The 143,004-nt window shown below is 47.9% G+C and overlaps 2 protein-coding genes across 5 annotated transcripts; one reads left to right on the top strand and one right to left on the bottom strand.

The window, feature by feature from the left end:
* Nucleotides 1-2,943: 2,943 nt before the first annotated feature.
* On the bottom strand, nucleotides 2,944-23,165 carry PARD6B (par-6 family cell polarity regulator beta). The gene is made up of 3 exons (XM_003419894.4): nucleotides 23,071-23,165; nucleotides 17,727-17,949; nucleotides 2,944-5,755 (listed from the first exon to the last, which is right to left on the bottom strand). The coding sequence occupies exons 1-3, from the start codon at nucleotides 23,134-23,136 to the stop codon at nucleotides 4,929-4,931; spliced, it is 1,116 nt and encodes a 371-aa protein (XP_003419942.1). The 5' UTR covers nucleotides 23,137-23,165; the 3' UTR covers nucleotides 2,944-4,928.
* A 29,076-nt stretch (nucleotides 23,166-52,241) lies between these two features.
* On the top strand, nucleotides 52,242-139,549 carry RIPOR3 (RIPOR family member 3). Of its 4 annotated transcripts, XM_064276211.1 has the most exons (22): nucleotides 52,512-53,122; nucleotides 102,205-102,323; nucleotides 109,676-109,822; nucleotides 113,078-113,156; nucleotides 121,592-121,615; nucleotides 121,912-121,965; nucleotides 122,700-122,849; nucleotides 122,954-123,017; nucleotides 123,313-123,356; nucleotides 123,528-123,653; nucleotides 123,741-123,886; nucleotides 124,883-125,012; nucleotides 127,289-127,861; nucleotides 130,014-130,144; nucleotides 131,106-131,229; nucleotides 131,915-132,050; nucleotides 132,591-132,752; nucleotides 133,631-133,792; nucleotides 134,263-134,465; nucleotides 136,090-136,173; nucleotides 137,742-137,832; nucleotides 138,278-139,549. In XM_064276211.1, exons 1-22 carry the CDS (start codon nucleotides 53,120-53,122, stop codon nucleotides 138,376-138,378), a joined length of 2,853 nt encoding a protein of 950 aa, XP_064132281.1. In that variant the 5' UTR covers nucleotides 52,512-53,119; the 3' UTR covers nucleotides 138,379-139,549. The 4 variants fall into 4 exon arrangements, with proteins under 4 accessions (XP_064132279.1, XP_064132281.1, XP_064132280.1 ...); XM_064276209.1 differs by having other exon boundaries at nucleotides 52,242-53,122; nucleotides 137,742-138,386; XM_064276210.1 differs by lacking the exon at nucleotides 52,512-53,122 and having other exon boundaries at nucleotides 101,958-102,323; nucleotides 137,742-138,386.
* Nucleotides 139,550-143,004: the final 3,455 nt, after the last annotated feature.

Below are 143,004 nucleotides of genomic sequence, written 5' to 3'. Positions count from 1 at the left end.
CTGACAGGTTTCTGCCTTATGCAGGTTCTGACTTTCACAGGTTTTACTGTCGTTCGGAAAAGTAATACATAGATAAAGGAAAGGTGACGAAATAATTTGTAAATTTGGGTGAAGGGTGTAAGTTGCACTTTTCATGGAGCTCTTTTCTAGGCTTGAAATTGTTTCAAAATAATGTTTTTTTTCCCCCTCTTGGGGGAGAGGGGGAATTCTAGTCTTTCCCATGGCAAATGTCTCAGTTGGAAAGTAAAATACTCCACATATGGGGACATTTTCCACTATTTCAAACATATCAACCAATGCTTTTCAAATAGTGCATCTGGAAATTCTTTTGCGATGTCCCAACGAGCATTCTTAGAAAACGAAAATCGGAGCATTTTTTCATGTGATAGATGTTTCATTTTGTGAAATTTTCATGAAAAATACACATACACACATACATACACATATCTTCATACCGGGTCACAATGTTAAATGCATTTCTTACTGTGGGTTGTGGTTTTTTTTAAATGTCTGTTACTACATCACAGTTATCTTTAAGAGAGTGATCTGCATTTCGAATTCACTCAGGATAGCTCCAGTTGTTTGCTATTAACCTGCCTATTGTTTGGCAGGGTTAATAGTAAACTTGATGACTTTTCAAAGTATCCCAATTTGGATAAAAATTATAGTAGCCCTCTTTTTAAGCCACTTTAATTCCTTTTTATAGCAAAGTACAGTATGGATAAATACGCTTGGTGGCCAACAAGTTTTTTTTAACAAGGAGTATTTATATTTGTATGATCAGGAATCATTTTTTAAAAGTCATCTTAGTTACTAACACTGTAACAAATAACTTTGTTGTTCATCACTTGGAATTACAATGAACTAGATAATAAGGTTATTAGGTTTTCTTCATTTTCTATTACCTGGAGAATGTTCCTTTGGAATAAACACCATTCCCAAAGACAGCTTTTTTTTAAGAACGGGAAAACACCTAAATACAATTATAAATAGAACTAATGCAATTTTAACATTAATCTATAAAATGCACATCAAGTGGTATATAATACGCTGATAAACACATTAGTCACTTGATTTTAGGGAAGAACCTACAGAGGACTTTCTTAGCTGTTAAGTCAAAGGCTAATTTCCTGTATACTTACCTCTTACAACCAGCCAGACATCCACATGGCAGTCACTGGATGGCACACGTGCTCCTGGGAGCAATGCAGACGTAATTTTGGCTTCCAAATTATTTTTGACAGGAGCTAAACAGCATACAAATGATCTTACGATAGCTAGAAGGCACAGCTATTTTTTTGTTTCCCCTTACAGGTAACACACACCATCACCAAGCGATATGCTGCCATGATATACCAACCACGTCAAGACTTTCCATTTCTTAAAGCGAGGCACCCCCAAACTTGTTCAGGAGGGTTCAGCTGCCAAGTCACGGACACACACACTCTTAAGGCTCGCCCACTCAGGGCCAAACCTTTCACTGATCTAAAAGATGGGGCAAATCAGAAGCGAACAATAAGCTACGATTTTATCAGTTGCTGCTAAAACAGAGTGCTTAAACGGATACAACCAAACAGTAGAGCTTGTTTTTCCTTAAAGCCAAATCTATCAACAACTTCTTACCCAGAGCTGGAATCTTACGTTGAGGGTTACAGGGATGTTTGAGTTCCACACTATTATTTCACGGAGGACCCTGAACTCAGATGAATGAATATCAAGTACTGCCTGCAACCCAATCTGTACCAACCAATGATATGAAGAATTCACATACATGATGCTCAGCTTATATTCAGAGCATTTAAAACCTGTTTTTAAAGAGGGCGGGTAAGGATGGAAAATCAAGATTATCTTTCAAACTGGTGATAGAAGACTTAGTGCAGAGATCAGCTAAGCCAATTACAGGGTGGCTAATTTGGGATTATGAATGGCTCAGGAAGAGGGTTTCTCTCTTCTCAAGCCCTTCTAAAAATTTTCAGTAGAAACCAAATTCAATCCATATAGGTAATGCCATATAGAATAGTAACCAAAAACCAAAACCAAACCCACTCCGTCGAGTCGATTCCGACTCATAGCGACCCTATAGGACAGAGTGGAACTGCCCCGTAGAGTTTCCAAGGAGTGCCTGGCGGATTCAAACTGCCGACCTTTCAGTTAGCAACCGTAGCATTTAACCACTACGCCACCAGGGTTTCCAGGAGAGTAACAAATATGCATAACTCAAAAGTGAATTTGAATTTCAGAATATAATCAACAGTCACATTACAAACTACTTTTGTTTTACATAATCTTTAACAATGTTAAAGATAACTTTGAGTGGACACCATGCCTAATCTTTTCCTGCTTTCAGAACTAACTAATTTTTAAGGTTACCTTCCAATCCACAGCCGTATATATATCCACACACAGTTGCAGTAATTCACATACAACTTGGTGTTTATCTTTTAACAATGAAAAGTTAAGGAAGCAAAGGTCTTGTTTTAACAGCAATTTTCTCCTTATCCCACTTTATACAATGCTGCGTGGTAAATATCTGGTGAGTTTTCACGTATTTTAAAACAAGAAAGTAGGCTTTATGCAAGTCTATCTTTATTTGTAAAAAATAATATACAACTAAAACTAATTTGATTATTTAAAATCAAAGTCCATTTAGTGATAACGTACATTTTGCAATAAAATTGTAGTAAAATACTGACATTTGATAGTTTAAACAAAGTATAGCATTCATGTAAAAATCATGTTGTAGCATGTAAAATTCAATTAGAAAATTCATAGTTCACAAAAGTCCATATATCTTGTTGACAGCTCATGAGAACATTGTCATACATCTACTTACGATACAGAACAAAATTCACAGTCAGGCTTGACATTCAGTACCATAAAATTTTATGCTGAATCCACTGATATTTTTGTTAATAAGGTGCACTTGAAATAATCAATTCAGACTACCAATGAATTGACATTTTATTGTATAACCAAGGCCTTTTGGTTTTACAATATGTCTAATAATTATTTCGCCGATAATTTAAATGACAGAGATACAGTTAAAAACACCAGTGACACATATTCTCAGCAGGATAATTAAAATAAAAAGCACTAGCAGCTTTGATTTCCATTTTCATTAATATACACAAGATAAATTTGTATTTTACAGTTAAAATTTGTACAAAAAGTCAAGCCCTGAAGTATTTTTTTCCCCAAAACTTTAGATGTTACAACTTTGTTAAAAAAAAAAAAAAAAAAGAGAGAGGTAGTGTGTGAAAGTATTCTTACTTAAATGTTGAACCCCTGCACCACTAACATCATAAATGAAATTTAGCCTCCTGAACACCAACATTATTTTGTCACTCTAGAGTCAAAATTCCTGAGGCTCACGGAACATTAAAGCTGGAACGCCATTAAAAAACAGGAGTAGACAAATGGAAGAATTTCAGTGAATTCAACAAAAACTACATGGTATCACATATTGCTGTGCGGTCCGTTAATAGTTCGGTGATAATATGTTTAGTGGTAATATGAACAAAATACACGTAAGTATTTTGAGTCAAGTGATCTTCATTTAATCAAGACTTTATTTCTTCTCATATTTTTCCATATAGAGAAAATATCCTTCAAAACGGAGTCAGTTGATTCTTCATTGTTTTAATAGCACACAATTGTTATAAAGGTATTCATACTAGCCCTACCATAAAATTAATTAATAAATAACTCTGGGAGAAATGTCCATAAGCCATAGGGAACTTATGTACACCATAATAGTCTTAAGTTCTATATACAAGCATACCACAGTGCTTGTGCCCACCGTACAATGATACATACCAAAGAAATCAGGCAACAAAGGAAAGTTAGCAGCCTTATTCTTACCTTGTTCTAAGTGGATGCACTGGAAGGTAATAAATAGCCTCATAAAATTAACAGTGATAAACTCTACCTGTCCAAGGTGAATATATTATTTCTCATAAAGTGTAGGCAGCGTTCCTAGAAATCCCATTAAGAAAATTCAATTTTTTTGTATAGAAAGTGCACAAGTTTGTCTTGCGTGTAAAAATCTCTTAAGTTTGGGTGCTTTTTTTTCCATCTAAAACAATTCAAACTACTTGAATACAATAAGAGAGTATAAAAGCACACCAACAAAACACAGCACAAAAACAAAAGGGATGCTTTTCAGTGAAACTGGGAATGAGGACAATAGGTTAAAGGAGAGGTCTCCCATATTACCAGTCAATGGGATTGCTTTTTAAAATATAAACTATACCTACATGGAATTAGTCTGTAAATATGTAAGCTACAGGATGGACAGACACCAACTTGAACAACTGCTACAGAATTCCCTAGTTCAGGAACATAGCCCCAGTGCTTTATAATGTGAGATCCAACTCCTAAAACAGCCAACTGGTTTGATCTCTCAGAAATTAGGAAAAAATGCATTTCAGGAAATAATTTGTTACAATCAGCAACACGGGAACATTAAAAAATCAAAGTAAAATGCTGGGAACATATGAGCTCAGGTCCCCAAGGTACTGAAAGAGAGTCAGACTTCTTCACATTAGAATTAAAAAAAAAAACACAGTTAACTGGGCTCTGCACAGCAGGTTAAATATGCAACCACTTCAAACGGAAATGATGCAGTCTTCCCTCCCCCAGAGTTCTGAAAATGTGCTCTAATATCCAGTTTTCCAGACAAAATAGCAAAAGCATGTGATTTCATTAAGCAAAGGCCCCACCGTTCACAGACTTATATTCACCTCTGATCCACCGGAGTTTGTATTAACAATTATCAAACTATTATTTTAATAACATTTTAAGCTTGCAATACTATTTTTCTCATGCCTATTCCGTATCACTGGCTCAGAGGTATATGCACACTTTAAACTAGCCAAACTTACAAGTCCCTGTGGCAGCCTCTCTCAGAAAACATTCTAATGACGGTTTCATAATGTTATGATTGTTCCATCTTCTTCTAAAAGTTTGTGATCTGGAGCACGTGTTTCAGATTCTGTGTTCGTGCCACTTGGTCCGGGTGCTAAATTCACTTCGTTAGAAGGAATAAAACCATTCTGTCCAGACTCGAAACTGAGTTCTATTTGTGCCAACGACTCCAGGCTCTCGGCAGCTGGCACAGCTTTAGGGATCTGCTGCGGTGCTCCGTTATCTTCAATAATTATGTCATCTTCATCACTGTCTTCGTCAAACTGAAAGCTTGATTCAGTCGGCTGTGTGTAGCCATGGAGACTGTTATCAGTAGACTGGCCAGAGCTGCCGGAAGTCCGACTGTTCCTAACAACATTATTCCTCTGGTTCGCTGGTCTCACTGTTATAATGAGGTTGCGGCTGTTTGCAATCATCATGTCTGTTACTTGATCAAGACTCTTCCCTGAAACTTCTATGCCATTAACTTCTAGAACTTCATCGTTAACAGCTAAGAGTCCTGTGCTTTGAGCCAGGCCTCCTGGGACAAGCCTGGATATGAAGATCCCTGGGACCTTCTCTAAGCCATGTGGTGTCACCCGGACACTGGAGCCATCCCGGATATAGAACCCTAGGGGTTTCTCTGTGCCGTATTTGTAAAGACGCACCCTACGATGTGTTTCTGGGAGAATATCCACATCTATAATGGAAGACACGGGTCTGAAGTCTTGGGGCATACTAATGACTATATGTGGCTTTTTTCTATGGTTGTCAGGACGCAATACATTAGTTAAGACATTCTTCTTCTTTGTTAGCGTGTCTGTACCAAAGGCACTGTAGTCTGCTTCTTCTGTTTAAAAATAAAATAAAACAGAGAAAGGCCGTGAAAAACACCATTTAACTGCAGTTGAATCTGTACAGAAAGGCTACCTTAAATGCTTTTGATATGTGAACAAACTAGTTAAATATTAGCTTATTCTAATCAGATCATAATGTAGAATAGTAATCAGATATGCCATACGAAAAAAGAACCACTAGGTGGCCCTCTTCAGCACACATCACAAAATTGTTTCTGGTAAAATATTAAATATAAATATATAAAAAAGCAGAACTCAGAACGATCACTGATTATCTTGTTCACTGCTTTATTATCAGCAGCAGTAAGTACTTGTCGCCATGCAAAACGAATCTCTCATGATGCATGACAACAAACCAAATTGGAAAAAAATGCATGCTATCCACCATTACCCTAGTACAACCCTCCCTTAGAAACAAAACATTTAAGTCAAGCCGCTGCATAGCAAACACAGGAATTTTGGTCTTCATGGCCACCATTAAAAGATTCTCGTCCTCAGTTTTCTGGAGGAATTGTTCATCTTTCATTTTCCCCCTTTTGAAAGAGACAGAAGTGGAAGATTTTAACGTTTTCCTTTACTGCGAGAAAATGGCAAGTGCAAAGGTATTCTGTCAGTGTGGGTGACAGCCACAACGGGAAGTAATGAGGACTCTGCCAAACTGGAGAACCCCTGCCCCATTTAACTGGCACAGCTGCTCCTCAGGTCTGGGCAGTTCTTTCTCCCAGGTGCTGTAGGAATTCATGTGGCCAAGTCCAATTTTTCAAGAGATGACAGAAAGCCATATTTTTGAGTAAAATCATCCCCATTTTTAAATGTTGACACCTAATTTAAAAAACAAATTAAAAAACCCTTGTTTGGATCAAATAACACATCCAGGGATTGAAATCATTCCTCAAGCCACCAATTTCTGCTCTCTGATGTAAACGACAGGAAAACAGGGCACCTAAACCCAGGTACTGTTAAATCATACAGCTGAAGGAAGACCATCCATTAATTTAAAAAATCGAATCAGAAAACAAGATGGAAAAAAAGAAACTAACCCAAGAGCAGACACAAATCGTGTTTTTTTTAAAAAAACCAGAATGAGTGTAGAATGCTAAACATGCCTTTGTCTAAATTTACATGTTTTCCCCCACTTCTGTTGTCAGAAGTCAATGAAAATGGAAACTAAAAAGTCAGAAATTTCCAGAAAAAAAAAAAAAAAAAAACAGTAAAAATAAGAGACAAAGGCTCCTCGTACAGAAGAACTAGTTCAAAGCCCCAGTCTCTGCTCCTGCTATAGACAACAGTAATATCACCAGCTTCACTGGCAAAGCCTGCCTCAGTTTGTAAAATCTCATTTAACCCTCAACCTTCCTATTGGTAAGAAATCATCACCTTTACTGTATAAGCAGGAAATTAAGAATACAGTAAGTCATCGAGAAAGAACCAGAACCCAGTTCTTTCCAGAACTAGAATTAGTTTCCTTGCTAGGCCAGTACCACACAACAACTTTACATAATGAAAGCTAAGTGTCAAACTTGTGTCAAACTACGGAAAGCACTGTTGTTCTTTTCTGAAGCTGTCTGACCTCTTCAAAAACTATTCTCAGATTAGCATTCAAGGCTAGAAATACCTTATTGCAGGGGGGATACTTTTTGTCCTCACTTAGAGACTTACTTGTAATTTGGTTTTAAACATAAATCCATTAATACAAATTCTTTTGGCAAAAAAACTATCAAAAACAATTTTCTACTGAATGTGTTTTCTCAAAACCAAGTATTTTCATTTTAAAATAATCTATAAGATGAAAGCCTACATAACAGTAAGAAAGGAATTTCCAGACCATACAAACATAACAAAATTAAGTTGCCCACATACCTACTCATGGGAAACCTGACCCAAAAACCCCCAAATCTGCATAATTTGGCATCACATCCAGACTCAGTTTGAATACTCTCTGCTAAATTCTCAAAAGCAATATGCCTCAGTACAAAGGCACCTTTGTTCTGCCATCTAGCTAATCAGTTTCCAGCCACTGGGAAAAGAAATATTTTGGCAGAAGGCCAGGGTACAGGGTGTTAGTTGAAAGTGTAAAGGTGAATGTCCACAGGGAATGGAAGTCGACTTTCTACCTGAGTATGCGGATCAGAGCACTAAGCGTGGAGGGAGATGCAAAGTTTGGAAACCTGATGCGTAGCCACCTTCCACTGGTACAAACCCAGGCTTATGCGACAGCTCAGGACATCTCGCTTACCCGGCCCAGCCCTCGGCTAACTGCGACAGACAAGGACCCACCTAGAACCTCTAAACAGCCAGATGAGATGTCTCACTTCCTTGCACATGTGCGTTCCTCAGAGGTGCCCTGCCACCCTCTCTGTGAACCTCTTAACTCTTTAAACGTTTGTTCTGAAACCCGTTATCTCGTTTTTTAACTCACAGGAGGTCATAAGTCACAAATCCAGACTGCTAAGTGTCCACTAGCGAGCAGCAGGCACGGAAACAAGAAATAAAGGCCTACCATGAGTAAAGTGCACTTCTGAGAAACCACACAGCTTTATACAAATCCCATCAACAACCCTGTGCAGAATAGACAAGAACAGCTCATGGTAGAGGCATCGAGAAAGCTCAACATGAGGTCCCATTTGACATACTGAAGGAGGAACACGGAAGAATTAAAGAATATTTTTAATGTTCTAATCCAGTACCTGACAGCCTTTTTCTGTCAAGACCCAGAGAGTAAATACTTTAGGTTTTTGCAAAGCAACCACAGACAATATGTAAATGAGCACAGTTGTTTTCCAATAAAACTTTATTTATAAAAACAGCCAGCTGGGAGGATTTGACCCAACCCCTGCTCTAATCCAAAATGGTTAAATGAAACAGACTTGGCAACGTTAGGAGTTAAACATTACTTAAAGCAATATTCAAATTTTGAAGACTCATTTCCTATTATAACAAAAATGAATCATCAAATATTTAATGAGCATCTACTATATGCCAGGCATTGTGCTCTGTGCTGCAGACTTAAGAGAACAAAACAGATATGATGCCTGCCTCCCTGGTTGTCTTAGTTATCTAGTGCTGCTATAACAGAAATACCACAAACGGGTGGCTTTAACAAAGCCTCACAGTTTAAGGTGCTAGAAGTTAGAATTCAGGATGCAAGCTCTAGCAGCAGGCTTTCTCTCTCTGTTGGCTCTGGGGGAAGGTCCTAGTCTCTTTGAGCTTCTGTTCCTAAGTGATCGTCATGTGGCTTGTTATTCTCTCTTCCCGCTTGCTTTTAATCTCATTTATATTGAGAGACTGACTCAAGATATACCCCACACTAATCCTGTCTCGTTAACAAAGACAACCCATTCCCAAATGGGACTATAACTACAAGCACAGAAGTTAGGATTTACAACACGTATTTTTGGTGGACACAATGCAGTCTGTAACATTCTACCCTCTGGCCCCCCAAAATTCATGTCCTTGCCACATGGAAAACATTCACCCGAGCACATCATCATCATCATCACATAATCCCAAAAGCCTTAAACCAACTCCAAATCCAAGCTCCATTCTGGGGGGAAATTCCTCTTCCTCTGTGACATCTAGAATACAAGTTGTCTGCTTCCAAAGTACAACAGTGGAACAAGGTAGACACACGGCAGACATTCCCATTACAAACGGGAGAAATTGGAGGGAAAAGGGATAACAGGCACCAACCAAGTCCAAAACCCAACAGAACAATTTACCTTAGCTCTCAAGGCCTGAAAATAATCTGTTCTTTGAGACCATCTAGGCAATGACTCTACCCTCCACATCTGGGTGTTGGTCTTGCCCTCTGGATTCTGGGTGGAGGCCCTCAGGAGTGGCTGCTTAGCTCCCTGGGCTTTTGTTGTTGTTATTAGGTGCCAACAGGTCAGTTCTGACTCAGAGTGACCGTATGCAGAACAGAAAAAACACTGTCCGGTCCTGTGTAATCCTCACAATTGTTGCAATGTTTGAGCCCATTGTGGCAGCCACTCTGTCAATCCCCCTTGTTGAGGGTCTTCCTCTTTTTCACTGATCCCTCTACCTCACCAAGCATGATGTCCTTCTCCAGGGACTAGTCCCTCCTGATAACGTGTCCTAAGCACGTGAGACAAAGTCTTGCCATCCTCACTTCCAAAGAGCACTCTGGCTGTATTTCTTCCAAGAAAGACTTGTTCATTCTTCTGGCAGTCCATTATATATTCAATATTCTTTGCCAACACCATAATTCAAAGGCATCAATTCTTTGGTCTTCCTTATTCATTGTCCAGCTTTCCTAGGCATACGAGGTGAGTGAAAATACCATGGCTCGGGTCAGGCACACCTTAGTTCTCAAAGTGACATCTTTGCTTTCAACACTTTAAGGAAGTCTTTTGCAGCAGACTTACCCAATGCAGTATATCGTTTGATTTCCTGACTGCTGGTTCCATGAGTATTGATCGTGGATCCAAGTAAAATGAAATCCTTGACTTCAATTTTCTGTTTATTATGATATTGCTTATTGGTCCAGTTGTGAGGATTTTTATTTTCTTTATGTTGAGGTGTAATCCATTCTAAAGGCTGTAGTCTTTGTTCTTCATCAGTAAGTGCTTTAAGTCCTCTTCACTCTCAGCAAGCAAGGTTGTATCATCTGCATAATGCAGGTTGTTAATGAGTCTTCCTCCACGCCTGATGCTGTGTTCTTCTTCATATAGTCCAGTTTCTCAGATTATTTGCTAAGCATACAGATTAAGGATGCTGAAAGGATACAACCCTGACACATGTCTTTCCTGACTTTAAACCACACAGTATTCCCTTGTTCTGTCCCAACGACTGCCTCTTGGTCTATGTACAGGTTCCTCATGAGCACAACTGAGTGTTCTGGAATTCTCATTCTTCACAACGTTATCCATAATTTGCTAAGATCCACACAGCTGAATGCCTCCGCACAGTCAAAAAAAAAAAAAAAAACAGGTAAATATCTTTCTGGTATATTCCGATTTTAGCCAAGATCCATCTGACATCAGCGATGATATCCCTCATTCCACGTCCTCTTCTGAATCCAGCTTGAATTTCTGGCAGTTCCCTGTTGATGTACTGCTGCAACCATTTTTTAATTATCTGCAGAAAAATTTCACTTGCGTATGATATTAATGATATTGTCTGATAATTTCTGCATTCAGAGAATGGCTTCAGGAAGCTGTTTTCCTAGTCCATCTGAGTCACAACCCCATCCCCTCAGTCCCAGCAGGCCCCTTTCTTCTGCTCCTTGGGCATAGCAGCTCCACCCACTCAGCTCTGGGCAGGGGCCCCATCCCGCTGGCACAACTTAATGGCAGCCCCACCCTCCAGAACCAAGCTGGTGAAGATCTGATTCTTTGAAACCTAGGAGGCTGTGGCCCCACCCTTTAAGAGCCAGGAGACGACCCTTTTGACCCTTTGAAAACCAAGAAGGCCCTGCTTCCTGTGCTCCTTCCAACAGCTCTGCTGATTTCTCAGCTACTCCAGGGATGATCCTTTTCTTTGCTTGGAGGACAAGAGATGTAGCTCCTTTGGCGTGTTTACTGCCTGTGGAATTCCAAGAGGCAGACAGTGTTCTTTCCTTTCATTCTCTTCTCTGTCTCCTTCAGTCTAAGCCGGTAGGTTTTCTGCTGTGGTAGTTGGTTAGATCCATCAGTCACGCGATTCATCTCTAACAGAAGTTTGAGTAGCCACATCCTTGGTGACCATTCTAGGTCATGTGTCCTTAGTTTGTACAACAGAATCTCCAAATCTTTAAGTTCTGTTTTCATTGTACACAGTTCAAGTTCATGTCTTTCCTCTCATATTTCATTATAAACGGCAAGGAGAGATCATGCGGCCCCTTTAAGATCTTGCTTAGAAATCTCTCAGCTAAATATCCAAGTTTACCACTTACAAGTTCTACCTGCCACCAAACATCTGAACATAAGTCAGACAAGTGCTTTGCCACTGCATAAAAAGCATCACCGTACTTCCACTCTCCGATCACACGTTCATCATCTTCTTTTAAAGCCTCACGAAAAGCACATTTAATGTACATGTTTCTATCAACATTCCGTTGCTGGCGCCATACGTATTCTCTAAGACAACAGAGGCTGTCTCTACAGCTCTCCTCACTTTCTTCTGAGTTCTCACCAGAACTGCCTTTGACGTCCGTAATTCTCTTCAAGGCAATCCAGGCTTTTACTATTAAACTAAAAACCAATCTTGTTGCCATCGCGTCAACTCTGACTCACAGCGTCCCTACAGAACAGAGTAGAACCGCTCCACACGGTTTCCAAGGAGCAGCTGGTAGATTCGAACTGCCAACCTTTTGGTTAGCAGCCATGCTCTTAACCACTGGCCACCAGGGCTCCAGGCTTTTACTTTTAGGTACCTTAAAAGTCTCCCATCCTCTATCCATTACCCAATTTCAAAATCGCGTCCACATTTAGGTATCTGTTAGAGCAGCACTCCTACTTCTTGGTACCAAATTCTGTCTCAGTTCTCTAGTGCTGCTATAACAGAAGTACCATAAATGGGTGGCTTTAACAAACACAAATTTATTCTCTCACAGTTTAGGAAGCTAGAAGTTAACATGTAGGGTGCAGGCTCTAGGGGAAGGCTTTCTGTTGGCTCTGAAGGAAGGTCCTTGTTTCTTTTGAGCTTCTGCTCCTGGATGCCCTTCATGTGGCTTGGCATTGCTCTTCCCCCATCTCTGTCTGCTAGCTGCTTGCTTTTAATCTTTTATATCTCAAAAGAGATTGACTCAAGATACACTCTACACTAATCCTGCCTCAAAACACACCATACACTAATCCTGTCCACTTAACAAAGACAACCCATTCCCAAATGGCACAGAGGTTAGGATTTACAACACATATTTTTGGGGGACAATAACAATGGTGCTTATAAGGTGGAAGAGAGGAGGCAGGAGCCGGGGACCAACCAGAAAGACAGATCTCCTGGAATGTGTTAAAGTTTGTGGACTTCAGCCTAAGGGCAACGGGAAGAAAACCAAGGATTTTAAGCAGGACAGTGATGGTAATCTCAATGGCTACTGCAGTAATTCAGGATGGTGCCTGGCCTGGAGCAGAGGCAGTGGTGATGAGGAAACAAATATGAAAAATAATCAGATGACAGTTTTAAGAGGGTTTGTGACTGGCTGAAAAATAAAACGTGACACCCAGGTCATAAGCAACTGATGTCATAGTCTAAGATAGTAATCCCCTATTTCTTCTTTATTTTTTAGGTCACACCTTTTGTTTTTTACAATTTGCTTTTAAAATGTACATCCCTTAAACCACTTTTAAATTAAATTGACTCATTAAAATGTAACCTTAAAATATATCTACAAAATAATGCCCAGTGCACAGAAAAGGTCAAAGAAATGATTTAGGTGCCCCGTTACAAGTATACGGGCCACAAGGGCACGGACTACATGAGGTCACATTTAATGCAAGGCCCTTCTGGTGTTTCCAGCAAATTTTGGATAAGTCTAAGAAGTAGACATATTTGTCTGACACCATACAAATGCAGATTATGATACAGTGAGATGTTCTGGTGTAGATCTTCTGATTAGATCTGGCAACGAGTTGGTGCCATAGGTATCAACAGATCCCAGACCAGCTGATCACCATGACCAGCTGGGAAGCTTTTAAAAATTACACATTTCCTTGGCCGTATTCCAAACTTACAGGATTGACCTGGGTGTTTTTAAGAGGTGTGGCCATATTTTCTAAAACTGTTTAGTGCACAAGAGCAACCTAACAAGAAGAGAAGAAAAATTCTGTTCTGTGCCTTTTCTTTTCCTTCTCTCCAATAAATTGTGGTGTTACTCTAAACTCCAGTGGGGGTGGAGGTTGGCAAAAGACCTGGGAATTCCCTTTACGAAAATAACATTTACGATACCAGGTTTTTTGTTTTGATTTGCTTCCACGAAAACAGAGCACAGGGTTTTCTTCTAACAATTTTTTTTTTTTAATATAATAAAACTTTTCAAGATATGCAATACAACACTAACTTCAAGTTTAAGCCATACACATTAAATCCTGAGCTTTCACTTCAAAGAAACTTATTTAGTAGAGTGTATCAGATTTTAGAAGATCACTTGGGACAGAGACTGGAGGAACGCCCCAAGGCTACAGCCCCCAGACGCTCTGCTAACTCAGAACTGAAGCCATTCCTGAAGCCCACTTTTCAGACAAAGATTAAAAAAAAAAAAAAAACAACCAAATCCAGTGTCGTCGAGTCGATGCCGACCCATAGCGATAGTGACCCTGTAGACAGCAGAACTGCCCCACAGAGTTTCCAAGGAGCACCTGGCAGATTTGAACTGCCGACCTCTTGGTTAACAGCTGTATCACTTAACCACTACGCCACCAGGGTTTCCAGACAAAGATTTTTTTTTAATCTTTGTCAAAAAAAAAAAAAAAAAAGACAGAGATTAGACAGGCCTATAAAACAATAGCAGATGTGAGGAATGTGCTTCTTAGTTCAGCCAGCTATACGAGACAAAATGGGCAACTCCTGTCCAAAGGCAAGATGAGAAGGCAGAAAGGGACAAGAAAACTGGACAAAGGGAACAAGGAACCCAGGGTGGGAAGGCAGGGGTTGAGCACACTGTTACACCGCAGGAATTACAACCAATATTACAAAACAATTTGTGTACAAATTTTTGAACGAGAAACTAATTTGCACTGTAAACTTCCACTAAAGCACAAAAAATGAAAAAAGAAAGAAGACCACTTGGTCTCAAATCATGAAATTTGTTTTTTAAAAATCACTTGATACAATATTAAGTGTTAACTATTGCCCTGTGGATTCCTTAATTGGAGTCAACAAGCCAAGAAAGCTGAAAATGTAAGATGTAACTACGCTTAATGTCATGCTTCATATCAGTTTCCTGAACTTAATGTTCATTAAGGTTCACATAAAATCAGCCTTCTACTTAAGCATCTGTTGAGCTTTGTTTAAAAAAAAAAGAAAAAAGTATCAATAGGAATCACATGGCACTGTGTTAAGTCTGTCACCGTTTAGGCGCTGGGGATGCAGTTGTAATAAATGAGTTAACACGTGGGTAAATTAGGTAATTCCATGTCTTCAGAGAGCAATCTGGTAAAGGTGGGAGGGGGGATTGCTTTAAGTAGGGTTAAAGACGAGACTTCTCTGAGGAAACTGTTATTTCAGCTAAGGAGGATCTGAAGGATGCGGAGGCAGCCACAGAAAGGCCTGGAGGAAAAGTGCTCCTAACTAAAAACAATGCAACAGCAGGGACAGGAACAGGCTTACCAAGTTTGAAGAACGGAAAGACTGCCAATGTGGCTCACTGACTGTGATGAGGGAACAAGAAAATGGAGGAGGATGAGGTTGGGAAGCCCAGATCAGGAGGATTTTATTCTGGTTGCAATAGAATGCCAGCAGAGGGCTTGAAGTAATAACAAGTCAACCCACTTGCTTTCCATTTATTGCTAAATTCATACTTGTGTTCAATTTATAGTTTTTAAAACTAAAATCTTTCTACTGAATGGACTATTTCTAATTTCTTTTTCTAATTTTAAGGGTTACTGTGTTGGTAATTCTGCCTCAATTACACAGAAAATTTTGGTTCACATATACGTATTTCTAAATTGCAACTCCTAGATCAAAAATAAAAACCTTCAAAGGGCTCGATAAAAACATAGGAAAAAGTCCAATTCCAATTTTAAGGCACCCAGGAAATAACAACCTTAAAAGGAAACAGAAGATGCTAGATAATCACTCTTAAAAGATGTTAGGACTGATTCCATGATCACGTATTGCAATTCCATTAACAAAAACGTGGTGGTGTAACGCAACTTCCATCATCTTTCTAACAAAGGGGATGATCAACAAAAATGTATCAGATAGCTCTAGTTTTAAAATAGTTATTTTATATTTACATACACATTCTAAAGAACTGAATTTTTAATGAAAATTACAACAAGAAAGATCTGTTATTCAACATTACTATTTAATGTATTCTGCTCAAATTGCCAAGTTCCACTCAAATGTTTTGTCCTGTACTCTCCTATATGGACATCTTCTTTCTCCAGCATTCTATACATAGCTTTCCAAGGTCCTATTCCTGATCATCTGTCTCACCTTGCCATATTTCAGCTATCACTTTTCAGCAAACTGTCAAATTCTTCTTACAAAGCTCCGGTCTACCATTTTCAATTTCCTGTATGGCATGCCCAACTCGCCAGCCTTATAAGTTTATTTGTTCCAAGATCAAACTCATAATTTTCTTTCCCAAATCAATTTCTCTTTCAATTTTGCTTGTTTATGGCACTATCCCAGCCATCAGGCTCAAAGCCATAAAGCTGCTCTTTGCTAGACTCCCCTTCAACTCCATACCACTCAGCTGTGAGTGCAAGGGCTCTCAAATATTTCCCTTTTATGTTCCCACTGCTCTGTTCCTGAAGGAGTACTGGTGGTGCAACAGCTAAGCACTCGGCTAACCAAAAGGTTGGCAGTTTGAACCCATCCACTGGATCTTTAGGAGAAAGACCTGGCCATCTGCATCTATAAGGATTACAGCCCAGAAAACCCTGTGAGGCAGTTCTACTCTGGCACTTTGGGTTGCTGTGAGTCCACTTGACAACACCCAACAACAACAAACTCTGTTCTCACCTCTCTCCTCTACTGTGGCAGCTTCCAGCAGCATCTCCACTACCTGCTCTTGTTCTCTGCTGTAAAAGACTGCTGCCCACTCCTTCAGCCTTAACAGTCAAATTAATTATGTCATATCCCTGTTAAAATTATCTGTGGTATCCATCTCAGGGGTCTTTGGAAAAATTTGTGTGTGTGAAAGCATTTTGTAAACAGTCAAGTAATGCAGACATAAGTTACTCTTAGAGGTTTATTTTGTTGGTGGACTTTAGTTCCTCCAAATCCAGAAAAGCGAAGATGCATAATCAGTGGAATTTCAAAGCCCTGGGAGTGGTCCAATGCTTATCAACTGATTGGAACTAAAGCTTCACTTCAAGGGAAATCCCTACCCATTTTCACAAGCAAGCTGAGTTTTCACAAGCTGATTGGTTTACTAACAGAGTAAGACTTCAACTATCCCACCAATACTGCGCTCCCTGCTCTGATAATGGCTTCTCAAACCTCTCAATTTACCCAAGAGACAGGAATAAATGGCAGACACCACAATTCCTATCAGAGATACAGACAGACACGCACACACACGTACAGGATGCCACAATATTAAAAAAAAAAAAAGTCTCAGGACTCAAAATACATTTGAAAATGCTTGCCAAGTACAACAGTTATTACTTTTTTTTTTTTTTTTGCTAAACGAATATCAATGCTTACTTTCCTCCAAAATAATGACTTGCTATCTAATTTTCCAGATAATTAAACTAATAATTTTACATTTTCCTATGGAAAATATCCTAAAAGGTGAAATAAAAGGTGAAAGAAAAATTTTACTGGGTGCTGACTACACGCCAGGCACTGCACTTGGCTTATTTAATTTTCACAGTAATCCTCTATGGTGTTACAGTCTTTCTATAGATACAGTCAGTGAGACAGAGGAAGATTAAATAACTTTCTTCCACATATTTATTAAGTAGTAAATATAGGATTTAAAAGTTAGCGGCCACCAAAAAAGCTGGAATGTCTCTCTGCCTCCAAAGCCATATGATTTCTACCATTTTTCTGAATGGGCAATAATCCATTCAATCAAATGAAGATTCAATAAATTCCTAATTTATATAAAGAACCTAAGAGGTTAAAAGTAGTAATTAAAAACACAAATTTTCTAAAGTACACTTAGTGAAACGTAAAGATATTAACTGAATCAACAATGACAAATGTTTTAACCCACTTGTTAGTTAACACAGCAAGAAGATACACACAAAATGTTTATTCAGTAAGTTTGTGGCAAAGTCTGTGTATCCTACCAACAGGAAACAAACTACCTCTATTTCTAAAATAATTTTTATTAACAGTGGTACTTACCCTTCTTTTGAATAAAAATCCTAAGCAGTGGGTTGGCTGTTGAAACAGCTTTGTGGTAATTATCATCGTTATTTATAGGTAGTAAGTCCCCATGGATGTCTGCATAGCCTACTAAAACGTCAACATTGGGTATCTTATGAACATGTTGCAGTAATCCATAGAACTCCTCAAATTTTCCAGGTTTTGATCTTTCCAGTGAAAAACGACGAAATTCAGCTCCAAACTATAAATACAACAAACATGTAAAGTTCAAAAAACAAACATAAGTAACAGAAAATGCCGTAAAAATATTAACAAACAGTATTCCCCTTAAAGCAACAGTCTATTGTCAGAGAAACTTCATTAGCAGGAGATAAACCTGCATAAGAAAGGCGCAGGAAGGTACCCTCTCACTGCTGCAGCTCTGAGGGGCGTTCCCTTCAAGAGAAGCAGTTCAACTCAATCCCTGGGGTACCTGCCTCTCTGGGGACGTTCCAGCACAGTGACTCAGCTCAAACCCTGTCTGCAGACCACACCCTGACAGCAGTACTCTCCTCACAAAGGCCACGGGGTACCAGAGATGTGCCCAAGTCCTTACTTTGAGCATTAACACAAAAGCATCTAAGTTTCCTCCCCCATAAAAGGAACTACGATTTCACAGGATGTGGCATGGATTAATAGCAAAATATACAAAAAGGGTTTTGAGCTCCTTGGCATAAGGTACTATTCTACCGGAGGTAGGTACATAAAAAATAGGCCTAGAGCTAAGAAGCGTCTTCCCTATGTTAAAGCCAAAAGAAGCTTCACTAATATATCAAATATATGCCCTACAATTATCCAATTACAGAAACAAATGTTTATGTAGCTGGCACAAAGCTAGGCCCTAGAGATTTCAAGGCTCAAGCTTGCTCCAGAAACTCACCAATTAGTGGGTAAAGAGAATAATTACACCACAGAGGTATTAAGGGATCACACAAATGGGGAGGATGGCAACCTCCATCATACCCAATGTTTCTCTTCACAGTTCTGACACTCAGATTGGCTTCCCCACTCCAGAATCACACCACTTGTCTCCAACTGCCAAATCACTAACGTCGTGCTTATTCGACACAAAGGACTGGCTTCATCCAGTCCATAATAAGCACGATTTATAACTCTCTATGGGACTACCATGGCATTTCCTCAAATGTGGAAACCTAAGAAAGGCTCATCAGCCTTCCTCAAAAAGTTGTCCCAGTCACTTAAATTCTGGAAATGCTACACAGTCACCGTCTCAAGAATGGCTGTGCAAACCAGCATATTAAAGGCTGTTAACTCCCAGAGTTGATTTTTAAAAAAAAATTTAAGCAAATGCTTCCCAAATGTGTCTGACCACTGTACTCGTTTTCCCTCTAAGTATCTATTGTTAGTAAGAAACTCTAATGTACCCCTGAGACAGGGCCTTAAGCACCATGTGGGGAAAGTCCCTACCAGAATAATTTCAGCAGTTTACCAACATGTCAATTCATTTTCCCAAGGGCCCTCCAGGATATCTGGATCCACTGCTTTTGCTGGTCATCATCCTTGCTTATACCCAAACTACCCGCTCATTTTAAAGTAAAATTCAAACACACTAAAACCACCTCTTCCCTCTAATAAATTTAAAAGTTTCCAAAACACGTTGCTGAAACATAAACACTGACATTTATCAAGAAAATAAGGCGACTCATACCTAAAGCTCTCAAAAAGTTTAGTCACACCTTCACATTTCAAAATAAACAAACACTCAGGGAACACCCTTCATATCAGAGTTAGTCTTCTGATGTTATCAAAAGTCACGGTTTCTCCGCATCTTCTTTACTCTGGCATCACAACGTGGAATCCCTACTGCTTTCTGACTCACCCACAGGGTTCATCATTTCCTCTGGTACATGAATGGGAATGTTGTTGTTCTTAGTTGCCTTATGTGGATTCTGACTCATGGGGACCCCATGTGTGCACAACAGAACTCTGCTCCATAGGGTTTTCAAGGCCGTGACCTTTCAGAAGCAGATCCTAGGCCTTCCTTCTCAGGTGCCTCTGGGTGGGTTTGAACCACAATCTTTTGGTTAACAGTCTAGCACTTAACCATCTGTACCACCCAGAGACTATAAATGGGAATGACATTTAGTAATTGAACATTTTAGGGCTTCGATGTTTTTGCAAAAGCTCTGCATGAAAATTCTTTGCTCTACGTTCTTCTCTTGCTAAAATGGTATGATTAAAAACAATGGGAAACTGTACAGCTTCACAGTAGTTGTGCCTTTTTGCAAATGTTGGCAGGAAAAAAACAACAGAAATCGTTATGCTTCTTGCAGCAAAACAAAAGGTTAAGAGAACTTTTTACTACATGAAGTAAATACTAGGAGTTAAAATTCAGACCCAATCAGCAACTATTCACAAAGGAATTATTCACTGTGTGCACCATTTATTTACAACTGTTTTTTAGCCCCATCTATGGGTTGGGTGGGAGTTTGTCCGGCAACAAATTTTTTAAGAGTTTGTTCTAGCAGCCCTGGTGGTATAGTGGCTAAGAGTTCCGCTGCTAACCAAAAGATCAGCAGTTCAAATCCGCCTGCAGGTCCTTGGAAATCCTATGGGGCAGTTCCACCTTGTCCTAAAGGGTCACTGTAAGTTGAACTGTCCTGGCCATCCTGAATGTGTAAGGATTCTCCTTCCCCAGCATCAGATGGCATTCCAGAAATGCAAACCTAATGTTAATATTCTGTTTGCCCAGGAGTCACAATGAAAAAGAGGAAGACCCTCAAGGAGATGGACTGACACAGTGGCTGCAACAATTACAAGGATCGTGCAGGACTGGGCAGTGTTTCTTTAGTTCTGTTGTACACAAGGTTGCTGACTTGATGGCACCTAACAACAACATAATTAACAATTAGGAAGTTTTATGGTTCAAACACTGTTCCAAGGTTGAAGGACATCATTGTGTTTGTTAAAAACTTTCCTAACTCTGGAGAAGCAATTAGGAAGATAAATCAGTTACCAAAGGAAAAAAATCACATGGCAGCACTATCACCAATCTCACTCTAGTGATTCTGCGCCTTCCGTTATTTTCTTATCTGCACCATTTTCTCTCTCCATGAGCGAAGATAATAAAGTTGAAGCTACTGTTTTCAATGCTGAAGAAAAAAATCCTAAAGCGTGGGTCTGCACACTACCAAGTTTTGTTTACCAGCTTAGTGATCAGTTTGTAAAAAGCTGAGATAGCACTAAAGCAGTGTAAAAGGAAATACTGTTTCGAAAATATGTCCAGATGACTAAATCTCTGATGACTAAGATGACAACTGCTTCATTTAACACATATTTAAAACATAAGGTGTCAGAGACATACTACATGTCCCTGTGTGCCATGCCGAGTTACCAGCAGCCAGAATAACAGTGGGACCACTTCATTCAGTGCCGGCTCTCAGGATGCCTTGATTCTGTTAAAGATATCCGGCTCACTAAAGATGTGTACTATGGCAGGTCCGACACACAACATATAGTTTGGCCACAGTATATGAAAGATTCACAAATGAAGAGCAAAAAGCCTGAAGTTCCAGTTCCCAAGTGTTCAAAGTTTCCCAGTACCGGAAATAACTTTCATTGTAATTATCAGTGCACCTCGACTGAGCCCTACTATCAAATCCCTACTCATTTTTTCCTAAGATAAAAAACTAAAGACTCACCACCAAGATTAAGACCACAAATTGAATTTTAAGATTAGGCAGTGTCACAAGTGCTTTTCTTTTCTTAACCTCAACTCCCACAAACCCAAACTACATTTATAACAAATCTGGGACGAGAAAGCCCAACCAATGGGCAGGGACACTACCACCATCAGACTGCTAGAGGAAAAGCTCTGCAGATTTTGAGTCATCTTAACCCTTTAGTTCAAGCAAGCCACTTCAATGTGCTACGACGGTTCCAAGGAGGACACAAGGAAGAACCTATTTCTTAAATTGCTTATAATTACAGAACGGTTCCTTAAACTAGTGCCTATCCTGATAGGTGAGTTCTTAAAGTCGCAAATAAAGTTTAAAAATGAACACATTTACATATTCTTGATGTGGTTCTCAGTTACAGCAACTTACAGAACTGTGTTTATCAGCCCTAGACAATAAAAACTATTCTACCCACAGGCTCCTGGAAACTTTCCTTAATTCCACTGCACTTCGCTCAAATGGCTTCTTGATTGTGCATTCTAACTAGTTTTACATTCAACGTGCTTCGTTATTTTTGAAGGTGATATGCTTTTATTTTTCTATTCTGTGTTCTGCTCTTCCCAACTGTATTCTAAATGTGCTCAGGGCCTAGCGAGTGAACTTTTTGTATTCTGCAGTGCCTGAAAGTGATTCTCTGAAACAGCTTTAATCAAGGCTTTACGGTTTTATCACAAAACCAGAGCTTGGGAAAGTCATAACCCTTCTGAGCCTCAGTCTTCTCATCTGTAAAACGAGAATGGGGCTAGATGATCTAAACTCCTTTCGGCTCTTCAATTCATGGAATGCTTGCTGAAAATGTTCCCGCAGCTGCCGATCACCTTCAAATTCCAGTTCAAAACCCCCTTTGGAAAGCATTCCTTAACTAATCCCTACAGACTGTCCTGCTCGCCCGGCCTTGCAATTTAGGAATTCAGTTGATACGGAGGTAATTATCCCCAGATTGGCATACCGTTCGTAGGTCAAGGGTGAAAGCACTTGATGTGAAAAGGTAGAACGACGGAATGAAAAGAGCATCCAGACTCAAACTGTAAAGTACCACTCAAACGTAAGATGATAGTGCAAATTTTACAGATTAAATGCATACCAAAGTTAGTGCTAGAAAAATTCCTTGCAGGAAACATAGCTCACTTGAAAAGGGCTCTTTAGTACACTGGGCTCTTTCCTTTGCCACCGGATGATCCCCTGAGCCACGAAGGGGTAACTTTATATGACCATGGGATATTCCAAATAGCTTCTACTCGTCAACGCAGTACGCAGAATTTCCCCCAAACCTTTCCTCCCACACTGTACTCAAATGCCTCCGCATCCTCGGGTACAGATTGGGCCTCACTCTCATTCTGGAACAGGACTGAGACTAAGTACTCCACTGGGTCGTCCTATCAGGGCCAGGAGCAGATACAAGCCCTCGCCCGTCCCCTTCTCAGCGAGTTTATTATCCGCCACCGCCTGTCTCCAAGTCCCACTACCCCGCACCCCGCCGTCCCAGGCACCGGGCAGCTCCCCAGGCGGTCCCTGCCGGGCCCCTCGCCTCCCCCGAGCCGCGTTCACCGCCCTCCGCCCCCGGCTCTGGCCTCCCCGTGTCCCGGCCCCGGCCCCGCCGCTTCACCCTGCCGGGCCCCGCGCACCTTGCTCTTCACCTCCATGGTGCCCAGGTAGCCGCTGCCCGCCCCGTGCCGGTGGCTGCGGTTCATGCTGAGCGCCGAGCCCGCGGCGGCCTCCTCCGGCCGGGCCACCGCACAGGAGAGCGGGGAGCGAGTGCGCGGCGGGCGGGCTGGGGGGGCGGCTGTGGCCCGGAGCCTCCTCACTGGCACCTGCACAGGGGGCGGCGGCGGCTCCCGTCTTCGCCCTGAGCCCCGCTCTGCTGGCTCCTCACGCGGCGGGATCGAGGGTCGGACTGGCGGCGCGGAGGGCGGGGACGCGGCTCCCTCCCTCGGGCCTCGGCGGCGGCCGCGACGATGCAGGAGGAGGAGGAGGGGGCGGAGCAGAGGCGACGAGCGCCGCAGCCTCGCTCCCGGCAGCCTCCGCCGCGAGCCCGCGGGCGCGTCCCCGAGCCCAGTGCGCGCGCTCACCTGCAGCCTCCGACAGGCTCTGCAGACCGCGCTCCGCCCACACCCAATGGGAAGCGCGCACCTGCGCCCGCGGCGCCAACCAATCGATACACGCCTCGCTCAGCTCGTGGGCGGGCCGCCTACTCGAAAATTCCGCCCACCGAGGCGTAATTGGTCCAGCGCTACGAAGGAGGGGCGGGATCACCTGGAGCCGGGGGCCTCCCCTCTGGACTCAGCAGGAGAGCCGGGGGGCGCATGCGCAGGCCACGGAGTTTCCGCCCAGGGCAGGGAGGGTGCGAGAAGGCCGGCCGGAAGCGCGAGCGCACCTGGAGAAGGGCGACGATGGGGGGCCTCCTGCGCACGCGCGGGTGCGCCGGAGCGCGCCTGGTTACTGGGGGCCCGCTGGGAGCTCGCGCCGCGGGACGCGCGCCGACTCCCCCGACTCGGGTGGTCGACCACGCTGAGGCTCCGCGGGGCCGCTAGCTTCCCGCCGGGCCTGCCCCGCCGCCAGTTTGGGTTGTCGCAGCTTCAAATCGACGCTCGGCCTCCTGTTTGCGTCTTTTAGGCGTCCAAATGCAACTCTTGGTTGCAAAAGCCAAGTTTTCCCGCCTCTGCAGGAGAGACTGGTGGTGAACCTCAGGGCCCTCGGGGCTGGGTCTTGTCGAACAGAGTTTCTGTGCCCTGCACCATTTTAAGTGCGTCAGGTCCCAGCACTGAATTGGCGCCGGGAAGGGAAGGAAGGTGGGCTCAAGTCCTAGGTGCTCTCTTCGGGCCCAGCCTCCGAGGGCTTTTCCTAGGCCGACCCTTCTGCGCTTTTTTTCGGTTTGTTTCTCTTTTTAACCTCTGAAGGCTCCCTTTTCCCACCTCAAGCCATTTCTTGGCCATTTTGCTGTTTCCCCAAATGACAGCGTCTGGCTTGTGTGTGTTTCCCGAGCAACGGAGCTGTGTCCCTGAGTAACGAAAGGCCGTATCCTTTTCTCTAAATGCACCAGAGCTGGGATTTTCCCAGGCAGACCCTGTTTAGCATTAGCCAGGCCGGGAAGGTGGCACCCTCTGAAAATTATGGCTGGAGAAGACCCCCTCCCCAAGTCTCCCCCTCACGAAGTTTTCCCCCTACGCAAGGGCCACCAAGGCCCGCCGTAGGATTGCTGCTTCTCGAAGGGCTGTTGAACTTTTTGTGAGCTAGAGTAGGGGACAGCCATGCCGCGACTTGTAGTCACAGCCCAATCTGGTGACAGACACAATGTGTGGTGTGTGTTCCTGAGACTGACAAATGTTAACCATGGAAGGCCAGGAAGAAAGATCAGGCAGGAACTCACAATTCAGTCCTTCTGGAACAGGGATTTCTAACCTGAGGTCAAGAAGAGGGTCTTGGGGAGCCGGCCTGGTTAGCATGCTTCATTCCAGCTGAGTCCTGGGGGCTTAACACATCTGCTCCTACCGCCCTATACCTCTTCTTCCCAGAGTTTGTGACAGTTTCAGCTTGCCTTTTTTTTTTTTTTAGGTGCCTTTGAGTTTTTTAATGAGTAATCTTCTCCACCCTAAAATGAAAGCTCCCTAAAGGCAGGAACCACATCTGCTTTTCTCACTGTTGAGGGTATAGCACAATGCCTGACTCTAGCAGGTACTCAGATACATCTCTGCTGGGTGCTGGGGCTGAAGAAGTGTGGTTTCTGTATGCTAACTGCCCCACCTTGGTTTACAGGGTGAGAAAGAAGCCCGTCTTTCTTCATGGGAAGGTGGAGGTTCCAGTTGCGCAAAGTTTGTACAGAACTTAACGTTTTCATGGGCATTTCTGGGTGGAGGTACAGATGGAAAGGATACCATCCCAAGCTGAATAATAATAAGGCAGCCTTTTCACCCCCTTGTTCAAAAGTACCTACTATGTTACTCATATCTGTCCTATAGGGTCGCTATGAGTCGGAATCGACTCGATGGCAGTGGGTTTTTTCATGTGATTCAAGCTGAGCTGGAAATAAAGATGTGATGTCACCATGGGGAAGCCTCAGGGCCTAAACTGTAACTCTCTTAACTGGACTAGTACAGCAGTTGTCAAACTTTTTGACCTCAAGACCCTTTATACACTTAAAAATTATGGAGGACCCCAAAATATTTTGTGTGTGTTACGTCTATCAATATTTGTTTTATTAGGATTAAAACAAGTATTTAAAACACAGGAATACAGAAGCACACAGTCCTGTAGTCGTCAGAGTGTTGATGCACATGTCTTGTCCCTTCTGGAAAGCTCCATTGTGTGCTTGTGAGTCAATGGGGGATGACGAGAAGGGCAAATGACATCTTACAATTATGGAAATAATTTTGACCTTGTGAATCCCCAGAGAGATCTCAGGGACTTCCAAGGGTCCCTAGACCACACTTTGAGAACCACGGACTAGAAGCTACGTCACCACCTTGAGGGCTCTTCATTCACAGCATTCACCCTTCTCTCTCTATTTGGCAGGGCCTCGCCCTAAGAGCGGGGGGCCCTAGCTCTGTGTGGGCGATTGTTGGGTGGTTGAGTTTTATTACTGTTATCAGTACTGATTTATCAGGCCCTTTAAAAAGGAAGTCAGTAGGTGCCAACGCACCTGCGTGGGCTCTGCATTCTTGGAGGTGTCGTCATGCCTCTCTCCCCTCCCCCGGGTGTGGTATCCCTCCTTACTTGGACTTTCCTTTCTAGAAGGAAGGGCCAGGCCAGAGTTTGCTCTGAGGTCTGCGTCACAAGTGCGCTTGGGTTGTGTAAAGGAGGAATGTGGAAAATAGTTTGAATTTGATAAAGGTGCTGTGAAGGAGGGGAGCCCGTTCATTCCTAGAGCTGGTATGTCCACAAGTTCATTCACAGGGCCTGAATTCCAGCCTTTCTTGGGAAACCCAGAGAAACAGCATAGAGAAGGGTTTATATTCCTGTTTACTATGGTTTGAGACTGACCCTAATCTTATTTCTGTCCATCATCCCTCCCCACCCCCAAATCCTCAAGCTAAAGCTGATCAAGACCTGTGTGTGGAATGAAAAGCTAGTCCCATGCCTGGGAGATTAATACTCAGTGGGTTAGGGAGATAAGTAAGGTGAGTGTGTGATGTTATGGACTGTAAATTATAGGTTCACAAAGTAGTTAGCTGGGAGTGGGCTATCAGAAATCACCTCACCCACATACCGTGAGGCTTCCCTGGCCCATCTCCACCCTCTGAATGAAGTTAGAGCGTTTTTACCCCTCTGCTTTATCTTCCCTTTAAATACTTTCTGTCTTTAAGTTCTACAAATATCCTGTTGTGTTCATTTGAAACCTACACTGTGAAGTCTCAAGAGTTGTAATTTTCCACGATTAGTTTTAGTAATTCACATCTTACATAATACCTTTTTCATTCCTTCCTCTTCCAACGCTTAGAATTAAGGAGAGAGAGAGAGAGAGAGATGGCGAAAAGTCATATATCCTGTTGGTGAAATTTTTTTCAAGGAATTCCTCTTGCCAGCTCTTTTTCTCCTTGATTGCTCAAGCTCATTTTGATGGAGCTAGTTAATAATTCTTTGAGAAAGAGTTGAAGTGTATACTTAGAATCTCATACTACTCACCAAAGCATTTTAAGCCCTTTAGCAGAGGTGGAATTAAATCACATGATCTGTTTTCTCGTCAATACCTCATAATACTTTACTGCTTTGTGTGTGGGGCCTGGCTGGTGGTGCTCACAGCCACGGAAACTAATGAATTATCTCCTGATTGAAGAAGCTAAATGCACTTTCGGGTAAACCCTATCTTTATGAGAGGCAGTAGGTGCCGGGCTCTGTGCGTGTGTCTTACCCTTGACTTGGTTCAGCCACAGGTTTGCTTTCTGACCTTTTCCCTCCCTGAGATTCAATTTCTCTGTCTGTAAAGTACAGGCACTGGATGAGATCATCTCCATAAACCCTTCCAGCTCTTAACATTCTATGGTACCCCAGGGATAATGGAGATTGATCGTTATTTCAACATTACCAGGGATGAACTGAAATGAAAAGAGTAATCTTTCTGTCAAGGTCAACATGCAGGCTGCAGTATTCAACCAAAATATCCCGGTTCCTACAAGGTATTGATAAAGATGATGATAGCTAACATTTATGAGGGACTCACCAAGTGCCAGGAACTGGGCTAAGTACTTTTCCATGGATTATCTCATTTAATTTTCAGTAGTATGAAGGTTGTTTATATTTGGAGGCAGGCAGATTAATTTTTTTTTTTTAAGCTGATAAATGTTAACTTGAGGTCTTGCTCTGCTCCTTGCTGGCTGGGTGACCTTGACTTTGTTCCCTTAACTGCTCAGAGCCTCATATTCCTCCTCTATAATTTTTTTTTTTTTTTTTTATAAAACAAGATAATGCCTACCTCATTGGTTTGTTGTGGTGATCAGATGAGAAACTATACACAAAACTGCTCTGCAAGCCATAAAGTGAGGTACAAATATTAGTGGTTATTATTTGGCAAATAATGTTGCCTACTATTTTAGGCTGGGTTCTCTAGAGAAGCAAAATCAGTGAAGTGTGTATATATATATATATAGAAAGAGAGAGAGGGAGATTTATCTCAAGGAAATGGCGCACACAGTCATAGAGGCTGGCAAGTCCCAAGTCTGTGGGTCAGTTGTCAGGCTGGAGGCTTCTCCTGACTCACATAGCTACAGGGGCTGAAGAACTCAAGATTGGCAGCTAAGATGGCAGGCTGCTGGCTTGTGGGCTATGGTGGCTGTTGAGTCCAAGATCAGTAGGTAAGATGGCAGGCTGCTGGCTCACAGGCTGTGGAGGCTGAAGAATCCAAGATGTGTCAGGCAATACTGCAGGTCTATGGCTCAAGTCCCCAAAACCGGAGGTCAAATGATGACAAGTTGGATACAGGATCCAGAGTGAGCAAAAGCCAGTGAGCTTTGCCACATCATCTATATATATTGGATATAGGCCACACCCCTGATGAAACTCCCCGTACAAATGATTGGCTGATCACATCCTGGAGGTGATTACATCATATCACAAAATGGAGGATAACTACATCATGAAATAATTGCCAAACCACTGAGAATCATGGCCCAGCAAGTTGACCCACAACCTTAACTATCACGCCTACCAAAGCTTCTGAAAAACTTCCTTGAAATAAAATGGAAATTTGTAATAAACCATTCTTACTGTTTTCACGCAGGGCAGCCTTTTAATGGACATCTTCTCTTAGGTTGAAAAGCAGCCTAGAGTGGTCGTTAAGAGCATGACTCAGCCAAATGCCTACATTCAAGTCCTGCCTCTTCCATTTACTAGCAGTGTGCACTTGAGCAGGTTCTTGACTTCTCTGAACCTCCATTTCCTCATCTGTCAAATAAAGATGATAAGATAATTAATTGTCTTCATTCACATAAAAGGACTTGAATAGGACCCAAAAAGAGTAAGGATTCCATAAATGTTATTTGTTATTGTCATTATTGCTGTTTAATTCTTTTTATTATCCTCATTACCCAACATAATGTTCTTCTTGTTAGTTGCCCTCAAGCCGACTCTGACTCATGACAGCCTCACACACAACAGAAGGAAACACTGCCTGGTCCTGTGCCATCATCATGATCATTAGTATGCTCAAGTCCATTGATGTGACCACTGTGTATTTTGAGTGTCTTTAACCTAGGGGGCTCATCTTCCAGCACTACGATGTGTCAGACAATATGCTGTTGTGATTCATATTGTTTTCACTGGCTAATTTTCAGAAGTAGATCGTCAGGTCTTTCTTCCTAGTCTGTCTTAGTCTGGAAGCTCTATCAAAACCTGTCCATCGTGGGTGACCCTACTGGTATTTGAAATACCGGTGACATAGCTTCCAGCTTCATAGCAACATGCAAGTCACTATAGTATGATAAACTGACAGATGGTGGTGGGCTGCCATGATAAAAAAAAAATAGTAGTCATTAATTTATCAAGTATTTATGAAGCCCCAGCTGTGTATATAACACCATGCTTAGTGTAGAGGTAAAGTTAAAAAAAAGAACAGAGATATGATTCCTACCAGTCGGCACTTCATGTTCCACATACAGATAGATTCAGCAAACATTCCTTGAGTGCCTACCAAGGATCAGACAGGGAGGTACAAATGTGAATAGAACAGAATTCTTGCCTTCAAGGAACTCAGTCTAGCTGAGAAGTCAGACCATGAAGAGAGAACTACCCCATGTCCTCTAGAGGTGGTGGGCCCAGCAACCTAAGGGAGTGGATGTTAGAATTGACCATGGTGAGGAGGGGTGGGTTTCACATCCTAGCTCTACCACCATCCCACTGTAGAACTCTGGGCATGTGTCTTCATCTCTAAAGCCCACCTTTCTCAGGGGCAAAATGAACATGGTAATAATACTTACCTTCTTTGACTTGGAGCCCTGGTGGCACAGTGGTTAAGAGCTCAGCTGTTAACCAAAAGGTCGGCAGTTCAAATCCACCAGCTGCTCCTTGGAAATCCTATGGGGCAGTTCTAATCTGTCCTATAAGGTCACTATGAGTCAGAGCTGACTCAATGGCAACGGCTTTTCTTTGACTTAGTAAGCACTTACTGAGTGCCTATTATGTGCCAGGCACTACTCTCGATGTTAAGATACAGTAGTGACAAAGACATGACCAAAACCTGTGTCCCTGTGGAGCTTACACTCTAGTGGGCAGAGACAGAATACAGAAATAAATTATTCAAATATATGTGTTAGATGGTGATAAGAGCTTTGGAGATAAAGGAAGCAAGAGAGGGCCCAGGAGGCCTAGTAGTGAGGTGGAGAGGGAGGAAGAAAATGTTCAAATACGGTGGCAGGGACGGCTTTCTGGAAAGTTGGAGATAGGAAAGTGGTCCATGTGTTCTCTGGGGCCGGGGGGCCCTCCAGGCTGGGCCTCAGGATGGGTGTGGGGAATGAATTCTATAAAGCCTGCTCTGTGCCTGGCACACAGCGAGGGCCCAGAAGACACCAGCTGCTATTTTAAGCTATTTCTCAGTGCTAAGGCCAGGGTATGAAAGAGAGGGGTGGGAGCCAGAAGACAGTGATTAAGTCAGCCCCAGGGGGTCTGGAGTGTCTCATGGGTGAAGTGACTTTGGTTGGCGCTAGGTCTGAAGAATGAGTAGGAGTTTGCTAGAGGCAGTTGGGGCGGGGGAGAAGGCATTCCAGGGAGCTCCACATGGAGGAGTGGGGGTGGGGAGAAAGCCCTGTGTGGTCAGAGATTGGGTGGGGCATGGGTGTGCAATGGGGGCTCCCTCTGGAGATGAGGGCTAGAAAAGTAGGTGGGAACCTGCTCAGTTAGGGCCTCAAAGGCTGTGTGGTGCTGGAACTCTCCTGAAGGCTTAGAGCTGGGGAATGAAGAGATCAGATTTGAGTTTTAATAATATATACTGAGGTGGTCGCCACTGGGGGCAGCAAATTAGTGAATCTTTCAAGGAAGGGTGTGATTAAATGTCAAAATGAGTGGTGTGTCCAATAGGATTTAGGGAGGAGGGAGGGCATCCATTCATTCAATTATTCACTCATCCATTCAGCAAATATTTATTGCACCCCAACTACGTGCCAGGTGCATGCTAGATGCTGGTGAGTACACTGACTTTGCACAGACAGTAGAAAGTGCATCAGCTGAGGGTGGGGGGCGGTGTGTGTCATAAACGTGATTGGTTTCATGGCCCAGGCTGGCAACTGAAAGAGGGATGTGGCAGGGTGGGCGTTGCAGAGGACAGGGAGATCCTGCCCCGTGTAAGGACTCACCACCAGCCTGTGCGGCTGTGGCTGTGTGACTGCAGGCCCCATACTGGGCAGGCCTTCTGATTCCCTAAGAGAGGCTGGACAGTTTTATGAGACTTCCTTATTTTTAAATGTTGGCAACTTGTCAGACAGGGTGCAGTGGGTCGAAAATAAATGGAGTGTGTGTATGTGTGTATCTGTGTGAGTGTATATGTGTGTGAATGAGCCCTGGTGGCACAGTGGTTAAGTACTCAGCTGCTAACTGAAAAGTCTTCGGTTCGAACCCACCAGCCGCTCCACTGGAGAAAGATACAACACTCTGCTTCTGTAAAGATTTACAGCCTTGGAAACCCAATGGGGCAGTTTTACTCTATCCTATAGGGTTGCTTTGAGTCAGCATCAACTTGATGGCGATGTGTTTGTTTTGTGTGTGTATCTGCTTAGGATGTTGTTATAGACTGAATTATGGCCCCCCAAAATATGTGTTGTAGATCCTAACCTCTATGCCCGTGGTTATAAACCCATTTGGGAATGTGTTGTCTTTGTTATGTTAACAAGGCAGGATTAGTGTAGACTGTATCTTGAGTCAGTCTCTTTCGAGATATAAAAGAGAGTAAACAATCTGGTAGGTTGAGATGGGGAAAGAGAGATGCCCAGCCACATGGTAATCACCCAGGAGCAGAAGCGCAGAAGAGACAAGGACCCCCCTCCAGGGCTGACAGAGAGAGGAAAGCCTTTGCCTGGAGCTGGCGCCCTGAATTCGGACTTCTAGCCTCCTAAAATATGAGAAAATTAATTTGTTTGTTAAAGGCACTGATTTATGGTATTTCTGTTATAGCAGCACTGGATGGGAAACGCTGGTGACGTAGTAGTTAAGAGCTACGGCTGCTAACCAAAAGGTTGGCAGTTTGAATCCACCAGGTGCTCCTTGAAAACCCTAAGGGGCAATTCTACTCTGTCCTAGAGGTCATTATGAGTCGAAATCGACTCACCACGTACAGGTGCTGTTCTAAGGGTTTTACACGTACAATCTCTTCATCGCATTTCTTATATAAAGTGATCAATTCATCCCCGTTTACAACCTTGAAAGTCCCGCATCCTCAGAAACCCCTCAGTCTTTGGCAAACTCGATTTTATCTTCACAAAAACTTATGGACATAGGTACCATTATCCCCCCTACTTTATAGATAAGGAAACTGAGGCACAGAGAAGTTGATAACTTGTCCAGGGTTGCACAGATAAGTGGCAGACCTGGTACTCAAACTCAAGCAGGTAGGTTCCAGAGCCCCCACCCTTCTATACTGCCTTTTATAGGATCAGGCAAATTTAAATGATTGGCTTACACATGTTTCTGCCTTTGAAAAAGAGACATCATTCTGTTTGGGAGCAGAAAGCGTGCCTATGTCTTTTTTTTTTTTTTCTCTTGAGACAATCCTACAGGTAAAAGTCAGGTAAGAGTCAGGTTGCAAGGGTTGTTGCCTTCTAGGAGCCTTCTAGAAACATGATGCCCTCCGTCGGATCTGCCTCCCAGCTCCAGCATCTGATCCGAATTTCTCATGGGATTTTTTAAGGAGGAGTGAGAGTGGTTAGCTATCAAGAGAAGCTTCCAGAATGAAAATAAATCAACAAACAACCAACTTGCTAACGGAGATCCAGTGACTTAGACTTATAAAGTTCAGCGTTATGGAAGGGAGAACAAAATCATTTATAGAAACTTTTTTCCCTCGGGGGATATTTAAGAACTGAACATATTAAAAAAAAGTCTTTAAAGGAATGCCAAGTTTATGTAAAATTATACCAATGATAAAAACGGCTTAAGAACAACAGCAAAGCCAGCCAAAGCTAGATGCCCACAGTTTTATGCTCTTGGGAAACACAAAAGAGAACAAGGTAGCAAAGAGCCTAAGTGTCTGGTGGTCGGGAGCACAGTTGGGAGCCCAGTTCAAATCCTGGCCCTACTGTCTCTCAGCTGGGTGAGCTTGGACAGAGACCCCACCTCTCTGATCCTCATCTCTAAAATGGTTACTAAGAGTAAGTACTTCAGAGAGTTATGTCAAGAATTCCACCAAATTATAAAGACCTCGCTGTCTTAGTCATCTAGTGCTGCTACAACAGAAATACCACAAGTGGATGGCTTTAACAATGAGAGGTTTATTCTCTCAAGTCTAGTAGATTACAAGTCTAAATTCAGGGTGTTGGCTCCAAGGGAAGACTTTGTCTCTCTGTCAGCTCTGGAGGAAGGTCTTTGTCCTCACTCTTCCCCTGGTTGAGGAGCTTCTCAGGTGCAGGGACCCGGTGCTCTGCTCCTGGTGCTGCTTTCTTGGTGGTAGGAGGTCCCCTACTCTCTCTTATTTCCCTTTTATCTCTTGAGAGATAAAAGGTGGTGCAGGCCACACCCCAGGGAAACTCCCTTTACATTGGATCAGGGAGGTGACCTGAGTAAGGGTGGTGTTACAATCCCACCCTAATCCTCTTTAACATAAAATTACAATCACAAAATGGAGGACAACCACACAATACTAGGAATCATGGCCTAACCAAGTTGATACACACATTTTTGGGGGGACATAATTCAATCCATGACACTCATCTATCACTGTTTCTCACACATGCTAAGTGCTGCATCGATATTATCTGTTGTTAGTGGTTTCTGGGTGGCGCAAACGGTTCGCATCCGACTATTTACCTAAAGGTTGGTGATTTGAACCCATTCAGTGGCTCCCTGGAAGAAAGCCGTGCCAATCTTCTTCCATAAAGATTACAGCCAAAAAACTCTATGGATCAGTTGGACTCTTTAACACGTGGGGTTGCCATGAGTCGGAATCAACTCAACGACAACGCAGTTATTAGTATTGGAATCCCTGGGTGGTGTAAAGGGTTAAAGTGTTTGGCTGCTAACCAAAAGGTTGGCAGTCCAGGCCCACCCGGAGGTGCTTCTGAAGAAAGGCCTGGCGACTGGAAACCCTTTGGAGCACAGTTCTACTCTGACACACATGGAGTCATTGCCACGAGTCAGAATCAACTCGACAGCAACCGGTTGTTTCGGTTTTGGTTTGGGTTATTCATCAGGAGGTGGACAGTGGAGGAGAGTATCAGCTACAGTCACAGGTACCACTGATTTAGACAACCTCACTGTTTCACTGTTCAGAAAATAGCCACGCAGCACCCCTTTGGGTTTCCACTGGGACCTATGATTGGAAAGAGCCCCAGCTAGTATTCATTGAAGGCTTACTCTGTCAGACCTGAGCTGAATGTTCTACACACATCCTGACATTTAACCCTCACATCAACCCAGGTACTATTAGTATTATTCCATTTCACAGATGTGGAGACTGAGGCTTAAGACGGGAGGATAAAGAACCTTGCCTAAAGATCTACACAGAGAGGAAGGGGTATACCCTGGGACTAGGACCAAGTCTATCCTAACTCTCCTCTTTGTTGCACAGCTTTGCAGGAAAACTTAAAAAAAAAATCAGATGTCATTTTTGTAATTCCAGATCTTTCTAAGCATGAAGATCTATTCGTTTCTGGAAAGTGCCAGTGGGAACTTTCAAAACGGAGCAAGATGTGTCTGGCAGCCTTCTTGACTGGGGAGTTTTTCCTTATGTTCAGAGGCAAAAACTTCAGGCTGAAGGTTTTTCTCACACAGTTGAAGAGCTTCAAAACAGACTTGAGGAATCTGTGCCCTAAGGCTGAATCTTGTGGCCCCTTGACTTCATCACCATGAGGTATGTCCAAAAGCCTGCACTTAAACCAAAAACCCATTGCTGTTGAGTGGATTTCGACACATAGCGACCCTGTAGGACAGAGTAGAAGTGCCCCATAGGATCTTCCAAAGCTGTAATCTTTATGGAAGCAGAATCCAGCATCTTTCTCCCAAAGAACAGCTGGTGGGTTCCAACCGCTGACCCTTCAGTTAGTCTTCAAGCACTTAACCACTGTGACACCAGGGCTCCTTTCCCACTTACAACAGGGGCCTTAAAATAGGATCTTTGTGCCTATGCCCTGTGTTCCTGTTACTCATAGGAGGGTCCAAGGAGATTGTTTAGCTTAGTCCTCTAAACTTACCTGATTTTAAAAAAAATCTTGAATGTTGCTTTTTTATTCGTATGTAGCCCTCATTGGGATTTTTCCTCTGCTGGTCTATGACTTGAGAAAAAAAGGTTTCTCCAGCTTCATCTTTAAAATTAAGACAGTGAGGGGTTAATGATGTTCATACTGAGTCTGACCATGAACCTGAAGTCCTACACTCTCACTCACCCTTTGAACCCTCACCTAAATGATAAACCTAGATTCAATAGATTTTTTTCTTCCTGTGGCTAGCTCTCACTCATTCTCTCAGCCATTTATTCAGTAATTTATTCATTCACAGCAAAGATTATGGAATGCCTGCAGCAGGGCCAGACCATTCTCTCTGTTGCCGGGGGAAATCCTAGGTTCTGCTCAGCGTGATTCATCTCAGCCAATAAACGAGAGACTGAGGTGGAAGAATGGAAAGGCGCCTTTATTTCGTTGGGCAAGGAAAGGAACAGCTGGGGCTGCTGCCACCAAGACAGCTCAGCAAGGGTGAGGGGAAGGTTATTTTTAAGGGGTTGACAAGTAGAAAGTTCATACAAGTTACTTCAGCAACATTCTTAATCATACCACAAAGGTGCAGTGGTTTACGTATAACTTCATGCATCACATATTCAGAAAATGGCTGTTAAGCTGCACCCAGAGGTGGGGAAGTTACTATGTGGGAGGTATTTAACGAGCTAAAAGGTTATCCTGAAGGTCAACATGGTGCCTAAACTGGTTTCCACCAATTTCCTCTAGTTTGGGGCAGCAGTTAAGGAGAGGGGAACCAGAATTTTAATGTAAAGCTATGGGGCATGCCAAGCAAGCTGCTTGAGGCAGTAGAATTTTCTGCAGCCTAGGGTTCCCTGTCTTATTTCCAGCAGCCCAGTATATTAGGACTGTGCTTCTCAAAATATATCTGCTGAAGGACCAGTTTTTAAAAAATTTCCAGTAGTTGCAGATGGATAAAGCCCGAACCAAACTCATTGCTATCGAGTTGATTCTGACTCATGTCGACTCTATATGTTACAGAATAGAACTGCTCAATAGGGTTTTCTTGGCTGTAACTTTATGGAATCAGATCACCAGGCCGTTCTTCTACAGTGCCACTGGATGGGTTCAAGCCATCAATCTTTAGGTTAGCAGTCAAGAGCACACTGTTTGCACTACCCAAGGACCTTGCAGATGGACATTTACGCAAAATACAATAGAAATGCATTTTAAGAAAAATGGGATTAGAAAACACCAAAGATGTGTAAAATACATACCCAGATTTTTAGTATAAGATTCAATAGGCTGTATTTGGAGTAGCATTGTGCTTGAGGACACAATTACAATACAGGGTGATAAATATTGTGGTAGGTATAAGTCCCAAAGGGCAGGAACATAAATAGCTTTGCAGAAATCCCCAAAGGGTTTAATCATACATGTCATAGGAAGCACCTTCAAAATCAGAGCCCAGAGCCTTCAATTTCCCCACCCGTCAAATAGTCCACCGTTATTGGGTGTAGGGAAAGCATTAAAGCACCTGACATACCTGACTCAATGCTATATCACAGTCATACTTCCACTTCACCACTCGCATACCTTCCTTGTTCTTTTTCCTGGCTGCATAGCTTCTCAGGGTAGAGGTGTGTCAGAATTTATTTAGGTAATCTCCTGATGGTGGACAACTAGGCCATTATTACTCATGGGTTGCAGTGAACATCCTGTGTGTCTGTCCTATACACTAGTGTGTATTTCTGAGGGACAGACTCCAAGAAGTAGAATTGTGAGGTAAATTGCTGTGTATGTTTTAAATTTTGTGTCTACTGCCAAAATTGTCCCCCTGAAAGAGAATACCAACCATCAGCAGATTTTAAAGCTGGAAATTCACTGTTGAACTTCCCTGCTTTTGCCGGTCAAGAGGCTAAAAGGGGGAAGGACTTGATCAAGGTCACACAGTGAGCTGCAAGCAGAGCCAAGGACGCAGCCTCATGACTCTCAGTCTTGGTGAGCTTCCAGTGTTTTTATCAACCTCTTAAAAGCCCTGTGGCCATTTACTTTGACTGGCTTGGTGCCCTTGGTGCATAGGACCAGGTGTGAAGGCTTGAATGATAATTACATTCGTGTCAAGTTTGAACCTCAATCCTTAAGATTGGGTCTTATGTCCCTTAAAGGGAGTCCTGGTGGCACAGTGATAAAGTACTTAGCTGCTAACTGAAAGGTGGACGATTTGAACCCACCAGCCACTCCAAGGGAGAAAGATATGGCAGTCTGCGTCCATAAAAGATTACAGCCTTGGAAACCCTATGGGGCCGTTCTACTCTGTAGTACAGGGTCGCTATGAGTTGGAATTGACTCGATGGCAGTGGGTTTGGTTTGGGTCTTAACTCCCTTAAGAAAAGAACTGTGCTTTCGGGTTCTTTAGAGTCCCTGTGGGGAGCATCTGCTTTCCCTTTGATCTAGTCACCCTCCTCATTTAGAGGTACAGCTTGGTATAGCGAGCGAAGCACCGGCTTCGGAGGCTGCCTACTCGGGTTCCAATCTTAGCTCTGCTCCGACTGGAACTTAGGACTTTGGGCGTGGTACTTAGCCTCTCTGTGCCTCAGCTTCCCCATCTTGGAAACAGTGACCTTCTCATGGAGTAACACTGAAGCTAGAATGAGAATAGTGTATGTAAAGGGCTTGGCACATGGGAGGCTCTCAGGAAATGTTTCCGTCTCTTACCTTCTGTGGAGCTTGAAAGGATTGCGGTTTGGGTTGAGATATCCAACAGAGGGCACTGTCTGAGCTGGAAGCAGGGCTTCTCAGACCCAGAGGAGCATTAGCTAAGAAGCTACAATAAAAAAAAAAAAAAATTGCTAATTTATTCAGAGTCGTTTTTGCCCTTTATTCTGATCCTGTTTCAGCATGTTCAGAGGTTATTTAAGGACAAGAAATGGCCACATACCAGAATTCCACAGACATTCCCTCACTTTAAGCCTTTTCTGAGCTCCATCTCCTAAATGTCTTCTTCATTATCTTCAGTTTAATCCATCCCTGTTAATGGCATGACTATCTCTCTGGTCATCCAGGACCGTAACTTTATTTTGAACCCTCTCTCTCTCTCACTCCCTGTATCCAGGTAGCTGCCTGATTAAAAAACATCAAGCACGCTGGTCCCTCCCTGTTGCCATTCAGCAACGCCCCTACCCCAGGTCAGCCCTTCATTACCTCCTGTCAGAACTAAAACCACAGCCAGACAGACCTCAGAAACCCCAGACAGGAGCTCCAGCCAGAGTTTAGGATCCCCCTCTCTGGAGCCCAGCAGGTTGGAAGCCCACCCCTCCTCTTCCTTAGCATAACACTTAATGCTCTCCAGGGTCTGGCCTCAGCCCACCACCTTTGGTTCCCAGAATAATAGCTGCAATTGATGGAGAGGTATCTGAATGATGTCATTTAATTCTCACTACCACCCTATGAGATAGGAACTAAGAGTCAGAAGCAACTCAAAGGCAACTAACTACAACATTTCCTGATAAGGAAACCAAGACCCAGAAGGGTGTAGTGACTTGCTTAAAGTCACACAGCCAAGAAGTGGTGGAAATGGGGTTTGAAGTACTGTGTGTCTCTCTTTAAGGACTCACTTACTTGGCTTCAGTAAAACAGCTCTACCACCATGCTGGTTATATAGCTTTCAAATTTAAATTGCCTTAATTCTTAACCCTGTATTGCCTAATTTATACCCATTAAAAAAAACCCAAATCCATTGCCTAGAGTCAATAGCGACCCTATAGGACAGAGTAGAACTGCCCCATAGGGTTTCCAAGGAGTGGCTGATGGATTTGAACCGCTGACCTTTTGATTAGCAGCCAAGCTTCTAACCACTGTACCACCAGGCCTCTGCAGAGTAGAACGCTGCCTTGGAAATCCCAGAAGTTAATGAGAGGAGTTGATGGCTCCTGCTGAGTATTTGTCCACCTTCATTTCCTCCATTTCTCTCCAACTACGTCAGTTTGCTCTGGTTCTTAAGTTTTAATAAATATACCTTTATCCTGCTGACCTCTCTTCTGCCTCACCTCTTTCCCCTTTAAGTATGTTAAGACTTTTTCCATGGCTGTTAAAACCATAAGGTAAAGATTCAAGTACATTTTTCTAAAATGCCTTATGTAAAAGAAAATGATTGTATCTTGACAACTGGAATCCAAACAGAATGAAACAAAAATTCAACAAATATGTATTTGTTTTTGGTACTTATGGCCCAGAGCAAAGCCAAGGGGGTTAAGTGGCAGAAAGAACGTAGTCTCCTGTTTAATACGACACAGCTGTCATCGCCCAGTTTGCTGTAGCATTAGCAGGTTATGATTTCCTTGGCACCTACACTGTACACAGCCCACATCCCTACGTATAGGTGTCAGGAGGAGTTACTCATCACCTCTGCCATGGCCGATTGCATTATTCCAAACAATGAACGCAATTTCTCCCTCAAGGAAACTAGTTATCGAAAGATTCAAGTGATTGGTATGTGTAACAGAAAACAGAGACGCAGAGGGGAGCAATTTTTACAATTCAAGAAGAGAAAGCATGACTTCCTTAACTATCAAATCAAGCCCACATGCTACAAATTGGCCCAAACCCACCTCGTGAACTTTTTTCCCAAATAGACCTGAGATTAAAAACAAGCCCAGCTACTTCGTACCATGTGACCTCAAGTGTAAATCACTGAGACCTTTTTGAACCATGTGGGTTCCTGTGAAACGGGGAGAACACCTCGCAGGGTAGTTGTGAGAAATGAGATCACACGCGTCTCCTGGCCAGTATTATGACCGCCATTTTTATTTACCTACATACCTGGCCACACGGAACCTTATTGAACTTTGAGCACTTTTCAGCCTCCATGCCTTTGCTCAGGAGTCCCTGGGAGGTCTGTTAAGTGCTGTCTACTAACCAAAAGGTTGGTGGTTCAAACCCACCCAGAGGCACTTCAGAAGAAAGGCTTGGCAATCTGCTTCTGAAAGGTCACAGCCTTGAAAACCCTATGGAGTGCAGTTCTACTTGGCACACGTGGGGGCGTCATGAGTTGGAATTGACTCACTCGAAGGCAACTGGTTTGGTTTTAGTCTTTACATTTGTTCATGCCATTTCTTCTTCCCAGTGGGCCCCTCGAATCTTTGTATGTCTTAACCGTACCCTGCAAAGTTCTGCTCAAATGCCACTTCTAGCAAAATGTCTTCCCAGATCCCACCAGTCAAGGGTAGTGTCTTCCAGCTCTATAATCTTATCAAGCCTTATGTGCCTCTTTTACAGCAGTGATCACAAACTACTTTCAGCACGGCTCTTTTCCTGTCTTCCAGCAAATGGTTCTGCCTCCGACAAGTTGCACAAGTCCGAAACCAGGCCTTGTTCCCAACACCTTGCTCTCCTTCATCACCCTTCAATGCCATCCACTTTTGCCCATCTCCAGTCCATTCTCACAGTGATTTGCTAAAATGCAAACCTATACTGGCACCTGGATGCCTAAAACCTTCAGTGGCTCCCCGTTAGTCTGAGACTGAAGATTAAAACTCAGCATGAGCAACGAGGCCTTGAGTGGTGTGGTCCTGTCTATCTCTCTAGCCTCATTTTTTTTTGTTTGTTTGTTTACTTTTTAAAAATTGAGATATAACTCACCTACCATAAAATTCACTCTTTTAAAGTGTACAGTTCAATGGTTTTTAATATGTTCACAATGTCCTGTGACCATCACCACTATCTAATTTCCGAACATTTTCATCACCCCCCCAAACAAATCCCAAACTCAGCAGCCACTCCCCTTTCCTCCCTCCCCCCAGCCTCTGACAACCACTAATCTACTTTTTGTCTTTATGGATTTTCCTTTTCTGAACATTTCATAAAAATGGATTCATACAGTATGTGGCCTTTTGTTTGTGGCCTTTCTACTTAGTGTAATTTTTTCAGTGTTATTCCATAACATAGTGTGTATCAGTACTTTGTTCCTTTTTATGGCTGAATATTCTTCCATTGTATGGATACACCACATTTTGCTCATTCATTCATCAGTTGATGGACATTTGGGTTGTTTCCACTTTTGGGCTGTTAGGAAGAATGCTGCTGTGAACATTTCTGTACAAGTATTTGTGGTCACATGTTTTCATTTCTCTTGGAAACATACCCAGGAGGGGAACTGCTGAGTCGTGTGTTAATTCTCTAAGGAGCCCTCAAGGCGCAAACGGTTAAGCAGTTGATTGCTAGCTGAAAGGTTGGAGGTTCAAACCCACCCAGGAGATCTGCAGGAGAAAGACTTGGCGATCTGCTCCCGTAAAGATTACAGCCAAGAAAACCCTGTGTGGCAGTTCTACTCTGTTACATGGGGTCGCTATGAGTCGAAAATGACTTGACGGCATCTAACGAGGATAACAACAACATAGTAACTCCATGTTTAAAGTCTGAGGAACTGCCAGACTGTTTTCCACAGTGGCTGCAACATTTAAAACCCCCACCAGCAGTGTATGAGGGTTCCAATTTTCCCACATCCTCACTCCAGCCTCATCTTGTACTATACCACCTCTGGCTCTCTGGGCTCCAGCCCCACACCTACTATTAGTGTGTTGTTGTTGTTTTAACATTTTATTGTGTTTTCAGTGAAGGCTTGCACAGCAGTTTAGTTCCCATTCAACAATTTCTACGCAAGTTGTTCACTGACATAGGTTACATTCTTCACAATGAATGAGCATCCTCATTACATATTTCCATTCTGGTTCATCTGTTTCCATTAATCTAGTTTCCCTGCCCCCTTACATTCTCATCTTTGCTTTAAAGTGTTTGCTGGCTGTTTGGTCTCATATAGGTGATTTTTAAAGGAGGACAGTACTTACGGATGATATTAATTATTTTTTGAGCCAATTTGTTATTTAGCTATGAGGTGACCTCAGGTTTGGTTGAAGGTTTGAAGAGTATCTCAGGGCAGTAGTCTCAGGAAGTCCTCCAGTGTCAATCAGTCCAGTGGGTCTTTTTTTTTTTTTTTGGAAATTTGAGGTTCTGTTCCTCATTTTCCTCCCATTCAATCAGGATCCATCTATTGTGGCCCTGATTAGAATTGTCAGGAGTGGTAGCTGGGCACCATTCCTATTCGTTTTTATATCTGCCTGATTCCTCCTGTCACAGAAGGAGGTGTTTGCAGATGTCAGTGGTTTTCAGCCCTGTCTGACTCAGTGCCTATCTATCTTGGAGTGGAACTCAAAACTACTCATAAATAATATAACCTTCCTACCCATGTAACTAAAAACATAGATATGTAATTCTCTAACTAGAAAATAAAAAGAGAATAAACAGAAACACTTCATAATAGAACCTTATGTGTTTTAACATGGAAATGCTGCAAGTCATCATGAGTGGCTGCTTACAGGTAGAAGCACTGTGCAGGTGACAGCTACAATGCAGGTGGCCCTAGGTGTGGCGTGTTGGCTGCTCCTGTACCACCAGCACATTGAGCGGAGCTGCTGCCAGTGCTTCACTCCAGAGTGGTGAACAATGGTTGGTGAATTCCCAAAGTGAAGTTATGTCTTCTCTCAATTTACATGGTCACTGCATTCCTGGAAAATTCAGTGTTACTAAAACCATGCAAAAAACACTGTGTTTATATGTAAAATGGAATGAAGCTTCTAGATTAACCCAACCTGACTGCTCCTGGTAAGAACTGCTGGTATGCAGGCGCTCTTCCCACTGCCTGGAATATTCTTCCCCCCCTCTTTCAGGTAACTTCTGCACTTTCTGCTCTCAACTTCAAAGCACTTCTGCAAGTAAACTTCCCTGACCTTCCCCCATCTGACTCATTTCTTCCAGAGCAATCCATGCTGCTGTTTCGTAACATTTGACCCCATGTGCAATCCTACGTTATGTGTGGTTTTTGTGGTTTTTTTTTGTGTCCCTGACCCCCACTAGATACAGACCCCCCAAGGCCTGGATCTGTGACTTTCTTTCCTATCTTCATGTTCCCAGTCCTTAATACAGTGCCAGTCACTATGAATCAGAATTGACTGGGTGGCAACGGGTTTGGTACTCCAATATTTGTGGAATGGATTAATTGTATAATAGCGCTGTCTCACGCCTTCTGCTGTCCTGGTATGTCCTAGGGGACAGTATTGCTGGCTGATTTATCCTGTGACACCTGGGCTAAGGATAGGTCTTGTATGTGAAGCGTAGCAAGCAAATATAGTGAAACCTGTGAGACCTGAACTCGACGGGACTCTCTTGGTTTTCCAGGTCTCCAAAATTTTCTGCCTTTGACAGGATGCAGTCTGATCACTTTTCTGCCCCTCTTTTTAGTGGAAAATATTTGAGGTTTCCATCTCTGACAGGTTTCTGCCCTTACACAGGTTCTGTCTTTTACAGGTTTTACTATGTTTTCCACTAATAGAGAGTAGTAAAAAAGTGTCAAAAGCAGAAAACCTGCGAGACCTGGAAAAACAAGTCCATCCCGCTGAGTTCTGGCTCTCACAGGTTTCACTGTACTTCGGGAATGGATGAAAGCAAACTCACCGTTGGGCTACTCCTAATAAGGAAACTAAACACACATTAATAGATATGTTTCAATAAATTCTCAGTAAATAAACGTTGGTGAAACGGGGCATACTGTAATTCTCTGTATAGCTGTGGTTTCAATAGGAAACCTTTGTTTTCACTTTGTTAACAATTGTTTCAGCCTCAGTTGCGCTGTGACAAGCCCCCCCAAAACTTAGTGTCTTAAAGCAATCGCGATTGGATCGTTTCTCACTATTCTGTGGATGGGCGATCTGGGCAGGTCTTCTGCTGGCCTCATCTGGATCATGTGTGCAGCTACGATCATCTGAGGACTCAACTGGGGCTGGAGGGACCGAGGTGACCTCACTCACATGCTCGACAATTGGTCCCAGCTGTCAGCTGGGGCACTGTGGTTCCCCCCACGTGGCGTCCCGTCTCCTAGCAGGCTAGCCCTGACGTCTTCATCATTTGTGGTCTCCAAGAGAGCAAAAGCAAAGACAGAAGCTGCAAGTGAAGGTCTGGGTTCAGAACTGGCATACCATTACTTCTGCCTCATCCTGTTGGTCAAAGCAAGTCACTGTGCCATCTAGATTCAAGTGGGTAGAGATATAAGCTCCACCTGTCTACCAGAGGAGCAGCCACAGCGCATCGCAGAGGGGTAGATAGATGGAGGCACGTTTCACTGGGGGCTGTTGTCATGAGTGCCTAGAGGGCACTCTTCTACCTCTCGAGTTCTGGAATCTGAAGGACTGGGTGCTAGATCTTTCTTACAGATAGAGGATTCTCTGGGATGCTGGAGCCTCCCCTCTGAATAGGGCCTGGAGTTGGAGGTGGAGAAGGTGGAGGAGATTAGGTTCAATCAGTTCTTGTCCTGGGGTAACACCTTAGAAAACTTTGTTTTGGTTTTGTTCGGTTTAATTTGGGATTAAACCTTGATATCATTTTACTTTCTTGCCATTTGCCTATTTCTCTTCCAACTCAACTGCAATAAAAATTTGAATTAATGGAGAACTCTGACCAGTTATTCTGTAGATTTTACTACAGAAGTACCTAAGGGTTGAGAGCATAGAAAATAAGACAAGACTCCTTGAGTTAGAATCCTGGCTCTGCCAGTACTTCACTTTTCTGTGCCTCAGTTTCCTCTTCTCTAAAATGGGATCGGGATGCCTAGGAGAGTTGCTGTGAGGCTAAAGTGAGTTGATCAATGTAAACCACTTAGAGTAGCACCAGGCACCTGGTGAGTACAGTAAATGGTGGCCATTGGGACCATGCACAGAAATAGACAAACCAAAAACTAAACCCATTGCTGTTGAGTCTGTTGTGACACGTAGTGACCCTACGGGACAAAGAAGAAATGCCCCATAGAGTTTCCAAGGCTGTAATCTTTAGGGAAGCAGACCGCCACATCTTTCTCCCAAAGAGTGGCCGGCAGGTTTGAACCTCCGCCCTTTCGTTTAGTAGCCAAGCATTTGACCACTGCACCACCGGGGCTCCTTAGAAATGGACATATGGGGGTAAAAGCCAAATCAGAGCATTTGTATACAGGTCAGGCAGACGGCCTACAGCTTCTGCCCCAGATGTCTCTCAGGGAAAAAATAAATAAAAAGTGGCTTAGCTAGAAAGAAGTTTGTAATCTCTTCGTGTGCCCGCAAAAGGGCAAAGCCTGTGTCTGCAGTGACTTCTTCTCATGACCAGGTCTCATTCTAGCCCTATTTGTGCTTTTAGTATAAATTATAAATCTAAACATATGCAGGCTTTGTTTTCCCCCAAAGCAGACTCCAACCAGCATGAAACCAGCCAATTCAAATAAATTGTGCATTTTCAGTCTATTGTTGCCAGCGACATGGAAATGGCTGGGCTGTAGAAACTGTTTTGAAGAGGAAGCCCCATTAGTACCCCCAACATCGGGGTTCAATTTAGGCGGTTTATTTTTGAACAGTTCACTAGAAATTTGTGGCAAAAAAAAAAAAAAGGCCACGCACTGGGAGGCCAAAGTGCTGTTATCAAATTGTGCAGGATGCGTTTAGGGAGGATTGTCAAAAAAAGTACAAAAATAAAGTGACGGTTTTGAAGTCAAGAAGAATTCCTCAGCTGGCGAAGTCATTTTGGGAATGCAAAGACCTCTTACAATGTCATGTTTGCAAGGAAATGATGGTCACCAAGTGGAGAATGTCAGGTCCTCAGTGAAACCCTGTGGGCACTCACGTGCAAAAAACTATTTACTTAACTGGAATTGTTTCTGAAAAAATTTGACTCTGGAGGGTCCCAAAGGGAGTGTGGAGGGTGCCTGGGATTTTCTTTTAGGTCAGGACTCGGCCTTTGCTAATCCCCCCAGCTGATAAGGCTCCCAGATTTCAAGATAGACTCATTCCTGTGCTGAACCAAGGTTTACGGCTCTGGTGGAGAACAGAGAGAGAGCTTGTCATTCCAAAGGCTTCCCAAGCTCCCCAAAGCAGGCTTCTATTTCGCGTATCGGTAGTTTGTCACACGGGACCAGAGGCGCCTGAAACGAGGCCTTTGGGTCAAGACGAGAGGGGAGGAGAAGCCTTGAACATGATGGATCTGAGTGTTTATCTCCAGGAGGAATCCAGGAATCTGCCTTTCCTGTCAGTGCTGAAGATCAAAGAGATTGGTATAGGACGAGAACTCTGATGCCACTATTTGTTTGTGCTTGGCTACTGACCGAAAGCTTGGCATTTCAAATCCACCCAGTGGGACCTCCAGCCATTGAAAACCCTGTGGTATGCAGTTCTACTCTGAAACACATGGGGGCACCATGAGTCAGAATTGGCCCCATGCCAAGGGGGGCTGGTTTTGGTTATATCTTCAGGAAAATGATGAATTTTGCCAGGTATGATGAATTTGGTTTTGAGGGATTATTCTCCTGTTAAGCCCTCAACTGGCCCCCAAGTGGGAAAGCCCTTTGCCATCGCAATCTTTGTCCCTGCTGTCTGCAGGATGCTGGGGCATTGGAAAAGCAATGGGTCTGAGAGAGCTCAGCTAGGAGTCAGGCCACCTGGGTCCTATTCTGGTTTCACCATGTGAAATTAGACAAAAGACTGAGTTCACCCTTCGTTTATTAAGCACCTACTATGCTCTGGGCTCTAAGAATGCAACAGTGCACACAGCATTTGTGGCCCTTCCTCTCAGGTGAGGAGAAGGTTGAGAAAACAGGCCATATTGTAGGATGACCATGATGGTGACGGTGTGTTTAATGGGGGCCAACTATGTGCAAGGCATGGTCAAGAAGTTTACATATACTGCCTCAGTGCTTCTCATATTTAATGCACATGCAAAGCACTTAAGGAGCCTGTTAAAATGTAGACTCTGGCTCACTAGGTCTGGGTGGGGTCCAGGATGCTGCACTACCAAGCTCTGGGTGAAGCTGGTCTATGGATGGGGTCCAGGATGCTGCACTACCAAGCTCTGGGTGAAGCTGGTCTATGGATCAAATGTTGAGTAGCAAGGTATTATTTTATCTAATCCTTACAACAACCCAACGAGATTGGATTATCCCCTTTCTCCCGGTGAGGAAATGGAGGCCTGGAGGGGTCAAGTTCCTTGCCCAAGGCCATACAGTGTTGAAGTAGACGATCCAAGATCAGACTCTGGAGCCTGTGCGCGTACCCAGGCCTGCCATGATGAAGGCAGGGAGGAAGCCACGAGCCCAGAGTGAGGGCTCACAGAAGCCTTTAGGAGAGCTTAACTCCTTGCTTGAGTTCCAGAGGGGAAATTATTAACCAGATGAAAACCCAGGTAGGAGATGGCCATCAGGAGAGGGTTCCAGGCTGGGTCTTAGTCATCTAGTGCTGCTATAACAGAAACACAAGTAGATGGCTTTAACAAAGAGAAGTTTATTCACTCACAGTCCTGTAGGCTAGAAGTCTGAATTCAGGGCATCGGCTCCAGGGGAAGCTTTTCTGTCTGTGTCGGCTCTGGAGGAAGGTCTTTGTCATCAGTCTTCCCTTGGTCTGGGAGCATCTCAGTGCAGAAACCTCAGGTACAAAGGACACGCTTTGCTCCCAGCGCTGCTTTCTTGATGGTATGAGGTCCCCATGCCTCTCTGCTCGCTTGTCTTTTTTATATCTCAAAACAGATTAAGACACTAATCTTGTAGACCTCATCAATATAACTGCCACTAATTCATCGCATTACATCATAGTGATAGGATTTACAACACACAGGGAACTCACATGAGAAGACAAGATAGTAGACAATCATACAATACTGGGAATCATGACCTAGCCGGGGTGACAGATATTTTGCAGGGCACAATTCAATCTGTGATACTGGGGGTGGCACAGAAGAGAGTCGGGCAATTTAGGACAACTAAGAGTTGTTCATTCCAGCAAGGGGACAAAAGGGACAGGAGCGGGGACTGAGGCTCTTCATGGTCCTGCAGGCTGCCAGCTGGCCTTACCCTGAGGGCCAGAGAACAGAGGGAGTGCCTAGAAAGATCACGTAACCTTCTGCTTACTCATCCTTCAGGTCCCTGGTGATACACTTCCCTGGGGGCGTCATCTTCGTCTCAAAGGTGGAGCACCAGCCCCCAGCCTTCACAGCCCCACCTCTGCACTTACTACTTGGACTGTTGAAATCAGCACTGGGCCTTGGGAGTCTTCTATTTACAGGTGTGTCTGGCTCTACAACATTTCCTCCTTATGCATCTCTGTGCCCGGAATACCCAGCCTGGCACATGGGATAACACCTGCCTGCTGTCATGGTAGGATGTCGTGTCATAATATGGATAAAAATATCTTTGCTGTTGAGTTGATTCCGACTCATAGTGACCCTACAAGACAGAGTAGAACTGCCCCATAGGATTTCCAAGGAGCAGCTGGTAGATTTGAACTGCCGACCTTTTGGTTAGCAGCTGAGCTCTTAACCACTGTGCCACCAGGGCTCCATAATGTGGATAGAGATGTGGAAATAGATTGAAAATGTTAGAAATGCTGTAACATTTGGAGGGTGAGTGGCGGGGAGAGGGTGTTGGGAGAGGGAGAGGGACCTGCCTGTGACTGTCAAGGGGTGGGGGAGATGGGAGAGATGAAACGTGCCCCTCTGCATCAAGGGCTTACCATGCGCGCTCACAGGTGGCCTTCCAGCTCCTTGCAGTGCCCTTTGTACTCTCCAAGGACCCTTCTCATGGGGACCCTCATGGACGGTGGCCAACTGGTAGTGAGTGTGGATGTTTGGGGACTTGGGAGGTTATCTGGAATTGTCACAGATCTCCCTCCTATTTGCCAGGCCACCTCTTAGGCTGTTGTTGTGAGCTGCCATCAATCGAGCTCCAACTCATGGCGACTCCATGTACAACAGAATGAAATGCGCCTGGTCCTGCGCCATCTTCATGATCGTTGGTATGCTTGAATCCATTGTTGTGACCACTACATATTTTGAATGTCTTCTGATCTAGGGGGCTTATCTTCTAGCACTATATTGGACAGTATTATGTTGTGATTGACAGGGTTTTCATCAACTAATTTGCAGAAGTAGATCAACAGGCCTTTCTTCCTAGTCTGTCTTTGTCTGGAAGCTCTGCTGAAACATGCCCTCATGGGTGACGCAGCTGATATTTGAAATACCAGAGGTGTAGCTTCCAGGATCGTAGCAACACATGAGCCACCACAGAACAACAAACTAGCCTAGTGTTCCCCAAATCCCAGCAACTCAGGCACCACCTTCTCTACTTTGGCCATATTGATTTGCCACCTGGGCTGGTATATACTTAATATTTTTCTTTAAATTGATTCACTTTCTCCCCCAACGCTTTAATTTGACAGATTTCCAACCTACAGGAAAGCTGAAAGGCTATTGCAATGAACACTTACACGCCCCTCGCTTAGATTTACCAGTAGTTAACATTTTCACCCTGTTCGCTTTACCTCTCTCTATTTCTCTCCATGTGTACATTTTATGGAAACCCTGGTGGCGTAGTGCTTAAGAGCTATGGCTGATAACCAAAAGGCTGGCAGTTCAAATCCGCCAGGTGCTCTTTGGAAACTCTATGGAGCAGTTCTACTCTGTCTTGTAGGGTCGCTATGAGTTGGAATCAACTCGACGGCAGTGGGTTTGGAACATCTTATAAAAATGGCGTGAGCTCATTTTTCCCCCCCCTGGGGCCATTAAAAATATTTAAATAAGGTTTTTTATTTTATTTTTTTAATTTTGCGCAGATGGCATAGAGCTTTTTTTTTTTTTTAAGTACCGTCCAATTGTTACCCTTATTGTTGACATCTTACATTGCTATGGTAAGTTTGTCACAACTAACTAATCAATAGTGATACATCATTATTAACTACACTCCCTGCTTTATTGGGATTTTGTTAGTTTCTCCCTTATCTGGTGGGTTCATTTCTAAACTTTAAAAAATTAAAAATAGGAAAGTGTCAGTGGAAAACCATTATCACCTGCCAAATACAGCTGTCGCTAGATGCTATTGGCTGCTGATGGACCTAAGCCTGAGGTCTGCTTTCTCTTTGTTAAAAAGAGAGATTATCAAATGTTAGAAAGGTGTTAAAGACAGACTAGTACAAAACCGAGACTTTCTCCCAGGTTAGCTGACATTGACGGATAACTGCAATTGGAATAAAATAACTTGCCCGCTATGAGATCCAGTGTTTTTTGGTGCCCGGTCTGTGTGTCACCTAAAGTCATCTTGGGCATCACCCCTGGGGTGAGCTCCACTTTGGGAAATATTGACGTGGTCTAACTGTGCCACATCCTCAGACGACTGAACCCCAAGTGTGAGACTGCCTGGCTCCAAACTTGGAGCATCCTTCTGCCCTGGAGGACTGGGACAGAGGGGCTGGGTGCCCCGGCTGGCTTGGCTATGCACAGTGTCGTTTGTCTTCTCTGTGGTAACTCACCCAGCTGTCTTCCTAAAGTGGGAGGCGTTAGGCAAGTGAAGAACAGAAGCAAGCGCCTGGAGAATTCCATCAACGGCACATGAGAAACATCTCAGAAGGAACGCAAGGTCCGGTTTGCCTGTTGTGGCCGTGATAGTTATGTGCTCAGAGGTGTAGTCAGTGAGGCGGAGGAAGGCAGCAAAACTGGAGCTGTGCTTTCTCAACAGCCCTTTGCGTGATGCCTGAACCTGTTCCCATTCGTTCCTTTAAAATGCTTCAAAATGTTTTCATGTTTTCTAAGTTAGAACAGGTGACATGGTTTCTTGAAACCAAGCCATCACTTTCCAATATTGACCCTTCAAACATATATCTGCTGTCTTCATTTCCAGGGACCAGGGCCCACTGCAGAATAATTCGGACAGCTCTCCTGCCCTTCAGGAATCTCACTCTATAATGTCACCGTTGGCTCAGGCATCCAAACATCTAACTGTTTGAAACTGGAGCGTTTGCAGAATTTCTGGGTTCATGTCTCGGGATTGCTGTGTTAGTTTTGACGTGACTTACTGTAGGATGGTTGGAATAAAATGTTTTCTATGGAGGGGGTACAGTGTCCCTAAAGAAGGAAGCTCTTTGAGATAAAAATAATAGATGAATCGATTTTCATTTTTAGAATTGAAGCTATTATAGGTAAGAGCACCACCCTCAAAGGCTTTTGCTATCCTCTTTCCCAGAGGTAACCACCTCCATCAGCTTGGCTTATATCCTTGCAGACGTTTTTCATGGCTTTATATGTTTCTCTAGTATTTCCTTTTATGCCTTTGCAAGATTTTTTTTTAAGGGGGGCAGAGGGGAAGGATCATTCAACTGGGCTCATATATATATCTCTCTGCCCCATCCTTCACTCAATGTCTTGGAGATTCCATCCCAGTTGTTACATATAGATACAGCTCACTCCTTTGAAACCGCTGCCTGGTATACCATAGTATGACTTAGCCACATTTTATTTAACCAATCATTTGGCTACTTAGTTATTTCCAATTGTTTCCTGCTGTGAACAGTTCTCAGCAAACTCCTGAGCAGGCCTCCTCCAACACACATGTAAGTGCAGCTCATTTGTGGTTTTCAAAGTTATTGCCAAATTACTCTTCAGAGTACGCGCATGTGTAGTTTTTTTTTTTTTTTTTTCTGGGGGGGTGTTTCAGTTTCTGGTTTTCAGGTTTGCTTGTTCCTGGTACTTTTCTGCAAGGGCTGCAGGGTGGAAGGGAGCCGGGGGAGGCAGGGAGGGAGAAACTCACCTCTAGGAGTCACAGGCTCTGGATCTCCTCCTGCAGGGGTAAATGGGTGCTTTGTTCCTGGCTCCATCCCTGAGCAGAATCAGAAAGCTGAGATGGGCCGAGCTGACAAAAGGAGACGTGCACGTCACCATGCCTGGATCCCACCCCTTGATCCAGAGACACTGCTAAGTTTGTAGGCACTGCGTACAAACGCACATACAAATGTAACAGAGACTTGGAGAGGGACCACCGCAACCCTGAAATAATCCAGGTGTAAAAAAGAAAAGAAACCTGACCATTAACTAGAAAGACGAAAAGGCAAAGGGCCCCACTGATCCACACTCTAGGAGGCATGGGGGAGGGGAGGAGAAGATGGGACTGGGGGGAAACCCAGGACGGGAGGAAGGGGTGTGTGAGGGATCCGATCCGGAAAAGGAGGAGGGGGACAGAGGGGAAAGGGGAAAGAAAAGGACAGGAGCAAGAGTGAGAAAGGGGATGGAGAAGAATGGCAAGGTAAGAGGAAGACGAGGGCTGGAGGAGGCGAGCCTGCGGAGGGCGGACTGCGCAGGGAAAGGCTGCGTCCCTGTCTGTCTGTGATTAGCAGGCAGCCCGGTGCAGAATGGAGTAAACAGAAACTTCCAGGCAGCTCTGATCCCACCCCACCCCCCCGCCAGGCAAAGCAGAAATCAGATGCTCCGTGATTAATCGTGGAGGGTTCAGGACATGACCACAAGCTCTGTGTGGACTTGAAATTAGCTGCCTTTTCCCAGTCCCCTTGCCAAGATGAGAGTGGGGGGTGGGACGTGAAGGGGTGGGGGCCCCGCCTGTTGGGGGCCAGCATGGAATTCTCCCTGGTAGAGCTCAGAGGGACACTGACGGGCAGTCGGCCCCATCCAGAGCAGCGGTCGGCACCCGGGAGAAGCAGAGCTGGCCAGGGCCCCCAGTAGGGTTTCCTGGAGCCCTGGCCGCCTGCCCCCTGACACAGGCCAGATAAGAGTCCCAGCTGCATTATCAGAGCCCGGCAGAACACCCGGTCCCTTGCCCCAGGAAGACGACGCAGGGGACAGTAGAAGCTCAGAGGCGACTGTCCGAGCAGGACCTGGTGCCCCGTGGCTGGTCTGGATGGGCTTCTCCAAGCCTGAGCTGGAGTCCTGAGTTCTGTGGCAGATGGAAGCAGACGCTTATTTGCAGGCAGCGATAGAGAAGGCAAGGCAGCTGAGAGGAGGACGGGCGTGACGCGGTCCGAGTGTCCCGACCTGCTCCATGGTGAGTACCAAACACTGCACGTGCAGTTGCCGGCTGGCACCTAGACAGGGGACGGGCGGGTGGGGGTGGGAGTGTGAAGACAGCCCTTCCTCCATTCCAGCCTGGACTGGGCTGAGATGGGGTGGGCAGCACCCTGCTGTGTGGCCTTGGGCAAGTTCTTTCCCCTCTCTGTCCACTGTAAAATGGAGTGCCTGGAGTAAACGCTCTTGAAGGAACTTTAACAACCACTGCTATTTATTGTGTATCTACTTTATGCCAGGCACTGTCCTAGGCACACAACTCCCTGTGGAGCAGGTATTATAATTATCCTCACCATGCAGGGAGGAAACAGGCTCAGAGAAGGGAAGTGACTTGCCCAAGGTCACACAGCCAGTCAGTGGCAGAGAAGAGAACCAGATTCAGGTATTTCTAACTTGGGTTTCACCAAACTGTCCACCCCCAATAGCATGTACTGTGTGTTCTGTGGTTCTGTGATTGTCCCAACAAATGGGGGTGAAGGAGGAGAACACATTGAGGGAACACTGCCTGGGGAGGGAGGCCGAGGAAGCAGCAGGCTGAAGCTCGGCAAGCAGCCTCCAACTATTTGGGTGCTGTGTCAGCCCAGGGTGGGGACCACGTGCCCCAGGATAGGGCAGGGGCTCGCTCTTGCCTGAAGGGAGATGAGAGCCCTGCAGGATTTGCTGAGTGAGCTGAAGTTGGAGGAGGCTCCTGGCGCGTGAGAGAAGAGGGTTAATGGCAGGGCGGGGAGAGTGGCGCACGCCTCTGCTAGGTTCGTTCCACTTTTATTTTGTCTTTTCAAAAATCTGTTTCAAATCATTCTGGGCCTGCACTGCTCCTCTGGATGAAACAGCATTGTGAAACTCTGTGCTTTCCACAAGGTTCCCCTGGGGGAAATCACATATTAACATTATCGGAGGCTATTTGCATATACATCCCTGCAGCTATGACCCACAGCAGCCAAGAGATAAGAGGCAGATAAAGTCCCCCTGGCACTGAGAAAAGGATGCCTGTTACAGTCAGGGGCCGCAGGGCCACAGCAGGTGGGAAGTCCCTTAGACGCTGGGCATCTGGGCAGAGTTAAAGGTCCCAGCTCCCAGATGTGGCCTCCTCTCCTCTCTGCCCCAGGAAAGTTCCATTCCACAGTAGCTCAGTGCCGACCCAGGCTTCCCCTGCTGAGGACCAGGCCTTGGGCACTTGTTGTGGTCCCAGCTTGTCCCAGAAACTCCCTCATTCCCAAGTGTCACCCTACCCAATTCTACCCTCTGATTTTCTTTGTAACCTTGAGCAAGTCATTGCCCTTCTTGGGGCCTCAGTTTCCTCATCTGTCAAACAAAGGGATTATCCTAGGAAAAAACCTCAAATTCTCTTACTCTGGTTGGAGAGCATTTAAGTTCTAAGCTAGGTGAGGGCATCTGAGAGTAAACAAAAGTTTGGAGAGGCAGAAAACCTCCCGGCGAGTTCCCCAGAGCAGTCAGGGAAGGCTTCCCAGAGGAGGTTGGAATTAAGCTGAACTTGTAGAATGGAGCAGTGGTTAAGTGCCCAGCTGCTAACCAAAACGCTGGCGATTAGAACCCACCAGTCACTCTTCAGGAGAGAGATGTGGCAGTCTGCTTCCGTAAAGATTTACAGCCTTGGAAACCCTACTCTGTCCTATAGGGTTGCTATGAGTAGGAATTGACTTGTTGGCAATGGCGTTTTTTTTTTTTTCCAAAAAAATATTTGATTGGCCTGTAGTGCCGCCATTATTGATTCAGTAATAACAGTACTGGGGCGCAGCAAGCCTCTGAAAAGCCTAATGAATTGCTGAAAGCCAAGTTTGGTTGTGCAGCTTAGTTTTTGTACTGAGTGATTTAACCCAGATGTCCACTGGTTACAGAGCCCTGCCCACTCGTCATCAGAACCTCAGTGCTCCCTCCCGCCCCCTGCAGTATCCCCCAGTTCTTTCTGGGGAGCCCCAAAGCACTGTCTCACTTGTGTTCACAAACTGGCCTCTTGCCCTGTTCATCCTCTCTCCCTTCCTCTGGCCACTGTCCCCAAGGCCACTGTTGCGCTCCCCATCCCAAGCACGGCAATGTCCACAGTGCCATCTCTGGAAACACACAAAGCTGTCCGCCCGTTAGTGCCCGAGCTGCTCCATCTGCTGGGATTACGTGGAGAGAATGGCTTCCTTCCCAACTCGGCGACACTCTTTGCCATGGGGTCCCCATACGGTGCTGTGCTGGAGCTAGCTTGTACAGCTTGCAAGAGCCAGTTGTGTCATTTTCAGGAATTTTGTGAGCTGGTTGTTGAATATGGCCATTACTAAAAAATTAAATTGCATAAACTTATAATTAAATATATTAAAAACAGAGGTAATAAGTACTCTAAACTATCGCTTCCTTAGTGTTTAAAAACTATGTTTTGCTATGATCTGTGCTCCTGAGGTTACACCTATTGTCTCTGTGTGGCGGAAATAGGATACGGTGGTGTGCCAGCATTGCATCTCGTCCCAAGTTCACGTTCAGTGACATCAAGTTGGTAGCTTGAAATCTGCCATGGTGGGAGTCTTAAAACCAAAACCAAACCAAATCCGTTGCTGTTGAGTCGATTTCGACTCGTAAGGATCCTATAGGACAGAGTAGAACTGCCCTATAGGGTTTCCTAGGAACCGCTGGGGGATTTGAACCGCTGAGCTTTTGGTTAGCAGCCGAGCTCTTAACCACTCTGTCACCAGGGCTCTCTATTGATCTATTGTTCTGTTGACCGTCTAGATTTAAGTAAGTGATGGAGAAAGAAAGTGCTGCTGATTAAACGTAAAACTACGTTGTATTTATAGCCTTTATGTTGTGAGTAGCACAGAAAATGGAGGAAGTTACTCACTTCATTGACTGGTGAGTACCGTTCCAACACACTCTGTTGTTTCTCTTTTGTCTTACTCCTTAAGGTAAATAAAGGTCAGTATCAATCAGCTCCTGAAGAACTATACTCGGCCCTCAATTGCAACCACAGGGTGGCCATAGATAGCTACAAGAGTTGGGGGCAAAACACAACAAAAGTTTTCTGTGAGAATCAATTGGCTATGTGAAATTTACAAGAAAGAGTATTGTAAATTTTATTTTCATTTGTAAATTAGGTGCCACACATCTTTTATGTTAATACAATTGATAATAAACTTCAGTGTGTGTGTATGTGTGTGTGTGTATTTTCCCCTGGAGAGCCAGTTGTTAAACCTTTACCAGCACACCACTGGCCGCTTCAGCGTACATGCTTGTTTCCAGGGTCTTGGAAATCCTGTCACACAGAGCCCTCAGCCCTCACCCAGAGGGATTCAGACCGCAGGCATGTGGCTGTGGATGCAAATCCCTCAACTTCCTCCTCTCTCCTAGAGCAAACCAGCAGCCAAACTCCTTTCTCCTGCCCTGAGCCTTAGAATGGAGGCAGAGACTGGGTGAGGGTGGAAAGTGTTGCCTGCATCCAGGGCATCTGGGCCACTGGCCACCAGTGACAAAGCCCCCTGAGTTGCTCTTCCTTCATTGCGGTCGGTGGGTTGCCATTTGAGGCTGCCAGCGCCTATATAAGGAGTCCCACCAGGGACAGCTTCCTGCTAATTCCATCCCGCTCCAGGTCTCACTCCTGCCATCCCTTATTTTCATGCGCGGTGTATGATTCTGTAATAGAAACAGCATCTTGGAAGAAGCAGAAAGAACAGCTAAGCCAAACCTATAGGAAAGTCAAGACAACTTTCTATTTTTAGAAACCCAAGGAGCCAGGTGGGTCCTTTCCAGTTCTCCAAAGTGAGCACGAGAGGAAAAAGTTTCTCCTTCCCAAGTTCCCGCCCCTTTGAGAGTCTGGGCCAAAGAGGAGGCCCAGGTGGGGGCGTTAGCCAAGGGAAGTGCGACTGGAGCTCAAGAAGGGACTCATGGCCTCAGTGATTAAAAAAAAATACGAAGGGGCATGTTTTCTTGTTTTGTATGGCAGGAAGGGCAGTCCTGAGTTTGTCTCAGTTGCTCTGACACTCCTCCAGGGGACCACTCTTCTTTCAGACCATTCACTTGCTCGTAGTCATATTTTTCTTTTTTTAAATTTTTCAAAAACGGGATCATTCTATATAGTCTACCCTGCATCCTCCTTCTTTCATTTGACAATACACCCTGGGTGCGTTTCCACGTTAGCCCACGAAGACCTTCAAGTTCATTGTCATGTTTGCATAATAGAATTCCTAGAAGGGGGTGGAAGGGATCCATTTTCATAACCAGACTTTAAGACATAGCTCTCAAACTTTCATGACTCTAACACACTCAGGTAGAGCCCAGCTGCTTCTACGTTGCAGTAAAAAAGAAATACTGTTGGCTTTATCCCCAGCGTGTATCCAGAAGCTGACTGCTTCTCGTCACCTCCACTTCCCCCACCCTGGTCCAAGCCGCCATGGTGTCTCTCTCTCTCTCTGGACAGTTGTAGTTGCCTCCTCACTGGTCTCTGCTTCTCCTCTTGTTTCCCTGACAGCTGGTCCTTTCTATGCAGTCAGCGGGGCCCTGTTACAGTGAAATCAGATCCTGTCCCTCCTCTGCTCAGAACCCACCCACCACCACCCTGCCTCGGCTCCCACCTCACCCAGAGTAAAAGGTAAAACCCCCACCATGGTCCACCAGGCCCTGCAGCATCTGAACTGGTTACCTCTCCGAGCTCATCTCCCCACATGTCCCCTTGCTGATTTGGCTCCAGCCACGCTTGCTGTTCTCAGTTACGCCAGGCACAGTCCTGCCTCAGGGCCTTTGCACTTGCTTTTCCCTCTGCCTGAAACATTCATTGCCCAGATCCTCACATGGCGCACTCCTTTGCATCCTTCAGGTCTTTGTTCGAACATTGCCTCACTGAGGCCCATCCTCATCCTTTATTTAAAACTGCAGCCCTACCTCTAACCACCCCCAAAACCAAACATGTTGCTGTCAAGTCGATTTCAACTCATAGCAACCCTGTAGGACAGAGTGGAACTGCCCTCATAGGGTTCCCAAGGAGCAGCTGGTGGGTTCGAACAGCTGACCTTTTGGTTAGCAGCCAGGCTCTTAACCACTGCGCCACCAGGGTTTCTGCCCTACCTCTACCACTCCTTAATTCTCTTTCCCCTTATCTGGTTAATTTTTCTCCTTAGCACTTATCATCATCTGACATGCTACAGTAGGAGCCCTGGTGGTGCAGTGGTTTAGCACTTGGCTGCTAAACAAAAGGTCAGTGGTTCAAACCCACCAACTGCTCTGCGAGAGAAAGATGTGGCAGCCTGCCTCTCTAAAGATTTGCAGCTTTGAAAACCCAGTGTGGCACTTCTACTCTGCCCTTTAGGGTCACTATGAGTTGGAATTGACTTGATGGCAATGGTTTTTGGTTAACGTGTTATATAATTTTCTTCTCTTTTCTTTTTTTCTTAAGTGTCTGTCCCCTACTGGAATGTGAGTTTCCTGAGGGCAGGATTTTTATTTTTGCCTGTTTTGTTCAGTGCTGTATCCCATAATTGTTGCTGCTAGCTATCATCAAGCCAGCCCCTGACTTATGACGATGACCTGGTGCACAATGGAACTAAATGCTGCCCGGTCCTGCGCCATCCTCATGGTCAGCTGTGGATCAGACCGTTGTGATCCACAAGGTTTTCATTGACTGATTTTCAGAAGTAGATTACCAGGCTTTTCTTCTTTGTCTTAGTCTGGAAGCTCTGCTGAAACCTGCTCAGCATCATAGCAACACGCAAGCCTCCACTGATGGACAAGTAGTGACTGTAGGCGCTCAGGAAGTATTTATTGGCGCATAGTAGACACATAGTATTCACTCAATAAATACTTGTTGAAATAGTTGCTTTGCTGTGTTGCTGAGGGCAACAAGGTAGCCAGACTTTTTAGGGGAACATGAATTAGGGTCATTTATGAATACCAGCTATTGATAAGCTGTGCTAGCCCACTAAGTTATCACTAGTTTGAGTAACAATGAGGGTCTGTGACACTGTGCATCATCAACCTGTTGGACCAAGAAAAGGACTCACATTCCCAACACAAGGGTTTGTGGCCCTTCAGGTGGCCCTGCACTCACCGCTCTTGGTGTCTGTCACCTTTGAGACCAAGGCTCTGAGGCAGTCAGTGAAGAGACATGATGTGCATGGGGTGCCCAAGGACAGTGTGGAGTGAATGGCCCACACCTTCCCTTCACACCTCCCTCAGGGTCTCTGTCACAGATGGGCTTGGAGGTCCCTGTAAACAGCACCCTCTTCCCCACCTGAGTCCAGGTGGGTCAGGCAGGTTAGAGGAGGCAGATTCATGTGTGGCCATGGGGTTGTGGCCATGTTGATGTTGCTCCTCGAATTGAACTCCCTCCAATGCTGCTGGCCTCCCACCGCTAAGTATTTGGGGTCCGGGGAGATGCAGGGAGCATGTGACATCGCCTTCCAGACTAGTGCAGCCAGAAAACGCACTCCCTGGGGAGAATGAGTAAGGGGCAGGGAGAATATTCTAGGGAAGACCCTGAAGATGGAAGCATGAGGAGGGGGCCTTAAGTGTTTCCTCCAAACGCACAATTGGACACCCCCATCCGCCAGGGAGCTGAATGGTCTAATGCTGGTTAACACCTGAGGGACCGGACTAGGGACTTTCACTCACCTGCCCAGGGTCCCCCATTAGGTCCTTGGCCCCAAATCTAGTCCAGGTAAATAGAATTTAATTAATAGCATTTAATTAAGTATCATCAAACCATGACATCTCTGGCCCAATCTATCTTCCCATCTAACAATCTCCATAGGTTTATTCATAACCTAATAAAGACTTGTGAACCCACTGCTCACCCTGGGAACCAGAACTTAATAACGTATAATAATTTATGGGCTCTTTCCTCTCCCATTCTACCCTTCCCATGAGGGAGTTACTGCTTCAAATTTTGTGTTTGTTTTCCTTGCTTTTTTTTTTTTTTTTTTTAAGTTTTGTGCCAAAATGATTATATATGTGCCAAAATGATTATTTACTTTTACTTTTGAACTTTATAAAAAGACCTATATCTTCTGGCACTTAAATGTTCATAAAGCATTTCATCACTAAAATTCATCTTTGCATATTGTTTGTTGTTATTTCACTTTTCACTGCTGTGTACTATTCCAGGGTTGAATTCACTAGAGTTTATTTTTCCTGTCTATGGGTATTTGGGTTGTTTCCAGTTGTCTTTTTGCTTGCCTGGACTGTTCTTGCCTATGTCGTGGTACACACATGCTGGCGTTTGTCTCAGATACGTGTCCAGGAGTAGAATGGCTGGGTCACAAGGAATCTGAACTAATTCCCTAATGCAACATGGTTGTACCAATTCACACACCACCCTCTACCACGTGGTATTTGTCAGATGTCTTACTTGTTGCCACTTGAGTGGGAGGAAATTCCTCCAGATCTTGACACCACGAAGAACAACAGGCCCAGCTGCCACTAACTGTATATCTCCAGGTCTGAGAACCTCCAAAAGTCCCATGTCTTAATTCCTGCCTTCCAGGAAGGGAAACTTGGGTTAGGAGTTGAAGACTGTGCCCTGTTAGCATCAACCTCTTCCTCCTTCACCCGACATGCCCTTCTTTAGTCTGGTTCTCAGCACGCGTGGGAAACGGTGAGCGGGGGCAGCAGCAAATCCTCACTGCGTGACAGGCACTGTTCCATGCACTTGACGTCTGTTGCTGTTGGTTCATTTACACTTCAGAGCCCGCAAATGGAGGTACTGTTATGAGCCCCATTCGCGGATATGGAAACTAAGAAACAGAAGGGCTAAATAACATGCCAGAAGTCACATGGAGTAAACAGCAGAGCTGGGTTTGAATCCAGCTTGTTTGGCTTCCTTCGAGTTTATGCTGTCTCGAGGTGGAGCTTAGTGGTTAAGCGTTGGAAACCCTCCAGTTATAGATTTGGGTTCAAATCCTGGATCTTCTACCACCTCGCTGTGTGACCCTGGGCAAGTTACTTCAACTCTCTGCACCTCCTAAACCAAACTCATTGCCGTCAAGTCAATTCTGACTCATGGGGACCCTATAGGACACAGTAGAACTGCCCCATAGGGTTTCCAAGGCTGTAAATCCCATGGAGTGGCTAGTGGGTTCAAACCGATGCCCTTTCGGTTAAGCTAAGCACCACTGCACCACCAGGGCTCCTCTCTGCACCTCAGTTTCTCTAAAATGGGAAGATCTCTCTTTTCTTTAACCCTGATTAAGTGTTCCTCTTGTGCCTTATTGTTGTCGTTGGGTTATATGTCCATCCCTCACCCTGTCTTGTGGCCAGGGGATTGGGACATGCTGATTGGCTTAATCCTGTCGATGATCATCCCTGGAGTCGAGCGGGGATCAGTTCCAGCCAAACCAGTGTCTACAGATCATGGCGCTGTTCCTAGAAGCTGGGAGCTGGTGCCTGGCAACAGAAAGCAAAGGTCCACTCCGGACAGGCTGGGCTGGTTTGGGCCGTTGACCTTTGTGATCATTTTATTGCGGAAAAAGGCTGAAGTGGTTGAGTTGTAACCAGCACAGGCTGCCTTTGGCCTGGAGCAGACGGTTGCACACAACATGTCTGGAATACCTATTCCAAAGGGTAATTCCCTGGGATAAAGCACGTTTATGCTTTTTTCTGGGGTTGGGGAGGGGGGCGGATTCCAGCTCTGTTGCCAATTAGTTCTGCTTGAGAACAGCTTTTCTCAACACCAACATATTGGCCGGTCAGCCTTGAGTTCTGTTGATTAGCTCAAAGTGAGGAAAAAAAGTGATTTTCCTTTCCTTCCTGCACCCCCAACTGTGAAAGCCGGCTGGTAGTGACGAAAGGGGTCCTGTGGATCGTTTAGTTTTCCTTGTCATGACTCCAGAAAAGGCTATAAAAGTAATCAGTGGGCCCTGCTGGCTGGAAGTAATTGACTGTAGAGGGAAGCTGGCTACCACAGCGTCTGCGCTCTCTGAATCTGTTTCAGACCGAGGCTCATCTAATGACACCTGCTGCCCCAGGCCAGCAGAGGGCAGGGAAGTATGGATGGTTGTCTGTGTGTTTCTCTTCACTCCAAGGTTCCAGGGTGTTCCTGGTGGCGGAACCCTTGGCCAGGTGGGGAAGCTGAGAGACGGCATGGCAGAGGGGTTCTGCACGTGGCTCTGGCACCCACTGCCTGCACCAGATTCCAGCTCTGCCTATCTAGAACCGTGAACCTCGGACAGGGGACTTGGGCTCTCGGTGCCTCAGTTTCCTCATTTTGAAGCGATGATAATGGTTCCACCTCATGAGATTGATGTAAGGATTAAATGAGTTAAGACACAAAAAGCACTTGCAAGAGTTCCCAACGTGTATAAAGCCCTCCACAAACATCAGCTTCTGTTATTTATTCCTGACCCTTGCCTTCTTCCTCCTTCCTCCGTGGACACGGGAGTCCCGTGGATATACTGGAATATTTTAACCAAATCCCCTGTTGATGGACATGAGGTTGGGTCCAGTCTTCTGTGATCACACATGCTGCATTGAATAACATGTGGCTTTGTGTACCAGCCCTACACCCCACAGCATGTTCCCCTAAGATATGTGAACCTCATGATAACCTTGGCTCTGGACTTCTTTCCTGGGGCCTGCAGAATGAAGAGAGACATTGGGCACAAGGCCAGGCCTGGCCTGGAACGTAGACAGGCCTGTGGGGTGGGGCTGGAGGCAGGTCCGGCTCTCCCCAAGCTAGGCAGGACAGATTCCTCCCGTGCCCCTCAGGCAAGTAAAGCACCAATGGGTGAGTTTCCAGAATGTTGGGGGCCAGGACCCTCCAGCCTCCAGTTCCTGGCAAATTCCCTATTGAGGTCGGGAGACAGGGTGTCTGTACTATGCCAATTCTGCCTGACCTTTGAGATCCTCTTCCTCTAGGAAGCTTTCTGGAATCTCTCCTCCAACACCTTTGGTGTCCCTGCCACCCATGCTATCTAGCTCCCTTTGTGCGGGGCAGAACATGTGATGATGGAGAAGCTGAACTGTGGGTGGAGTTTGGTCCTGACTCCCTAGGGCTTCCACCCAACTAACCCCTGAGCCTCCATGTCCTCATCTGTACAAGCAGGATAATAATAATAATAATGGTGACAACCTCACAGGAAGGCCTTGTGAGGTCTCAGTGACACAACACATGTAGGGCGCTTGACCCTGTGTCCAGCATGGAAAATACAAGCCAGTGTTAGAAACACCACGTCCACAGGAGCTCTGGGCCTGTTCTCACCAGCTGGGCTGTAGGTACTTGTCGGCAGCAGGGTCTGATTTGGCAGCAGAGAATAAAGGCTAGGGCGGCAGACTTACCTGTGCGGCACGGGGCAAATTATATTCTCTCTGAACTCAGTTTTCTCTTGGTCTTAATAATACGTGTTAGGCAGGGCTGTTGTGAGAGTTGAATGAGGAAAAGTACATAATGTGTTAAATCTAGCAAATGCTCAACAAATGGTATCAGTGTTGATATTCATAATGGCTTCCCAGTGCTGCTGTAACAACAACAAAAAACACACAAATTGGTGGCTTAGAAGAGCAGATATTTATTGTCTCAGAGTTATGGAGGCTAGGAGTCTGAAATCAGGGTGTTGATGGTGTTGATTCCTTCCGAGGCTCTGAGGGAGAACCTGGTCCATGCCTCTCTCCCAGCTTCTGGAGATGCCAGCGATCCTTGGCGTTCCTTAACTTGTAGATCGCTCCAGTCTCTGCCTGCACTGCCACATGGTTGTCCTCCCTCTGTGTCTTTTTGTCTGAGTCTCTTCTCCTCTTTTGTAAGGACGTCAGCCATATTGGATTAGAACCCACTCTATTCCAGTATGACCTCATGTTAGCTGATAACATCTTCAAAGACCCCCTTTCCAAACAAGGCCACATTCACAGGTACTGGGAGTTAGGACTTCAACATATCTTTTTGAGGAACACAATTCAATCCATAATACTATTATTAATTATCAGTGTTGATAGTTGTAAGTATCCTCCCAGAGACTGGCACAGCGATATGCATGCAGTTGGTGCTTAGTGAATCCATTTGGATTAACTACCAGGGCCAAGTATGTTTGTTATAAAGTAAGATCTTGGCGGGGGGTGGGTCACGATGTTGACGGGAAAATAAAGGAAAAAAGCCCAATATGACCTTCCCTATATTCGTATAGTCGGCTACCTCTTACCTCTGTGAGATAGTGGACCAGGCTTTTTTTTTTTTCATCAATATTTGGTGCTGCCTTTATTTTATTTTTTAATAGACTTCATTTTTTAGAAGTGTTTTAGGTTTACAGAAAAATTGTGCAGAAAGTACAGACAGTTCCGTTTACCTCCTTCCCTCGCGTGGTCTCTCCTATTTACACCTTGCATTCCTGCAGTACGTTTGTTAACAATTGATGAGCCAATTTCCATGCATTATTATTCACTAAAATCCAGAGCTCACATTAAGAAATTCTGGTGGTAAGGGAAGGAGCAGGCTGTCTCATTAGGGGGAGAGCAATTGGGAGTATGTAGCAAGGTGTATATTAAGTTTTTGTGTGAGAGACTGACTTGATTTGTGAACTTTCACTTAAGGCACAACAAAAAGAAAGAAAGAAAGAAAGAAATTCTGGTGGCGTAGTGGTTAAGCACTTGGCTGTGGTTCAAACCCACCAGCCACTCTTCGGTGGAAAAGACCTGGCCATCTGCTCCTGTAAAGATTACAGCCTTGGAAACCCTATGGGGCAGTTCTACTCTGTCCTATAGGGTCACTTTGAGTCAGAATCCATTTGATGGCACCCAACAACATCGCTCACGTTAGGGTTCACTCTCTGTGTCATACAGCCCTATGGGTTTTGACAAATGCTTAGTGTCATGTTGGATCAGAGAAGAAAACCAGGGCCCAAGATGGGGAGAGCCTCGCCTCACGCCCACGGCAAGTCCTCGGCACAGCAGCCGCTGGCAGCCTCTCCTCCCAGCTCTCTTGCAGTGTTCTTTGCCCCGGCGCGGCTGTGCAGGGACCTGACCGCGGGGACCAGCCGGGTCCTTCCGTGGCCAGAGCCCTCCGCATTGCTGACATTTTTGCATCTTGGAACAAAGGGTGAAGAAACTCAGATGAACTGTTCTTGTTTCCTGGTGGAAAAATACCCTTGACCCAGGGCGAGGAATCTTTGCTGCTAGATTATATCGGAAGTGCGGATTTGCCTTTTTTTGCCCTTCTTTCCCAAGCCACCGCTTAGCAGCAGTGACTACAGAAAATCCAAATGAGGTAAATCCAGGCATGGCTTCAGGGTCGTTTGGGGGTATCCATGGTCCAGAGGGATCCCCACACCAGTGATGCTGGCCCTGGTGCCCTCCTTACCTGCCGTTGGACTTTATTCTTCTTCCCTGAAAGTGTGAACGAATGCATGAGCAGAAGTAACTGCTACCTTCCCCACACTGCTGACTGTGGTGGCCCCTGCACCGGATCTCAGAGCCACCCAAAAGCACTGGCATTGAAAAGTGGCCAGGTGTGGTCTGGTCAACCGAACTGGCATTGGCTTTGGAGTCAGATGGACCTGACTTTGTCCGTCCCTAACTAGTGTGTCCTTGGACATACTATTGCACCTCTCTGACCTCAGTTTCCTCATCTACGAAATGGGAATAAAGATTATCACAGTGAGCCTGAACAAGCTAGCACTTGGCACATACAGCCAGCCCTGGAGAGCAGGTTTTAAACCAGATAGATCAAGATTCAAATCTGGATCTGGCTACAAGTCCCTTAACTTCTCCACGTCTCCCTTTGCAAAATGGGATAATAATAATAATAGTATCTACCACTAAGGGTTGTTGTGAGGATTTAAAGGATTTCACAAATGTGATACATTTATAAAAGTACCTGGTACACAGTAACCACCAAATAAATATTGTTTGTTGTTGTTGTGTGCTGTTCTATTCGATTCCAACGTGTCTACTTGTATATGACAGAGCAGAACTGCCCTGTACTTTTCCTACGCTGTCATCTTTACAGGAGCAGATTGTGAGGTCTTTCTTTCTCGGAGCCACTGGATGGGCTCAAACTGCTGACCTTCTGGTTAGCGCTTAACCATTGCACCACCAGGGCTCCAGTAAATAGATATTAGCTTTTTTTATTATGAATACAAGGAGCCCTGGTGGCACAGTGGTTAAGAGCTTGGCTCTTAACCAAAAGGTCAGCCGTTCGAATCCACCAGCTGCTCCTTGGAAACCCTATAGGGCAGTTCTACTCTGTCCTATAAAGTCGCTATGAGTCAGAATCGGCTTGATGGCAGTGAGTTTTTTTGGTTTTATTATGAATATAAGGAACCCTGGCAGTGCAGTAGTTAAGCGTTCAGCTGCTGACCAAAAGGTTGGCAGTTCAAATCCACCAGCTACTCTGCTGGAGAAAGATGTGGCAATCTGCCTCCGTAAAGATTACAGCCTTAGAAACCCAATAGTGTAGTTCTACTCTGTCCTATAGGGTCGCTATGAGTTGGAGTCACTTGATGGCCACTGGTTTGGTCTGTTATGAAGACTGGCCTTACCCCAGTATTTACTCAGCACTTTATTCCATTTTCCATTCAATCCTCTGAACCCTCACAAGGTGGGGCCAGGACTACCTCCAGGTGAACTGACTTGCCTGAGGTCACACAACTAGTAAATGGCACATCTGGGTTCAGACTCTGAAGCTGGCAAGATTTCTAACCCTCCGGTCTCATCCCAAGAGCTTGGAATCTGCTGTACTTTCTTGTCCCAGAATCCCAGGCATCTGAGATTCGCTCTTTCCTGGCCCACACTTCTCTCCAGACATATCTCTGCCAGAGCTGTAAAAAGAGAGAAAAAGAAACCTTGTCTTTACAGTGGCGAGCATGCGTTCGTTGTGTTCCCACTCTGGACCCAAATCTCCTGCCTGGCTCTCCCGTGGGTGGGAAACCAGGGTGAACGCCGTGCGTGTCAGAGCCCCTGAGCGTGCCAGAGGCTGGGCGTTTCATTCCTCACATCTGTTAACGTTTTGAGAGTCTTGCCTTGGAACTACAAATTGAAAAATGGTCCATTAGATGTGATTTATTCGTCATCAAGACTATGCTATTAAATCCTCGCAGAGCGATTCACCGTGGTCGTCGGGTCTGCGGGCTCTGATGCCTCTCCTGGTCCCGGGGAGGCCCTCGGAGGATGAAGCTGTTTCTTTGAGAGCGAGGAGGGACTAAGCCTGGCGGAGCGGAGTAGGCCTAACAGAGACACATGAGCGCTGCTGCCAGCTGATGTACAACTTTTACATTTTAATGCGCCTGTGCCAGGGACGTGGAAATCACTTCTTCGCCTGGTGGGAGAGTGTGCAACTAGGGGCCTCTTGGAGCCATGAGTTCCATGTGGGGAAGAAAGCGTTGTAATTCCCGATGACTGGGACTTTGCGTACAGGAATAAGCTACTCTGTCAGCAGGGAGAGCTGAGATGCCTTTTCCTACCTGGGGAGTGAGGTGGAGGCCCGTGGGGAGATCTGACAAAGCCAGGCTGCTGGGCTTGGCTGGGGGTAGCTGATAAGTGATAGGGGCCAGCCACATCTGAGACAGCGGACTCAGAGGGAGACAGAACAGTGCATCATCACAAAGCCAGGCTGCCTCCACCGACCACCTGGGCCTTAGACAGCCTCTCTGTAAAACAGAGATGGAGATAGAACTTGCCTCCAAGGGGTTTGTGAGGCTTCAGTGAGCTAGCGGCACAAAGTGAGTTCTCATTAAATGTGAGCCATTGCTGTGGTGATGATGGTGGGGTGGTGGGGGTTGCCTTGGTAGACAGAGAAGAGCAGAGCCAGGACTCAAGGCAGGAGTGGCGCTACCGCTTTCTAGCTGAGGATTTGGGCGAGGCTCCTAACTCGCCTGCTGTACAAGGGCAGAGCCTTCTTCTAACACCTGCCCTGTGGGGCAATTGGGAGTCATCCAGAAGACCCGGCCACTAGCAAGCCCATGGGGTACAGATATTGGTTGTTACCCAGCCTAGGTGGTCCATGCACCCCAGCATCATGAGAAGCTGCAGGATCAGTTGAAGTGGGAGTGGGCGGGGGGAACCAGGAGGGACTCTGGGGTTACCCACAAACCTCCCATTGCTACAGGTGTGCTGTCCGTGAGCTGGCAGCCAGCCTCCACATTTGTGGAGATCAAGGGTCTGTCTTCACACCCCATACTAAGGAGTGAGGGATAGACAGACAGTGGCCACATGGCCCTGTGAGCCTTCTGCCCACAGGACTCTAGCCTGGGATGGATGGGAGGACGTGTACCTCCATCGGCAGTCAGGCCCGGGAGGGGTGTGGGAAAGGTGTCCAGCCTGAGACCAGCCTCTGGTTCACACAGACGTCATATTTGTCCAGGCTCCCAGGTGCTCTGATGTGCACCCAGGTTGAACACTTGTTCTCCTGATTCGGGGTCTATCATCTGTTACAATGTGGGGGCTGAAGCCTGCCCCCTTCCCTTTGCCCATTGCCCATTGCCCCCAGGTCTGACCGCCAAGGGAGCATGGCCAGGCGTGGTCCTCTTGCCAGCTGGCTGTAGCTCTTCCACGAGGGTCAGTTTCTGAGGCTATCAGATGCTGTGGGTTTCCGTCTGTTTGTCCCCACAGCACTAAGCCCAGCCAGCTTTTAGGCAACAGCAGCCCCACCATAAACATAATCTACGAACAAGGGTCAGTAGAGCCCAGCATGGGGGTGGCAGGCAAAGTTCGAGGGTGCTGGGTGCCCCTGCCATGTCTCCTCCTCATGCCCCGGGCCTCTGCTGGCTTCTCCCTCAGAGGCAGCTCTGAGCACTGGCCCTCGAAGCCCCAGGAGAAATGGCCTAGGAAAAGTTAGAACAGAGGTGGGGCTTTGCCTCTGGTGTGGTCCCTTCCCGGGGGACAGCCAGGAGCTTGGTAGCTGCTCAGTGAGGACTCTTCATGGCCTGAGTCCACCTACCCTTGGGTCTGTGATCTTCTCACCGCTCTAGCCCGTGGGCATTTTCCTTCTACCACCTATCCATAGCTCATTCATTTTTTCCATTCTCACTACAAACCTGCAAGGTATTGTTGTAAGGTGCTGTCAAGTCTGTTCCAACTCATTGTGACCCCATGCACAACAGAAAGAAACGTTGCCTGGTCCTGTGCCAGCCTCATAATTGTTGTTATGTTTGAGCCCGTTGTTGCAGCCACTTTGTCAGTCCATCTTGTTGAAGGTCTTCCTTTTTTTTGCTGACCTGTTTTTAGGTGAGGTGCACACAGAAAGGCTAATTGGTTCAAGAGCCTAGAGCAAAAGAGGGGCTGTATCTGTTCTCTATTGCTGAATAACAAATTACCCCCAAATTTAGTGACTTAAAGCCATAGACGTTTGCTTTCCTGATTTCTGTGGGCTAGGAATTGGGCCTAGCTTAGCTGGCCCTCTGCCCCAGGGTCTCTCACGGGCTATAGTGAAGGTGCTAGTTAGGGCTGTGATCATCTCAAGGACTGGCTGGGGCAGGATCCACTCACAAGCTCACTCAGTGGTGCTTGCAGCATTCAGTTTCTCGTGGCTATTGGACTGAGAGCCTCAGTTCCTGGCCGGCTGTTGGCTGAAGGCCGCCCTCAGTTCCTTGCCACGTGGCTTTCTCCAGCGCCGCACCTTGTTTCATCAAATGAGCAAACCAAGAAGGTGAGAGAGAGAAAAGAGGACAAGCAAGTCAGGAGTCCCAGTCTTTGGTAACCTAATCTTGGTGGTGACATTCTATCACCTTTGCCTTGTTTTATTCATTGGAATAGTCTTTAGGTCCAGCTTCCACTCGAGGGGAGGGGATTACACACGGTGTGAACACCAGGAGGCGGGGTCATTGGGGGCCATCAGATGTTGTCTCCCATGAGGGCAGAGCCAGGGTTTGAACTCAGTTGGGTCTGACTTCAGAGCCCATCCTCCCCATGAAGCAAAGAGCCTCGTCCTTCCTCCTTGATCCCAGGACCAGTCACCTTCTGCCTCCAGCCACCACTGAGACTCAGAAATTAACTGCACATTGGCTTACTCGGTGGAGATCGGCTGAGCACCTACTACATTCAGGCCCAGTACTGAGCAAGACAGGTGAGGGTCCCACCGTTGGGGTGACTGCTGTGGGGGCTGCACATGTGCTCACCCTCCCAAGCGTGTGTGCAGGGAAAAAGGCTTTGCTTTATTTTCTATAACTGATCAGATAATTCTCACAAACTTCAGTCATAGGACAATGAGAAAAGAAAAAAGCAAAAAACTAGATTTAGTCTAATCTGGTGAATTTACTACTCAGATGCAATACTTTAGCCTTTAGGTCATGCTCAGTTTTAAATTTCCTTTCGCTCCCTTTGTCCCTAGCTCCTCTCCAAGATGGCATCAGGAGGCGTGTTGATGATGTGACTTCCCGGTTGGGGGGAGAGTCGGGGTCTCCAGCCACATCCACTGCCAGGATTGCTGCTTGCCCTCCTGGCATTCACGGCTGAGCTGGGAGCTGGTACAACTCATGTTTTGGGCTCTCGGCCTGGGCAGGGCTTAGAGCTCTGCCTGGCTGACTTGTTTCCCCCGGGCTCTGACTGGTCCTCCCGACTGCACCCCCATCCTCTGCATCCAGCCCCTGCCTATGCTGTCTGGCCACTGCCAGCACCTGCTGCAGGGTCACCCTGCCCCACTCTAACCAGGTGTCCCCTCCTCCTTTGCCAGGCATGTGGGCCATGCAGGGACCCAGCATAGCCAGGGAAAGGGGAGCATCAGGGCTTCCTTTCAACCTGGCGCACCTCCAGGTCCCCCGCCCTAAGCTGGTGGGAGTGGTATTGATTCAGCTTCCTCCCCAGCCCCCAGAGGATCAGATCAACCCCCCTGCCTGTGGAGCTGGCTTCACTTGTATAAAACAGCAATAGCATAAAGAAGCAGCTTACACACAGAGTGCCTATTATATGCCAGGGACTATTCTAAGCATTCATACACATTCACTCGTTCAATTCTCATAGCACCATTATACAAATGAGGAAACTGAGGGACAGAGAAGTGAAATAAGTTGCCCAGGATCACAGAGCTAGTAAGTGGCAGAGCTGGGGTTTGAACCCAGGCGATCCCATCAGTCCCTGCTCTTCGCCCACCACCCCACATACTTTGGTCCTTTTTGGGTTGACACCGAGAACCAGGCAATTGGGACATTTGTGACAACTTTGGGTGATTTTCTTCTGTTTTTCTGTGCTATAAGCTCCTTTTGCCATGGATAGCAGGCCTTATGCTCCGGTGTCATGGGTAGAAGGAAAACCTCACTTTCGCTACAATTTGGGAAAAAGCCTAGAACCTGGGCAGCCTTTTCTATGTTAATTGGAAGCTAAGGGACCTTTTAAAAACTGTTTTCTCACTCAGTGCCTTTTAATCTTCTTGTCACACAGCAAAATCTATTTTGAGTACCAGGAACTGCGTATCACCACGGTCCTCCTCTTTATTACTTCGGTACAAATCCAGATCTTCTCCTGGCAGGTGAATGCCTCAGGCCCAGGAGGGGAAAAATCAAGGCCCCAGATGTTCTCACTGTCATACTAGCCAAACCCTTCTTTGGTCCCCATTCTGGGTCCTGATGGGAAAAAGAAGGACGTGGAGTCTGCGTGTTAGGACTCTGCATTGCAAATGAATGAGCCCCAACTCATTCTGGCCTCCACAAGAAAGAGAATTCATTGGTTCACATCATTTAAAAGTCTAGGATTGGGTTTTGCCTCAGGTCTGGCTGGATCCAGCAGGGTGGGGGTGGGGTCTTAGGGCTGGTTTTCACGGACCTGGTTTGCAGGAGAATTCCTTAGCTGAACCAGTCATGGTGCCAGTAAGAATGTGGTAGTCCGATTAGGCTGTGTTCTAGTCCACTTTAACCGTGTGGGTGAAAAAGTAGTGAGGGATCATTCATCACAGGAAAAATGTAGCACTGTTAGAAGAAAGAAGGTCAAATCAGCAGAGGTCTTCTGAAGTTTTCGGTGTTCCAATGAGATGCTGAGAATCTGAGCCATTTTAAGCTCTGAGGAAGCTTATGGAGCATCTAGGTTGGGGAGGCAAATATGTGACAACATACATACCATTCCTCTATTATTTCTCCTTCAATTCATGGCAGACATTGCTGGTCGATCACAGCACTCTTTCCTATTGAGCCCAAACACAGCCTCAGAACCCATCTCAACACTATACCCAAAGCAACCAGTATCCACCACTTGGTGTTGGAACATGACCCTATTTATAATTTCTGCTCTCAGCCAATGGGGCTAAGGAGACTGAAGCTCTGAAAGTCTGAGTGATTTCCCTGGTGTCACACAGGAACTTAGTGACAGAACCCTTGGAACTCCCGGCCAGTGTCTTTTCCTGTGGGATCCTGCCTGATTTGAGCAACAAGAGGAGGTCTGTCACTCAGTGGAGATTTCCACTCCAGACAGCTGCCACACAAGGAAAAGAATAGACTCAAGGTCAGAGGACAGGCAGAAGTCTCGGCCGCCGACTGGCGGCTCAGCAGACAGACAGGCAGGGCGATGCAATCAAACTATCTGTCCACCCGCAGAGGTTTCCGTCGGCTTTTTGATGCCCTGCCTTAAATACAGTAAAATCTAATAATGTGTTCTGTTAGGCCCGCATTCTCAAATAGGGGCTGATGCTGAAGTTATTCCATTCTGGGGAGAGGGGTGAGGGGGTGTCTTAGAGGGGAGAGCCAATGGCTGACAGCCAATCTAGGGAAGCCAGAACGTGGAGAGTAGGTCCTGCCATAGCTATTATTCTCCCCACTCAGCCTCACCCCATCAAATAGGTGCCAAGTAACTAGTGATTATTTGTTCTTAGAAAGGTACTGAAGGGGGTACCTTGACCTCAGTGAGCCTATTGTGACATATGTGATATGAACTTAATTTAATCATCATTTCAGTGAGCTGATGGGCTGTCTGTGTGCCTCCCACAAGGCCAAAAGCTTTACGCCTGGCCACCCCATGCACAATGGGATCGGGCTATTGTGATCCATAAGGTTTTAAATTTAGGAAGTAGCTCACCAGGCCATTCGTCTTAGTCCATCTTAGTCTGAAAGCTCTGCTGAAACCTGTTCAACATCATAACAACACAAAACCCCCACTGACAGATGGGTGGTGGCTGTGCATGAGGTGCATGGGCTAGGGATTGAACCTGGGTCTCCCGCATGGAAGGCAAGATTTCTACCACTTAACTACCAATGCCCCCAAGAGCTTTACATGCATGTCTTTATTAATAGTTATATAACAACCATATGAAGTCGGTGGAATGATTCCCTATGAACAGATGCTGAAATGGAAACTTGGAAAGGAGGAGTAGCACTACTCTGGGCTACATGGTAAAGGTGGAGCCAGGCTCCAAACCCAGCTAAGCCTGACTCTGGTTCTTATCCACGTGGCAGACACTGGAAGTGGAATAGACTGACACAGTTCCCTATGTGAGTCACCTGACAGCCAGTAAACACCTCTGGAGGCTTGGTGGTTAAGCACTTGGCTGCTAACAGAAGGGTTGGCAGTTCAAACACACCAGCCGCTCTGCAGAAGAAAGATGTGGCAGTCTAATTCTGTAGAGATTACAGCCTTGGAAACCCTGTGGGGCAGTTCTGCTGTCCTATGGGGTCTCTCGGAGTTGGAATCGTCGCAACAGCAGTCGGTTTTTTGGGTAATAGCTCTGTGCTAGGTGCTGGGTGGGATTAGAGAAGCACTCAGGAGCCCTGCCCTCAGGTCACTCCCAGACAGGACAGGGTGTGCACTGGTGAAAACGCAGCTTCTGATGCTGAATAACGGAAATCAGTGCTTGTCCTAACCCACTCAGTTGAGCTCCTGGCCCATAAACAATTTGCACTTTGCAGTTTGAAAACTTGGTCAGCTCGACGGCACATGACAACAACAAGTCTAATCCAAGCCCCTGTTTGTACGGAGGAGCAAACTGAGGCTCAGAAAGTCACCCAGCTAGGAAGAAGGACCTGGTGATCTACTTCTAAAAAAAAAAAAATTGGCCAGAGAAAACCTTATGAATAGCAGTGAAACATTATCTGATGTAGTGCTGGAAGATGAGCCCCCCAGGTTGGAAGGCACTCAAACGATGGCTGAGGGAGAGCTGCCTCCTCAAAGTAGAGTTGACCTTTATGACGTGGATGGAGTAAAGCTTTCAGAACCTTCATTTGCTGGTGTGCCTCTACCCAAAATGAGAAGAAATAGTACAAACGTCCATTAATAATCAGAGCATGGAACGTATGAGGTATGAATCTAGGATAACTGGAAGTCAAAAATGAAATGGAATGCTTGAAGATCAATATCCTAGGCATTAGTGAGCTGAAATGGACTGATATTGACCATTTCGAATTGGACAATAAGATGGTCTACTGTGCCAGGAATGAAAAATCGAAGAGGAACAGCATCGCCTTCATTGTCAAAAAGAACATTTCAAGATCTATCCTGAAGTACAACGCTGTCAGTGACAGGATAGTATCCATACGCCTACAAGGAAGACCAGTTAATACAACTGTAATTCAGATTTACACACCAACCGCTAATGCCAAAGATGAAGAAATTGAAGATTTTTACCAACTTCTGCAGTCTGAAATTGATCAAACACGCAATCAAGGTGCATTGATAATTAATGGTGATTGGAATGTGAAAGTTGGAAACAAAGAAGAAAGATCAGTAGTGGAAAATACGGCCTTGGTGACAGAAACCACACCAGAGATTGCATGATAGCATTTTGCAAAACCAATGACCTATTCGTTGGAAATACCTTTTTTCAACAACATAAACAGTGACTATACACGTGGACCTTCCCATGTGGAATACACCGGAATCAAATCTACTACATTCTGTGGAAAGAGACAATAGAGAAGCTCAATATCATTGGTCAGAAAGAAGCCAGGGGCAGACTGTGGAGCAGACCATCAATTGCTCATATGTAAGTTCAGGCTGAAGCTGAAGAAAATTAAAACAAGTCCACAAGAGCCAAAGTATGACCTTAAGTATACCCAACTGGAATTTAGAAACCATCCTGAGAATAGATTTGACACTTCGAACAGTAATGACCGAAGACCAGACAAGTTGTGGGGTGACATCAAGGACATCAAACATGAAGAAAACAAAATGCCATTAAAAAGACAGGAAAGAAAGGAAAGCATCAAGATGGATGTCAGAAGAGATTCTGAAACTTGATCTTGAACATAGAACAGCTAAAGTGAATGGAAGAAACGAAGTAAAAGAGCTGAACAGAAGATCTCAAAGGGTGGCTTGAAAAGACAAAGTAAAGCGTTATGATGAAATGTGCAGAGACCTGGAGTTAGAAAACAAAAAGCGAAGAACATGATCGGCATTTCTCAAGCTGAAAGAACTGAAGAAAAAATTTAAGCCTCGAGTTGCAATATTGAAGGATTTTATGGGCAAAATATTGAATGACAGGAAGCATCAAAAGAAGGTGGAAGGAATACACAGTTACTGTACCAAAAAGAATTGATTTATGTTCAGCCATCTCAGAAGGTAGCATATGATCAAGAACCGATGGTACTGAAGAAAGAAGTCCAAGCTGCACTGAAAGCATTGGCAAAAATCTAGGCTTCAGGAATTGATAGAATACCGACTAAGATGTTTCAGCAAATGGATGCAGTGCTGGAAGCACTCACTCGCCTATGTCAAGACAGCCACCTAGTTAACCAACTGGAAAAGATCCACATTTATGTCCATTCGAAAGAAAGGTCATCCAACAGAATGCAGAAAATATTGAACAATATCACTAATATCACAAGTAAAATTTTGCTGAAGATCATTCAAAAACTGTTGCAGCTGTGTATTGACAGTGAACTGCCAGAAATTTAAGCCTAATTCAGAAGAGGACATGAAATGAGGGATATCATTGCTGATGCCAGATGGATCTCAGTTGAAAGCAGAGAATACCAGAAAGATGTTTACTTGTGTTTTATTGACTATGCAAAGGCATTCGACTGTGTGGATCATAACAAATTATGGATAACATTGCAAAGAATGGGAATTCCAGAACACTTAATTGTGCTTGGGAGGAACCTGTATGTAGACCAAGAGGCAGCCGTTGGACAGAACAAGGGGATACTATGGGGTTTAAAGTCAGGAAAGGTGTGTGTCAGGCTTGTATCCTTTCACCATACTTACTCAATCTGTATGCTGAGTAAATAATCTGAGAAGCTGGACTATATGAAGAAGAATGGGGCATCAGGATTGGAAGAAGACTCATTAACAACCTGTGTTATACAGATGACACAACCCTGCTTGCTGAAAGTGGAGTGGACTTGAAGCACTTACGATGAAGATCAAAGACTACAGTCTTCAGTAAGGATTGCACCTCATCATGAAGGACACAGAAATCCTCATGATTGGACCAATAAACAACAGCATGATAAATGGAGAAACTATTAAAGTTGTCAAGGATTTCATTTTACTTGGATCCACAATCAATACCCATGGAAGCAGCAGTCAAGAAATTAACCGCATACTGCTGCTGCAAAAGACCCCTTTAAAAAGCAAAGCTGTCACTTTGAGGACTAAGGTATGCCTGACCGAAGCCATGGTATTTTCAGTCGCCTCATATGCATGTGAAAGCTGGACAATGAATAAGGAAGACCGAAGAGGAATTGATGCCTTTGAATTATGGTGTTGGCAACATGGACTGCCAGGAGAACAAACAAATCTTTCTTGGAAGAAGTACAGCCAGAATGCTCCTTAGAAGCAAGGATGGCAAGACTATGTCTCACATGCTTTGGACATGTTATTAGAAGGGACCAGTCTTTGGACAAGTAGAGGGCAGTGAAAAAGAGGAAGACCCTCAACAAGAGTGACACAGTGGCTGCAACAATGAGCTCAAACATAAGAATGATTGTGAGGATTGCACAAGACCAGGCAGTATTTTGTTCTTTGTACACAGGGTCACTATGAGTCAGAACCAACTCACGGCACCTAACCACAACTACCACAAAGTCACCCAGGTAGTAAGCAGGGGCCAGGACTCGAATCCACAGCTGGTTGCCAGTCCAGTCCTCTCTCCTCGTCCGAAGACTCCCTTGTGGGGCCCACAAGGAACCAGGTAAGCCAACTGGTGGAAGACATGGGGGGGTGCAGGGGGGCACATGGGAGGGTAGTCCTGGGGACAGAGGGCACCGAGAGTGGCTGGCTCGAGAAGGCCGCCACCTTGGGGTGCTTGCCTTGGTGCCTGCAACAGCTCTCCAGTGGTGGATTGCCCACCTGGGTTCAGAGCCAGCCCTGCCCCCCGCCACTGGCCATGTGGCCTTGTGCCTGTTGTCAGCCCCTTCCTCAAAGCATTGTCCTAGTCCCTAAAATGAAATCATAAAACAGCCCAGGGTCTGCCCCTTAGTAAGCACCTAATTTCACAGATGTGCCTAACTATTATTGCTTATTTATTTCCATCTGGAGGCCTTACTTCTAATTCTGTGTTTCAGCTTTGTTCTTCTGCGTGCCTTCTTTGGGGGTCTGGCCCTAGTCAAAAGCCCTGCCTGATGACAAACACAGATGCTCCCAGGTAGTCTGGGACATGCCCACGCCTCCGGTGGGTCTGGCAGAGGCTGGAGGGGGAGTCAAGTGTGCAGCGAATCCTTTCCTCATCAGCGGTCAGCTTCTTGGCGTCTCTGAGGGATGTCTGGAAGGGCTGCTGATTACAGAACCAGCTGGAAGGGAAATGCGAGGGCAGATGCGTCCACAGCACATGGTCATCTGCCCGGCTGCACTGCAATGTCCTGGAAAAGACCTATACTTGGAAGTCATCAGACCCAGGTTTAGGTCCCAGCGCCACTAACCACTGCTAAGCCTCTTTGCCTCAATGAGACTCAGTTTACCCTGGTAGTGCCCTCAATACTGGGTCACTGCCTGGTGAATGAGTGCCTCCAGAAGGGCTTCAGAAAGCGCTAGTGGACTCTGATCTTCAGACAAGCTCAGGCACAGAAAAGTGAGGTGATTTGTCTAAAGTCACACAGCTAAGGAAATGACAGCATTAGGATTTGAACCTGGGTCTGGCTCCAAAGTGGGGTGCTTTGGACATGTCGCTGGGCTCCCCATATTTGTCCCTGTTTTGGGCTGAACTCACTGTGGACAGCAGCTGTACTGTGGGAGCCCAGGGGAAATGGAAGACATATCTGCCCTAGCCCTAGCTCTCCACTTCTCTCCCAGGACCCTGACCTGCCCTTCTGCCTCAGGAGTTCCTGGCTTCACCCTTTGTCCAGGACCTTCAGAGAGTGACAGCGAGAGACTCTGATAATAGTGGTTCTGAGGCTGAGAAGGGTTCGTCAGGAGGACAGTGTGTTCCTAAGTCCTAACTTCTTTGTCATCTCCTCAGAGTGCCTCAGTCCAGGGAAGGGGAATTTGTCCCTTGGGACATGCAGGAACACTGCTTTGAGTCCTCAGCTCTTCCAAACAGCTGTGGTTTGGTGAGGTCTGTTTGGGTTCTAAGGAACAGAAATCTACCCTAACAATTTCAGGTAAAAAAGGAATGCATTATGAGGTTATAGCGATGTTCCTTTTGGTTGTAAAACAGAATGAAACGAAACAAAAAAAACCCCAGAAACCCCAATGAAACTAACTTGAAAAAAGATTTGTTGGCTCACATAACTATTAAGGCTGGTGATAGGGTAAGGTTCAGGTAAAGCTTGATCCAGCGGCCACTTGACACTGTCATTAGGATCCAGGGTTCCTCAGAACAATATTAAGAACACTTCCCCTCTTCAACATACGTCTGTATACATGTCTATCCAGAACGGTTACTGCAACCCCAAGTCTATGACCTTTCAGCTTAAGTATCTGTACCACCAACTGGCATGTCTCTTTGTTCACATTCCTGAGGAAGGGAATCTGATCTCCAGGCTCATCCTTTTAGGTCTAGCTCCAGAGGCTATATGACTGTTGCCAGCGAATGGATGGTTCCTCTCAGGTTCAGTGTCCAAGGCTTGTTCAGTCTTCAGTGGCCAGACCGTGTGGGTCACATGCCTGCTCCCACCTCAGTGGAGGCAGGATGTCTGAAAGGGGGTCACCGGGCAGGTCAGTCACTCCAATACTTTCCCAGAGAAGTAGAGACTCAGCCAGTGAGGGTTTTCTACTCCAGTCCCCAAAGACCCGGCCATTCCACCTTGGTCTAGAGACTACCTGAGAGTCTTATATTTTTCTTTGTTTGTAATTTTAGGAAAATCTTAAGTTTGGTTCTGGTAAGAATTTTTTTGCTTAAGTATTTCCTGAGGCTCTTTCTGGTTCATTCAGGAGGAGAACCTCGGACTTGGATCCAGGAAATGGCTTTGATAAATCAGCCAATAACCATGAGTGTTCACCATCCAGTGGGAAGCCCCAGGGCCATTTTCAGATGGCAGCTAGCAGGCAGAAAGACTTTTCCTTCAAACAAGCCCTGCATTATTTTATTACTTTCATACCAGGAAAAAGGTTGATCTTCAAAACAATGCACCCACGTCATCCATTGGGCTGGAAGAACTTGTTTGGCCAAATTTAGAACCTCCAGAAGGTCAGAGAGAATAAATTTAGAACAGAACTCTGAACCTTTGGGCCCAGCAGTTCCCTTTGGCACTGCACACTTGAGTTTGGAAGAATTTCCCCTCTGGCTCCTGGGGCATCAGAATTCTTGCAATATAAGAAACATAGCCTTTGAGTGTAAGACCTGGGATCTAAGTCTGTCCTCACCATTTATGACATATGTGACTCTGGGAACATGTTTAACCTCTCTGAGCTTCAGTTTCCTCACATGTTAAAAAAAAGGGGGGGTGGGTGGGGAGTAATAATAATATCTACCCCAAAGGATGTTACAAAGATTGATTGAGATTTTTGTGGAGAGCCCTTAGCCTGTGTTTGATATATAGTAAGCACTCAATGGACGATAGCTAATAAAACCAACATAAGAAAAATAGTGGGTGAATTAAAAAAATGCAAATTAAAGGATGAAATGTCATTTTTTACGATCAAACTGGCAACAACTAAAGGTGCTAATCCTCAGTGCAGCTGGGATGTGGTGAGATGGTTTGTCTCATCCAAACCTGTGGGTAACCTTTCTGAAAACAAATCGTAGTGCTAAGTATGATGCATTGACACCTTTGAAGGGTTCATACCATTTGACCCAGTAATTCCACTACCAGGTATTTATCCTAAAGGCAGAACCTCAACTACAGACCAATATATGAGTCTAGAGAATGTTCATCACAGCACTCTATAATATTGTTGGAACAGCTTCTATTTCTATCCACAGGGAAGAGTTAAAAAATGACATTGGTATAGCCCTACAATGGAATATTTTGCAGTCACTAAAATCGCACATGAAAAAAGCTTGGTGAAATGGGAAAGTGTATATGCTATACCGTCTCACGAAACAGAAGGTACAAACATTGTATGTAAAAATAACATTATTGTTGTTAGTTGCCTCAAGTTGACTCCAAATCTTGGCGACCTTATGTACAGCAGAACGAAATGCCCAGTCCTTTGTCATCTCCATAATCATTGGTATGTTTGAGTCCATTTTGTGGCTAGCATGTCAATCCATCTCCTTGAGGGTTTCCATTGTTTTCGATGACCCTCTACCAAAACATGATGTCCTTTTCTAGCGATTTGGTATTTCCTGATGATATCTCCAAAGTAAGCAAGCTGAAGTCTTGGCATCCTTGTTTCTGAGGAGCATTCTGGTTTTATCTCTTCTAAGACAGATTTTTTTGTTCTTCTGGCAGTCCACGATGTATGCAAAATTGTTTGCCAGCACTACAATTCGAATGCATCAGTTCTTCATCTGTCTTCTTTTATCATTGTTCAGCTTTCACATGCATATGAAGTGAAAAATAACCATAGCTATCATTTATTGAGCACTTACTATGTACTGGAAACTCTGCTAAACTCTGTATATACTTTCTCTCGTTTACTCCTCCCAACAACCCAAAGAGGTGGGCACTATTATTACCCCATTTTACAGATGAAGAAACAGAGGTTCCAAGTGGTGACATGACTCTCAGGGCCACGTAGCTAATAAGTGGCAGAGCTGGGATTCAAACCCTGGTCTCTAGGCTTCAAAGAGCAGAAAAAGAATGGAAGGAACAACTGTGCACTAAAGGTTAATCACGGCCCCCTGGGAGGAGTAAGGGTGCCTTTTATTTTCTCCCTCATATTCGTCTTCATTCTTTTTCCCAAACCAGGAAAAAGAAAAAAAAAAAAAAGAAGGCAGCATATCAGTGTGTTAGATAAAAAGATAAGGAAAGAAGCAATTGCCTCTTGCAATCAAGCATCTTTGAAGATAAAACATCAAGGTCTTGTGCCTCTTGCCACGAAGTCCGTTTGTCTCCTTTTTTTTGTTTGAAGAAGAGCAGAGTGCCCTGACTGTGTCTTCTGGGCTGATTGTGTAATAACTGGAGTGTGCACTGTGGACACACACACACACACACAGAGCCCGTGCCGCCTGAGACAGGGGAGAGACAAAAACCAGAGGTAGCCAGAACTCTGTTAGATCGATGCAGACTGTTACAGGCGCAGCTTTCCAAAAAAGCAGAGCTCAGTGAAATAAATATTTTTCCTGTGAGAAGAGGCTTAAACCGGCAATCTTAACAACCCCCAATTCATTCCAGATCCACTCGGAGTGGCTGGCGTCGCTGCGGCCATCTTGATGTACTTAGGACCACTTAGTAACTTCAGCCTGCTTGTGTGTCTGCCTGGTTTCTCCCACTTGGCAGTGTGCTGGGGGCCCTGGGTAGGAGGGCAAGAAGGAGCCTGTCCCTGGGGAATGCTCTCCCCACTCCTCCTGAACTCCCTACAACTCCCGGGGACCCCCAGCTTTCTTTTCCTAGTAAGCTACCACTATTCGACCTCACCTGGAGGCCTGAGAATTCAGCCTCGTTTCTTGGTGAAGGCTCCGTTCGCCTAGTCCTGGAGACAATCTGCAGCAAGGGTTTGGAACTGGGGACTCAGAAAACATGTACGGAGGAAGTCTGGGTTATCTCAGACATGGGGAGCTTCACTAAGCCAAAACCAAACCTGTTGCCGTCAAGTCGATTCTGACTCATAGCGATCCTATAGGACAGAGTAGAACTACCCCGCAGAGCTTCCAAGGAGCACCTGGTGGATTCGAATCGCCAGACTTTTGGTTAGCAGCCGTAACTCTTAACCACTATGCCACCAGGGTTTCCGGAGCATCACTAGCAGGACAGAAATCCATGGATAGATTGATTCATTTACTTGCCCCCTCAACCATTGTGTATCAAGCCACCTCAAAGTGTAAGATGTGGTACAAAGCTAGTATAAAATGTGTTACCCGAGTGTGTTCCACCCAGGACACAGAGATTCATTCACTCACTCACTCACTCATTCATTCAGAGGATATCTACTGAGTGCCTTCTACTTGCCAGGCACTTTTGTAGTAGTGCTGGGGATTCAGCAGTGAATCAAACAGGCAAAAATCCTGCCCTCCTAGAGCTTGCATTCTACTGGGGGAGACAGACAATAGACAAGGAAGATACAGTGCATAGCATGTCAGACAATGTTAGATGCCAAAGAGAAAAATACAGCTGGGATGTGGGACTTGAAGATGAGGCTCCAGGGGTGGTCACACTTAATAAGGGGCCAGGAAAGACCTGTTGAGAAGGTGATATTTGCGTCTCAACCTGCAGGAGGTCAGGGGGAGATGATTTTAGGAGGCATGCAGGCCTCACCAGTGAGAACATAAGTCCCTTTCCAATTAGCTTTTTGTTTTGGTTATGCCAGTGAAAGTCCCCATTGTTGGTATGTCTTTCACGCTCTGTACCAGTTGCCATCCAGTCAACTCATAGTGACCCCACGTATGCCAGAGTAGAACTGTGCTTCATGGTTTTCAATGACTGATTTTTCAGAAGTTGATTGCCAGGCCTTTCTTCCAACCCTTAGGTTAGTAGATGACTGAATTAACCATGCGCACTACCCAGGTACTCCCTTTTTTGTTGTTGTTAGGTGCCTTCGAGTTGCCTCCGACTCACGTTGACCTCATGTATAACAGAAGGAAACGTTTCCCGGTCCCGTTCCATTTTCAGGATCTTTGGTATGTTTGAGTTCGTTATTGTGTCAATCTGTCTCATCAAGGGTTTCCCTTGTTTTCGCTGACCCTTTACCAAAACACGGTGTCCTTTCCTAGCGATTGGTCTTTCCTGATAATGTGTCCAAAGTAAGTGAGCCAAAGTCTCACCATCCTTGCTTCTAGGGAGCATTCTGGTTGTATTTCTGATTTGTTTGTTCTTCTGGAAGTCCATGGCATATTCAATACTCTTTGCCAACACTACAGTTCAAAAGTGTCAATTCTTCTGTTTTTCTTTTTCACTATCCAACTTTTGCATGCATACGAGGTGATTGAAAAGACCATGGCCTGGGTCAGGCGCACCTTAGACACTCCCTAAGACCCACTCATCTCCCCTCGGAAGCACGGAGGCCTTAGCAGGCAAGTGTGCCCACCTGGACTTTCACATGGCTGTGTGCTTGGAGTAACTATTTGGTAGTTATTATGTTGTTTTTTTGTGAAAAATGGTGCTGGCTTTTATTTACAGTGACAACTTAAGCGTTCTTTTAAAATATACTTTAAAAAATGAGTTAATTTAAAGAAACATATTATGTAACTTACAAAACAGGTGGTACTCACGTATAGGAAAAATGGTGTAGGTGGCAAATGAATGATTAAAATTTAGGACACACTAAAATAAAATAAAGGAAATGAAATAAATGCTCAGGGTATCAAAAGGCTAAAATCAAGGTGTTGGCAGGAATGTGTTCTTGTCTACAGGCTCTGGGGAAAAATCTGCTTCTGAGCTCATTCTTGTTATCGTAATTCAGTTTCATGTGGCTCTAGGACTGAGATCTTCATTTCGTTACTAGCTGTCAACTGGTGATTGCTCTCCGCTCCTAGAGGCCACCCACATTCCTTACCACGTGGGCCCTCCATCTTCAAACGCAGCAATGGAAACTGTTCCTCGTGCTGAATTTCTTTCATGCTTCGAACCTCTTTTGGCAGTAGAGACCAGGCCTGTTGAAGGGCTCACTTGATTAAGTCAGGCCTGCCCACGATGATCGTCCCTTTGCCATATAAGGTAACGCAATTATGAGAATGATATATCACTATATTCACATACTCAAAGGAGAAACGATTATACAAGTGTGAGGCTCACTGGGGGGTCATTTTAGTATTCTGCCCACCACAGAGGGTCTTAGGCTCAATGATGATGATAACGATGAGAGTAATATCAATACTAGTACTTCCTGTCGTTTGTTTAGAGCTTTGCAGTTTTCAGGCTGCCTCCATCAATAATGCTTAACAGCAACGCTGTAAGGTATGTGCTTTTATCCCCATTTTACACATGAGGCCAGTGAGGCTCAGAGAACCAAACATCTCATTAACCTGCCTGCCTGGGGCTGGCGCCCAGATCTTCTGACCTCCTAGCCCAGGACTCTAGTACTCATAGACCCTCCTGCCACCCTTTAGGACCCTCGGACCTCAATACCACCTTTGGAAGGGGGCAAGGCATCTGTTTCCAGCCAGCCCAGCCCTGGGGAGCACTTCCCTGTAAACTCACCCCGTTGGGCCATCGGTTTTTACAGAAATTGCCACTGGGCTGAGTGGACCTCACCTCATTAAGCAGAAGGACCAATAATGCCTGGGGGTGGGGTGCAGAATCAAAACAGCATGTGTGCAGGAAGGGCCTACTTGGCGGTGGCCCAGCCCCCGCCCCACAGGGGAGGCGTGGCAGCCAAACAAAGCAGATGCCCTGGCAGAAGTGAGGGTCCCTGCTCACAGGGGACAATGCACGATGTAACTGTCCCCTCTTGTCCTGTGTCTCCACAGTGCTGGCTTTCTGTGTGGGGCTCGTATCCCCCAAGTGTCAGCGCCCTGGTGCCCAAATCCTCCAGACTGCTTCTGTCCTTCTCCTAAAACTGCCATCTCTTTCCTGCATAATTTTGTCCCATGCTGGACACTGCTCCAATTTTTCCGTCTGTCCTAAAATCTTGCTGACGCAAGGCTGCCGAGGAAGCAGATCTGAGGAGATACCTGCTGTGAGCCGCAACAAGAGAATCTGGCTGACTTAAGCTGAAGGGGTCCCCTGGAAGGCCCCTGGGGGCACTCCCTGAGTTGATGGAGCATCAAGAGAGCCAAGCCCAGAAATGGGCCCAAACCAAGGGGCTAGGAACCCAGGACTGGCTCAAGCAGATGGACAAAATCCAGTGTGTTCAGTTTCTCTGTGCTTTTGCTCCAGGTACCTATTCCAGGAGCTGGCATCTGGTTAGCCTGGCTTAGGTTGTTGGCCTCTCCTTGGTGAGTGGACGGTAGGGCTCTGGGTTAGAGAGAGAGAATCTAGAGAATTTGGGGCAATGGGAACCCAGGGGGAGCTAAATTCTACACACCCCCATTTTAAGGCTTCATTGCCCAGCCTCTAGGAATTTCACATCTCCACCCTCTTCTCTAGCTGTCAATTATTAACACCCACATTTCTGTTTTTTCTTCCACTGAGCAGTCTGGGGTCTCCTCCTCCATCCCACCTATGCTTGGGGCTGACCTTTGCACAGTGAAAAACCCATTAAGTTGCTGGGCAAGACAAAGTGTTTTCTACCCCAGGCCTCTAACTTTAGCAGCACAAAACAGTAGGAAAAGTTATAAATCATAGTTGGTTTTTTTCCTTTAACAAGGAGAAAAAGAGCAAGTTCTTACAACTGTAAGGTCAGATAACTTCAGTGGCTTCCATTTTATTGAGGAAGAAGCTGGGGCTCAGAGAGGATAAGTGACTTGTCCAAGGTCTCAAAGCTAAAAAGCGGCGAAGGATGGACTTGAACTTAGGCTTTTTGACCCCAAGCCTTATACTCATTGACCATTGTGCCGCACTGTCTCTCTGTGACTATGTGTCTCAGAGGTTATTGTTGTGTCTATAAATAGTTCAGAAATCTCAGTTGCCAGATGTAATTTTTCTTTTTCACGTGAGTTCAAAGTTTAGTACTATCCTTATCCTCATGGGAATTGCCTGTTCTGGTCACGTTTTCTGTAACATGGGCCTCTGTAAAGGGAGCCCTGTTTCTCTGGTGATTTCTATTACAAAATTGAGATACATTCCTACCTAAATCATCTCCCAGTAGACCCAAATCAGAATGTTTGACAAAGCAGAATTTGATCGATAAACAGCTTGTAGTACACAAACTGCTGAGCGTCTGCCTAGATGGAATGTTTTGCAACACTTTTGGAAACTCCAGGATTACAATTCCAGCACAAGCTGTTTATTTCAGGCTATTCAGCCACACGCATATCTCACATGCTTGGGAATCCACTGGCTTCACTCTGAGCACCAAGAATGGGACCTTTCTCTTCCTTTTGTGTGGGGCTTTTGCAGTGGCTAATAGAGCAGAGTTGAAATGCCTGGGGAGTCCACTAGGGGTCTTCTAATAGAAAATGGATTTAAGCCTAAAGATTCGTGAAATTGAAGGCTTTGGGTTCTAAAAATAAGCCTGTTCTTTGGAAGGAAATCCATTCTTCTTACAATCTGGCTTAACCATCTGACATAAAGATATTGCTCAGTCCTGAGAATGGGGCAAGAAAAGATCTGCAGGTATCTGACTTTTCCTGCCTCCCTCTCCAGACAACTTTCTGCCCCAGGAAGGCACTTGAGCTGAAGCCACAGCATCTCTCTCCAACAGGCACCAGAGTAAAAAGGAAACCATCCTCATCTCACTGTCTAACGTAAAACCAGACTGGCAGGCCGGCCCGATTTGCCTTTTGTAAATTGTTTACCTCGGGAGGACCAGATGGCTCAGCTCTTGTTGAACCTTTGACTGTTTCCTGTCCTGTTAACAGCCCCTGTGAGCAAACAGACCCTGGTTCAGCAGCCCACGTGCCAGGGCAGGAGCCCCAAGACGGGCTGGCTTGGGGGGAGCCCTGGGGATTCCAGGAGGGTGACTCAGCAGGGGAAAGCACTGCGAGGCTGTGGGTCCACAACAAAAGCACAGCAGGCAGGATCTAGGCTGGGTACTGGTCACCGTGGAAGGGACTGAGCGCAACTGCGGTGGGGTGAGCTTGACTGCTGATCCCGCTGGGCTCCCCAATGCCCAGCCCCTCACCCGCCCTGGGGTCCTTCCAATGTGATTCTGGTCCATTCCACCCCCTCACCTCAGATGCTCCGCACCAACCTTCAAAATGTTGTTTGCAGGCCAGTGTTTCCCTCCTGCCTCTGCCTCTGCCTGGCTGTGTGATAAGGTGACCGTGGATAAGCCACTTCTCCTCTGTGCGCCTCTGTAGGTCAGCTGTGAAAGGCGGTGCCCTGTCTGCTGGCCTGCCTCCCAGGCTGGGTGAGGATTGGAGGAATGGAGGAAACGGGGCAGACAGTGTCAAGGCTTTGGAGACCCTGTTGTAATTAATTTTGGGGGGCAGAAAGGAAGGACAATGGGTGCTCTTGCCTCCCTAGGTGATGGGTAGAGACTGCACAGCTGTCTCTGTCTGGCGTCCATCCTTAGGTAGGTCCATCCACTCTGAACAAGGAACCAGGTCTCTCCAGAGGCAGCCACTTGCAGTAAGAGAATAAGAAATGAAGAAATACCCAGCCCAGGCTATTAGAACAATTGCACATCATAAATGTTTGTATTAAGCGAATGCTTTTAACATATACACATACCACCACCGCCTGCATACAGACAGTAAGTTTTTTTTTTTTTTTATTTCTGTGTACAGGAAAAGACTAGAAGGATTGATGCATTTATTTTAGCTGATAGAAAAATCACCTTTTTAGTGTCAAAATAACATCCCTCTAGAATTTTCAAGAAAACAGAGAGCTGCATGCTAGTTACTTTGATTGCTAGCTATGTGTCACTTGTAATCTGATTGGCTTGATTTTTTTTTTTTGAACCAGAGTCTTACATGCCCACGGTACAAAATTTAAAAGGGACAGAAAGGTGTGCAGTGAAAAGCGGGCCTCCCTGCCACTCCTGGTGACGCAATGGTTAAGTGCTCAGATGCTAACCAAAACGTCAGTGATTTGAACCACCAGCTGCTCCACAAGAGAATGACGTGGCAGTTTGCTTCCGTAAACAGTACAGCCTTGGAAACCCTGTGGGGCAGCTCTACTCTGTCCCGTAGCGTCACTAAGAGTTGGAATCGTCTTGACAGCAATAGGGAATCTGCCATTCCTGGTCAGCCACCCTATTGTGCTCTCCAGGGGCACTCTGCAGCCAGGGACTGAAATTGCTGTAAAGGTCCCGCCACAGACAGGGCAGTGCTCTTCACTGCAATTGGCCTCTTCAAAGACAACCAGGAGATCTGTCAAAAGTGCAAACTCATCACGTGTCATTGGAAAGGGACTCCAGAGTCAGATGATCAAAGTCTTCTTGCAGCACCTCCACCTGTCTCTGTGACCATGCGGCCAACCCCGGCTAGAGCAGTGGCACAGCAGGGCCGGAGGGCATGGACATGGGTCAGCTACCGGGTTTGAATCCCAGCTCCACCACTTATTAGTGGTATGGTTTTAAGTAGGCAACTTAACTTCTTTGTGCCTCAGTTTCCTCACGTGTAAAACGGGGATAATAATCTTCGGGGTGTTGCTGCCAGCACTCAGTGAGTTAATGTGTGCCTCAGTTTCCTCACGGTAAAACGGGGTTAATAATCGTCGGGGTGTTGCTGCCAGCACTCAGTGAGTTAATGTACATGATGGATTTGGGTCCATAGTCAGGGTGATACAGTGTTTGTACTTATTAATATTTGAAGATACTGAGATAACACCAGAGTCTAAATTCAAGGCCCTGTCTGTAATAACTTCCTGTATTGGATGGGCCCTTGAGAGGAGAGCCCCTTCAGACCTTTTCTCTCTGGCCGCTGGGGAGTCAACAGCGTTTCTCTTCCGAGGCTCATGTGAAGAAAACACAGCCACTGACCCAGGATCCTGGGGCGGGGTAGGGGTGGCAGCCCTGCCTCCTCCCCTCTGGGGCTTGCCTCGGTCCCTGTAGGATGGGAAGACCAAGGTTCTTAAAGCTCTTCCATTCTACAGCACTCCTGGAAGTCCAGCTTGTACTGACACCACAGGGGTGTAGCGATGTCCTCGGGTGCCCAGGGACAGTCATTAAGTTGCATACTCCCCCAATTTCAAGATAAATAGACATTGAGAGCGGAGAGGCAGCAGCAGAGACGCCTTCTTCCCTCTTGTCTGCTGCCCAATCAAGTGCCTTTCGTATTTGTGGTGCCTCTGAATGTCATTCTGAGCTTCATCTGGCACCCCCCTGGGACTTGCACCTGGGGCAAGTGCCTCTCTCTGCGCCCCCCATGCCTCTATGACACAGGGATGAATTCTTCCCCAACTCTGCGAAGGAGCCTCCTCAGGGACCGGCTGCCAGCTAGGATGCTGCTGGCAAGTATGAGGTTACAGTGAAGGAAGGCATCTGGGTAGTCTAGGGGCAATGAGCAGGGCTTTGAAGTGCCGTGGACCTGAGTTCAAATCTTGACCCCACCATCCAACCTCTGTGTGACTTTTAGCAAATGATTTCCCTCTCTGAGCCTCAGCTTCCTTATCTGTGACATGCAGGTGCCACCTCACGAGGTGATTGTGAGGATTAAACAAGATAACCTGTGTAAAGCTCCAACTGGTACATAGTAGGTGCTCAGTAAACACTTGTTGACAATACCTTAGTGATTAGTATTCTTATCACCCCAGTCGGCTCTGTTTGAAGGTTTGTTGTGACCAGGGCAGTTAGACCCGGAACACACGAAAAGACCAGGTCACATCAGAGCATGCTGGGAGGGCTGCGAAGAAAATAAACTGGAGTGGTGGGTGAGTGCGCACCTGGGGTGAGAGGGAGGGAGCATTACTCATTGTAGAATGAGAACCCCACATGCACAGCACAAAGGTATAAAGTGAAAACTGTCTCCCACGGGGTTCTAGAACAGGAAAAAAGGAATCTGTTGGGAGAGAAATCAGAACAGTGGTTACCCAGACAGGGAGGCTGAGGGCTTGGGAGACTGACTCAAAGAGGCAAAGGGAAGTCCCTGGAGTGATGGAAATGTTTGAGGTGGTGGTATCACAAGTGGATATGTTTGTCCGAACTGTTTCGTCCGAACTGTTTGAACTATCCGCTTTAAATCTGTGCATTTTATTGTACATACATTACACCCCGATATGGGAGAAAACAGTTTAAAAAAAAACCTGGCCTCCTCTCTGCTGCCCCAGCCATTGCAGCTCCCCTCTCTAGAGGCAATCTTGTTACAGTTTCTTTTGTGTCCTTCTCTGGGGCTCTTGTAGGCGTTGTTTAAAAGCACAAATACTAGAATATTAACATGCAATTTTACATTTTGCGTTTTTTACTTAGTAATGTATGTTCCATGCCACTTCACACACAGCTGCCGCCTTTTAACTGGCTGCATAGTATTCCACTGGCTGAAGGTGTTACTATCTTTAACCAGTCCCCCTTGGTGACCATGTAGGTTGTTCCCCTGTCTTCTGCTATTACAAGCAGCACTGTAATGAATGTTCTTAAATATACGTTGTTTTGTGCACTCGGATGTGTATCTGTGGGATGCAGTCCAAAAAGTGGAATTGCTAGGTTAGAGGATATGTGCATTTAGGTTTCTGATATGTTTTTTGTTTGGGAATTGCTCTTCGTAGAGATTAGACCGATTTATACCACTGGCAGAGTATGGGAACGCCTGTTGGCAGAGGGGTGACACTAGAGAAGGTGCCGACACTGAGACCTGCATCATGAGATGGCCCTGGCTATTGACACATCCGGGGAGAATTCCAGGCAGCGGAACTGCAGTGCCAAGGCCCCGAGGAAGCTGGCGGGGCATGCGGCCGGAGGGCCGAGGGCTCCATGGTGTAAAGTGAGGGCAGAGGATCAGGCACGGCCAGGTCATTTGGGGAATTGTGGGTGTGGGGAGGAGACGAGATTTTAGTCTAAAAGCTCCAAGAAGCCACTGACTGGGGTGGGTGTAGGGTGGGCCCGGGTGGGTGTAACATAAGCTGATGGACATTGTTAAAAGATCCCTGTGGCTAGGAGGTGGGGGCAGAGGGCGAGAGTGGAGGTGGGGAGACCAGCGAGGAGGTGAGTGGTGATGGGTTTGGTCCCTGGTGGTGGTGGTGGAGACGGAGGTGGAAGGGAGGGGACCAACCAAGACCAATTGCCGTCAAGTTGACTCTGACTCAGGGCGACCCCACGTGTATCAGAGTAGAGCTGTGCTCCACAGGGTTTTTTTTTCTGAAGTTTATCACCAGGCCTTTCTGCCAAGGTGTCTCTGGGTGGACTCGCACCTCCAACCTTTCGGTTAGCAGCCAAGTGTGTTAACCGCTCGCACCACCTACGGACTCAGCTTCATGGCACTTCTGAGAAGCAGAGCAGACAAAGAAACCTCTTGCCCAAGGCCCCCTACAAAGGCCAGGAAGAGGCATGCCCCTGAGAACTTTCCAGTCTCCTGGGAAGATAAAATTCTCTTCCAGGAAGCTAGTAATCAACAGTTTAGAAACTTAAGCTTGGGGGTAGAGATAGCAGGTTGCAAAATCTGAGACCTGAGGGAAAATATTGACAGATCTGGCCACATAAATATTTGAAGCTTGTATCACAAACACACACAGAGACACGCACACAGACACACACACACCCAGTAAGAACGTGTTGAACAATGAGCAACAGAGCTGAGACAGAACAAAGTATTACCATTCAGGCTTTATAAATGGCTCCCAGGAATCAATAGGAAAAAGGCAGACAGTTGCTGGACAAGAGAATATCCATTGGCAAGTCCCAGAGAGGAAGTTCTAAAGACGAGAAACATTTGGAAATACGCTTCGTCTCGTTAGGAATCAGGAAAATGTAAATGAAAATAGCCCGGTCCAGGTCAGAGGGCGGTCAGTCAAATACAGGCCCCCAGGGGACGCTGGGCAATGTCGGGAGACATTTTTGGTTGTTGAAACTGGGGGATGGGGAAGGGCATGCTACTGGAATCTAGTGGGTAGAGGCCAGGGGTGCTGCTGAACATCCTACAATGCATGCATGGGACAGTCCCCACAGCAGAGAATGACCTGGCCCCAAATGCCGAGAGTGCTGAGGCTGAGAGCTGCTCTCTTCGCCATTTCTGCTTGAGGACTCCTGACGGGGGTGCTTCCGGTGAAACCTCATCACTCCTGGCACGTAGATGAGATGAGCACACATCCTCAACACACCGCCTATGCGCAAGCATCTTCAGGTGAATTACTGAAGGTATAATGCTGCCACTTAGTGGTTCTAGCCACTTTATCCTATAAACCTCAGTTTCCTGGTCTGTGAAATGGGCATGGTAACAGCACCTACCTCAGTCAGAAGCTGTGGGAGTGAGCGAGATGCTAGGTACCCAGTGCTCCAGTGGGGGGCAGCACACAGATGGGGGAGCCCCTTAGTGGGGTGCTGTGAGAGTGAACAAGATGCTGGGTGCCCAGTGCTCAGTGCGGGGCAGTGCATAGAAGGGGGGCCAATTAACGGGTTATCGTGCAGGCTCGAGACCAGGTTTTGGGTACCAGCTGGGATACGTTGTAAGAATTAACTGAGTTCATCCTTAGAACAGTCCCTGGCAGGTAGGGAGTGCTGGTGTGTAAGTGTTGGTTGTCATTATTATTGTTATCGGTTTTTGACAATCAAACAGAGGCATTTGGTGGAACAGGGACGATGTCGTCTATTTCCTTCCTCCCATGAACCCAAGGCCATGAGGGTTTCTCTGCACCCTACTCTCTCCTTCTCTTCCGCTATCTGCCCTGGCTCCATCTTTATTCCTGGGAGCCAGTCGGAGACCAGGGTCGGGGCAGCATTTCGGAGGGAATTCAGAAGCTCCACAAACGCTTTTCAGAGGCTCAGCTTCCATCCCCAACCCCCACGTTTATCTTCCATCCACCTATGGACAGGCTCAGCTGCCCACCTGCCTGCCTTGTACCCACACACACGCCCACCCCACAGCGGCCTCAGGAGGCTCTTTCTCCAGAGTTGCTTGCCTCTATAAGGTAACTCCTGGCGGCCTCAGCCAGGGCTGGTGGAAGTATGTAGGTGGTGAGGGGCCATTTCAATTAAAACACCCTCTGGATGCCTCACAAAAATTCGTGAATCATCTTTACCTTGTAAAACCCCACTGGAGTTAGCCGGGGGTGGAAACAAGCTTTGTGGCCCTTAAAAAAAAAAAAAAAAAGTTTAGTCTCTGATCCCAGGTCATCTAGAAAAGCAATTGCCTACATTGGAGAACAGGAAGAGCCCGCTTCCAAGTTTAATTACTGTGCAACCCATGACAACTTAATTGACCTCTCTGGGTCTCAGTTTGTTTTTTTTCTTCAAATGAATATTTTTTTGTAATTATGGAGGAATACTTGTCCATCACAGCATTTGTATTGTTTCAAAAATAAACCTGAGCTCATATTGTATATCGTTTTACATCTGGCTCTTTTTACTATATCTTATTTTGAATATTTTCTTTTATCAATAAAAATAAATCAGTAACTATTCCTCAAAATCATATTCATAGTGGCCATATTACTCATAAGTCACCGTGTAACTGGGCTATGGACTATTTAACCTGCCCCTAACCCTTGTCCATTTGAGCTTGCACCTCAAGGAGGTGAAAGAGACGCGGGTGTGCCGTGAAGTTCAACGAGAGGCTCCAACCTACCTATCTGTCTGCTCATGTGGGCCAGCAGTTCTTAAAGATGTCAAAGGCTGGAGTAGGACCTACATCTCCCTGGCCTGGGCAGGAAGGGGGAAGAGTGCTGTGTATTGTGTGATAACTACAGGGTAGGGGCCTCCCGGATCTCCACTCCCATGCCTGGCTTTGAAAGATTGGGTGTCAGGAAACTTCCGTCCACCCTGCCATCCTGGGAGACAGTTGGGGCTCCCCAAGGAGCTGTTTGTTCTTCTCAAACAAAAGCCAGGGCCCTCTGCTCATCTGGTGCTCTGCCCATCAGGCGGGCGGCAGTCTGCAGAGGCACACCAAGGGCATCCTGCTACTGGCTTCAACTCTTCTAGGGTGGTCCTGGGAGGCTGCAGAGCTGGGCAGCAGGACCCAGTAATGTGGGCTACTGTGAGCAGGGGCTTCTATCTGCCTCCTTACACCAAGTTTCTTTTAAATTCATCACTCTCTTCATTTAAATACTTAAAAAAAAGTTAAACAGAACACAGTTTGCTTTAAGGAAGGCTTGTTGTCATTGTTAGGTGCTGTCGAGTCGGTTCTCATTCATAGTGACCCCACGTACAACAGAATGAAACGCTGCCTGGTCCTGTGCCATCCTTACACAACTCTGAGAAGGTGTCCCTCAGTCATTCCTTCATTCAGCCAATCAACTTAATTAACCAATGTTTATTGAGAACCTCCTGCTTGGTGGGGGCTAGTGGTGGCTCAGTGGTAGAATTCTTGCCTTCCATGCGGAAGATCCACGCTTGATTTTTGGCCAATACAGCTTATATGCAGCCACCACCCATCCGTCAGTAGAGGTTTGTGTGTCACTATGATGCTGCAGGAAACCCTGGTGCGGTAGTGGTTAAGTGCTACAGCTGCTAACCAAAAGGTCGGCAGTTAGAATCCACCAGGCGCTCCTTGGAGACTCTATGGGGTAGTTCTACTCTGTCCTATAGAGTCCTATGAGTTGGAATTGACTCGATGGCAGTGGGTTTTTTTTTTTTAATGACGCTGAAAGCAAAGATGTCACCTTGAAGTTTCAGCCTCCTCATAAGTATGTGAAAGCTGGACAACGAATAAGGAAGACCAGAGAAGAATTGACGCCTTTGAATTGTGGTGTTGGCAAAGCACTTCGAATATGCCATGGACTGCCAAAAGAACAAACATATCTGTCTTGGAAGAAGTGCAACTTAGAAGCAAGGATGGCGAGACTGCGTCTTACATACTTTGGACATGTTTTCAGGAGAGATCATCCCTGGAGAAGGACGTCATGCTTGGTAAAGTACAGGGTCAGTGGAAAAGAGGAAGACCCTCAACAAAATGGATTGACGCAGTGGCTGCAGCAATGGACTCAAGCATAACGATTGTGAGGATGGTGCAGGACCGGGCAGTGTTTTGTTCTGTGGTACATGGGGTCACTATGAGTCGGAACCGACCTAACAACAACATGATGCTGAACAGGCTTCAACGGAGCTTCCAGACTAAGGCAGACTAGGAAGAAAGGCCTGGAGATCTACTTCCGAAAATCAGCCAGTGAAAACACTGTGGATCACAACAGTTTGACCCACAAATAATTATGGGGAGGGCGCAGGACCAGGCAGCATTTGTTCTGTTGTACATGGGGTCACCATGAGTAAGGGGCCAGTCAACTAACAACACAACAGCAACGCTACCTGTTGAGGTTCTGGACATATAGCCATGAGCAAGATACACCCTGTGAAGCTGAGATTGCTGTGGAGGACACAGACAATTAACAAGGGGACAGGTGATAAGTTCTCTGGAGGATCTTATCTAGGGGGTCAGGAAGGGCTTCTCGAGGAGTAGCCTTGGAGCTGAGCCCTTGAGGCCAAGGGAGTAGTATGGGAAGGCCTGGGAAATGTGTTGCAGGCAGAGGGCACAGCCTGTGCCAAGGCTTAAAGTAGACGCCAGCCTTGGAGCAGGGAGAAGGCGGCGTGGTGCAGGCTGGGCGGTTAGGCAGGGAGGCAGGAACTTGGATCCTTCTCCTGGCTCTGCTTTTCACCTCTGGGTGATCCAGGCAAGTCGTGTGACCTGGGTGGCTCTGAGTTTGGTCTCACCAGGGTGAGAAGAGGGAGTGGGCTCCGTGCTTTCTCAGCCCAGGGTGCAGAGAGCCTAGTTAGCAGGTCAGGCTCCTTAGACATCACTCCCTCTTATACATAAACTCACATTCCTCATCCTGGGCTATTTTGCCACTTCCTTTCATGCTAAACCAAAGGAGCAATTTTGGAAACTCCTGTAAGCAAATTAAGCCCTGACTGGCATTTGAGCGGATAAAAAAGAGCCCTAAGTGAGGGACTCAGGCATAAAAGCCACCCAGCCTCGAAAGCCCATGACATTAAATTTAGAAGCTTCACCTCCAAATGAGGTGAAATTGCAGGTTCCTTCTGGCTGGCGGGAGGAGCAGCCGCAGGTCAGACCGGGCCAGCGGTGAGCAGGACAGATTTAGCAGGAATGGGCTTTGCTTCCTCGGGCCACGCTCAGGGAAGAGGCCTGGGACAGCTCCGGTGTCGGCGGAGCAGCTGACTGTCTGAGAGGCTCCTTGGTTGGCCTGCCCACCTGCCCTCTCCAGCTGGGTCCAAGCAGCGGGTCTAAGCGAGTACTGCCCCGGGCACCAGCCCAGAGAGGCAGCGAGGGACTCGGAGTGGGAGAGGTGACCTGTCTGCTGAGGAAGGTTTGCTAGCTGCATGACTTCTGTCCCTCCCTTCTCTGCCCAGGGGTCTGGTGGGGTTTCTGACCTGTCTTCCACAGCCTGCAGGGTGACAGCTGCCCAGGGCTTCCCTGAGCCCCCAGAGCATCCCTCCCCATTACCCTCTGCCTCTCCAGGGACTTCCTAAACCTGCGTGCAACCCAGCAGCTAAAGAGTTAACCCCTGCCACTTTTGGGGGCAAAGACTTCAAGACCCTATTCCTCTGTTCTAAGTGGTCAGTGCCCCTTGCTGTGCCAGTGATTAGCCGTTATGAATACCACCCTTGGTCACAGGTGACAGATACTCAGGGTCTCACCCTGGCTCTCCCATCCCTTATGCTCCAGGGAGGCCAGGTTTCACAAGAAACCCAGCTGGGTCAGCCTAAGAGTCAATGAATGATCAGCTCCGCAGGGCTGAGCCAGGAGGGGGCGCTGCTGGCTGGAAGCTGCCTCTTCCAGCAGTTGTGCTGTCTAGGAGTGGCTGGCTAGCCCAGAAGGGCAGTCAGTGACCTGGGCTCCCACGTCCTGAAGCCTGCAAGGCATGGGGCTTGATTTTTCTCAGCCACCTCTTACCTCCCGCCCCCCGCCCCCCCATTGCTACCTTTCTAGTTTAGTAGGTCCCTCCACAAACCTTCTTCCGTGGTGAAGGGACTGAGGTCCCCTACCCCCAGCCTGGGTCTAGTTCCTGGGAGGTGTATGTGTGTGTCCCCTTGGCACAGCCCCTGGGGAGGCAAGTGCAGCCTAGCGTTACAGGACCAGGCTTTAGAGTCCGACATGCCCACGTTAAAATCCTAGTTCTGACATTTTGTACCTGTGTGACTGGATAAGTCATTTCCTCTCTCTGAGCCTCAGTTGCTTTATGTGCAAAATGGGGATAATCTGCCTTGTAGGGTGTTAGAATTCAATGAATTTTTATTCCCTTGGAGAAGGTAGTAGGAAACCCTGGTGGCGCAGTGGTTAAGAGCAATGGCTGCTACCAAAAAAATCGGCAGTGCGATTCCACCGGGTGCTTCTTGGGAACCCTGTGGGGCAGTTATACTCTGTCCTATAGGGTTGCTATGAGTCAAAATTGACTCAGTGGCAACGGGTTTGTTTTTTTTGGTCTGGAGCATGTAATAGAGTGCTGGCTCCTCATCATCAGTCAATAGCTGCAGCATTTGTAAATAAAGTTTTATTGAAACACAGCCATGCCCACCGTTTACATAACACCTGTGGCTGCTTTTGTTCTTAAATGGTGGAGTTGAGTAGTTATGACAGAAGGAGAGACTTCCGGTGCGAAGGCAAAAATATTTACCGTCTGGCTCTTTAGAAAACATTTGCTGACCTCTGCCTTAGAGTCTAGCACCTAGTGGTTATTATCACTGCTGCTGCTGCCATTGTTATTATTTCACTGCCTGCATCTTGGGCCTGGTGAGGTGGGGGAAGCAGCCTCAGCCTCTCATTCACTGTTCTTTCATTCCATAAATACATGTTTCGAGTCTTCCATGTACCAGAGAAGAACACAACAGGCTCCTGTCCACAGGGAGCGCCCAGTGTCCTGGGAACAACAGACAAATTACCACTCAGTCTGCTATAACTAAAAGGAGTCAGGGGGCTGTGGGTGCCCAGGGGAGTTTTCTGACACAGCCCCGGGGAAGTCCAGGAAGGCTTCCCGAGGGAGGTGACATCTGTACTTCAATCTGGAAGATGAGGGTGAGCCAGGAAGTCAATTCTTGTGTGGCAGCTGGCATGCAGGAGAGAGCCAGACCTCAGTTATAAAATGAGGGTCACTGAGCCAGTCTCTTCACCCCCAGAGCCTCTCTTTCCTGCTCGGAAAAGTGGGCCACTGAGCCTCACAGCATTGTCGTCAGCAATATACCTGCAGTTAGGTCCTTGCACATCGAGAGGCTGAACCAAAGCCTAGTTCCTCTCCCCACTTCTCCCTCCTCTCATAGCCCAGCAGGGAAATGGTGGGTTTGTTTTCAGTGAACTGCCTGGAAGGTGGCGGGAGGGGCTGTTCTGCACTGTCCTTCCTCACCAGTACGCTGCGTGAAACTCCAGGAATACCCCAGACGGCAGGGGTGGGTGGCGGCTGAGGTGGGGAATACAATGGGGGGCAGAGGGTGGCGTGGGAAGGGGCAGGGGGAGCTGTCTCTAGCACCGAGCTCCTCCGGTCAGTCTGTTGGTCAGTCTGTTTCCGTCTCTGCTGACTTTGGCCTCTTCCCCCAGGGCCACATCCTGACCACTGACCTGGGAATCCAAGTGGGACGGCTGCCCCTCCCTGCCCACTGCTAATTCCCTTGCCCACCTTGGCTGGTCGGTGGAGCAGTTTGAGAGGGTTCCCAAGGCCACCCGAGCCTGGGCTGACGGCGGTGGAGGCAGCTGTGTGCTAGTCAACGTTGAGCAGCCAGCAGGCAAAAAACCCCGATTGTAGTTTTGCTAATTTTCATGGTGTAGATACTCCAGTGTGGCTGATTTCAAGCTACCAACATGATGTCACACGGCTCACAAAATTCTTGAAAATTTAATAAGTGACTCTGAGCTGATACGAGGTGGCTCCAGCACAGCATAAGTGGGGAGGGGGGGGGGCGCGCTGTGGGGACCTCCCCGTGGGGCTGGAGTGAACTCCCCGGGTGCGGACCTCCCTGACACCAGGTGAGACCACAGACAGTAAAAAGAGCTGCATCTGCATCAAACCTGGCTCTGCAACTTCCTAGGTGGGGCTTCTTGGTCGAGTACTGCCACTCGGAACCTCAGTGTCTCCATCTGTCGAATTAGGTTAGTACTGGCTCCTACTCCAAAGGGGGCTGTGTGGGTTTAATAAGATAATTTACCTAAAGCATTTAGGGCAGGGCACTCAGTAAACAGTGCTCCGTTCAGAGGCTACCTCAACTTCCCATCTGTGTACTGTGTTGCTGTTTGCGGGTTTATAGCAAGTTACAGCCCCTGGCGCAGGGCTTGCCACACAGCAAGTGTTTGTCACCTTCTTCAGGGCTGGAAGTCGCTGGGGCCCAGGCCACTCTGGCTCACCTCCATGGCTGGGGTCTTGGTCAGCCACTTGCACAGAGTCACTTACTCTTGCTGAGTGTCTCTCGTGCACCATGTTCCATCAGAACATGGTCGCCTGAGTCCCTGCAATGGCTTCTGAGGGAGGCCCTTTTCTGAATCTGCATTTTACAGATGTGACCACTGAGGCCCACGGCCAGTAAGTGGCACAGCAGGATTTGAACCCAGGTCTGGTTTTCTTGTTTCCAGTGTTCCTCCTTTGTGCAGTGCACATGGGGCTAAGGGACAAAGGGTATATGGGAGGGGAAGGCTTATGGGGTCTCCCACATCAGCTAGGGGGCTCAGAGCGAGGACTGCCGAGCCCCTAGAGGGGGCAAGTTAAAAACAGGGTAAGCAAAAGCACAGTGAGCTACCCTTTTAAACTTGCTAGGATGGCTATTTTAAACAAAAGTGAAAATAACAAGTGTTTGTGAGGGCGTGGAGAAACAGGAACTCTTGTGTGTGACTGGTGGGAATACAAAATGATACAGCTGCTGTGGAAAACAGTTTGGCCATTCCTTAAAAAATTAAACATGGAATTTACCATATGACCAGCAATTCTATTCCTGGGTATATACCCAAAGGAATGGAAAACAGGGACTCTAATAGATACTTGTACACCAGTGTTCATTGCAGCGTTATTCACAATAGCTAGAAAGTGGAAACAGCCCAAGTACCCATCAAGAGATGAATGGATAAACAAAATGTGGCATCCACTTGCAACAGAATATTATTCAGCCATAAAGAGATAAGAAGTTCCGATGCATGCTGCAAGGTGGATGAAACTTGAAACATTGTGCTGAGTGAAAGGAGCCAGGCACAAAGGGACAAATATGGTATAATCCTGTGTCTTAGTCATCTAGTGCTGCTATAACAGAAATAACACAAGTGGATGGCTTTAACAAAGAGAAATTCATTCCCTGACAGTTTAATAGGCTGCAAGTCCAAATTCAGGGTGTAAGCTCCAGGGAAAGGCTTTCTTTCTCTGTCAGCTCTGGAGGAAGGTCCTTGCCATCAATCTTCCCTTGATCTGGGAGCATCTCAGCATAGGAACCTCAGGTCCAAGGGACTCGCTCTGCTCCTGGCACTGCTTTCTTGGTGTTATGAGGTCCCCCTGTCTCTCTGCCCATTTTTCTCTTTTATATCTCAAAGAGGTTGGCTTAAGACACTATCTAATCTTGTAGACCTCATCAATATAACTGCCACTAATCCATCTCATTTCATCATAGTGATAGGATTTACATCGCATAGGGAAATCACATAAAATGGTGAACAATCACACAATACTGGGCCTCATGGCCCAGCTAAGTTGACAGATATTTTTTGGGGGACACAATTCAATCCATGACATCCCACTTATCTGAAATGTCTAGAAGAGGCAAATGCATAGAGACAGAAAGTAGATTGGGGGTTACCAGGGGCTGGGAAGACAAGGGAATGGGGAGCTATTGCTTTATGGGTTCAGAGTTTCTGTTGGGGTGTTGAAAAGTTTTGTAAAGAGATGGTGGTTGATGTTGTACAACATTGTGAATGTAACTAATGTCACTGAGATGCACACTTACAAATGGTTAGAATGGCAACTTTTATGTTATATGTACTTTACCACAATACAATTTAAAAACATACAATGCCAAAACCCAAAAATAACAGAGGGCAGGACTGGGCACTGGGCAGATGTGGCTCAACAGAGAAAGTTGTTCTGGGCAGGTCCATCAGGGGGTTGGTGGAGTGGAGCTTTCATAGGTTTGGCCTAGGCAGTGGGGTCCCTGGAATCCCAGGATTGACATCGCCCTGGCTGAGGGGCAAGGTATGAAACTGAAGCAGGAGAGATTTAGGCTAGATATGGAGGAGAACTTTCCAGCTGCACATGCTGGAAGACGCTGGGCTATAATCCAAAGGGATACGGTGGCATTTTTCCAATCTGGAGATGGTTTGGAAAAAAGAGAAGACGGCCAGGGTTCTGGGCCAGCCTCCCTGCAGCTGTGATCAGAGACAGAGAGATGGATCAGCAGATGCCAGTAGTTTGCCTCCAAACCCTCCCATGGCTCGCAGTTGCTCTTCCCTAGTGGCAAATCCAAACCCCTCCCTGGGGCTACCAAGGCCCCTCACGACCCACACTCCGCCGGCCCCTCCAAGCTCGTCTTGAGCCACTGCCTAAGCCTCTGAACTTTCTGCTTCTGATTATGCTGTGTCCTCTCTCACCTCCTGGCCCTTGCCCCGTGCTGCTGTCTCTGCCTCCAACACCCGTACTGCCCCTTTTCCTGGCTAACTCATTCCCAGCCTGTTGGCCTCAGCTCTTGGCTGCCTCTCCATGGCCAAGTCAGGTGATTAGTAAATCCCTAAAATCTCCTTGTATAGTTTTCTGCCTCCCAGGGGACTAGGGAGAGCCCTGGTGGTGCAGTGGTTAAGAGCTCAGCTGCTAACCAAAAGGTCAGCAGTTCAAATTCACTAGGCACTCCTTGGAAACCCCATGGGGCAGTTCTACTCTGTCTTATAGGGTCACTATGAGTTGGAATTGACTCCACAGCGACAGGTTTGGTTTTTCAGGGGACTAGGAGCCCTGGAGGGCAGGCACACAGTAGGTGTTCGGAGAGGGCTTGTAGAGAGGGGAGCCTGCACTGGGTGAGCTGACAGAAAGGAGTAGCTATGGCAGGTGAGGAGTAACGGGGATTGAGGAGGCACCACCTCCCTCGTTCCAGAAGGCAGCATTGTGACAGTGGAACATAGAGACCTGGGTTCAAATTCCGCTTCTGCCACTCCCTGATCCTCAGTTTTCTCATCTGTAAGTTGTAAGGAACGAGTGGTGGTATGAGGCTGACTTTTCTGTCCTCTCCCTGCAGGTGACGGCCATGTCGGTGAGGGTGCGGTTCCTGTCCCCTGGGGACGCAGGGGCCGTGGGGACTGTGGGTCGGAGCGCCTCCTTCGCAGGCTTCAGCAGTGCACACAGCCGGAGGATTGCGTAAGTTCTGCCCCTGCGTGGGTGTGGGGCTCGTCCGAGGGCCGGGGAAGGGCACGAACCTCCTCCTCCCTCTGTTATTCCCATCCAGGCACCCTGAGGTGCTCTCAGGCCAGGCCTGCAGCCCAGAGCAGGGAGCGGTGCATGTGGGTGTGTGTGTGAGTCTTGGTGTTGAGAGAAACCTAGGCTTTCCTGACCACGTATCATCCCACAGGCTGCTGTTTTTTTTTTTAAATTAATTTTTATTGTGCTTTAAATGAAGGTTTACAGAGCAAATTAGTTTTTCATTAAACAATTAATACATATATTGTTTTGTGACATTGGTCGCCAACCCCACGGCATGTCAACAGTCTCCCCTTCTCAACCCTGGGTCCCCTTTTCCATTCTTTCAGCTTTCCGGTTCCCTCCTGCCTTCTCATCCTTGTCCGTAGGCTGCTGTGCCCATTTAGTCTCATTTTATTTTACGGGCCTGACTCATCTTTGGCTGAAGGGTGAACCTCAGGAGTGACATCAACACTGAGTTAAAAGGGTGCCTGGGGGCCATACTCTTGGGGTTTCTCCAGTCTCTGTCAGACCAGTAAGTCTGGTCTTCTTCTGTGAATTTGAATTTTGTTCTGCATTTTTCTCCAGCTCTGCCCGTGACCCTGTATTGTGATCCCTGTCAGAGCAGTTGGTAGCGGTAGCCAGACACTATCTACTTGTGCTGGACTCCGTCTGGTGGAGGCTGTGGTAGTTGTGGTCTATTAGTCCTTTGGACTAATCTTTCCCTTGCGTCTTTGGTTTTCTTCATTCTCCCTTGCTCCAGATGGGGTGGGACCAGTGGAGCATCTTAGATGGCTGCTCACATGCTTTTAAGACCCCAGATGCTATTCACCAAAGTAGTGTGTAGAACATTTTCTTAATAAATTATGTTATGCCGATTGAGCTATGGTCCCCAGCCCTCAGCCCAGTAATTCAGTTCATCCCACATGCTTCTGCAGTTGGTCCCTGAAGTCCATCTGCCTGAGCTAATTACTCCTACTTGGCAGATCAGAAAACTGAGGCTCATAGAGGTGGAGCCACTTAACCAAGGTCACACAGCAAAACTCGTCCAGAGTTGGGACTCGGTCTCCTAGGGACAGGGTGAGGCTGGAATGTTCTTCCTGTTTGATAGAATGGGAAATGGTGTCATCTATCCTAGCTCTGTGACCTGGGGCAAGTGACTTCACCTCTCTGAGCCTGGACTTCTTCATCTGAAGAAATGGGGATGGCGAGTGTCCTTACCTCACATGGATGTCATGAGGGTTAAGTGGGGTGGGTCATGGCAAGCAGCTGGCACACAGTAGGTGCTTGTAGGAGTGTTCAGTGAGGAGGAGCAGCCTCCATAGAGCCCAGCCTAGAGGTCTTCACTGACCCTCTGAGTGTTTGTCAGGTGTTGGTGGGCCTGCCTGCCGGTGGGTCCCTGGGAGGAAAATGGGCTTCAGTTCCTGGGGGCCAGCTCGAGTTAGCCCAGGCCTGCACATCTTCCTGCCCTCAGCCTGTCTGAGTAGGAGCTGCCCGGCCACTGGCTAGTTGTCCAGGGAAGCAAGCCCCTGGGGGAGCCACCTGCCAGCCGTCAGGGCTGGGGGTGGGGCAGCGTTTCAGGCTGGCATCCGGAGGAGACCCAAACATCTGCCTGTCTGAGGAGATGGAGTGGTCAGGTGGGGCTCCCAGCCGGCAGGCCAGGCCAGTGAGCCAGTCAACAACCAGCTCCCAACAGGCCACGCCCCTGCTTAAAACCCTGCAGGGGTTCTTATCCCACAGAGAACACAATTCAAACTCCTCCCAGGGCCTGGAGGCCCCTAGTGATGGCCAGCGGGGCCTCACCCTTCACCCTAGGCTCCAGGCCTTCGCCTGTACTTCACCAAAGCACCGGGGACAGGCTTCCGCCTCCTCTTCATCTGCCCACCACCTGCCCAACTCCTGCTTAATCTTCCTCCAGCCTTGGCTTCAACTCCACGTCCTTGGGGTGGGCTCCTGGGCCCCAGACCCAGCCAGGCCCCTCCTTGGCCCATTCCTGAAGCCCTTCCCGAGGGTCCCGTGGTTGCACCCAGACCTGCCCAAGATGCCAGCCAGCGGTCCGCTCTCCTGGCACGTTCACCTCGTGCTGGGTCTGAGGTTTGCCAGGAAGAGGCGGCAGCTGAGGATGAAATCCTGGAATGGTCCAGCTGGAAGTACCCTTAGGAAGCCCTGATTCATCCCACAAACATTTATGGAGTACCTCCTCTGGCCCGGCCCTGTTCCAGGCTCAGCGGCCATAGCAGTGAACATAACCAACCCCAGTCGCCCTTCTGGGCCGCAGTCCTGTAGGGGCAGCAAACCATAAACAGACAATACATACTGCTGGTGGCTGGTGCTGCAAAGGAAATCAGACAAGGGAATGGGACAGAGGGCTGTTAAGCTGAGGCCTGAGAGAAGAGAAGGAGGGGTGAGTACAAACCAACCGGGGACTGGCACTGTTTCTTGGCTTGACGCTTTTTGAGCTGCCTCTTCCTGGGCTTTATGTGGGTCCCCTGCCCCTTGGGGTCCCTAATCGGGGCTGCTGTGTGCAGTCATGCAGGTTGCCTGGTCAAGGAGGGCGTCCAGCCGGTATGACCCCTTTAAGCTGTGTGCCCTGGCGGGGGAGCTGGTTCACGGGCAGGGTGCCTTTTCTGGTTTGCACAGAGGCACTGCAGGAACTTTGGTGTCTGGCAGGAGGGGAGGGTCTACAGACCCTGCAGCCAGGGCTGACATCACAGGCATGCGACCTGGGCCCTTGCTCAGAAGGGTCTCGTGCTTGTTCAGTGCTTGGCTGTGACCATCAGGCAAGGTCCCCCAGGTTATATCAGGCAAGGTCCCCCAGGTTATGTAGCTGGTCCTGCCTGCCGCCCTCCTCCAGCCAGGCCTTCGGGGCCTCTGAACTGCCCACATCCATAAGAAATGTCCCCTGCAGCCCAGAGTCAGGTCCTGCCCCTCCCTGCCTCCCTCCTGCAATTCTGTAGTGAGCGCTCTGGGCTAGGAGGGCAGAGATGTTCCTGCCCCGTGACAGCTGGGCTCATCAGCCATCAGCAAGGGCAAGAATCAGGTCCTGCAAAGTCCACATTGAGCTCAGGAATGATGGCCCTGATAGTTGTAAATATCCTTAACCCCCCGCTTTAGGGGCTCCCCACCCGAGGAATTATGATAATGCCTAGCTGGGCTGGTCCTGAGGCCCCTGCATGGCCACCATCTGGTCTCATTCTCTGCAGTCCCCTCGTCCACAGGTGAGGCAGAAGCTGCCCATAACGACAGGGAAGAAACACGTCTATTTTTAACTTCCTGTCTCTGCCTGGCTCACAGGGATCGGGACTTTTGGCTCCAAGGCTGGATGGCCTGGCTTAGGTTTCAGGCCTTGCCTTCTGGCCTTATTTCCCAGGTAACCCAACCAGGTCAAAATGGCCCATTGCCAAGGCCCTCAGTGTCTGCGCAGGTCAGGCAAAACAACCTGGACGGGAGAGCAGGGCTCCACTCAGATGAGGGCAGGCCCATGCCTCCTCTGTCCCCCAACTGCCCCTCCCCCTTCCTGGCACCCAACCCCCTTGACTCTGGACAGGGCTTTTTATTCAGAGAATTCACCTGGGAGGAAGTAACCTGGTGGGGGAATTCCACACGAAGGCATGAATGACTACTATAATAAGGCCATTTCCCAAGAGCTGGATTTGCAGGGATGGAGAGGCCCTGGACGCTGGTGGTGTGGAGGAATGGGGAAAAAGGGGATGAAGCATTCCATTTGACCCTGGTTGGGCAGAGTCCTGGCCTAATTCTGCCCAGAATGACAGGCAGAGCTGCCCTTAACCCCTTTGTTGCCACTCCTCAGCCAGGTCTCTCCTCCACCATGTGGTCAGACAGTATCTTCCTGAACTAGGGACCCCGGAGAGGCAGGGCACTGTCCCCACAGCCCTGGGGATGCCTCTGTTGGGACAGCTGGGAAGTGTGGGCATGAAAACCAAGTAGCAGCCCTTGATTTCAGGAAGACGTGGCTCACACTGCACCCTGCCACGTGAGGTGGCCGAGGGCACAGACTCTGGAGCCAGGCAGCAAGTCACTTAACATGTCTCCTCACCTGTAAAAATGGGATAGTCTTCATGGACGTGTAAAGGGAGTAGATGGTCGGTTCGTGTAAAGCACCCGGAGCTTGAACTTTAGTGCTAGATGCATGTTTGTCATTGTCACTGACATCTAGTACCTGGCAGACTCCAGGACAAAAGTCTAGTTCACCATGTTGCTGTAGCGGGTCCTCACCTGAAGGTGTGGGCAGGCCCTATCACTGCCCCGGCCCAGCCTGGAGCCCGGGGCCCGGGGCCTGGGGCCTGGAGCCTGGAGCCTGGGGCAGGTGGCAGATGCCGACTTGGGCCCCGCTGCCTGGCTGCCAATCCCGACTCCCACCAAGGCCTCCGACAAAGTGATTTGACAAAGTGATTTCCTAACAACACAAAGTGGACTGCCCTGGTGGCCTCACATGAGGGCTGGGTGGCATGTGCCCGTCTGGGTGCTTGTCGGTGAGCTGAGGGCTGTTTAATATTTACTGAGCCTGCCCCAGAGCTGCTAAGACATCCGCCCCCAGAGGCTGCTCCCTGCTGGCTGTAGTGACACCTGGGCCAGCCATGCAGCCTGATTTCACCATCCAGGCCACCACACCTGCCTTGTTGAGTTCAGACCAGGAGCACTGGGCTCAGAACTTCTCTGGAGCAGGCTTGACCAGGTGCATCGCAGCAGGAGGGCTCAAAGGAAGCCTCCAGGTGGATGGGAGGGGGCTGGGCCAGAGGCGTGCACCTGCCTGGGACTGGGCCTTGGGGAGCCCGGAGGTGAGCATTTATCCACCCCACCTGCCTGCCTGCACCCACCCACCAGGACCCGAGCCCAGCAGGGACCCCGCTGTCCCCATAGCTACCGCCCCTCCCCTCTCTGCGGGCCTGGAGATGGCAACTGTGTGGAGGGCCGGGTCCAAGAGGTGGGTGACATTTGTGGCCTCGGGGAGGGTGAGGAGAGGAGGCAGCACAGCCCCTTCTGGGGCTTTGGAAGTGTCCTGTGATGGGTAAAGTCTGACAGTCACAGCTGGGAGTGCAGATTGCATGCCGGGGATGCACCAGGCGTGTGCCAAGGGCTTCACGCGCACAGCCTGTGCTCAAACACCACCTGGCTAAGCATCTTCCTTGTCCCCTACTTAACGTCATACACATTCCCCTGCCTCCATCTCCCTGCTTTAGCTTTCTCCTTTGCAACTGGCTACCTGAGAGATGGTGTTTTCTTCCTGAGCCCTTTATACTTATTAACTCATTTAATCCTTCCAGCAACTCTATGCTTCTCTCTTCTTCAGCCCCATCTTACAAATGAGAAAATGGAGGCACAGGGAGGTTCAGTAACTTACCCAAGGTCACACAGCTTATAAATGGTGGAACCTGATACAGATCCCTGCGTCTGGCTCCAAGCCTGTGCTTGTTACCACTCTCCCCAGCTGGCATCTCAGCTCACAAGGGTGGGGGGGCTGTCTGTTTGGGCCACTGCTCTATCCCCAGCCCCTAGAATGGTGGCTGGCATACAGTGGGTGCTTGGTAAATATTTGCTGAATGAATATCTCATGACAACTCCAAGAAGCAGGCACTCTTATTGTCTCTTTTTTTTACTGATGAGGAAACTGAGGCTCATGTGTGTTAAGTGCCTGTGATCTGTGGGGCTGGGATTTGAACATGCGTGGCTAATCCAGAACTTGTGTTCTAGACCATGGGGGTATAGCCCTTCAGCTTGGCGAGGTGCTGAGCGCTCAGGGCAGGGTTCCAGGTCTCCTGGGCTTCAGCATCCTCTCAGACCCAGCTCTCCAAACGCTTGGGCAGTGCCTGGGAATCTGTATTTTGGCATTTGATTTGTGATCTGGCTGTGCAGCCACGTCATGGGACCACTGGTCTCGGGGCTCAATTGCCATCAGCAGGGGTGGTGGGGACAACTCATCTCTTGCAAGTAAACAGCCATGTCCGTGTCTGCCGTGGAATGTACAGCATCTGGCTCAGCTGGAAGTGCAGCTGGGCTGCCTGCCTGAGCTTCTTGGGGACTGGGGTGGGGCGCTGGCCCAGTGATCCTTCTCTCGGGGCCTGGCGAAGGAGTTGGAGCCATGCCTGCTCTGCCTCTCCCTGTGGCCCGTGAGCCCCTGAGGGTGGGACCCAGGCCTCCTGGCTCCCACTGCACCTGACCCAGAGAAAGCAGGGCTCTGTGAGTTTTGTTGGAATGAATGAATTCTGTGCCCTTAGTTTTAGACCTTGAAAGTGCAGTGGACTCTGAAGGGTTCCCAGAGCCGCAGAACGGGATCTCTTCAGAAGGAAGACATCTCCCCAGTGAAGCTGAAATGGTGAATTCACCTAGACAGCCCTGAAAGGCCAGGTACCCAGCCGTCACTGCTGGGAGACATGAGTTCATAGTTATCCAGGCCACATGCCCAGCTGCAAGTGACTTAAGCAAAAGAGATCAACTGGCTCATGTAAGTCTGTCTGCAGGCTAACTTCAGGCATAGCTGGATCCAGAAACTATTGTCATATGGATTTGGTCTGCCTCCACCTTTCTGCTGCTTTGCTTCCCTCTGTGTTGACTTTATTCTCCCCACATGGTGGCAAACGTGGCTGCTGGAAGGTCTAGGTATATGTCCCCCCACTTTAGCAATGCCAGTGGCAAAAAACTTCCTCCTGTGAATTCTGAACCCAGCCCCTGGCTGATTACTGCCAGGCCGGGGTCACGTGTCTCTCCCTGGGCTATGAGAGTGGAATATGTTGACTAACCTACACATAGGCTGTGGGTCTGCCTCAGGATACCCAGGTATATGCATGCATGTGTGACTTGTCAAGACACTTCTTCCCCAAAAACCACACATAAGAAGAGAAGGGTCGGGGAGCTGCTCCAGAGGAAAATCAAGGTGCAGTTAACAGGAGGGATGGGGGATGGGCAGGCAGAGCCAACAGGGACCCACTCCACAGTAAACCCTGGGACTACAATTTGGCCTCCCATGTTGCTTTGCCTGCAAACCAGACATGCTGGTCAGAGAGTATTGGCATTTCATCTGCTTGATTGTATTTCTCACTGTAAATTAATTTCTGACATCAGGTGTTTATTATTATTATTTTTAATCCTCAAATCCAGTCCTCTTATTTTGCAGATGAGCAGACTGAGGCCTGGAGAGTCTCAACAACTCCCCTGAGACTACACAGCCTGATGGCAATGGAGTGGGACTCAACCTGGGGCTCTGGTCACTGTTCCCAAAGTGCCTGCCCCTGGGGAGCTTCATGCAGATCTCGCTCTGACCCCTTTCCTTCCTTCTATCCCATCCCTTCTCATAGAAAATCCATCAACAGGAACTCTGTGAGGTCGCGAATGCCGGCAAAACCTCCCAGGACGTACGGCACGCTGAGGAAGGGCCCTGTCTGCCTGGACCCCAAGCCCCAGCAGGTGAAGAAGATCTTTGAAGCGCTGAGGAGGGGCCTCAAGTAAGGAGGGCCGTTTGTTGCCTTTATGTGTGTCCTTTCCCTCACTGGCCTTCTCTCTGCCTCTTGCTTGGGGAGGCATTTGGGTCCTGTTGTAAGAGGGGACAGAGGGAGCTCCTGGTTGTTTGTGTCATCAATGGCATGTCCTGGGTGCAGCCAGGGTGCTGGGGACACAGCATAGATAAGGCAGGAGGTAAAGAAGGACGCAGATCCCCAAACGTCAGCGCAGAAGACAATTTCCCTCCTAGCTCACCCTGATTTATAAACGGGGGAGCCGGTCACCCAAGGAGGAACCAGAGTTGATGAAAAATTTAAACTTCAGGACAAAATGATTTTCAAAGTATATATTCTTCCTTAACTTAAAAAATCTTAAATAGGCACTTAAGCGGGAACCTGAAAGAGCAAAGATACTGTATTACACCCAGTCTTCACGGCCAAGTGGGATTGTCTCTAGAAATGCTACATTTGTCCTAAATATTGGGTACAGAGTGTGAGAAGCTGCGTATGCCCGTGGATCTGCTCTTTGAATTTTGAACCACATGAAAGAGGTCTGGAGGCCAGCCTTGTTGGAGGCTCGGTTGGAAAAGGCAGCCCCGTGGCGAGGCTGAACTGGCTTCCTGATCCTTTGCCCCTTGACTTGGAAGACTTTGAACCCCTTTCGCAGGGTGCAGTCTGCCTGGGGGTCTTTCCTCCCACCTGAAAGGGAGGGGAAAGGGACAGAGCCACTTATCTGCCTCAGACAAGCCATCCTCCCCCCTCCCTCAGAGACCAGTAGGTGAGGGCTGGACATGCCTCCCCTCAGGGAGGATGGGGGATAAGTGGCCCCTCAACACTGCTTTACAGTGGCGAGTCCAGCAGCTGCGGAGGGGAGGGGGGTGCTGGCCCCTGAACAGAACGCCCCAGACTGTTGCTCCTTCTGTCTCTTTCCAGGCCAGGCTCCCGGCTCTGTTCTCCCCAGGTCACATGCCTGTTGGCTGAGAAGCCAGAATTCCAGGCTTGTCACCACTGTGTCTAGAGTAAAAGTCAGCCTCCTCTGAGCGAGAGGGCTCTCTCATGAATAGGTTACGTGGACTTAGCCGTTCATTGCTGCTCAGTTCACTGGGTGCTCTAGGTTAAATGGACAGCACGTTCTGACCTCTCCTAGCACTCCTGCCTTCTCCTCGTTGTGTGGCTGGAGCCATCTTCCAAGCCCTCTCGGCAGCACCTTCTCAACCCCGTTCTCTCAATTCCTCCCCGCTGGCTTAGCTCCTTGCTCCCTTTCTGCCATTCTGTTTGCAGCAGCCTCATCACTGCTCTCACCATCCTGGGCTCCCAGCCCCCCATACCATAATCCCTTCTCTGCTCAAGTCTCTTCCCTGGCTCCCTACTGCCTTGGGAGGACATTCAAGGTCCTTTTTATAATTCGACCTTCAACCTTTCTAGACTTCTCCTTCATTAGGCACCACCCATTCTGAAATGTGCCATCTTTCTTCATGTGTCCGTGCTGTGTTCTTCTAAATAGCCCCGGGGGCGGTGAGAGGATGGGAGGCTGCAGCCCCTTTAGCTCTCTAGTCCAGCACTCAGCCCCTCAGACTGGAATGCTGTGCCTCCTTCCTGGAATGCCCTGCCCTGCCTTCCACCTCTTAGGGCCCCTGATCTTCATCCCTCACTAATAATAATGACAGCAATAATGGCTACCATTGATTCGGGGCTTTATATGCATATGTCTGTGAATCCGTACAAGAACCCTACGAGAGAGACTCTGTTAGCCTCCTTTTCCAGGCAAGAAAACTGAGTTCCAAAGATGGGAAGCAACTTGTCTAGGATTACATGGCCAGTAATCAGGGGTAGGATAGAACCAGGGGTAGGATAGTTGTTGTTAGGTGCCATTGAGTCTACTCCGCCTCATAGCCACCTATGTGCAACAGAACGAAACACTGCCCAGTCCCGTGCCATCCTTACATCCATTGCTATATTTAAAAAAAACAAAAATTTTTTTTTTTAGAGACCACTAAATCAACTCTGGGAGCCCTGGTGTTCCAGTGGTTAAGTGCTACCGCTGCTAACCAAAAGGTCAGCAGTTTGAATCCAGCGGCTGCTCCTTGGAAACCCTATGGGGCAATTCTACTCTATCCTGTAGGGTAACTATGAGTTGGAATCAACTTGACGACAATGGGTTTGGTTTTTTTAAATCAACTCCAGGGGCAACACTGACCCTCTCTGCTGTCCTACCTGGGCACAGGGTAAATGTCGTCTCCCTTCTCTCCCCCCACCCACTACCAAGGCCTAGTCCCCACACTAGGAGGCGATCCTTACCCTCCTCCCATAACGGACCCCCTGCCCTGTGCTATTGCAGAGCGGGTGCTGGGCATGTGTGCGTGGAAAGTGGGGGCCTGCCCCAGAGGTGTCACCTCACAGGACAGCTTCTGGTGTCCCGTAAGGACTGCATGATCGAGACTTGTCTGGGTGTCCGGGGTGGATGGCATCCCCTTCCTCCCTGGGGGCCCAAGCCCCTAAACGAGCCATGGCCCAGCAAAAGCTGCCCCTTCCACGTTTGCTGTGGTGTAGGTGGGGCCTAGTGCCAGTGACCCAGCAAATCCATGCTGGAGCAAGATGGGCCCCCAACCCAGGCCCCAAGTCCAGACCCTGCATTTCCTGTCCGAGTCTCTTTGTCTGGGACACACGATGTGAAACCCTCCACCAAGCCCACGGCTTCCTCTGTGCTCGCCAGAATGGGCTTCCCAGGCCTCTCTCTGGTCCTCGGCCCTGGGGTAGCCAGCCAGCAGGACCGGTAGTCCTTGTTCATTAGGGGTTGAGCTCTGCACCGACCTCACCACAGGCTGGGGTTGAACTTGGGAGGGAGTGTAACATGGAGGAGAAGATGGGGGCTTCTGGATGTTTCAGACCTGAGCTTGCCTCTTCCGTGCTGGGGACCCGGGGCCGGGTTTCATTCCACCGCTGAGGGTGTAATAACAGTGGAACCTGTGTGTGGGCTGTTTTAGGAATTAACTGAAAGCTTCCCTAGCTTCCCTGTAACCCATGTTGCAGTGCTGGGCACACAGCCCTTGCTCAGGGTGTGGGAGCTGGAGGCCCAGTGAGCAAGGGCCAGGCTTCCGGGTGGTAGGACTGGCTCTGTGCTCTCTGGCCTCTGAGCCCTGCTGAGAACCATGGCAACCTCCATGTCCGCAGCCATGGCTGCCTCCACACTGGAGCACTGGCCACTGGCCTGCTTCTGTTCCCTCTTAAATGTAAAGCTCCTTTTCCTTGCTCTCCTCACAGGGAGTACCTATGTGTCCAGCAGGCGGAGCTGGATTACCTGTCTGGACGCCACAAGGACACCCGGAGGAACTCCAGGCTGGTGAGGCCCTGCCCCGCCCCGCCCCGCGCAGCCAGGCAGCCTTGGCCAGGGTCCAGAGATGGACTCCCCTCACCCGCTTATCTGCATCATGGGCGTGAACCGCAGTCTCAGAACCTCAAGACCAAAGAATAGACTTTCTGGGTCTTATGATGAATTAACCTACCTTTGGCGCTGACTGTGACCTGCAGGCTGGTGGGAAACTTCCCAAACCCATCCTACCCTTCACCCACTGCCGCAGTTCAGTTTTAGAGCCCCTTCCCATTCTCTCTTGGCTCTACAGGGGGCTTTCAGGTCAGCAAGTGTATGGAGTGTGTGTATTTTTGACGGTCCTGCTTTCTAGACCCTGGCCACCACAGGGAACCTGCAGCTGGGGCTGCTCACATGGTGTCAGGAGAGAGGGTCAGGCATTGAATGTTGTCGCAGTGACTCCTGACCCCGTCCTTGATGAAGCCTGTTTATCCCCTGACGTCCAGCCGCTCTTCAGTTTTCCTGCCATTACAGGGGCAGCATCTGTGAGCATAAGGCTTGCCTGCCCTGGGTTTTTGCTGCCCCCTTAGCACAGCCAGGTATAGCAAAAACAAAAGCAAATAAACAAGATGTCCCTAAGGTGAATTTTAGATAAACAACAAGTAATTATTTAGTTTAAGTGTGATGAGATGAACTGACACAATAGCTGTAACAATGGGCTCAAACACATCAAAGACTGTGAAGACGGCGCAGGACCGGCCAACGTTTCGTTCTGTTTTGCACGAGATCACCATGAGGCAGAGCAGTTCCAGCGGTAACAACATCCCACGCAACATGTGGGACATCCTTGTGTTAAAGATTATTTACTGATTATCTGAGATTTAACTAGAACTGGGCGTCCTGTATGTCATCTGGCAACTCTACCAGGATGCCCCTGCTCCGGCACCTGCCTGCTCCTTACCCCTCCAGCTGGGAGCTTTCTTTCTAGTACTGGGAAGTCCCTCCCAGCTCCTCTCTCCCCACCACTGCTTCCTTGTGAAAACTCTTGTTGTTGTTGTCAGGTGCCGTTGAGTCAGTTCCGACTCATAGCGACCCCATGCGCAACAGAACGAAACACTGCCCAGTCCTGAGCCATCCTCACAATCGTTGTTATGCTTGAGCTCATTGTTGCAGCCACTGTGTCAATCCACCTCGTCGAGGGTCTTCCTCTTTTCCGCTGACCTTGTGCTCTGCCAAGCATGATGTCCTTCTCCAGGGACTGATCCCTCCTGACAACATGTCCAAAGTATGTAAGACGCAGTCTCGCCATCCTTGCCTCTAAGGAGCATTCTGGCTGCACTTCCTCCAAGACAGATTTGTTCGTTCTTTTGGCGGTCCGTGGTATATTCAATATTCTTCGCCGACACCACAATTCAAAGGCGTCTACTCTTCTTCATCTTCCTCATTCATTGTCCAGCTTTCACATGCATATGATGCGATTGAAAATACCATGCCTTGGGTCAGGTGCACCTCAGTCTTCAGGGTGACATCTTTGCTCTTCAATGCTTTGAAGAGGTCCTTTGCAGCAGATTTGCCCAATGCAATGCGTCTTTTGATTTCTTGGCTGCTGCTTCCGTGGCTGTTGATTGTGGATCCAAGTAAAATGAAATCATTGACAACCTCAATCTTTTCTCCGTTTATCATGATGTTGCTCATGGGTCCAGTTGTGAGGATTTCTGTTTTCCTTATGTTGAGGTGCAATCCATACTGAAGGCTGTGGTCTTTGATCTTCATTAGTAAGTGCTTCAAGTCCTCTTCACTCTCAGCAAGCAAGGTTGTGTCATCTGCATAACGCAGGTTGTTAATGAGTCTTCCTCCAATCCTGATGCCCCGTTCTTCTTCACATAGTCCAGCTTCTTGTATTATTTGTTGAGCATACAGGTTAAATAGGTATGGTGAAAGGATACAACCCTGACGCACACCTTTCCTGACTTTAAACCAATCAGTATCCCCTTGCTCTGTCCGAACAACTGCCTCTCGATCTATGAGCACAATTAAGTGTTCTGGAATTCCCATTCTTCGCAGTGTTATCCATAGTTTGTTATGATCCACACAGTCAAATGCCTTTGCATAGTCGATAAAACACAGGTAAACATCCTTCTGGTATTCTCTGCTTTCAGCCAGGATCCGTCTGACATCAGCAGTGATATCCCTGGTTCCACGTCCTCTTCTGAAACCAGCCTGAATTTCTGGCAATTCCCTGTTGATATGCTGCTGCAGCCATTTTTGAAGGATCTTCAGCAAAATTTTGCTTGCCTGTGATATTAATGATACTGTTCTATAATTTCCACATTCAGTTGGATCACCTTTCTTGGGAACAGGCATAAATATGGATCTCTTCCAGTCAGGTGGCCAGGAAGCTGTCTTCCATATTTCTTGGTATAGAGGAGTGAGCACCTCCAGAGCTGCATCTGTTTGTTGAAACATCTCAATTGATATTCCATCAATTCCTGGAGCCTTGTTTTTGGCTAATGCCTTCAGAGCAGCTTGGACTTCTTCCTTCAATACCATCGGTTCCTGGTCATATACCACCTCTTGAAATGGTTGAATATCGACTAATTCTTTTTGGTATAATGACTCTGTGTATTCCTTCCATCTTCTTTTGATGCTTCCTGCATCATTTAATATTTTGCCCATGGAATCCTTCACTATTGCAACTCAAGGCTTGAATTTTTTCTTCAGTTCTTTCAGCTTGAGAAACGCCAAGTGTGTTCTTCCCTTTTGGTTTTCCATCTCCAGCTCTTTGCACATGTCCTTATAATACTTTACTTTGTCTTCTTGAGAGGCCCTTTGAAATCTTCTGTTCAGTTCTTTTACTTCATCAGTTCTTCCTTTTCCTTTAGCTGCTCAACATTCGAGAGCAAGTTTCAGAGTCTCCTCTGACATCCATCTTGGTCTTTTCTTTCTTTCCTGTCTTTTCAATGACCACTTGCTTTCTTCATGTATGATGTCCTTAATGTCATTCCACAATTGGTCTGGTCTTCGGTCACTAGTGTTCAGTGCGTCAAATCTATTCTTCAGATGGTCTCTAAATTCAGGTGGGATATACTCAAGGTCATATTTTGGCTGTTGTGGACTTGCTCTGATTTTCCTCAGTTTCAGCTTGAACTTGCATACAAGCAGTTGATGGTCTGTTCCACAGTCGGCCCCTGGCCTTGTTCTGACCGATGATGTTGAGCTTTTCCATCGTCTCCTTCCACAGATGTAGTCAATTTGACTTCTGTGTGTTCCATCTGGCGAGGTCCATGTGTGTAGTTGCCGCTTATGTTGGTGAAAGAAGGTATTTGCAATGAAGAAGTCGTTGGTCTTGCAAAATTCTATCATTCGATCTCTGGCATTTTTTCTATCACCAAGGCCATATGTTCCACCTACTGATCCTTCTTCTTTGTTTCCAACTTTGTCGCATTCCAATCGCCAGTAATTATCAATGCATCCTGATTGCATGTTCAATCAATTTCAGACTGCAGCAGCTGGTAAAAATCTTCTATTTCTTCACATTTGGCCCTAGTGGTTGGTGTGTAAATTTGAATAATAGTCGTATTAACTGGTCTTCCTTGTAGGTGTATGGATATTATCCTATCACTGACAGCGTTGTACTTCAGGATAGATCTTGAAACGTTCTTTTTGACGATGAATGCAACACCATTCCTCTTTGAGCTGTCATTCCCAGCATAGTAGACTATATGATTGTCTGTTTCAAAATGGCCAATACTGGTCCATTTCAGCTCACTAATGCTGAGGATATCAATGTTTATGCGTTGCATTTCATTTTTATCTTGAGTTATAGAGTTGTTATACCTTTTTGTGGTTACCTTATTATTTACCCCTATTTTTCTAAGTAAAAACCTAACTTGTATTGTTCTATATCGCCTTGTATCACTCTCCATATGGCAGTTCAATGTCTCCTGTATTTAGTCCCTCTTTTTGATTATTGTGATCTTTTACCTATTGACTTCCATGATTCCCTGTTATGTGTATTTTTATTTATTTATTTTTAATTAATCTTAATTTGTTTGTTTTTGTGATTTCCCTATTTGAGTTGATATCAGGACGTTCTGTTTTGTGACCTTGTGTTGTGCTGATATCTGATATTATTGGTTCTCTGACCAAACAATATCCTTTAGTATTTCTTGTAGCTTTGGTTTGGTTTTTGCAAATTCTCTAAACTTGTGTTTATCTGTAAATATCTTCATTTCGCCTTCATATTTCAGAGAGAGTTTTGCTGGATATATGATCCTTGGCTGGCAGTTTTTCTCCTTCAGTGTTCTGTATATGTCGTCCCATTCCCTTCTTGCCTGCATGGTTTCTGCTGAGTAGTCAGAACATATTCTTATTGATTCTCCCTTGAAGGAAACCTTTCTTTTCTCCCTGGCTGCTTTTAAAATTTTCTGTTTATCTTTGGTTTTGGTGAGTTTGATGATAATATGTCTTGGTGTTTTTCTTTTTGTATCAATCTTAAATGGGGTTCGATGAGCATCTTGGATAGCTATCCTTTCGTCTTTCATGATGTCAGGGAAGTTTTCTGTCAGGAGTTCTTCAACTATTTTCTCTGTGTTTTCTGTCCCCCCTCCCTATTCTGGGACTCCAATCACCCGCAGGTTATCCTTCTTGATAGAGTCCCACATAATTCTTAGGGTTTCTTCATTTTTTTTAATTCTTTTATCCGATTTTTTTTCAGCTACGTTGGTGTTGATTCCCTGGTCCTCCAGATGTCCCAGTCTGCATTCTAATTGCTCGAGTCTGCTCCTCTGACTTCCTATTGCGTTGTCTAATTCTGTAATTTTATTGTTAATCTTTTGGATTTCTACATGCTGTCTCTCTATGGATTCTTGCAACTTATTAATTTTTCCAGTATGTTCTTGAATAATCTTTTTGAGTTCTTCAACAGTTTTATCAGTGTGTTCCTTGGCTTTTTCTGCAGTTATCCTAATTTCATTTGTGATATCATTAAGCATTCTGTAAATTAGTTTTTTATATTCTGTATCTGATAATTCCAAGATTGTATCTTCATTTGGGAAAGGTTTTGATTCTTTTGTTTGGGGGGTTGGAGAAGCTGTCACGGTCTGCTTCTTTAAGTGGTTTGATATGGATTGTTGTCTCCGAGCCATCACTGGGAAACTAGTTTTTCCAGAAAATCCGCTAAAAAAAAAAATGCAGTCAGATCCCTATCAGAGTTCTCCCTCTGGCTCAGGCTATTCAGATGTTAATGAAGCCGCCTGGGGAGGGTGGGGGAGGGAACAGAGAGATAGGAGAGTAGCACCTCAGAATATAGCCAGAGTTGCTTGTCTTGCTTGGGATGACTATTATATCTGAGATTCCCGTGGGCGCGTCGCCTATGTGTGCTGGCTGTGTGGAGATTGCCCCCGGAGGGTCTGGCCCGCTGGAGTCACGGTCAGATCCTCCGCTTCCAGCCCCACGCCCAGCGTCAAGGCTCCCCTACTGGGATGGTGCACTCTCGACTCCAATATCAGTTGCTGCCTCCCGGGGACTTCTCGTCCCTCCAGCCGCGTGGCCGTGCCGCCCCGAGAACCAGTTGAGCCTCCTCCCGGGGTTAGTTCAGATGGGTGAAGCAGGTCCCCGTGCTTGTGCCGTGACCGAGTGTCCCGGCTGGGACGCTGTTCTCCCCGCTCCAATACCAGTCGCTGCCTCCCGGGGGCTTCTCCTACCGGCTGCGTCCCACGCCGCCCGTGGAACCGGCTGGTCCCCCTCCCGGGGTTAGTTCAGGAGGGTGGAGCAGGTCTCTGTGCTTGTGCCGTACCTGACTGGTACGCTGGCTCCAGGCTCTGGAAACAATCGCTGCTTCCCCGTATGAGTTCGTTCTCCGTCTCTAAATCTGTGTTTGTTGTTCAGGGTTCGTAGATTGTTATGTATGTGACCGATTCACTTGTTTTTCCGTGTCTTTGTTGTAAGAGGGATCCGAGGTAGCGTCTGCCTAGTCCGCCATCTTGGCTCCGCCCTCGCGTTGCATTTCATTTTTGATGATTTCCAATTTTCCTAGATTCATACTTTGTACATTCCAGGTTCCGATTATTAATGGATGTTTCCAGCTGTTTCTTCTCATTTGGAGTTGCGCCACACCAGCAAATGAAGGTCCCGAAAGCTTTTCTCCAACCACATCATTAAGGTTGACTCTACTTTGAGGAGGCAGCTCTTCTTCAGTCATCCTTTGAGTGCCTTCCAACCTGGGGGGCTCATCTTCCAGCACTATATCAGACAATGTTCCTCTGCTATTCATAAGGTTTTCACTGGCTCATTCTTTTCAGAAGTAGACTGCTGGGGGTCCTTCTTCCTCATCTGTCTTAGTCTGGAAGCTCTGCTGAAACCTGTCCTCCATGGGTGACCCTGCTGAATACCGGTGGCATAGCTTCCAGCATCACAGCAACACACAAGCCCCCACAGTACGACAAACTGACAGACATGTGAAAACTCTACCTCTCCTTAATGGGATTAGACTTTGGAAACAAAAGCCAGGACTCCCCTGGTTGCCAGCATCCCTCCTCCAAAGTGCCTGCTTGATTGGGGGGCTGGGAAAACGGGTCATTTTCCATCAAAGTATCATCCAGCCAACTCTGCACCCTGGCTCCAGGGGAGAGGACCTTGGGGGTTGGGAGGAGTGAGAGGTGCAGGGCCCTGGTCTCAATCGTGTACAGCCACAGGGAAGTAAGGTCAGGCTGGCTCAGTCAGACCTTCCCGGGATGGGTGGGTAGTGGGTGAACCAGATGCAGATGGTTGAAGGATGTGCTGCCAAGATCCCCGATCCCATCCCGGTTCCCAGCCCTGCCTCTCACCACATGTGGGGTGGAAAGTTCCCAGCACCCACCCTACTCCTTTCAACCCCATCACAGGCACAGGGTTCTCATGCTTCAGAGCTCCTCCCCCACTGGCTCCCTTGGTTCTAGCAGTAGCCCTGAGGTAGGCGAGTGTCTAAAAGTGCTATGTATTAGCTCCCCCATTTCGTAGATGGGCACACTGAGACAAAGGAAGGGGTGGAAACTGCACCAGGGCCACACAGGGAGATGACGCCCAGGGGTCCTGCTTCCCTGGCTGCTGCTACCTCTGATTAAGCAGAAGTCAGTTTCTAAGAGGTTGTGGTGCAGCCCCTCTTCTTTTCAAAGGCTTGAGATCTTTCCTATGTCTTTATTTCTTAGGTGGAAATTTATAGAAATGTACAATTTTGCGGAAATGCATACACGAGCAAACAGGCTTTTGGGGAGTTTAATCCTTTCTTTTTCCATCGGCTCCCCGCCCCAATCTTCTCTGTCCTACCTCGTTTTACCCTGAGGACAACCTCGTGCTTATTTGTCCATAATCCTCCCCCCACCCCATCACGTATCATTCAAATGTATGTATAAATGCATAAAAAAAAAAAAGAGGCTGTCAATGATTGTCTTATGAAAATGAAGTCACAGTTTACATTTTCTCCCACTCCTTGCTTTCGTTCCTGATGCCACTTGTGGAAATTCCTCCAGTCTCAGATATGTGGACTCTAATCCAGGGGTTGACAAACTATGGCCTGTTCTGTAAATGAAGGCATCCCTGGGTGGTGAAACCGGCTAAGTGCTCGACTGCTAACCAAAAGGTTGGCAGTTTGAAGCTTCCCAGAGGCACCTGGTGATCTGCTTCTGAAGAAAGACCTGGCGAGGCTTCTGAAAGGTCACAACCATTGAAAACCCTGTAGAGCACAGCTCAACTCTGACACACAGGGGTCACCATGAGTTGGAATTGACTCAGTGGCAACTGATTTGTGTGTTCATTTTTTGGTAAATAACGTTTCATTGGAACACTATTTACAAGGCAGAGCTGAGTGGTTGTGACAGAGACAGAATGGTCTGCAAAGCCTAAAGCATTTACCCTCTGGCCCTTTATAGAACAGGTTTGCTGGCCCCTGATAATCTGTTCTTTTCATTGGTTGCATCTCAGCCTGGATAGACCAGTCTAGACTTGCCATTCCCTAAGGCTTGAATTCCTGAGTGGTGCTGGCTGTCTCTTCGAGCCCCTCACCTCTCAGGTTCTTCTGGTCATGGCTGAAGCCACCCCTTAAATCCCTTAAACAATCAAACCACAGTTGTTCCCATTTGTTGAGTACCTACTGTCTGTTTTACTCCTCATAGTGACCCTATGGGGTAGGTGCTGTTGCTATCCCACTTCACCTATGAGAAAATGGAGGCTCAGAGAGGTCTAGTAACTTGCCCAAGGCCACACAGCTGGAAAGTAGCGGAGCCAGGCCTAGAACTGCCAAAATCCATGTGTTCACTCCCTGTTTTCCTCTGCCTGGACCATGGCCCGCTGCCTTCAGGCCTCAGAGGATAGCATGGGTCTGGCTGCAGGCACTGGCATCCTCTGAGCCCATGCACCCCAGACAGCCTCATCGGGCCTTGGAGGAGTGTCGGGTACTCTGACACCTTCTCCCCCTCCGTTTCTCCCTGCAGGCTTTCTATTATGACCTGGACAAGGTGAGTGAAACTTCTTCCACCTGCACATGGTAAGCAAGGTGGGCTGTTGGGCCTGGCTGGGTCACATCTGTGCTCTCACTTCCCTTCCAGACTGCCCTCCAGGAAGAACACCTGGGTTCCTTCCCATTTTGTGGGTGGGAAAACTGAGGCTCAGTGATGAGCCTTACTCTAGGATGGAGCAGGGCTGACCTGAGCTCCCAGTTCAGCTCGCTGTGCTTAGGACCTGGAGGAGGGTGGCGTAGGCTGGTGGGTGGCCCAGGCCGCTCTCAAGACATTGTCTCTTTCTTCTGGAGAAGCAAACGCGCTCTGTGGAGAGGCACATTCGGAAGATGGAGTTTCACATCAGTAAGGTCAGCCAGCCCCTGGGGTGTCATTGGTGGGACTGGGGCAGCCTCCCAGCTGCAGGTCCTTATCTAGGTTCTCTGGGTGTTGGTAGCTGCCCCTTCCTCCTCTCTGGGGCAGCTGAAGACAGCTGAGGATGAGTGGAAGTGGGAGAGGCAGCAGTGACTGTAGATGATTCCTGGCGTTGGGCCAGCTGCGGGACTGCAGGGCTCATGCCTGGGGTCGGGAACAGCAGGAGTGACTGGGGCTCCCCCAGAGCCATGTGGGCCCTTTCCTTGGTTTAGACAGAAAGGCTTCAGGCACTGCAATCTTAGAGTGCTGGGAAGGCTGAGTCCAGCCACCCCACTGTACAGATGGAGAAGTAGAGGCCCAGACAGGGACAAAGATTTACAGAAGGTTATACAGCAAATCCCTGAAGATTTACAGTCTGCCAGACCCTTTTGTGACCTTGCTTTATTCCCTGGGTAGCCCTGGGAGTGGGCAGGATATCAGAAACCCTCCTCCCCTCTTATTACAAGGGGAATAAAATAGGGCAGACAGAAGTGATGTATTCATTTGTTCATGTCACAATTTCTGTGCACCTTCTGTGTGCTGGGGGTGCTGAGTGGGCAGGGCAGATGTGGGCCCATATCCTGTGAGGAGGGGTTGGGGAACAGCGGCTCAGCCTCTCGGAGGGCAAGAGCTGGCCACGCGAGCGCAGGCCTCCCGGGATGGGGCATGCCCATGCCTGTGCCTGCCGCAGGTGGACGAGCTCTATGAGGACTACTGCATCCAGTGCCGCCTGCGCGACGGCGCCTCCAACATGCAGCAGGCCTTCTCCAGGTGCCCGCCGAGCCGCGCCTCCAGGGAGAGCCTGCAGGAACTGGGCCGCAGCCTGCACGAGTGCACCGAGGTGGGTGTGGTGGTGGCCGGCGGGGAGAGCAGTGGCTGGGCTGTGGGGCTGCTGGCTGCAAGGTCCATAGGGTGGATGGCTGAGCCATGCCTGGTGCTTTGCAGGACATGTGGCTCATCGAGGGGGCCCTGGAGGTTCACCTGGGCGAGTTCCACGTCAGGATGAAAGGTAATGGGTGACAGTGCTTGGCCAGGGCTGGCGTGGGTGGACATCAGGGCCTTCTTGGGGGCCCCGGACTCCTGCTGGGGATGGGGGGCTGGCAGAATGCTAGGGGCCCAGGCCCAGCTCTGGTGAGTCCCACCCCTTCCTGAGCCTCAGATGTGAGGGCCCAGGCCCCCTCCTGTCCATCATGATGGCTCATCCCCCCTAAAGCTGACACTTACTCTTGAGGGGTCCCCCAGTAAGGGCTGTGATCAAGGGAGGGGCAGGGTCACAGGAGGGCTATCAGCTGTCTCTGTTCCAGGCTTGGTGGGCTATGCGCGGCTCTGCCCTGGAGACCAGTATGAGGTACGACCATCACTGGGTCTGTCCCCAGGGCCTCTGGCTGATCCTTTGTTGGGGAACAAGGGTCCCAACCGCATTTCTGCCTCATCCTGCCTGGCTGGCAGGGAGGGCTTGAGGTTGTCTTGGGCCCCCACCTGGGTGGCTGACATGCCCCTTCTTGGGCCTCACCCTCAGGTGCTCATGCGCTTGGGCCGCCAGCGCTGGAAGCTGAAGGGCCGGATCGAGTCAGATGACAGCCAGACCTGGGACGAGGAGGAGAAGGCCTTCGTCCCTGCCCTGCACGAGAACTTCGAGATCAAGGTGGCTGAGGAGGGTGAAGGGGGATGTGGGAGTGGGGGTTTGGGGTGGGCACCCTGGGCACTCGGCTCAGACACCCCCCCCTTCCAGGTGACAGAGCTGCGGGGCCTGAGCTCGCTGGCCGTGGGTGCAGTGACATGTGACATCACTGACTTCTTCACGACTCGGCCCCAGGTCATCATGGTGGACATTACAGAGCTGGGTACCATCAAGCTACAGCTGGAGGTGCTATGGAAGTGAGTGGGGGCTGCCCACCCACCAGCCCCGCTGCCCCTCCCCAGGGCCACCTGGAAAAACCAGCCCTGGGGTCCTCAGCCCACAGGGACCTGGGAGGACAGGGCCTCACTGGCTCCCCCTGGTGGCCTGAGGTCACAGTGGGCCTGCTCCTGCCCTGAGCACCATCTGCGGACATCTCTGCTCACATCCTGACCTCGCCCGACTCACCTCCTGCCCCCAGACAGGCTGAGGCCTAGATTTTTCTCTGCAGTCCTGCCCCTCTGAGTTTGAATTCTGTTTTGAACGAGTGTCTATTGAAGACCCAGCTGGGTCAGGACCCTTTTTGGTGGCCCTTGTTAAAACCTCATCTCCACCCAGGAGTTGCTCACAGTGAGGCTGGCTGGCCCCTGCTGCCTCCCAGGCACAGGGCTGAGCCACCACCATAAACTCCACCCTGGACCACAGACCCCATGGTGGGACATACTCCTTGGACAATCCCTGCCCTGGGAAAGGGGGTGGGGAGGAGCTGGTTGTGCACCACATTTCAGGGAACACCAGTGGTTTCCAAAGCTTTTTTTCTGGCAGGAGAGCTCTTTCCCAAGTGAAACGTGGTGTTTTGAGGCAGTTCTCTTTCCTTATTCTCCACAGGCCTGGGGCAGGTTTGAAGACGTGAGGGGGCTGAGAAATTCCTTCTGTTTTTGTGCTAGCTCTGGCCACTGGGGCTGGCCTCTCTTTTCTCCCTGGGGTGGTGTCCAAGCCTGGGGTCACCAGAACCACTGGGCTAAGCCACTTCTCTTTCTCAGAACCTTTGTATCTCCTCATTTTCCCTACCTTGAGTGTCAGAAGGACATAGGTAGGGTTCAGGGAGCTCTTTGCATACAGCAGTGCTCAGTAACGACTGTCATTGTGTGTGAGATGAAGACAGCGCCCTATCACTCCAGAGCCCCCAGGATTCCTGCCGTGCCCCAGCTGGCCCCTGGGCATCCATGACCCGGGCCGTCTCTTCTCTCCTCCAGCCCGTTTGATGCTGAGAGCTTCCTGTTGTCACCCAGCCCCACAGGCAAGTTGTCTGTGGGCGGCAGGAAGGGCTCCTTGTACAGCTGGACGCCCCCGAGCACGCCCAGCTTCAGGGAGAGGTACTACCTGGTGAGTGAGCCTCCCCCCTCCCCCGAGGCAGGGCAGGGTCACACTGGGCTGGAGGGGGGCAAGTCCCAAGGGGCCAGCAAGGATGCTGGGAAGGGCTGGGTTGAGCAGTCCGCACCTTGGGGTGAGCAAGCTCTGGGTTCAGCCTCGCTTGTTTTGGGGCTCTTCTGGGGCTTTTCTATCCTTCTTTTTCCTCTGCTGCCCCCTCTGTTCTGGGAGCTCTGGGCAGGAGTCTGGTCCTGGGCCTGGGTGCTTCTCCTGGACGCCTCGCCTGGACCTCACCAGCCACGGACCTCCGTTTACTTCTTTTAAACCTATGTTTAATGTATTTTCCTAGAAGGTAATACTTTGACGTTTTTGTTGTTGTTAGTTGCTGTGCCCCCAGAAATCCAGGACTCCTTTGAGCCAACCATTTTTGTCCATTTCTTCACATTCTTCCAGAGATGTTCTCTCCACCAACAAGCAAACACCCATTCTTCCCTACCCTTCTATTCCGTAACAGCCTTTTTAACCCAAGGCTGTGTTTGGAGATTGTTCTCTATCAACCCCCAGAGGGCTTCCTCATTCTTTATTGAGAGAACCCTGGTGGCACAGTGGTTAAGCACTCAGCTGAGAACCGAAAGCTAGGCAGTTTGAACCCACCAGCAGCTCTGTAGGAGAAAGCTGTGGCAGTCTGCTTCCATAAAGATCACAGCCTAGGAAACCCTATGGGGCAGTTCTACTCTGCGTTATAGGGCCGCTATGAGTCGGAATCCACTTCACGGCAACAGATTTCAGGAGGCCACATTCACCTGCATCCTACTCAATTCAAGAAGACATTGAGGTTGTTACTGCTTTTGCTATCACCAACCACAGGGCCGTGAATAACTTGTATACACATCGTTCTGCGCTGGTGCCAGCCGGTGCTTCCTTCACAAGGGTCCTGGGGTCCCAGGGAGCCCATCCCCATTAAGGTGTGGTGAGGTGGTGGCACATGGGGGTTACTGGGTAGGTGGGAGAGGCACCCCAACTCAGGCTGGCCTGTGTGATGCCGAGCCTGACAAACTTCCTGTTGCCCTCTAGGCCTCATGTGAGTGGGGAGGGCAGCTTCATGTAAGCCCAGAAACTTGTGAATTTAGAGGAAACCTTCTTGTCTGATGTGGGGGTGCCCAGGGTATTTTGGTTAGAAAACCATCTACAGTCAAGAGCATGGTCTCTGGAGCCAGACAGCCAAGGTTCAAATTCTGCCTCTGCTGCTCACCTGCTGTGTGATCTTGGGCAAGTGACTTTACCTCTCTGGATTTCAGTGTCCATATTAGAGAGATGGGAATAGCAGCATGCGCCCATGGGGTTGTCGTGCGGGCTAAATGAGCTAATAAATAGGAAGTACTTAAAAGAATGCCTGGCACAGAGACAGCGCTGTATGAACATGGACAATTTACTGTTGGTCTGGTTGATAAGGGAGGCAAGGGGTACAGCCAAGGGCTGAGTGTTCGAGCTCTTGCCCTGTGCTCCCTGCTCATGTGGCCGGAGGATTGCCCAGTGCTGGAGCCTCTCTGGGGTGTGAACAGTGCCACCCCCCTGGGGCCCTGTGAGGGTTAAATGAGGTATGCCTCGAAGATCCTTAGAACAGACGTGTGAACACCAAATGCTTAGTGACGAGCTGCTGTTTCTATGATACGGGGCACTTGTTGAGTATTGTGTGTCACCCTTCATTCATTTAGTTGCTTCACTCATTCATAACTATGTGCCTGGCTTTGCCCCTGGCCCCTCAAGGACTGTGCCCTCAGGGAGCTGACATCCTGGGGAAAGCAGACAATAGGCAAACCAGAGAACTGTACAGTCCGCTGATGGGTGTCAGGGCCACGGAGAAAAACAAGCAGAGGTGGGGGAGGCGAGCTGCTGGGCAAAGTGGGGAGTTGCCATTTAAAATAGGGTGTCCAGAGATGGGTTTCTGAAAAAGGGAATAAGGACCTGAAGGAGACGAAGGCACAAATCAGGAAGACATATCGGGAAGAATGTTCTGGGCAGAGGGCACAGGCAGTGCAAAGGCCCTGTGACAGCAATGTGGGAATGAGTCTGGAGGGCTGAGGAAAGCAAGGAGGCCACTGAGGCTGGAAAGGAGGGAGTCCGAGGGGGTGGTGGAGACCAGGGCAAAGTCTGGCCACCTTGGGGGACCTCAGCCATTCAGGGCATGTGGGTGTGCAGAACAGGTGTCCAGGGTGGGGGGAAGCCCCTCTGGGGGCCTTGCCTGGGTCTTGGAGTGGCCAGTGAGGCTGGCTCTGTGTCCCCCTACCCAGTCTGTCCTGCAGCAGCCACCACAGCAGGCCTTGCTGTTGGCCAGGTCGAGGGCCACCTCCATCCTCAGCTACCTGTCTGACAGCGACCTGCAGGGCCCTGGCCTGCACAGCCGGAGCCAGGAGCTGCCAGAGATGGACTCCTTCAGCTCCGAGGACCCCCGAGACACTGAGACCAGCACATCAGCTTCCACGTCAGATGTGGGGTTCCTGCCCTTGGCGCTGGGCCCTAATACCTCCATTGAAGAGGAGGCCCGTGAGGACCCCCCTTGTCCGGGCCTTCTGCCAGAGATGGCCCAGCTGGCAGAAGGCTCGTTTGTGGAGCGGCCTGGCTGGAGGGACCTGGGTGTGGAGAGCTCCGACCTGTCACGGGGCTCCCCATTGTACAGCCGCATGATCCCGGGTAGCCAGGAAGGCCAGGATGAAGGAGAAACCAGGGATGGAGTGGATGGGCCAGGCATGGCCCCTGAGCAGCCCCTGCAGGAGGTTCTGGAGTTACTGAGGTCCACAGCCCCTACCCAGCCCCCGCTCCGGGAGTTGGAATACCAGGTCCTCGGCTTCAGGGACCGCCTGAAGGTAGGACCACTCGCTGCTGGCAGCGACCCTGCTTTGCCGATGGCATGATGACTGGGAAAGGGTCTGGGACCAACCAGCCTGGGCCCGCACCCTGGTCTCAGCCCCACATGACCGCTCTGGGCCTCAGTTTCCTCATCTGTCAAATGGGGATGATGGCAGGCCTTGTCAGGCTGGGAGGAGGGCTCAGGGGATTGTGCATGGGGTGGTACAGATCCAACACTCAGTGAATGTCTGATTAGAAGAGGAAACCAGGGCCCAGAGCGGATAAGTAGCTCCACATCCGACTAGAACCTGGCCCCATCGCACATCTCCAACTGTAGTCGATGGGGCTGTGGCTCAGCTCTCAGATCTGAGCTCAGGTGCTCTCGGGGTCAGAGCAGACCTCTGTGGAAGGTCCCACACAGCTGGCCTGCCTCAGCCCACCCCCCCACCTTCCCCGCAGTCAGCAGACCTCTGTGGAAGGCCCCTTGCAGCCCTTCCCCTCAAAAGGGCCCAGGACTGGCTGTCATGGAGCTACGGAGGCCTGGCCTGGGCAGATTATACTAATTTTTTGTGTTTCTAAATTTAAATGTATGTGAAGTAAAACGTGTAACATCAGCACCTATTCATACGTCAATTCATTTATGAAGCCATTCTCTTCTGTGTGGGACACACATTGGCACTGAAATAGTTCAAGGAAAACAGCTGTCTTCAAAAATTAGTTTTGATTGTTTTAACACCACCTGCACTCCAACGTTACATATCATCACAGGTGAAAGAAAATGAAATCTCTCATTTTCTATCCAGCAGGTTTTAATAAGTGTTCACTATTACCACTGCCATAATCTTTAAAAAGGACTTGCCTGAAAATCTGGGGAAAAAATTTTAAGAAACAATGTCAGCTTTTTTTTAACAGTGTTTTTATGCAGAACAATTTCAGTCGGCACCCAGCTTCTCCTGTCACGTCTGCATTTAGAAAAATCCCACCCGTTTTACACAAAGATCTTGAATACTTCAGCAAGGGGTAGATGATTTTGAACATGTTCAAGGAACTTTATTTTGGCAAACTAGGTTAGAAAAATAAAAGTGATTATGCTGTGTGTCACCAAGTCGATTCTGACTCATAGTGACCGTACAGGATAGAGCAGAATTTCCCCCCAGGGATTTTCCAGGCGGTAATCTTTACGGACTGGGTGCTGGGGAATCTTTACGGAAGCAGATCGCCAGGTCTTTTCTCCTGCAGAGTAGCTGGTGGGTTTGAACCACGGACCTTTCCCTTAGCAGCTGAGCGCTTAACCATGGCGCCACCAGAGCCCCTTAAAAATGACCATAGGCCATGGTTTTTAGCTTGATTTTTTTGAGAAATTATACATGCACACACATATGTGTATGTGTATATATGTATATGCTTGTGTGTGTGTATATATGTTATACATACATATGTTTTTTGCCATCAGAAAATGAGACCTCTGCACCTAGTTGCTAAAGGGTTTTTCTTTAGGCTCCACCTGTAGGACACTGGTGTGGCGCACAGGGCCGTGTTTGCTCCAGCTGGGCCTTTGGTGCAGTTTGTGTGGGATGAGGTGGGAACCAGCCCTGTAGTTCAGCCACGGATCAGGAACAGGAAGACGGAAGTCCCCAGTAGCCTCCTGAAGAGGCGTCTGGCCTGACCCATACCATATTTTCAAAAGAATTTGGAATTAGTTGTTGATATTGAAAACCTGGGTGGTTTTCCATAAAAGTCCAGATTTCCGGCTTTTCTTAGACAGTTGACCACCTGGCAGCACTGGTCTCATGTTCCCAAGTGGCAGCCGCGAGCTGGGGCAGAGCAGCAGTTGTCTCTCCTCTTTGCCGTGGCCTCCACCCAGCCCGCCCACTCATTCATGTCACCTGCGGCTCCCTACGAGGCTTTTCCAGTCTGTTTCTCTTGTCATGGCCATTCGGGAGGGATCTCTCCCGGAAGCCACGGCCCTCCCCTACCACGTAGCAGGGGCTGGAGTTGTGCTCAGGGCAGCTGACAGGATTCTGCTGTCCCTGGGACAGCGCATGGGATCAGTGCTGGTACCTGAGAGACTTTGAAGGTCTGCGGTGAGAGCCCCTGAGCTGTGGCTGGGTGGGTGGCTCTGCCTATAGGGTGCAGGTGTGGCACTCCGGGACCCATGGCTCTCCACAGCCCCGCAGTGCCCGCCGCGAGCACGCCTCAGCCGAGAGCTTGATGGAGTGCATCCTGGAGAGCTTCGCCTTCCTCCATGCCGACTTTGCCCCGGACGAGCTGTCCCTGTTTGGGGGCTCCCAGGGTCCCCGGTGAGTGCGCCCCTCCCAGCAGGGACTGGTGGCCAGTGTCCCCTCCTGATTACCATAGCTCCACATGTCCCGTCAGCCTCCTGCCTAATTTCTCCCCACTGCCCTTGTATGCTTGTTTGTGGCCCCCCTGTCGTTGCTCTGTCCACTGCCTGGCACACAGCAGGTCCTTGGTGACCGCTGAGTGAACGAGGCAGCACGTCCCACCCTGGCCACAAGCTTTCTGCTCCAAGAGACGGGCAGTGTCAGTCTTCACAAGCAACAAGCAGGTGCAGGAAGCTTTGACCTCTGCGTAACCAATGCGCCGCGTGACCAAGGCTCCCCACCCCCTGCTCCAGCTCAGACCCACCCCTCCGCACCAGTCGCCGCCCACCCACCCCACCACGCCGATAACAGGGACTCCTCCTGGGCCCACGTCACAGCGGCACAGGAGTGAAAACCCCCTTCGTGTTTCCCCTCCTCCTCTTCTCCCACAACCCCTTAGGGTGGGAGTGGGTGTCACGTCCCCCTGAAGCGGCGAGAGCTGCTCAGGCCTCGAGGTCAGCACCTGTTCACTGCGTCTGCCAATTGGACACTGTGCTGGGCACTCCTGCTGGCAGCATCGCACTTACCCTCACAACCCTCTGCTTGCTATTCCTGTCCCCACTTTCCAGACAGGTACACTGAGGCTCGGGGAGGCAGACTTGTCCGAGTCACAGGGCTGGGAATTAGTTTGAACCTCAGGCTTCTGACTCCAAACCAGACATCCTGGAAGCACGCGGCCCTACACCATCTCAGCCCTGTTTGGAGCCATCACTGCCCTCTGCTCCTTCTTAGTTTTTTCCTCAGTTTACCTCCATCTCCCTGGGACCTGGAGTCACCCTCCCTGATCCAGACCTCTCTGGGGAGGGAGGGTTCCCTCTACCCTCAGAGGGAGCTGAACTGCTGATGGAATGGTCACTCAGTCCTTCTCAATCCAACTCAGAAAGGACAGGACCCCACCCCCACTGCCATCCCTGAAGGCATCCTCCAGGGAGCTCACGGCTGGCGCCCCGGAGCTGGATGTGCTACTCACGGCTCACCTCCAAGTCTGCAAAGCCCTGCTGCAGGTGGCTGAGGGGCTGGGCTGGAGGAGGGCTCAGCTGGAAGGTGGCAGGGGGCACTGTGTCTCGGCAAGAGGCCTGGGCGAATAGTCGTGTCACTCTTATGCAGTCCAAGCCCTGGACCAAAGGCTTGGCCGTGACCGTTTCAGTTGTAGACGATGCTACCCTAGTCCAAACTGGCTCAACCAAAAGGAACATTTATTGACGTACATGATTGAAAGATCCAGGGGTAGGCTTCAGGGCCAGCTGGATCCAGGGGCTCAAAAGTCATCACCCCTAGGTCTCTCCCACTCAGCTCTGCTGTCCTCTGTGTGGGATAGCTCCATTTTTTGGAAGACCAGCCCTTCTGACGGCAAAGATGGCCCCTGGTGGCTCCCGCCTCCTCCTGGTGAAGAGATTGGGTCTCTTTATGCAGTGATTCCAGCCAGATTCCTAGGAGAGAACTTTCCTGGCTCTGGTTGGGCCACATGCCTGATCCAGGGATGGACCACTGTGACCTGTGGGAAGGAGTGTGATGACTGGCCAGCATCTGTGGGGGTCAGCCTCCAGTCAGAAAATCTGAGAGTGGGGAGCGGGGGTCCCCAGACAGGGAGCTCCCATTGTGACAGGAGGGTAGGTGGGAACCAGACACGATGGTAACCTTGGAGGGCGTGCTCCAAGCTCACGTGGAGCACTGTGGGCCTCTTCCCAGAAACTGGCCTCCCCTAATTTGTCGAGAATGGTCCAGGAGTGCCTCCTAGAAGAAGCGGCAGAGCAAAAGCAGGTTCTGGAAACGCTTTCTGTGCTCGATTTTGAGAAGGTCAGCAAGGCGACATCCATTGATGAGAGTAAGTAACTACCTGTGGTGTGAATGGCAAGGAGTAATGAAGCCTCATCTTCTTCCTGCAATTCTGGAGCTAGAGGGTGTGTGCGAGCTGGGGGCAGTGGCTGGGCTGAGCTCACACCATGGTGAGATGGGGAGGGAGGCTACGCAGCCTGGGAGTTAGCAGGACAGGCTCTGAGGTCCACTGTGACCCTGGGTTAATGATTCACCTCTCAGAGCCTCAGCTTTCCCTTCCGTATAACAGGAGGCCACTGGATAGGGTTCAGTGATGTAATCCCAGAACACACTCAAGGTCCGGTGGTTTGAGTTCTGCCTCCACCTTCTAGAAGGACTCGGGCAAGTGACTCCCTTTGGGAAGAAGTCCAGGTTGTCCATAGTAGATGCTGGTAACAGTGGGTGCCCCTGCACTACAGGCACATAGAACAAGCAGCTTTGGCTTTGAGTGCCCCACTGGAAGGCAGCAAGGGGCCTGTGCTGACGCCAGGGTCCTAGTGGAGGGGAGTCTTCCCTGCTGGCCATTAGCTCTCTGACCCTGGGTCCTCAGTCATTCCACAGGCCTCCCGGAGGAAGGGATGTCTGAAGCTGTGGAGAGGGTGCACGGGACTCGGCGGGGTCCTGTCCTGCCCCGCGACAGCGCTGCTGAACCAGCTCAAGAAAACATTCCTGCACAGGGTCCGAGGGAAATACCCAGGACAACTGGAGATAGGTAACCCCCCACCCCACCTGAGACTCTGCGCTGAGCCTCCATGGCCTTCAGCGTGGGCACAACAGGCCTCATTCTGGCCCTGCCTCCATCTCTGTGAAGTGTCTTCACGGCCCCTGTGGACAGTTCTCAGCTTGATGATGCCATCTGCCCTTTACAAAAGGGAAAGGAGGGACTCTGCTGATGGACTCAGGGGCACCTCCCTGGGGACAGAGTCCACAGCTTCCACCAGGACCTTTAAGAACAAGTGGGGAAGGAGGCAGGTGAGGCCTGGCAAAGGAGTTGCTGGGTGCTGGCGGGACTCGTCCCCAGAGGGCAGAGCTGGAGACTTCCCTCTGTTGAACAACTCAAGGGTGGCTGGCGGTGGTTTTTTAGGCAGTGGCTCTCAAACTTCAGTGGCTGCTCGTGGACATGCAGGGAGCCCTGGTGGTACAGTGGTTAAGCACTCAGCTGCTAACCAAAAGGCTGGCAGTTCGAATCCACCAGCCGCTCTGTGGGAGAAAGACGTGGTGGTCTGCTTCCATAAAGATTACAGCCCTGGAAACACTGTAGGGCAGTTCTACTCTGCCCTATAGGGTCGCCATGAGTTGGAATTGACTTGATGGCAACGGGTTTGGTTTTGTTTTTTTCTGGACAAGCACATAGCCAGGCCCCACCTCCAGGGATCCAGATTCAGACGTGGGGTGGGGTGCGGGCACTGAGACTCTCTGACTCAGGCCCGTGGTCTCCAGCTGGCACACACGGCCCTCAGGCACAGATGGCAACCCCTGGGCCACTAGAAAGCCTTTTAGCTGACCAGGCCTTAGCCTGGCCGAGGGGGCTCCGAGGGGCTCATCTGGGCCTCCCTCTGGGAGCCGGCCTCACGCCTCTCCATCTGCCAGTGTGCCGCAGGCTGCTGGACCAGGTACTGAGCTGTGGTGGGCTGCTCCCCGGAGCCGGGCCCCCAGAGGAGCAGACTGTCACCTGGTTCCAGTTCCACAGCTACCTGCAGAGGCAGAGCGTCTCCGACCTGGAGAAGCACTTCGCCCAGCTCACCAAGGAAGGTACAGGTGGGGTGGCCTCAAACCACGCTGTTAGACAGGAACGCAGCAGGGTGCGCTCTCCCTGTTCTCAGAAGCCAGCCAGCTTCTCAGGTTCTGATTCAGAGCCACTTGATCTTTCCCCTGCAACTGTTTTTCCCAGAACCCAGATTTAATTGGATTCCACGTTCAGCTATGTTGTGAAATTAGATCCCGGGGAGGGAGGCTTCCGCTAGTGGGGAGCAGAGGTCAGAGCTGGATGTGAGGGCTCCGTGCTGGCCACAGTCCCTGCAAGAATGGGCTGCGGTTCCCTTCATTTTAAGGATGTATTTGATCCTTTGCTAGAAAGGGCTCCCCCTCCGATACGAATCCAGATGGGGCTCTGATCGCACGGCTTGTCCGGGATCTGTGCCTCAATGGCTAGAGACAGAAGTGGCTACTGCATGCCCGCCGCCCCCAGCCCAAGGGGACCTGGGCTTTCTCCTCTCTTCCAGTGACGCTTATAGCAGAGTTGCAGTGCACGGCCCAGGCCAGGGTGGTCAAGAAGCTGCAGGGGAAGCGGCTGGGCCAGCTCCAGCCCCTGCCCCAGACCTTACACGCCTGGGCCCTGCTCCAGCTGGAAGGGTCCCCACGCGTGTGCAGGGCAGCCAGCTCACGCCTGGCCAGCGCAGCCAGGAACAAAAGCTTCCGAGAAAAGGTACGGTCAGTGGTGGCAGCCCCTTGGCTGTAGGTGTGTGGGTCAAGGGAGGAAAGATAGAGTGAATGACTGGGGGTGGGGTGGGGCTGCATTTGCCGCAGGGAACTTTGATTTAGGGATGCCCTGAGGAGGCCACATACAAGCACAGTCCCCGCTCCTGCCGCTGGCAGCCCTGGCCCTCGGAGGGAGGACAGGCTTGGGTGGGGTGCCAGGCTGCTGCCTGAGGAACCCACAGAAATGGGCACCGCGAGCTCACCACCTCAGTGTCTCCAAAGGAGAACTTGTTTGGTCTCTGGGACATCACCTGCCTGATGAATGTTTCTTTCCTGGTCACCCTGTGACTTCAGTTCACATGCAAGATCAGCTGGCGATGGTCCGCTGGGTTCAGTCAACTTGAAAACCAAAGCTCCCCCTTCTGCCTCTTAGACTTCTGGACCTGTGATAATTATACGTTTAGGTGGGCAGGGAAGGGTGATCCTGGGCCGCGCTGTATCCCTGGGTCTCAGCTCCGGAGAGGAACTCTCCAGTGACGCCTCTAACCATCTCTCAGGACCACACAGACTTTGTGGTTGTTACTGTTGCACTATCTGGAGAACACTGAACACACACAAAAGCAGGCACAACAGAATGAACGCACAGGTGCCCACCCCCAAGCCCAACAATCACCAACCCGTGGCCAATCCTGCCTGTCCCCACCCCACCCACTGCACCCATGTGGTTTGGGAGTAAATCCCAGATATCTTATCTCCCTCCTCAGACGCCCCCATTCTGCAAGGAGCAAGTGGTTCTCTTTAAGAAGAGCCGCCTCCTGTGGAAGGGCAGCTGTTCCCTGGTTTTGTGGGGTTCGGTGCAGGCTCTGCTCTAAGCTCTGGACACGGGTCCCTCAGACCAGACTCTGAGCCCTGCAGTCTCCTCACTCTTGCAGTTGAAGGTGTGGCCATTAGCCAAGAGTGGACTCAAACTCTCCCAGGTTTTCCCTTTATGGACATGGAGGCTGGGTTTACCTGTGGGCCAGGTACATCCCAACACGATTTCCAGTGAATCCTGACAACAATTTTATGAAGCAGGTGCCAGCTTTATTTTCTAGCTGAGTGGAGTTAAGCCCGAAGAGGTGAAGTGACTTGGCCGTGGCCATGTGACTATAGGAGGCAGGACCAGGGTTGTGGCTGGAAAGGGTGGGGAGGGGAAGACCCTTCCTTCAGGCCTGAAGCAGCAGCCTCGCCTGTCTTCTTCAGCCTGTGTGTTTGATTCCTCTGTTTTCCGAGCTGGACATCTCTGATTTCTCTGAACTTAAGAGTTTTAAATACATGGCAGTTTCAGAATGCATTTGTGAAACACTAGACAACATGATCTTTCCTCATTTCATTATCGTAAGACTGAAATCAGACTCTTTGCTTGAGCCAATTTACTGCCATCAGCCTGGAAAAAAAAAAAACACCCCAGGGATCAGAGTTTTTAGGGGTAAATGGAACATCTTGTGACTTTGTGCACTTGGCCCAATGATTTTTATTTAGAAAAAGGTAAGGAGGGCTTCACTTTCCATCCACACCAGGAAAGTATTAGCCCTGGGTACCCAGGACTTGGCGTGCACTGGCCCCCAATTCTCAACAACCTTCTTTCCTAGGCACTGCTCTTCTACACCAACGCCCTGACCGAGACTGACCCAAAACTCCAGCAGGCTGCCTGTGTGGCGCTCAAACACCTCAGGGTAAGTCAACGTTTCCTCAAAGCCTGCTTGTGGTTACTGTTAGAATTCATTTCCTAAATGATTCCATTAGGCCCAAAGGGGAAAAAGAAAACCAGCAGCAGCAAAAAGGCATCTAAATACTGTCTCAGGGGAGCAGCCATCAGCTCCACCAATGGTGCCCTGACACAGTCAGCAAACAGTGAGCTGTTGCTCTGGGCCAGGCCCCGTCCCAGGTGCCAGGCAGACAGCAGGGAGCAAGCAGGTGGCCCCCTGAACTCACTTCTGGGCTCTTGGATTCTGTGCTTTAATATTCTCAATTAAAATCAAAACTTTAAAAAAGCACAATAAATTCACTGTTAAAAAAAGGGTGTTAAATACAGAAATGTAAATAAAGTTATCCATGGTCTTAGCAGAAACTGTTGACATTTTGGTATATTTCTTATTTTGTTTATGGATATGCAGTTGGGTGCATTTAAAATTCTTGATGACATTCTATAGAGTTTAAAAACGGTGAGCAAAATCAAAACTTGGTGTGTTAGAATGGTCATTGTTGTTAGGTGCCGTCGAGTTGGTTCCAACTCATAGGGACCCCATGCACATCAGAGCAAAACACTGCCTGGTCCCGCGCCATCCTAACTATTGTTGCCAAGCTTGAGCCCACTGTTGCAGCCACTGTGTCAATCCATCTCCTTGAGGGTCTTCTGCTTTTTCGCTGACCCTCTACTTTACCAGATTGGTAATGCTTTAGATTTTTTATAAAGAATCAATCAAGTATATAACCATAAAGTTCACCTCCTGCCCCCTCATATTGTAGAAAATTATTTTTGTTCGTATGTCTTATAAGAATCTTTGTACAAAAAGTTTTTTTAAATTAACATAGAGTTCTGAGTTATTTCCTTTAGGCTAGACTCCCCAAAGTGTCACTCTAGAGGTGAGAACGCAAACATTTTCAGACTCCTGATAGACCCACTTACACGCCTATGCGATGTGAGGGGAAGCCCGTTTTACCACAGATGTTGCCTGCGTCTGGAATTCTCATTTTAAAAAATCATTGCCAACTTGCTAGATGAAAAATAGGTCACTACGGATTAAATTGACTCACTCTGTTCATTCTGGAACGAATCAAAAAATTCTACGAGGACCATTTGGTTATAATGAAATAGACGTTGAGAGGGTGAGGGGGCCTGCAGAGGGAACTGAGGGTCACTCTGGCCCTCGACCCTGCTGGAGGGCAGCCAGGCTGTCAAGGCCCCACTGCCTCTGACAACCAACCTGAAGATCAGGGGGAGGCAGGAGGGCCGAGGGAAGCAGGTCTCCTTTTCAAGCCGGGCCTTGCAGAAGGTGTCCACAGAGACAAGGCTGCTAACGGCCTGGCCTACTGGCAGTCAGGACTGAAACGACAAGATGCCTCCAGTGGCGCCTCTGATGAACCCGAGGCCACATAAGGACCCTGGAAACCTCAAGAAAAGGAAGGGGCGGAGGCCCCAGAGACCATACTAGGGCTGGTCCTGCCAGCCTTATAAAAGTGGAGTCTACATTTTAGATAAACATCCCTTAATGGACCCTCTTTCCCCCCAAACCTCACACAGGGCATTGAAAGCATCGACCAGATCGCCAGCCTATGCCAGTCGGACCTGGAGGCGGTACGGGCGGCAGCTCGGGAGGCCACACTGTCGTTTGGTAAAGTACTGTGGTGTGGTCCCAGGGCCCTTACAAAGGACACGCTAAGGAGGCCCTGCCATCTGCCACCATGGGCGCCATTAGCAGCTCCCATGCAGTCAGCCTCCACATTTCATTGCACTGTGGCCAACGCAGATTTCCTTCATGGTTGAGGTAGCAAGAAGTGCTTTATTTTCTTCTCAAACTTTAGTTCATGAACCTTGGGGAACAAAAGCCAGATGCAAGGCAGGCCTGAAATTCAGCAGACACTGCGTAGTTGTAGAGATGAGGCCCTGGGTCCATGCAGGCCCGCGGGTAGGGGAACGCCCCAGATGCCCCTGCCCTGCTGCTCCTTTCCCGGCAGCACTCTCGAGCCCTGCTTAGGTAGGTACTAAAGTCACTGTGCCTTGCGAACAGGAAACACCGGCTGGGGGGACACCAGTGACAGATGACTTTGCTGTTTCAGGTGAAAAAGGGCGCTTAGCTTTTGAGAAGATGGACAGAATTAGCTCCCCCAAAAAAGAAGCCTTTTGCCAGGAGGCAGACGTTGAAATCACGGTATTTTAAAAAGCCTCGGCTGATGGACTGTCATCTGGCCCCTTCTTGTGCTACTGCCTCGATGCAGCGATTAAGCACACTGTGTGAGCTGGCCAGAGCTGTCCCGAGACTCAGAGCCAGTCACAGAGGCCCAAGGCACAAGTGGGGCTCTTGTACAGAAGTAGAAAATGACAACGAACAGCCCTTGGAAGGCTGCCCAAGTCCAACCAAACATTTGTGTCTTTGGCTTTGGGAATCTGTTTGACCTTCTCCAGGGATGTGGAGCTGGGTCAGTACCAGCTGGCCACACCAGCAAAGGGCCAAGGCCAGGCAGGCTGAGGCCTTGAATAAAAGGCTCAATTCAAATGCGTTGAATTTGAGGCCTCCCTTCCCATCACTGGCTCAGCACTTCTGGCTCAGTAAATACCTTGGGAATGGCACTTGGGACCGAGGAGGCAGGCTGGCCAACTGCTAAGGAAAGGACTCGAGTCACCTGAACAGCAACCAGCTGTCACCTCCAAGAGCTGGGGGAGGTGGCGGTTCACCACGCCAGGCTTTCCCATCTTCATTCTTACCCCAGCCGAGGCCCAAATGCACAGCCCCTGATCACAGGCCTTCTCACTGTTCAATGGCATAGGGGAAGGCAGGAGACACGTGGACCAAGGGCCTTGAGTGTCACTGTTGAGAATGAACCAAAGTAAGTCCAATTTTGAAACAAGTCAATTTAGGGCCTGTTATAGAAATTGCTTCAGGAGCCATAAGCTGCTTGAAGAAAGGTTTCACTGCTTTGCTATTTAAGTCTATTAAAGAATCCCCATGTTCTGCCACGTGTTACTAACGCGGAGACAACCTGAGGTTTCCCATGTTCTGCCACGTGTTACTAACGCGGAGACAACCTGAGGTTTCCCACGTTCTGCCACGTGTTACTAACGCGGAGACAACCTGAGGTTTCCCATGTTCTGCCACGTGTTACTAACGCGGAGACAACCTGAGGTTTCCCACGTTCTGCCACGTGTTACTAACGCGGAGACAACCTGAGGTTTGGATGTTGCTGTCGACAGCGGCATCTGGAGAGCTTCGTAACTTAAAATGTCCTCATTTAAACTTCCTGTACATATTTTGTGCTTTTGGGGTTTAATTTAGTATTTATTTGCCTTGTTTATGTGTCTAGTTTTCTGAAATTTCAATTAAAAAACTATTGTAAGTGGTGTTTCATTTTAGCCGAAAAAAGACACAGCAGTGATTGTTTTCCCCCCGAGTGCCCTGCACTGTCCCCACAGGAGCGAGCCTGAGAGGCGGCCTCGGGAGGTCTCCTGCTGGCCCTCGGCCCTGCTTTCTCTGCGGCTTCCCGGCATGCCCACGCCTAGAGGAGCGCCACGTGGGAAGGCTGTGGCCTGGCCCTTCTCCCCATCTAATTTCTGTTCCAAAGTAACAAATGTGGTTATTTTTTTCACACTGCCATTGAACTTTGTGAAAGCTTCGATGTCATTTTTAATACCCAAACCAAAGGTTTAAGTGTGACAGTGGTTGTGACACCATCACAGTCCTCCTCACATCCTCAGTGCTGTGTTCACATGACCAGAGTGTGTTCACCAGCTGCAGCGTCAACAGTTTACTCAGCAGCCAGCTTAAAGCCAGCCGGAACCGGGGGGATAGAAAGGAAATTATACTATTTTTGCAACATTTTTACAAGCCTGAAATTGTTCCAAAATACAAAGTTAAAAACAATTTGGGGGGCACTGACATTATTTAATTTTATACACAAAAGCAAGACTATACTAATTTATCTGTATAGTCTCATTATTTTTAACTCAATTCTGCCTCAATCCACTGAAGACAGCAAGTCTCCTGGGCATATGTACTGAGATGTGGTAACCGTTGTGTTTTACAGGCAGCTGGCTAAGGGACACGTTCCTGAGTTAGAACAGTTTTTCAAACCACTTCTAAAAGTTTGTCAAGTTACTCAAGGGCCCCATATATACATCCAAAGCGTGTTGTTTTAGGGTGGTTTTTTGAAGGAAAAGGCTTGAGGTCTGCACTGCTAAAGAAGCTCACCAGTCATGGAAAGCTACCCCAGCCCAATGGCACGCATGACTCCAGGAGGCCGTCATTAAGTCTTAGATGTGGAAAATATAACCCCACTTGATTGACGACATCTGTTTCACATCAGGAGGAATGGAAAGAAATAGGAGTTGTCCATCCTGCTTTAGGTCCATTAAGCAAAGAAATGGGAAGCACCCCAAATCCATGTTCTTTAGAAAAAAAATTTTATTGTTGCAACTAAAATGCAAACCCATCACTGATATGGGAAGTTGGAAAGCTGTACAGATGGACAGTTCTGTGAGGTCACAGAAGACCCTGAGACACACCACCCACCCGCCCCATCATGCATTGTGTGTACAGACCTGAAAAGGTATTGTACCAAAACACCTGGTTTTTTTGTTTGTTTTTATTTTTTAAAAAATGGTTTATTCTATGGCCATTGTAAAAAATAATGACCTGATGAGTAAATGTTGGCTTAAGGCATAGAACAGAGCAGCTCGCTAACTCTCTAACATACGCGTAACGAGACGGAGAGCCATCGGTTTTCCAAGGATAGAAGGTAAACCAGTACATCCATTTGAAATGCTACTATATGTACACACCCAAACTACTACATACATATACAGGACTTAAAAAAACAAACAAGCCCAACTCAAAAATGCATACAGCCTGGCACCTAAGCCTTATCCACACCTCCCAGGGCTCTGCAGGGCGGCGCCGCAAAGGTTCCCACCACAGAATTTGTCTGCATTGGCTTCTAACATGTGAAAGGCAAAATGTGAAAATGCTGGCCAAAGAGCAGCTCGTGAGCTACAGCTGCCTTTTTTTTTTTTTTTTCCTTGTTAAAAAAGCCACTTAACGTGGAGGTCTTAAGTCCCCTCTGAGGAAGAGTCATGAGCACCATCAGTCCCCAAGGGGCTCAAGGGCAGGCAGGCAGGCAGGCAGGCGTGTATCTCTCAGCAAGGCCCAGGGCCCAGAGGGCAGCGGGCCGATGCTAAGGGACCGTCATCCAAGTGTGGCTCCTACCAGTTGCCTTGGTTCCAAGTCACAGTCTACTCCAGACGAGAGTGACCTTGGAAGAGCAGAGGCTGATCCCAAAGGTGTGTGTGTGGATGGGGGACCCTGCTTGCCTACATGTGAAGAGCAGGAGGTGTGAATATGGCTTCCCATACCCTTGGAATGTCTGAGTTATAGTGGGACCCAGCTGGACCAGGATAGGCTGGGCCTCACCAGGAAGTCACCAGAGTGTCATGCCAGGAATTAGGCAAATATCTGTTACTGGAAAACATCCCTCTATTGCTGAATGACGACTATGTCAGCAACAGCCTTAGGAACCACAGCCACGTAATGATCAGATCATGCAAAGGAGACTGGACTTGTACATGGGGCACGTTAGTAAGCAGATATCTATTGCTTCTCAGTTCAAGCTCGTGATATTTGATCAGGACACAAGGGGCCCTTACATGCATGCTAATACAGAGAGGGAAAGCGGCGGCTGAGAACAAGGTTCTAGCAGATACCGGGGAGGAGGAGCAGCGGGACAGAGCAATCTCACACCACGTATCTTAAATACTCAAGTCTTCATTATCTATGACACCATTGTTCTAGAGACCTACGCCAAACCTCTTTCTACACTACCACAACAGCACTAAGTTAACGACTCCTTCCCGGCGCTAGTCTGACGCAGCAGGCTCACGGGAAAGTCTCACGTGCCCAGCACTACCTGAGGATTTAGTATTGTACTTTTTGACAAAGCCCTTGATGCAAGGCTGACATCAAAAAATTTTAATACATTATTGGTTTAAGAAAATGCTAGTGCACTATGGACACCCTCGGGGGAAAAAGAAAAATAAATACGGAGCGGAGCTAACTACACAGACTCCCATAAAGGTCTCAGGGAGGCAGTGGTGTGCCGCCTGCTGGGACACACCAGGATGCACCGTGAGGGAGCAGGAGGCAGGCTGAGCCCTGGGACTGGTGGCCGTTTACCTCTATGCAGTGTCTCCTCGAAAAATGGGTTGTGGAGTTGGTACTCGAAGGAAGAGGGGAGGGCAGAAAAATCGAGAGGATCAGGGGTAGACAACGAGCCCAGGTGAGGTGAGGTGAAGTGCAGAACCAGCGTCTTTTGGTCCCGGTGGGTCCTCACCTACCACAGGGTGTCTGCTAGCCGGGCGTGGGCACTAAGAGAAGGCGGACAGTGGGTGGAGGTAGAGGTGGGTCAGATTATGTGTTGATGTTAAACAGGAACTGGAATAAAACCAAACGTTTTCAGATGAGCCCAGAAGCTACACCTGCAGAGCCACCAACTCGCGTACTCCCCGGCCAGACCCCCAGCCACTGGCGAAGGGGTTTTGATTTTTACAGCCCCCTCCCCTAAAAGCACCCCTAAGGAAAGGGTCTTCTGCATCTCTAAGCCAGCTGATGCACTCAAAGACAGTAGCCTGGAAAGAAGTCACATAGTACAAGTGATGATAAAAGTCTTACGAGAGTTCAGAGACCCACCCTCTCCCTGCCCTGCCTTTAACAGCAACCCACTTCTGATGCGGAGACTGCCACTGAAATGGCACTCTGCTCCAAAGGAGGTCGGAGCTGAGCCTCTGGATGCTGACAGCA

Source organism: Loxodonta africana, chromosome 24, assembly GCF_030014295.1.
Source record: "Loxodonta africana isolate mLoxAfr1 chromosome 24, mLoxAfr1.hap2, whole genome shotgun sequence".
Taxonomy (NCBI): Eukaryota; Metazoa; Chordata; class Mammalia; order Proboscidea; family Elephantidae; genus Loxodonta; species Loxodonta africana.
Note: the sequence above shows the minus strand (reverse complement) of the source record. Positions and strands in the feature narration are given on the sequence as shown.

Bases quoted from the DNA above. Each gene is read 5' to 3' on its own strand.
- RIPOR3 (XM_064276209.1), top strand. The intron at 132,753-133,630 runs GTAACCCCCCAC...TCCATCTGCCAG, and splicing joins CCCAGGACAACTGGAGATAG to TGTGCCGCAGGCTGCTGGAC. The intron at 134,466-136,089 runs GTACGGTCAGTG...CTTCTTTCCTAG, and splicing joins ACAAAAGCTTCCGAGAAAAG to GCACTGCTCTTCTACACCAA.
- PARD6B (XM_003419894.4), bottom strand. From the start codon at position 23,136: ATGAACCGCAGCCACCGGCACGGGGCGGGCAGCGGCTACCTGGGCACC. The intron at 17,950-23,070 runs GTGCGCGGGGCC...TTGTATTTATAG, and splicing joins CCATGGAGGTGAAGAGCAAG to TTTGGAGCTGAATTTCGTCG. The intron at 5,756-17,726 runs GTAAGTACCACT...ATTTTTAAACAG, and splicing joins GATTTTTATTCAAAAGAAGG to AAGAAGCAGACTACAGTGCC.